The sequence below is a fragment of the Atractosteus spatula genome, chromosome 11 (genome assembly GCF_055471065.1).
Source record: "Atractosteus spatula isolate fAtrSpa1 chromosome 11, fAtrSpa1.hap1, whole genome shotgun sequence".
NCBI lineage: Eukaryota > Metazoa > Chordata > Actinopteri > Semionotiformes > Lepisosteidae > Atractosteus > Atractosteus spatula.
The window spans coordinates 10423209-10567387 of NC_142716.1; positions in this window are offsets into that span (position 1 = coordinate 10423209).

Below are 144179 nucleotides of genomic sequence, written 5' to 3' on the forward strand. Positions count from 1 at the left end.
ATAAATAACAACAAACATGACCTCTGTTGGTTCAAAAATATAGCAAATCATAAGTTACAGTACAAGACATAACAGAGGTCTCAATAAGAAGGGAGGTGAGATCAGTAAAGCACTACAAATCAATTTACTTATACTGTATTTTGGATTTTATGTTTTAAATATCTTGAGCTTCAAAAATCTCCTCTATGCTCCTGCCACTGTTACAGGGAGAGAGATTGCAACCCAAAGGGCCAAAGGTTGAGTTCCCAATACCCCCATTTAATGAAATACCGGCAGAAACCGCAAGGAAAACAAAGCGTTTTAAGTCAATTACATGCTGTTTAATCTCTTGACAGTCCTTCGTTTTATTACAATAATTTGATTTGGCGTAACTCTGGTCTGAGATCGCTTATCCTGCTTATTCTTTTCTGCGCTTTAGAAAGATTATGTACACAATTATGATTGGTCATTTTTTGACCAGGCTTCCATTAGGATAATTCACAGCAGCAACAGAAAGAACAACTATAGGGAATTTGTCGCTCATTTGAATGTGCTTATTAAAAATATGTTGAGTTGCACATTGAAGGGGCCCTCTGGTGGGCTCGGGGCCCTAGGCAGTTGCCTAGTTTGCCCATGCTCTGGGCCAGCCCTGTTTATATACAGTATATTTAATATTTCAACAACATCACATTTCTGTTAGTCCATCAGGCACACCTTTTTAAAATGCAGGATTACAAAAAAAGATCAAATATAGAAATAATTACACTAATACTTAGTCAATTATATTTCATGAATGCCATACTAATTCATATTCATATGGTATCTTATTATGAATAGTACATGTAAAAGAATATTCAGAATATTACTCTGTATCACTTTTGCAGAAATAATATGAAAAGGCTTAGCCTACTAATCTATACTGCATTTCAATTTGTTCTTCAACCCTATTATCTTGTAAAATTCCATCACAAATTGGTATTGTTCCATTCCTGTGTCACCAACTTGGATTCTTTAGTAACTAACATGCTGCTAGGACATTTTCCTGAAACTTTAAATCGACTTCCTCTGCATCTTTAATGAAGGTCAGTGTAAACTTTGGATCAGCACTTGCCAGTAACCTCAGGTAAAGAACACAAGAGTGTTCAATTATTGTAGAAGGGATTTAATCTGACCATGTTTTGTTTTTACTCTAAAGCCAAGCAATATCTGCACACTTCCAAAACAAGGCTAATATTATTGACAGCTCTTCCAATGCGCATACGTCCTTTGTGCTGTGTCCTTTTGAAAAGTCTAATAACAGAATCCAATAGCCAACAGTTAAGCTTTCAACAACACATATGCCTAAATTTTGATAGTTTCTGTTAGACAGATTCAGCTATCGATGTGACAGGTCACAATGCAATTTAGAAGCAATTAAAAGGTAATGAATGTGCTAAACTGAAACCTCTGCCTCGAAGGCTTTTTCTGTGTATGGAAGAAAGTAGATGGATTTGTGTCTGTTGTGTCCTTTGTAACAGCTGACTGAAATACCAAAGTAAAAGGAAAAACTCCAAAGCAAAATTAATCTTTTTTTTTACATTTTAAGGTTACATGATTAATATAAATCCTCTCTGTATTAATATAGATGAACATAGATCTCTATATTATCTGTGTATAATGTACTCTATGTTACAATAGGAATATTACATTTTATTTTTTTAATTCATTTTAACCAGGTACTTCACAAAAGTCTTTCTTATTTGAGGTAATATGTGAAATCCCTTGTTTATATTCTTACTGTAACATATAGAGTTTTGGCCCTAAATGGTCATATTTACCCATCACACTTCTATATCCCTGATATCTTATATCAGTGTAGAGTATAATAAATATGATGCTTATTTAATAGCTTCATGTGTTATCACAGTACTACAGTAGGCCACCTCCTTTGCCTTGACAGCTCAAACAAGAATTCAACACTTCATGCTAAATACATTTTAACAAATTACCTCGAGCATAACTACACAGGATATCCCTCAACAATCAATTAAACCTGAAACAATACAGAATCAGTCACTAATTAGTGCTCTCCTAAACTAAATCCTTTAAGTGGTCTTGAACCTTAAACTTGAAAATTAAAATAACAAGGCTGAAACATATTGTGAAGGTTACAATGAAAGGGATAATTTGGTCATAAATAAACATCCATAATTACAGCTTTAGTTGGATGGAATAACAGGAAACCTAAAAAAAACATTCTTTTCCATTAGGAGTGAGTATAAAGCACTGGCTTCTGATGTTTTTAGAGTAATTTTCTTCAGCATTTACATGTTACCGCATTGTCTTAATTTTAAAATGCATTTATTAGGAGTAACAATAGCATTGCTGTCTTGCAGAGCTGGAGTCCTGGGTTCAGTCCTGGACCTTGGGTACTATCTGCAGAATTTGTATATCATACAGTACCTGTGTTCATGTGGGTTTCTGTCGGCTGATTCAGTTTCATCCCTCAGTCCAAAAGACATACTAAGTGTCTCCTGGAAAAACTAGCCCTAGCGTGAGTGCGTGTGTGCTCTGTGATGGACTGGTGTCCCATCCAGGATGTATCCCGCCTTGCACTGATTGTGACCCTGTGACCCTGTATTGGAAAAAGTGGTTAGAAAATATATGGGTGGATAGTATTAAAAACAATTAAACACAAGAGCAGATTAAATGTTAGGTAGCCATGGTTGCTTGTCCATTTTCTCCTTTGGCTATAATCACAGTGGAATCATTTGGTTAAATGTATCATTTGACCTAATTTGGCATATTAGGTCACCATGACATTTTTACACGTGCATTTACAGTCTCATACTCATTACAGACTGATTCTTCATATAGATACACGTACATTTACTACTGTATATGCTAGTTATTAACTGATGTTAATGAGAGGGATAACAACGGAAAGTTAATCTCAGACAGCTGTTCCTAATCACCATCATTATGGAAATTAGCTATATATCGAACACAAACACTTCCCTTCGCATTTGTCTTTAGCATCCCTTCTCCAGCCCATCTCCTCCTCACAGCGTCCCCTTGGGTCATTCTTCTTATTTTGTGATAACTCATGTGAAAAGTGCAGTTAACTGTAGTTTAATTAAATATTTGATGTAAACACTTAGACTTAACAAGCCACCGTAACTCTGACTTCCTAACTTATAATCTCATGAGAGTCTTAATACTGACAAGGAAATGACCTCCCCCAAATTTTACAACTTTGCGTTTGTAAAATAATTTCAATATTCCTTAGTTATTCCTTAACAATAAAAATGTTTCATTTGCTTTGAGACTTAATTTAAGTGTTAACTTCCATTTTAAAAAGGTTTATCAGAATGTAGTGTGGGAAATCCCAAGGAATCATGATAAAGGCAAAATAAAGCAAAGAGTACTATAGAGGAGTAAGATACAATGGAAAACATTGAGTAAAATAAATGCATAGCATAAGCAGAAGCACAATAAAATCATACTGGAAGTGTCATGTTCACTGCAGTACATTTTCACAAGGTTATTGCCATGGCACAGTGGAATGGTGGTTAGCCCTGCTGCTTCACAGCTCCTCACCATGCTGGGTTTGATTTTAGCCAAGGACTCCTTTTTGTGTGGAATTTGCCTGTTCTTCCTGTGTTCTTATGGATTTTTGCCAGGTGCTCGTTTCCCTGTTTCCCCCCACCTCTCAAAGACATTCACGTTGGTTTGATTGGCTAGGGTTAATTGTTCTCTTGGGTTTTTTCAGCTCATTACCCCCACCCTTGTACAGAGTGGCCTCAGTGTCTCCTTCCCCTACACTGTGTATACAAAGCATGGAACTTGACAGACCATACCAGTTAAGTTCAATTTATTTCCTTTTTGCTATGATGCGTTGATGCGTACAAGCTGATCAATTAAAGCTGCACCAATTAAACTGCCTTGTTGGCATATATTTAGCAACTCAAAGGGTAAAAGAAGAATTCAGTTAACCTGTGAAGGCACCTATCCAAGAGTTACTAGCTTTGCCATTAAAAAACAAATGTACCAATCATAATAAAATTATAGGAAAGTAAACAAGACACATGCAAAATATTTTACTTTTAGTTTAATACAGTACAATTTAGTTGTTTTTTTATTTGCTTTGTAGGTCAGTTTGAGAATTGTGGTAACTATTACCACAGATTTTGTAATGTGCAGAAATAAATGTCCATGGTGGTCAGTATAACATCAAACAGGTGTAACTGATCACTGCTGTATTTAGTTTTGTAAAGCATTCATCTGTACAAATTATTTCTTTTTCTGGTGTACTGTAAATGCCGTAATATGCAAGTGCATATTATTAGTGAACAATAATACCTATACATTATTTTGACTTAAACATATATCAAAATCCTATATTTTAATTAACAAAAGTCTCCACTCCCTTGTGGAAAAAAAAGATTCTTCCAGTTAAAAAGAGATCTGTAAATGCTGAGCAATAAAATTATATCATGTCTAAATTTGAGCTACGCCAAAGTACATGCAATATATATTTTTCAATATAGTTTAATTCTGAGGCACTTAAGATCCATTGTTCTAATAGACACTAGGTATTACTTTTTAATAACCTTCCTAGGTGTTTTAATTAGTGAGAAATCCTTGTGATGGCTGGCAGCTGGCAGAATCCTCTGTCTTTTGTTAAAGTCACACTAATTAAGATTCTTGCAGAATGTTCTTCCCAGAATTCTTAATGAGGCAGCCACTATAAGAGAGCTATAAGAAAGCTTATGCTTTGACAACTTCCTCACCTTGAAAGTTTGAAACTTCAAAATAGTATAGAGTAATTTTCTCAACATTAGCCTTTTAAGATTTTTGGAATTCATATGCCTATTGGTCTAATGTTAACACAGAATGCCATTTAGGATTGACAGACCTCTGGTAGTATTAATAAACCAATTTTATTCAATATCTTAGTAAGAAAGTGATAAAGTCTTCACTACTGTATTCTAATCCACCTAACCACTACAAAAATGTAAAGAACAAATTACAACTATGAAATAAATTTCCATAATAAGTATGAACTGATTCATTTGTCCAGAACTGAGCTTGCCCAATAAATAATCTCTCTATCCTGCATTTACCTAGTGGATTTTTACTTTTCACATAGTACAGATATTGCTGTTATTTCCATATGGATACTAGTCTCCATGATATTTATCTTTATTTTTTCAGTGTTTGAATTTTGGTTTAGAGATGTGTACTGGGTAATTAAAACAGAATGTCAGTTTACTCACTTCACTGGTGTTTTGTTTTAAATCAATTTTTTTTGTTTTTCATAGACTTTTAAAGTAGGGTAGCCCATTGAATACAATGAATTATATTTCCTGCATGCTTACATGCTTCCCATCCTATCCTTCCTATGAGAGGAGGACAATGCATTTAGACAGGCACTTCAGGCCTAAAACACTTTCATTCTATCAAATGCCAGCACAATTGAGAGCAGTAACATTTTACACATGGGCTAATTTATACCAGTGCAGGAAGCACTGTAAGAGCCATACAGTATATGATATTAGGAATGGCCTTTTTTATTGCACCCTACATTTGGACACTGTTACAAGATTGCATATACAGTACACACTGTACACTATTAGTAGAGCACTACTCATAAACAGGGGCCAGTGTGAGTCACAGCTGTGTTTCCATAAAAACAAAACTTTTGCAATTACATTTTGGGAAACAATCATTGTATTTTGTTACAGAGAAATAAACGTGTTTTTTTAAAGCTTTTTGTTCCTGATATTTATTGTTACATTGAATAAATAGTGTCAATGTTAGTCTAGCTGTGATATATTTTATTTTAGAGTTGGAGTAATAATAATTAGTCCTATAGTAGATGTGTCTTTGTAAATAAAATTCCAGAGAACAAGGGCTTCTTCTGCAAGTCCATTGTATAAACAGTATGGTTTATTGAAGATACAGTATTAAAAAATACCATAATTATATATTTAATTTAACTAATAAAAGCTCACCCCTATGTCAAAGAGCTGGAAAATGAAACTTCAAAAGAAATATTCAGAAATGTCTGAATGTACCGAATGTGTCTGAATGTACCGAATGTGACCAGACCTTTGATTTATCTTAGATACAGCCTCCCACTCTGAAGTCTGCAGCAACTTCAACGTTTGATAAGTATCATTCTTTTATATGTGAATGGTGACACCCATGAGTTGCATGCAGTGAGAAGCTAGGTTCAACTACAATCACAGGCAACCTTCCAAGTGCAGTTATGGTTTGTTTGCAGCTGGGATTCAAGCAGCCATCTCTTTCTTTCAACCAGTTCATCTTCCTGCTTCCCTGAAGCTACACCATGCACAGGAATGTTAGTAAATTCTAGTGAACCAAAAGACTGGTCATGTGTCTCTGTGAGTTTTCAACCATAGGGTTATGTCAGTGTAACAGACTCAAAGCCAATGATACTAGTTACCTGTGATCTGTACAGCCTGAAGAAGTGTCAAACCCGCCATGTTAAAAGACAAATTATCTGCTGGGGGAGTGATTGAGATACTGTTATATTACACTATTATACCTGTTACATTAAGAAAGCCTAAAATCAATAAAGCTAGAGCAATTTAGTTTTCACAACAATGAGGTGCAAGCCTTCTAAGAGTGCTGTACTGCATTCAATATGTACAAATCTTATTTCACAAGAAGATACTAAACCACTGAAGTTGTGCCTCAAAGACATTGATGTGACTTATCTGTTACAACCCTTGAGACTTTGAAGAAAACTGCTTTGGAGGTGATCTGTTGAAGGCAGCCTAAACAGGACACATCCCCTGTTCCAAACTGCAAACAAGCACAGATGGCAAGTCAAGAAAATGTGGCTTTAAAACAAAATGAAAAATTCCCTTTTTTCTAGGAACTTCAAGAAGACATGCTTTGGCACTAACATCAGAGAACCTGACATACTCCCACAACTGGAAATCTATTAGCATGGCAATCTTACAAAATGACACTTCAAATTTAATTAATATATATACCATGGAAGGTTTTGAAGTTTTTGGAAGAACTATGTTCTGTAGTATATAGAGCTGTACTTATTATCAAGGCTCTGGACCTCACTCTGAAATGTGTTCAATTAATAATAAATAATAACAACAACAGGAATAATCGCTGTAATTAAAATGGCTATTTGTTTTGTAAAATGGAATACTAAAAAATCCTATTATGTAAAAAACAGTTTCAACATTTAATGTAATTACTAATTTACAAGATTCCATTTTGCTTCTTCATATTTTTTATTCCCCATATATTCCCTTCTTCATATTTTTTATTCTTTCTTAATGTTTAACTACATTCATTGGGTGCACTCTTTTACCATCCTGTCGTTATGAAAACTCTGTTTCATCTATAACATCTTGTTGTAGCTGTATTCACAGAGGTATGTTGTTGTTTAGTTAACAAATCATCTTCTCTATCAAGACACAACCCACACCCCAGCCTCTAAAGCAATCTCCAGCTTGCTTTCAGCATATCACGAAACAGATGGTAAATCAACACAGCTAATCTCCATTTTGCATATAATTTTCTCTTCATGCCTTGCTGTACACTCAGACTTACTAGGGAAGCTGCAGAGTGACTGACAGTTGCCATATTAAATGTTGTGGAAATAGGACTAAACAGTCCATGGTTTTAAGGCAAATGTACTTGAAATGTCTGTGGAATCAGACTGGATCAAACTAAGTTAAAAAGGAAAAGGTGTATTTTAATCAACAGTTTTAATGATGATCACCCTGCACTACATACATACTGTATAAATTAGAACTGAAATGGAAAAACAGCTTAAGTTGTCTCTGACTTGGCTTGTTGCCTAGGTCACATATGGAACCCCTGCCTTTATATAAACAAGCTAAGTATTCATTTATTTAGTATTTGCCCCATATTTTTCTCAATGCTGTTTATGAAAGTGCATGACTAGTGTATTCCCCACGCTTATACATTATGCAGGCAGCATAAAACAATGATTATAAATCTCCTCCAATACTGCAGAAACCCTATCAACCAATACTGTTTTTGAGCTTTAGCCTTAGACATTCAGTGTAGTCTGACAAATTACCTTGTATGGTACTTCTAATGCAAACTAACTGGGCTGAATGATTACATTTGCTGCCCAGATATTTGTTTAAAGTGTGAGCTCAAGGTCATGTTGTGTGATCAGATGACAGAAAACAGCATTATTTAAAAAAAATCCTTCCAGTTTTTAATCTTTGAACTGAAGCCACAGGAGATCTATTAAACTTTATAGATTGTAAGGTCTTGTCATACAATCATTTTATATATGTATTACTGTTGTCTTTAAATGTGAATTTGCCTCTGAAGGCATCTGGGAAAAAAATACTTTCTAAAGCTATAGATATGTTGTTCTCACATGAACAAAAAGTTAAGAAGAACTTAATTTTAATTAAATTGATTTCCCTTAAAGGGGTATTGAACAATTGAGGGAAAATTACAAAAAAAACAGAAATATGCTGTGTGTGGGCATGAATCTGGGCAGATGAAACTGAGAAAACCTACAAAAACAATGTATCTAATTCTGAATTCAGAGTTTCAGTTTTATAAGTGTAGCAGCAAGGCTTATTAAAAATAGAGGAATTAAGTTTTCTGCTCCCTTGCCAGTCTCTCATCTCAGTGGTGCTGGATACAGAGAGGCCATTCCATTTGGTTCACATTTAAGGTGTTTTTCTAGCTGATAGAGCTTCCTGATAAGGAACAACTCCCAATGCTGAGACACATCAGCCACCATAATAAATGGTCATCTCTGGCGCCTTAATGTCTGGGAAATTCCAAGGGAGAGTCTCATCCCAAGTTGTTTACAACCCTAAGGTCAGAGCGCATTGTTACTCATCCTCAGCCAATCAGGAACTGGTAGGGCAGAGTAACCCCACGTCGGTCTCGAATCCCCACAGAACTTTCAACCAATGAACAACCGTAGTTCCTCCAGGTAAAACAGGCAGCACAGGGCTCCTCCGGTGCTCCTCCTGGCCAGTGTGTCCGAGTGTCAGGTCTTTACTTTGTTCTAAGAGTCGAGAACAGAGGTTGCCAGTGCGTAACCAAAGGATCCACCCGAGGTTAGCCCCGCAGCAAGCCATGTGAACTCACTGCGAATGCTCACCTGATCAACAAGTGAACTACGGTCGGAACTGTGGACAGTTGAATCTCAGGATTCAGGACTAGCGCTACATCAGCCAGCACTAGCCAGCAGCCATATCACCCTGCAACTCACAACTGGCAGCCCACTGAAGCTCAGCAGGTGTGAGCCTGGTCAGTACCTGGATGGGAGACCTCCTGGGAAAAACTAAGGTTGCTGCTGGAAGCGGTATTAGTGGGGCCAGCAGGGGGTGCTCACCCTGCGGTCCATGTGTGTCCTAATGCCCCAGTATAGTGACGGGGACACTATACTGTAAACAGGCGCCATCCTTCGGATGAGACGTAAAACTGAGGTCCTGACTCTCTGTGGTCATTAAAAATCCCAGGGCGTTTCTCGAAAAGAGTAGGGGTGTAACCCCAGTGTCCTGGCCAAAATTTTCCATTGGCCCTTTCCAATCATGGCCTCCTAATAATCCCCATCTATGAATTGGCTTCATTACTCTGCTCTCTTCCCCACTAATAGCTGATGTGTGGTGAGCGTTCTGGCGCACTATGGCTGCCGTCGCATCATCCAGGTGGATGCTGCACATTGGTGGTGGTGGAGGGGATCCCCATTACCTGTAAAGCGCTTTGAGTGGAGTGTCCAGAAAAGTGCTATATAAGTGTAAGCAATTATTAATTATTATCAGGAACGAATGGTCTTCTTCCTGTCTTAAGAGTGTGACCTGCTTGGACCCACAGTCACTTTTTTCATGTGCACAAACTCTGCTAGTAAGCCAGAACTAACTAGCCGGTCTTCAGAGAGCATCAGCAGCGCACCACAGCAGAAATCTCTCCCACTTCTCTCACGTCGAACCAGCACAGGCACAGCACAGAGAGTGCCGATTGGACACAGCAACAGCCTGCCACTGTTCCTTTGTGTCCACGGGAGATCTGAATCCCCACTGATCGGATGAGTATTCAACCTTCTGCATTACAGCTTGAGAATTCAATTGTTACCTCAACACCAGTTGATATCAATTTAATTCCTATGAGTGATGTACTTGCTTTTGAGTATCTAGTGTAGAAGTTTTGAAACGGTATAAATGAATGGTATACTGAATGTATGTCCCTCTTGGTTTGTAACTCTTCGTGATTGAATATACCTTTTGTATTCTGCTAACCCTCACGATAAGATTTGTCATGTTTATATGCACATTTTATGTGTTAATAAATGTATTGTCGTGTATTAGTATCCGTGTGTGTGCGTTGTTGCGTATCCCGCTGGGTCGGTCTTCTAATAGCCATCAAAGAATCATTTTGTGACTTACTGCTACAATTGATAATTGTCCCAGTAAATGCACAAAACCCCTACATTTATTAGTGCCTCGTGAGATGATGCCTACATAAGAAACCTACAAATTATTATTACTACAAATAATCATGTCACTGTATATTATAGAATTAGGGTCATTTTGCAATGTAATGTTTCAGACAGAAGTACATCAGTTCATTAGTGAATTTTTAGGAGGGAAAACAAAGATGCTTTAGAAGTTTCCATTTTTCAACCAAACAGAAAGGAAGAACACTACGATAGTTTAGGTGATTATATTAAACTTTATAGTGAAGAATATACAGTAATTGGCATGATATAAAAAACATATTTATCCTTGGGTTATTTGATAATTATCAGCATTCCCAAAACTAAAACTTAATTACTGTAGGTATTTTCCTGAAAGTGTATGGAGATACAGTATATGGAAAATGTATACAGGCAGCTCCTAAAACTAGAAAAAGCCTCCAAAGTATAGAAAAGGGCAAGTCGTGGGGCAAATGTATAAACATAATACCCATTGCATACTTTCCAAAGTGTGCCTGTGTTGAGATTTCTATTTTCTAATGAGGCACCAAGGAACCCAATCAAAACTGATTGAATAGGATCAGTGAGAAATGCTCGAAACATTTATCAGCTCCAAGAGTTATCTAGAAAACTTGCCTAGGGAAGGAAAATCTATAAATCTCACTTTTTCAGAGGTTTCTACCTGTATAAAATCAATTTTAGTTCAATACTTTTCTCTCTCCATAGTATTAATGGCTCCATTAACATTTAAAAAACAAAGAAGTCTTGATAGTTTGAGCAAAAGTTTCTTATTCCCAGCCTTTATGCTTTTCTTATACTGTATATTAAACATTGTGGTACATACAGTATAGTGCATATGTATAATACATAAGTTTGCCAAATAAATGCACTACAAACATAAGCAGGTGGTTTCAGCTGAGATCTCTGTTAATGTGAATATTATTCAACAAAAAGATACAAAACTTACAAAACAAAATTTTGAATCACTTTGCAATATTTTCTTAATATTGAAGTGATAATGAAAGTCAGAGAAAGAAAAACCAATTTGTAACATATATGATCTATAAACCATGTTTCTATTCCATTCCATTGCATTTATTTATTGTTTCATTTGGCTTTGAGCAAACCAGACTATTTTCTTAAATCCCAAAGAGCTATGTATTGATCAATTTAGCCAACTTCTTAAAAATAAATGAACATCTCAGCATTTTATACAAAAATTATGTTTAATGAATCATATTAATAAATTACATTCCCTGTTGAACCAAAATGTCACACCTTGATTTCAGAAACATGCTTCTTCCCAGCTCAATTAATATATAATCATATGTGGATAATTCATAGGTGTAATAATGATTAGTATAATAATACTAATAAAACTGCACAACAGGTGCTGGTTAAGATACATTAAAAGAGGTTAGTATATTACACATTTATATACAGTAGCAGGACATACTTTCCAGAGGCATCTGAATAAAATACCTTTGCTTAAACATACTTTACAACATAAGTACCTCATCTGGTATTCGAACCTATGTTACATGGGCAACATGTCTAAAGCCCAAACCACTAATCTACATTTCAGGTACAGATGAAAGGCAACAATTCAATATGGACCATTTATACTAAGACATAACTATATACAATTACAGGAGGGTACAATTTTTGTGGCTAAAATTGTGCCTTCTTGATGTGTTGGTACTGTATTTTAGCTAGAGACTAATGCGGTAAAGTATTACACAAGCTGACTATTAGGTGAAACTAATCACATACTACGGGTATGTTAAAGCTGAAATATTGATGAAATAATTCAAAACCTATTAAAAAAAATCAAACAGTCTTAGTTTAACCTCTGTTTGAAGTAACTATCCTTTGGTATGGAGTACCTTGTATGCTTATCAGTCTCCAATTTAAATGTTCACCTAGACCTCAGTCAGTACTGTCTCCATACACTAGATGCTGTAACACAATTAATATGAATTTATAGTTTTTTTCTCTTCCAGTAAGTACAACATCTATACTGTAACATTAAACATTGAACAAGTAGGAAAGCTTTTTTTAGTGATATTTAGAAATTGCACTATTACTGTACATAGTTTTTAGAGAATGCTGCTAAAACTTAATTGTAAACCCTAGTACATTCAAACTGATGGGGCATTATGACATAGATACACTTAAAATATAACACCATACACCATTAAACTTACAGTAAAACATCTTGTGTCATGGTGCAAATGTGCAGTAATACAGACAGCCAATTTAAAAATAATACTTTGCTTTTCCTGTAGAGTGTGACAGCTTTGTTTCTGTTTGCTAAATACTACAGTAATTATTCTGTGGTGTATTGTAAACACAGTTGTAGCTATTTCATAAACTGAAAGAAAAACTAAAACTGTTGATTTGAATTGTCAGGAAAACCTGAAATTAATACAGTATAATAAGAAAATATAAGGGGAATGTGCTCAGTACAAACTTTTATACTTTATGCCAACTGTAGCTGTGCCTTTTTCACAACTTAGTTATTTACAGTACCACAATGAAGCTAGCAACAAAGATATTTGGCGGTGTTGTTTTAATTTGCTCATCATACACTGTACAAAAAAGTTTAAGCTCACTCTTGGGGCAAAAGCTGGATTCCTATAAATGTGCCCAGGCTAGAAACTAATTCACGAGTCATTATTCCAGCATCTTGCTTATAATATGACATTAACAACAATGTGCTTTTTTTTCAGTTAATAAAAATTCTCCTGAACCATCTAGGAAGCACACATAGACAGGCAAACAGAGATACATACATTTATGTATCTCAGTATTCTAGTCTAGTATTTCATTTGAGTCTGGGAATTTGTGCAGAGAATTCACCTCTAACCATTTCTAGGACATTTTAACAGGGACTATCTTTAGCATAACTATTTCCTTGAGGTGTAGAATTAGTTGCATTGAGAAAACTGATTAGTCACTCTGACAATGTGAAGATCTGGAAATTACTTTCCTGTGCATATCATTAAAAAATCAATAAGATGAATATATAAAGGCCACAGCTATTTATTGTAACTGATCCAGGGAGAACAGGGCAGCTGTGCTTTGCATCTTTACTCGAAATCTAAATTTCATTTATTTTAAAGATGAAAAAGGCCACTCTGCATTAGAAAAGGAGAGTAATAAATTGTAAGTTGTCCACTGTTATTCTTTATTGCTGCAGCTCCACCTACACTACACCAGGTAATTTCAAAGCACTAAAATGAATTTGCTAGTAGAGAAATGTGGATGTTACCTGGGGATCCATAATAGTTTCTTTCACACTTGAACTGAAAAAAAAAAAATTAACATTATTCTGTGGAATCTGAATTCATTACATCAAGCAGAAAAAAAGCTCAAACCACCATTCATGTACAATTTCAAATGTCTTCGTACAATGCTTAAATAATATTAGGGTTTAAACTTTGCATGTTATTGATCTTTGCAAATAGTGCTATGCCAAATACTTACATTCTGAAATATAGATTTTTAGGCAGACCTGATTAATATTTCAGAAGTGCTGTATATGGATGATAAACAGTTAGAAGACACCTCCCCCTTTCTTCACTTAGATATTGCGATCAATTTCTCACGATAATAGAGGTTTCTAAACAGTTTAAAGCACTTATTTCTGGGGGTCTGAAACTGTCATTCAGTTCACTGAATGGAAATTGCTGGGCTCAGCTCCACTGAGCTGTAGGTGCTTGCTCCCTCACATACACAGAAGAGCTGGCCAAGACTGCTGAGCTAAGTCACGGAGATTGCCATGGTTGGTTTTACTGAAAGTGACAGTCAGGCTTGATAGTGAGCAGTTTTCGATATTTTGAATTGCAGAGCCATTCACTTTGTCTCTGATAATCGGCACTAAACGTGAAAACTTTGAAACTGGGAAGGTTGATCTGTATTATCTGAAATGTTTTCAGGTTTATTCAAATGAATAAAAAATAATTAAGGAGGGCGAATTTCCTGTTGTCAAATTAGAATTTAATAGCATGCTTTCATGTGGCATTTTAAACAGTATGAAACCACATGACAGAAAACCAAGTTTTTCTGTCTCTTTTATTTTTGTTCAGTGAATTAAATTCCTACTTTTTGCATGAGAATGGGAGTTTTCAAATTATTTTTTCAATACCAAATATACCAAATAAAATGCAAATATTTATGTTTTGTCTTTATTTATGTAAGGTCTACAAGGATTAAAAAAACTGTTTAAGTAAAATCAGGGAATGGTTGAACCATAGATCACAATGTTGCTGTCATTGTAAGTGAGAAATTGTTCTTAATGGACTTATTTATTTATTTTCTTATCTTGATCAAAATAACTAATTAATATTTAATGCCTAATTTATATGGCTTTTTATGCTGCTTTCTATCTATCATAATCAATCAGCATTTCTGTTTGTCACCCAAAAAGGACTGTCTCCCTCTTTAGGGCTGAGTTAAATGAGAGGAAAGTAAGAAAAATCACTAGCAAGGTGTCTGAAGAAGCAGAAAGAATTGATAACAAGCAGTGAATAGCAGTAATACAGTAACATGTCAGTAAAGAGATAAGTCCAGATAATATGGTTTTGATTATAGTCTTTATTGATATCCTGTATTGGCTTTAAACCACTTGTTTTGAGTGATGAGCACCTTGCCAAATGAATAAGGAAGTCAGGACACACTTTGATGAGCTAATTGATTGCTGCATTGGTGGTAAGTCATGCTTGACTCACAGCTACTGTACATGTACAATACCTATGCTTTCACTAAAAGAAATAAAGTTATTGAGTTAATCACAGGTGCTTCAACAATCTTTTAAGATGTATGCAGTACACATCAGTAGAAAGAATCTGTTTTTTAGTGCACATTTGAATTTTAGTGCTACATGAGTAACCTTACTTGCATATGTAGAATTAAAAACAGGTTTGAATATTAAGTTGAATCATGTACTATACTGTGTCAGCTAATGTATAATAATGAAACGCTCTGACAACAATACAAAATGAAATTCTATGAATGAATATAATTAGTTTTTTATGCCATCCTTTTTCCACCTATTCTGAGGATAAACTTGGCTCATAAAAACAAAATACAATCAATATTATTTTTCTGTTATACTGTACATTTTTTATATGTACTGACATGAATGGGAAAAAAATGTTTCTTATCAAAAAGAGTAGGTGGTGAGGAATAAAGTCTACTGTATGTTTCCCCTTATCCCTGGCAACAGCTTTGACTTGGATGTGAACTCGACCTTCATATCAGTGTAATTATGTGTTCAGTCCCTATGCAACAATGCACTTTAATTTCACACTGTCAGCAGGGGGCTGATGCAACAATTTCTAAGATACTTGTTAAAATGGCATTGCTTGGGAAGAAAGACTTACTTCAAGTAGTAAAACCCAGTCATATTGCTTTAATGATGTTAGACAGTTTTATGTAACAGTAGCATTTCATAAAGATATGTTAACATATCATACTACAGTATGTACATTTGAGAATAACCCCATGATATTTTATATTATATATTTAATAAATAACAAGATTTCTCAAGATAATTTTGATAAACAAAGATTATCTACAGTACCTTTCAACCCTTTATCTGTGCTTTATCTGGCTTTTAAAAGAAAAAAACAATACCAGCAGATGTCACCAAAGTCAAAATTCTTCTATTATTTCAAAACTGGAAGAAAGATGGATAATCCCTGCGTTATGGGCAGAGATTCAACAGAAAGAGATGTTAGCCCTGACCCTCTCCTCACCTTAACGCCTACTTTTCGCTAATGACAACAGGATCACTAAATTAAAGTTGTCAGTTGGTCTCCCTCAGGTCTCTTGCACTGCTCAGTGTGGTTCTATAATTTATGTTCAATGTTTGCATAAAACAAACCTGTCAAATACCACCAATTATTATTAAGATTTAACTAGATAAATGGAATTTATGTACAGTACATACAAGTTCATCATGCCAGTGATATAAATTGAAATTCACACTTAACAATGTCTTCTGAAAAAACATTCTGAGAACTTCAGTGCTATGTTTTGTTTCTTCATTCCATTGCATTGTACAGGTGAATATCAATAACATATGAAAACAGAGAATGATCACTTTAAAGGGTTATGATATCACTCAATTGCCCATGAGCATTACTGTGCACAAGAAACTTCTGCTGACAAAAGACAGAAAGAACAGCCATCTCCCAACTTCACAGTCATCCCATATGACATAACTAATAATTTTGCATATAATGTTCTCAATTACATTCAATGTGATAGCAATTACTAAAATGTTCTATTTGACTACATCACAAGAGTCTTCTTTTGCAATATAATTCTTACCAACTGAAGTCAGCATGTGAGACATTCAATCACACATACGTATATTATCTGAAGCTGTGTATATTATCTGACTGTGGTTAAGAGGTTGAGTCATTTTTAAATCATGACAGACAAAATTATAAAAATATGTATTTTACAGTATAAATTATATCGATGATACATCTCGTACTTGGGTGAAGACTCAATCGAATGTTTAATTTCACAAAAATGAGTATAGAGTGTTAAAGGGTTGGTATTATTGAACGCATAAAAACATTGTTTCATTGTTTCACCTCTGACAGAATAATTAATTATAGAGAAAAGAAAACATTTTGTAACAAAACAGACATAAATGCTGCAATAACATATCCATTAAAACATGCAAGAAGTCCCACAAAATACATTCCAACTTAATTTTCTGAGAAATACAGATATTTATTTCTGCCAGAGGCATAAGCAATTACTAATCAATCCTAATAGTCTTTTAAACTAAATTTGTATATTTTTCATTTTGGGCCATGATATTAGTGCCAAATAAACGCTATTTGAAAAATGCCATGAAAAATTAGACCTGGAAGGGAATTTTATTTTTGTGAACCATCAAATTACATATTTCCTGCCAGACAAACTAATCCAATCTTATACATGCAGCCTCTTGTATGTCTTCAAATTGCATTGGAGAAATTGCTACAGTACTGTATGTCTCCCAATAACATAACTCCAAGATCTGGAGTTGGAGAAAATAAAAAGGAGATGATCCCTATATTGAAATAGCAGATATACTGTAAACTCTACCAGTGGGGACAATTTTATTGTTTGTCATTACAACTTATTTTATACTCACTTATTAGACATGATGACCTGACACCCTAAAGCCAAACCATTCTTGGTCTGTGCTATTATGTCTACATTATGGTTTCCCATAACTTTTAAGTTAACCTTGATAGATTATATAACCCAGAGCAGTGTATACCAATATATAATATTGAACAATCTCAATGTTTTGCAATTGCTGCCTGTTTACTGTTCAACATTTTAGAATTTACTGTCCAACATCTTTTCCACTACAGTAAATAAATGTGAAATGCTCTTCTAAAAACACTTCTGTTCCGTCTTTGCATTGTTGAGTTTTTTAATCTCATTAATGATGTCTAAGAAAGTTTATAGGAAACACAAAGTCATCATTTGTGTCTTCACCTGTTCAATGAATATGACCTTTAAAAAGATACTTTGCAAAGTAGCCAACAGCCTGCAAGAAACAATCATGATTTAACAAGCATTTCTTGGTAAATCACATTTTCTTCAGAAGTGGATTCAAGGATAAAGAGAAACCATCCAAAATAACTTATACAAGCCCTACAACATCCAAAATGTTTCTGTCCCTCTATTTTGTAATGGGAGATTCAGCTTGGTGAGTGCTACCAACCAAATCGTGTGTGTATTTCTTAGGTAGAGATGCTGTATTTAAAAATCCTTCTCCTCTCGCTGCAGAAAAGAACATAACTCCTTACCCCAGTCACCCTAACAGATTTTGCATTGGATACTGGATTACTGATCTCATTTTTATGTTTCTGACATTCATAAAATGACCAGGAGGATGTCAAAATAATTGTCTAGTATTTTCCTCCTGCAGAAGGATTGTACTGTACATCAACTTTACATTTTATTTAAAAATAGGAGTCTGTCTTTTCATTACAGCCTTTCAGTATACCTATATCCACACAGACTGTAAATTATTTTACAAATGATAGGGACATGTTCTTTTTATTATTATTACGTTCTTATATCTTCAGTTTAAAATTATGGTATGCTATATTAATTTTCATTGTTTCTAAACCACTGCCCTTATCAGGAGTAAGTGGTTAGAAAATGAATAGATGGGTGTACGTTTTACAAGTGGCTTTCTTTGAAGGGCTTCACTTAATGTTAGTGTTTAATAGTGAAGGAAGGTTTTATAATTTAAAAACACTTCAACATTTTTTTTAAAGAAAACAACCAAAAAATGAAGATTAATTATTGAATCAACTTATAATAATTTTCAAGCAGGTCTTGAAAATTTCAGTAGTATAACAAAGCTTACTTGGACTTTACATCCTTACTCTTCATTCATTGGAGTAGACAATGTGGATTACAGCCAGGCTTATCCAGTGCCTTCTAGCAGTTCAATTAACTTCCTTCCTTTCCCTGACCCTGAATCTAGATTGTCAAGTAGCAAGCAATATCCTGCTACCAGCATAATAAACTAGTTTAAATGCCATTCTATATTGTGTTACAAAAATATGTATACTGCTCAAATGCACATCACACATTTCCAAACAAGTATCACAAAGCTCAAGACGAGCCATAAACATTTAAAGGATGCCACTTTTTTTTTCTAATTTTTGTTATTTTTGAAAAATAAAATAAATATGAAAAGTATCTTGCTGAATATTGTGACATTCCTAAACTTTATTCTTTTGCTTTCTGTGATAACAATGGTTTACTTCGCAGCACCTGAAATGCTGACTGAAAAATGTTTCAGCTTCTCAAGGTCTACTATGAAAAGCAGCATAAAAGCTTCAAGTGATTTATTTATATAAATATATATTTATTTCACCTGTGTAGGTTAGTCTTCTTCACAGATATAAGCATAACAGTAGAGAAATAGAGGCCAAGGACTGACAGACAAGACTGTGACTCTCTTAAGAGCTCAAAGTGGTCCTTGTTCTTTTCCCACATTGATAGACAATAAATCAGGTCTTTATGATTTTTTGATCCAGCTTTGAGCCATCAGTTATTTACATCATAATTAGAAAGAGCCTGACTTCTTACACATAATATTAGCTAAACTCCAATATTTTTATATATGCCGAATTTATCAAATTTATAATATTTTGCTAAATTAGCTGTTGTCTAACCTAATAAACTTTTATTAAAGGAAAAGGTTAAAATTGGGGGTTTTCCTGCTGAAAACAATATACGGGTACAGGACTTTTTAATTAGTGTGTCTTGTGGCAATGCCAGGGGAACAGATTTGATTGTTTTGAGCAGATTGGATGGATGCTTTCCTAATGTTTCCAGGTATCCATAGAAACAGGCTGACAAGAGCCTTACATCTGATGCATGTCAATGTAGTCAGATAACTTTAAACTGACTTAAAAATATTCCAAATAGGTCAATTCAGCAATAACACTTTTGCAGTTATGTTGCTATTTATTATCAATTCACATTTCAGGCCTGCAATTTTAATTAGCTCATTCCTTTCTTAGCTTTATTTGGCTTTTAACCACACCCTTTTACCAGAAACAAAGACAGGGAATACAAGCATACAGCTAGTTTAAAATTCATCATCTCCCTGTTTTCCATGATAATTAAGAATAGCAGCCAGCCCAGAAAATAATTACATTTTAAATTCTAACTTTTAATCAGATAGGACTTCTTTCTAAATCACACAACCTGTTTATTTCAACAATCTGTGAATAATGCATACACATAAGTAGTGTGTATACATTTTGCTTTCACAACATACTGTATTAGTTGTGCTGTTGTATTACCTGTACCATTCTAGATATAAGGCTTTATACAACATATTACTTCAGAAAGGAATCATCCTCACCAGCGAATGCAAAAGCAAAAAGGTAAAGTCATGTATTTTGTTTTCCTATCTAATTTTACTTCATGCTATTATTTTGCCTTTGTATTCGCAATGCAAGGCTCTCTGTTCAGTTTTACCCTATACTGCCATTGTACTCCGGTGTTCAACTGGGAGGAACGTGGGGACAAAGTCTTACTTCATTCCATGCTTCCGGCTTTCATCTTATAACTGGAACCATGGAGCTTTCATATCTGTCCCATACCAGGCACACATACAGTAGCATCAAATAAATACAGCACACTCCTGCAGGAGCCCAGTTAGCCTTAATGCCTGCAGTTTTATATTGTATACAAGATCATGCTCTCTAAAACAGATGAAGATTCTTACAAAGATACCTCTGACACACAGTCTAACACAGTAGCTATCTCTACAATCTAAAACATGTGATTAACCAAATCATATATCCTGGAATGTTTTATATGTTAAAAATACATATCCAAGGTAACACTGGATAATAAATTGCAAATGCTTAGAATGCTTTGAAATAGATTTCTAAGCCAGTATACTGTATTTCTATTTATTATTTCCAGCTGCTTTAATAAAGACATTTCTATTAAAGAATGTTTTCACCCCTTGGCAATCTCCAGGGCACATTACAGCAGAAATCTTAAAGGGACTCATTCCCATGGCAATAAAATACCTCTTGTTTCTCCTTATGTCAAGTGGATGCCATAATTATTCCACATATATTTTAATACAATTTTATGAAATGTAATTTAATGTGTACAGTAGTTTCACATAAGTGAATTTTGTTCAACTACTATAAACAATTTTGAATTTGTAATTACAAATGAGAGTTCCAGGACTGGAATGAATGTGATACAAAGAATTGCCATCAAATTCAAAGAGTAATTCACTGATTGAGATCAGTGGATGGTATGATCTTCAAACTGGTGTTACCTCTTAAAATTTCTGCATTCCCGGTCTTGTGAAATTGTCAGCCTGAATTTACATTCAGAGGAAGTTTCCCTTAAATTCCACACAAACTGTCATGCGACTTCAACAAACCATAAAGTGAAGAAGAGCAATAGAATTCCTTCTACACCATATGATTAATCAACAAACATGTCCAAAAGAGGCTTTCTAATGTATGTTTTAAAACTTGAGGCTGTGTACATAAGGCTAGCAAATAATTTAAGAGCAATTGAAGAGATAATTTAATATGCCCACAATTACAAGATGTGTCATTGCTTTCTCGAAAAGAATGATATATTTAATTTTTTTTATTGTTTCTACAAACCTTACATCACTTTAAAGGAACAGAGGATTCTAAAACATTTCAGCCATACATATTTGTCAGAATATGATTACAGATCCCATGGGAATGAAATAAAATCTGAAAAGAACAATGAGGACTCTTACTTTAATTCAGTTACAATGTTTTTCCTTCAGGATGAGAGCAAGCTGTCACTCAGTTTCTGTACAGTTTACCTCAAGGGGGGTGAAAACAGAATTGTTTGTAGCTTGCTGAAATTGAACAGGGACAAAAACAAAGCTTATGACGTGGTTATGCTGATGGCTTGTTTTTCATGTGTTGCTCTAAAAAAGTAGACAATATCATCAAAATTTCAAAGTGACATATCAATCTGCCTGGGATGTAATTTTGGCCTAAAAATAGTATGTGTTGGTTTACATGTTAAGTTACAAAATGTCTCATTTCAGAAACAGTCAGAGTAGCTCTTCCATTTTCACATGATGGTTTTCCAGTGACAAGGCATGCAACATGCCTGAGAAATGCATGAGTGACTATAAAGCCCAGGACATACAGTATATTCAGTCACTAGGGATCACTAGCATTCAATATCTAAGTGAAAATCAAAGATTTACAAAGGCTGAGAGATGTTGGACATGCCCTGAAGCAGTAATATCTAATATCTACAACACTGAATGCCTCAGAGTAAGTCAGGGGCTGCTTATCTCCTTAATTAAAAAAATAATACATTTCCTTGATTTATACTTATGTGGACTTCCCAGATTAATAATAATACCATTCAGTATTAATACCAATTGCTGGCCACTGGGGCCTACAGAAAGCAAAATGAAGCACAAATGTAGCTCAGTAAACTACAGGTGGCCACAAAGACTCACAATTACATGTCTGTAACTTCCATAGAAGATGCATCCAAATGCATTAACAGAGTTTAGAAAAGTATCTACTATCTATAACAGGGATAGTCAATCCTGGTTCTGGGGAGTCACAGTCTAGCGGGTTTTATAGGTCAACCTTAAAACATCAATTTCTACACTTGGAACAATCTCATTTAGACCACTAAAACAGGGCAGTGATCAGTTGAAATGAAAACACAAGTCCTTGTCCTTAAGGACCATAGTTTGTCATTCTAGACTTAATTGACCTAATTAACTTACTTAATTGATCAAAACGCACATGTGTTCCTAGTCTTTACAAACCAATTTAATTTTGACCTTTTAGACCTGCTGGATTGCTGGCCTATCCTGTTCTATTAGCTGCTGTGAACATTACTTTTAAAATGCACATCTGTTGTAGTTTATGCTGCTGCTATTTTAGAAATTGTACTATTGAATTTTTAGAATAATAATATTACTAGTAATTAGTAGTAAGTAATTACTAGTAAGTAATTTGCTTAAAAGTCATTTGGATCAGTTGTCAGGCAGATAATTTTGAATTGAGAGTTACGAATGACCTTTTTTCTTGCAATATATTTTAGGAATAAAATACTAGTTAGATTTCTCATCTGTATTTCATAGAATTCAGCATTTTGTTAAACCCTTTGCAGTCTCATGATGGCTTTCCTGGTTTCAAAGCAGCATCAATTTATCTGAATGGACACCTGTAATTTTGAAATGGCTGCTGTATTATTTGGTGGATCTTGGGGTTTTGTTCTTGGTTCCGTGTTTTTCAGTGTACAACTTGTAGTTTTTTGATGACTATATCATATAAGGTTATATCATTATGAAAATATAACCTTGCATTTCATTGTTATGCTCACTTTTTAATTCCCTTCCACCAGAGTCAGTGTTAGTCATTCACACTTTTGATAAGTAACTGAAATGCAGACATGGTTTGCAACAAATATGTTACAATTAATTTAATTAAAATAAGATTTTGTTAATTGGATCAGAAACAGCATTAGTACATTGTGACCTCATTGATAGTATGTTTGATGGAAACGCAAATGTATCATGTACTCACATAAATAAATTAAATAAAGTTCATTTTGAGTCGCACTTAATTCTGTTGGTAAAATTGAGCTATTTCAGAAATATAGCTAGACTGAGTGAAACCTGTGCTTCACTTGAGGTACTATATGTAATGTTCACACGTGCATTGGTAACCTCACAGATTGTTTTTTGCTACTCATTGTTTGCTACCAAACTGAGAAGTCTTCAATGTGTTAAAAATGCAGGCACAAAACTACTTTACCACACTAGGCACTGCCAACATATTATCATAGCTCTAAAATCATTATTTTGGTGGCATGTGAATCTCTAGATTGATTTAAAAATAGCTTCACTAACATGTAAACCCAATCATGGCTCTTTATATCTTAAGGAGCTACTTATTCCCTATATTCCAGTATGATCCATTAGAGCTCCAGACATGACTCTCTAAACAGCCAGAGTTTGAGTTGTGCTTTTACTGTATGCTCCCTGTTAATAAAATTCCATTGTGCATGACATTAGCCAAGCTGAAACAACGAGTCTAAGATGATAACATTTTAGTCAATTGTGCTTTTAATCAGTGTTGAACTTTTTATGTGAATGTGTGTGTTTGGTTTTTAATTCTGTCCAGTGTTCTGCAATGCTAAGTTACTGTATGAAGAGTGTTATAGAAAAATACATCTGACTTCTTTATACAGTATGTATATTAATGCAATGAATACTATTTCCAGAAGGGAAGTAGATATTTGTTAAGGAGCAAAAAAGACATTTAAATATTATTTTATGATTATTTACATTGTATGAGTATACCAGTACATTCAGGTCCATAGAGGGTACTGCCAAAATTAAACATTGTTTTCTTTTCTGGCCAAGCTGTAGTTCATAAAATATATTTTAATAACATTATTAACATATCACAGTTTTATATAATTAAAAATAAATTACATTTAGCAAAATTGATAACATGTTTAAAAGCAAAAAGTAACTTAAACTGTGGCTATGCATTTATAAAAGATAAACATGAACATTTTTTTGCATAATCATTGCTCTTACAGCAAATTTTAAAACACAATGGAATGTATAACAAGGGACCAACAATCTGCAAACAATACAGGAGGAGGAGGAGGCAGTAAGTGTATGCATATGGTAGGTTCATGCATATATTCATTTTCTGATTTCTTAACTTACCTATCTCTAAATTCAAATTATCCTTGTATTTTTAAAGAATCTGCTCACCCTGTTAACCCTCAGACCATGCCTGAACAGATCGCACAGGACTTTTAAGAATATTAAGTTATCTAATCAATTAATCAATTAGTTAAGCTTTGCATAGGGAAAGCTTGGTGGAGGGAGAAATTGAATTAAAGTGCATAGTGATTAAATTAAAAGGTGCTAATAAGGAGTTCAGATCACTACAGTATACTGTACATAACCACAATATTTTAAAACTGTTTTGGAAAGGCAAAGGGTTATCTTGACTTGGTAGGATGATCAGATCAGAAATCAGATTAAAAAAAAATTCAATGCAATATTTATTGAGTGATTCCGTACCGAGTCTCACAATCAGGTAAATAACTAACTTCATGTGTAGCTATAATATAAGATCTCTCATTCAATTTCTCTATTTATACAGTATGTCATGTCTGGTACTTTTCTAAACTCAGTCTCTTTCTACAAGATTGCATTAGTAGGAAAGCTTTAACATTGTACATGCTATGTTATTGTACTGAAAATAATATTACAAACAGATTGCTGATCTCCTAAAAATATTGAATACAGCTCAAGGTGAAGACATTTTATCCTCTCGTGATGAATGGACGCAAATCGTCCAGCTTCATTGATGGAGCTGGCAGATAAATTGAATTCCAATCTGTTGATTTATATCATATATAGAATCTATTGGCAGTAATAAAAAAAGTTATTGGTAATCTTGGTTGTATTATGATGAATGCTGGTATAATGTTATTTTGATTTTGATTAAAAAACCCAGCCATGGCCGTTTGGTACTTTAAGCATCAATCATCATATCTGGTACAAACCATAGTTCCTAAATTTGCTCCCAATTGGGTCTACTATAGTGAACTCTGAATGCAACAGATTAGTCATAATACCTATGTCCCAGTCATGGCTATGAGAGAAATTTCCCTTAATGGAACAGAAGGAAGTGATTTTTCACACTTGAAAACACATTGGTTGCTGGAGAACATATTAATTTCTTCTTGGGACTTGTGTGCTAATCTAAGGCTATTTGAGTACATGAGACCACAAAGAGATGTTTGGAAAGTTATATGAATGGAACATGTATTTAATGCAGCAAATGAATTCTTAACAGGGTGTAATTGGGATTCTTTTTCAGTATACAACCTAAAATATGCTGTTTCCAAAATGAAGTCTAAATCAGATTTTCCAGCAAATTCTTGAACATTTTTTTCTTTTCTTAGAACTACAGAAGACAATGATTTTTTTCTTTTGACTTTGATATACTTTAAAAACAGCATGAGAGTGAATACAATAACAGTTTTAATAATCCCACTGTTGCATACATCCAAATTCTCAATGACTGATCAATCAATCAATTAGCATCTTTTCTATATTATTATCAGTATTGTCAGTATTGTATTTATTTGAATTCTGTTAGTGTAAATAGTTCTGCAAAAGTTTCTTGATCTAAAAAGCAGTCCCAAACACTGTCTTAAATCAGAGACAAAACAAATGTTTATTATGTTTGGCTTTGAAATACAGGCATGGATTCTTACTTTATCACATTTTTCACCACAAAAGGTCATGAGAATATCTAATGAGCTAGACTAGACAATAGATTTCTAACTTGTTTGCAGTTTCTTTTGAAACACTCTTATAGTGAAAAGGTTAAATAAAAAATAGAATGGTACTCTACAGCATATAACATCAGATTTCTGCTATTCCATATTCATAAGAACCAAGCAAGTGATAACGAGTATATTCACATTTATTTTTATTGAGGGAGAGCAGTATTCACTTATCTCGCATATAAACCATAATCTACCATTAAAATATACTACCAGCAAATCCATGAGTATGTAAAAAATGCCTAGTAATTATTTTTGTAGAGATAGACTTCTTGTCATATTTAAAATATATAACCCAAGAATTATTTTTATACCTCAACGGAATGTAGGGTTACTATATATGTAGGGATAACTGCAATTTCTGACTAAAGGTCAGAATGTTTTAGAAATGGTTCTGAGAGCTATCTGCTAGAATTAGAAACAGAAGAAGTCAAATAATCCTCGTCAGGGTGCTTCCAGTATTATAGAGGACAGAAAATCGAGCTGGTTGTGTAACACCAACATATACTGCAAATGGCTAGACAGGAAATCGGTGAAAAGGAGCACCAAGATGTTTTTTTTCTTAACTGTATTTATTATTAAATTTAATATCTGATATTATGCAAACTAGTTTGTGATAATGATTATGCAAGTAGATGCAATTTAAAAATAATTATTCCATTTATGAATTGGACTATAAATGGGAATAGCATCAGTAGACTTAACCAGAGTTTAATTATTATTTTTGACTATTAAAATAGCATGGAATTCAGAAGAATGTGTTTATTATTATCATGTATTTACTTTTATCCATGTCTGAAATTAGCTTGAAATGTCATATGAATCACATAATAGCACAGTACCAACTGCATGCTATGACCAATTTATTTTTATCAATTGAATAAAAAAATACTCTGTTTTTTTTTTCTCCAAGGTACAGTATATGCTCATGTGAAATTCACTGCATATGCTGTACATGAAAACCAATCAAGACGAAAAGCAAACATGCTCATTGCTATTTCTATGTAATAGAAAGCACGAGAAAGCACACAATTTGTCTGAACACAAGCAGCCTGATATCATAAAGGTTAAAGGACCACCTGCTGAACAAAAAACATCTGTGTTTAACTGTAATTTAATTACAGGTTGGTTGCTTTTGTGTATTCTAATAAGATCTCATAGGTCTTCCCAGTTGGTCTGCAATCAACTATTGGCATTTCCTGAAGGCAGTGGGCAAGGTCCTCTAGCAGCACCTGCTAATGCAGTCTCCATTTGACTGCAGTAAAGAACACCTGTGATTTCACATTTTAGAACTGCACAAATAGGAATAAAAAAAGCCTGGGTACAAAGGCCTCTACACTAAGCCATCCTTGTCATGCAGCCAGACATAATGTACAAAATTGAAACCACAGGCTTATGCACCCACCTGCTGTAATCAAATCAGGTAGTCCAGAAGGGGACCACTAAAAGGTGTTTCCTGTTAAATAAAAGCCCATACTAATAAATTATGATTCTGGCCAATACATTTGAAATTAGGGGCAAAACCATGGCCTAAAACCATGAAGAAAAATTCAATAATGGCAGGGAACAATAACTGGAAGCCAGGATCATTAATTCATTGGTTAATGTTAACAAACATTTTTATAACAATTGATCCCATCAAGAGGTGTTATCTTTGCCCATTTGAGTATAAGGTATATCTGTTAGTCCATCAAAATCTCAGATCACAGATCGCAGAATATGAATAAGCCTGGATAACTTATTGACCATTTGCACTTTTACATGCTTAAAGTACGTGTTGTGCTGGATAAACCTGTATTTAAAGAGACATCAAACAAAAAAAAAATCAAGGGTTAAAGATACAGTAGGTTTATCCAGACCTTTGAATAAATTATTTTTAATGGACTATGCTATCTGTGAAAAACAGATATCAAACTCTTTATATGGATTCTGGAAACTAAACCATGATGTCTTAAAAAAAATCCCATTAATCGACTGAGGCATGCAATATATCTATCTTCTAAATACTAGGATGCACCACTGAAAAAGTGAAAGAAACAACATCAACACATTTACAAAATTGGCATTGCCTTCAGAATCTCATTGACATGAAACAAATTTAGTTTTTGGAGCAGTAAATGAATTGTTTTGTCTGTGAAATATAGTGATGAATGAACTTCCTGTTGCCTCATCTTGCTCATTTTCTAAATAGTAGCAACATGTAAGGCTTGATTCTGATGATTTTGGTATTAAAGCCATTCAGCTTGTTAATTTTCTTTAACAGTAAAAAAATTCAACTTTAGCAAGAATTACTAGATTATATTATCCACCAACAATGTAATACAAAGCAGATTATAATATTATTTTAGCTTGATATTTCATGTTTTTTGTGTTTAGCTTGTAAAGACAGAAACATATATTCTTACATAGAATGACATATTCAACCTTCACAAAACAAAATGTAACAGAAATGTGCCCTTGTGGCATATAATTCAGATCCTTGATTGTGTATATGAACCAGTAGGTGGCACTCCTCCCTCTGCACTACAATTTCTATACCATTGCCCCAGCATAGTGACTGGGACACTGGTGTCCTTCAGAAGAGCCGTTAAACTGAAGTTCTGAGCACTTGGTCATTAAAGAATCCTTGGCTCTGTAACATAGGCATTTACTCCAATGACTTGACTAAAATCAGCATTGTATTTAACATACTGTAATCTGTCATCCCTAATTTCCCCCCTTAATTTAATTGGTGAAGTGCTTCCTCACCTCTGTATCTGAACTGCTGGTGCATAATGGCTGCTCCACAAGACTCGGGTAGGTGTTGCACTTCAGTGGTGAATGAAATGAGACATCTCCTGTACGTAAATTGCTTTTGAAATCCTTTTGGATGAAAAACCCTGTCAATTATCAACTGATTTAATCTGGGTCTCAGTGTGTTAGTGCACTTAGAATGGCCATGGTAATAAAAATAAAACATACATTGCCTCCTTGAAAATGTTACATAATCTTAAAAATGTAATAAAATCATTTCTTTGCAAATGAACCTCCTATTTTTCTATGTGTGCTAAAAATCACAATCTACATGTTTTACTATCTCTGTATAGAAATTCTAAACAGAGGTTTGGGAGGGATGATTAGAACCAAGCAGCTTTTGTCCCAACTGTTATTTTACAAAGCAGCATCATTTTTGTAAACTACATATATACAGTATCTTGCATGCAAATCCTTCTTTTCACTTTTTGCCTCATGTATTTGTCATTTACTAAATTTTCACATCTGTGGCTATTGGTTAACTCACTCTGCATGGGGCACCCAGCCTCCTTGTCCTATAGCCAGGGTGCTGAACCTCAGCCAGGCAGGTTAAACCAAATCTCACCATACATAAGTACTCAATAAACATCCTCAAATGCGTTTAATTCTAGGGTGTTGTTATTACTCATGAAATAACGTGCTGGGCAAATTTTGCCAGTTTTTCCCTTCACATTTTTCCCCTTTGCTCTATACACTTTACTCATTATTCCTTCATTCATGTCAATTCGACCAATCATTTATTGTTGATTGATTTTCTGATTTTCTACATCCAGTATTCAGAATGTTCACATCTCTTGTTGTCTTTGATGTAGGCCCTAACAGACATCTGCAGCCTTTGACACTTAATTACAAGGAATAATAATTACAGTAGTAACTTGAGGTACAATGACAGCAATATCGAAAATGATATTTTCTTTTGAAATGAGTGGTAAAAGTTTCAATTTAATAGAATTAGTAGAATAAAGCTACAGTATGTTTTCTTAGTAGGATTTGATGTAACTGTTGATTTTCACAGTGCTTTCTACTGATAGCCTTTGGTGTACTTTAGAGATGTTTTTAATATGTGACTATTTTTAATTCCTGAAGTACATACTGTATGTTCTGCAAATAAATTACAAATTGCAGGGCAGAGAAATACATATTAAACATATTAAGAAGCTCATATTAAACATATAAAACAAAGATTGTAGACTTTATATGATGTAGAATATGGCAATTCTGCTTGTGCCCATTGCTTGCTGGGATAGGCCCTGGCTCTCCTCAACCCTCTAGTTGATAAATAAAGCAGTTTGGAAACACATGGATTTTATTGCAAAATAAAAAGAAGTAGAGATACTATTTTTGAATGACAAAACATTGTTTTATAGGGTACTTAAAAACTGCCAGATTTAATAAAATTGTAAAATAGAGGTCAATAGAGGTTTTATTTAAAAACAGTATCTTACAGGTATTATTTTCCAGTTAATATACAGGCATCGTCTCTTGTGTCTCAAACTATATAAATTCAAATTAGAATCTGGAATATTTATACACTTCTTTCACTTAAGGGTGGTGTGTAAAAAATACAATGGTTTTTCTTTCAATAAGCACACATTTCTACAGTTCATTTTCTACCAGGATTTACAATTTGCAATCAAGTGGATGGCAAAATGACTGTACGATATGTATATATATGTAACCTGTATTTCTTTTACAGTGTCTTGAAAAGTGTCCTGTGGCATTTTTGTGTAACTAAAATGCCATAGAAATATGATTCATATTAATTTATAAGGATATGAAAAAATCAATATGTGGTGATCCTTTTTGAAATATATCTTCAGAAAAAAAGACCTTTTGACATTATAAATACCAAGATCTTTGGAGGCTGTTTTTCAATGCTCAGTGCTTTTATTGACCTAAATAAACGAATCCATTTTGAAAACTGACCTTCAGAATTTAATATTTCCATTAAGGATAGGGGTCAAGCTTCAAAATGCTGGTTAATAACCTGTCCTAGCTATGCTGCAGTTGCCGGAACCACTAGATGGTGCAGTGTAAATGATTTCATTTAAAGTCCTGCTCCTTTGGTTGTAATCTTTGAAGTGGCCATTTTCATGAGTAGAGATTTCTACATATTGAATGGTAGTGGCAGTTCATTAATTTGGTTTGATACTTTTTAATCTTTTAACTCGTGATATTGTTTAACACAATCGCTGATGCAAATAACATCATTACTGTACATGTTTACATAGTAACAAGGTTAATATTTATTAATATAAAATATATGCTTCCCTCTGGCATATTTTATTTAGATGTTTTTTCTTTGAGATAGATTTATAATATTTTGAAAACATACATTATTTTTCACAAATTATTCAACCATAGTTAAAATGATTCAGCTTTCATTGACTAGAGAGTGAGCAAAATTATCTTCAGACATTATTTCCAATATATTTTCCTTTGTTGAGCACTACTATTTCTGTAATTATTAGATAGATTAATATAGTAAATATGGTTGAAAACAGTAATTTGACTGCTTAACAAAACTAAATGTCTAGCTCCCTCTCTGCTCTGAAAGCGAGAAGAGCTGGAGTAGAGCATTTAAAGCAAGCTGCAGCGTTTACCCTTAACAAGGAAAACAAACACAAAAAACTCACAACACAAATATTGAATGAATATTCAAGCACATAATTGCCACCCATATCACAGCACTAAAGGTGCCATGGTGGTGCAGTGTTTAGCATGGTTGCCTTGCAACACTGAGGCCCTGGGTTCAATTCTGGTCCTGGGGTGCTACAGTATCTGTGTGGAACTTGTATTTTTCCCTGTGTTTGCATGGGTTTCTTCCATGTGCTCCAGTTTCCTCCCACACTCCCAAGATATACTGGTAGGTTAATTGGCTGCTGGGAAAATATGCCCTGGTGTGAGTGTGTGAATGTTTGTGTCAGTGAGTGTGCTGTGATGGACTGTCAATCTCTCCAAGGTGTGGTCTGCCTTGCAGCTGTTGCTTGACAAGACAGGATCCAGCTCCCTGGATGGATCCCAGGACAAATTATAATATACTGTTTAAACGTGACCAAAGAACTCTCATTTCTATCATGTTGAACATACCAAATGGCCTTCTATCCTTTGTTACCATTCTTATCTATAACTTTTATAGTTTTATTACTTCCATAAGTTTTCATGAAAAGTACATTACACTCCTTCATGTACTGTACATAGGATGGCTTTTCGTCAGAATGGGTTTGATGTTTGTTTGGGCTGTGTAGATGGGGGTATTCAGAGGTACACCTCAGATGATGGCTAGTACCAGGTTTTCCACATTGTACTGTACATAAAAACAGAGGCATAACTTGGACCATGAAGACTGAAGCAGATTGTAAATATTGTAATGACTTTAAAGAGAAAGAGAGTACTGTAAGTGTATTCCAAAATGTATTATGAAGATGTTAACTTTTGTTCATTGGCTTTTAACTTTTTGCTTACTTAAATATTATACAAACAAGTACAGTATATTAATAGGGTGGCACAGTGGCGGAGTTGTCAGCTTTGCTGCCTTGCTGGAGCCTGGGTTAAATTCTATAGCTGGGGTGCCATCTTCATATAGGATAGGATCCAGCTCCTTCGTGACCCTGAATTGGAAGAAGCAGTTAGAAAACGGATGGATGAAGGGTATGTTAATAATTCTCAAATGCCTGGTTTGTCGACATTTTGTCTCTTTTGACTTAATGCATAATGTGTAACTGTGATGCAGTGTTTCTTTGGAGTCTCCCCCCTTCCATTCTAGTTTAAATGTTTTTGCTTTTCTTAGTATATGCTTGCTACAAACTAACAGATGCTCATGTTGTCCAGATGTAAGCCATTACATCTGTACAGTTTTGCCATAATAAGGTTTCCTGAGGTTGATGAACCCTTCTTCAGCACACCAGTTCCTTAACCATTTGTGGTGTTGATATTGGCTTTTCCATTTGTTCATCTAAAATAAACAAAAACAACACCAACCTTTGTTTAGTGTCTGTCAACTCTTTGGATGATGTCAGGCTTCGGGTTATGTTTATGTTCCACAGAGGCAGGATAATGTTCTTGACAGAAGGTTCTTGATGTACAGTATATCTCACATGCAATTTTCCAGAGAACAGTCTCCAGAAGCCAGCACTTCTATTTTTCTTCTGTTTGTAGTCATGCAGGCTCAGACTAAAGTTGTAACTGGTGTTTGAACTTCATTAACTGTGATGGTGGTGTTGCCACCTTGAGCTTTCTAGATTAGGGAATCATAACTCCATGAATGTGAGATTTGCCTGTTTCTGCCTCTCTCATGTCCTTTAGACTTGTCTCCAGTAAATGCATTTTAGCAAGGAGGACCTGGAATCTCTGGCAGTGTTCACAGATGTAATCTAGCTGTTTGGATGCTCTATCATTGGTTTAGCCACCATTTTAAGATGTACAGTATACTGTATGTTATATGATTTATTTCTGAATCATTTTAAACCTGTTTTTTGGAGCCAAAATCTAATAGTATATGAAACATTATTGGTTATCTGGAACAGGGTTCAAATGTAGATGGATTGAAGCCTGTAAGTCTAGCATCCTTCAAGAAATGACTGTAGTAACCTACAGTAAAAGATTAGAAAGATGACCTCCTCTCATTTAGAACCATTCTTTTTTTTGTTTGGTTACCAATTATCAACAGTAGTGTCATACGGTAATTTCCAGTTTATTAGATTGAAAGGTCTGGTTACTTTTTTTTTCTTAAATGAACTTAGAAAACCTTTTTTTCAAAACTTAAAAATATCTAAATCAAGCTGTTCATTTGCCTTGTTTAACTGAAACTTAGAAAGTGGGAATTACACATGAGAAACAGTACTGCATGTGCTTGTCAAAAAATGTGCTCATGACATAAAATACCAAGGCTAACTGTTTTGTAGGAAGCATTTCATATAAGTGCTAAAGCATCTAAATCTGTCAAAGCAGCCTGACCTGCAAGAAAACAGATCAGTTTTAAAAAGATCTGCTGTTTATTTGTCCAGAAGTACACATTGGTTTGCTACTATTTATACATATATATTTATTTAATAATATAATAATCAATTAAGCAAACAACGCAGTAAGAATCAATTTAATCCAAATACTTTATTTTATTTGCCAGCTATAATAATTTAAAAATAACCACTTCTTAAAAACAATTGTAATAATAAAAGTTATGGTAGCATACTTAGAACATACGTTTTTGTGTTTTATTTTGTAATTTAATAAATACATACATTTTGGAAAAGTCTTCTTTTTTAGAAGTCATAATTTCCTTATTCAACAAAGTAGTAATTCTAAAATATATTTTTTAAACTTAAAAAAACATTGCCAGATTCACATACAGTGTTCTTTGCTGAAATCATGTAATTGCACAGAAAAAGAAAAAAAAAACATTTATGAATCTAAGAAACTATGACGTTTCTTAACTATATTTTAATTGATTCTGATTTACATACCTTTGGCATGTAAGGATAAATTGAAAAATAAAAATGCATTACGAAGAACCGAAAATTTATCTTCGGTTTAGTCAGCTAAAGTAAATGCTAACGAATGACTTTCCTGTGAAACTACTTGTCAAGAGACAGAAGGAAAACAATATAAATGGTTGTATGAAATCGAACCCATAAATCAGCGTACAGTATGCGTACAATTAACTGGACCCTGTGAGGTTTGATTGCTATGGCAATTTTTATAAAGTCAACATCGTCTTTTGTCACTTCAACATATTGAACTATATTATGCTCCTTTCTCGTCATAAGCTGTTATCATAGTGTTTTGATTCTCCCATTAACTTGACAGGGAATGCTAAGGAAAAAGAATGTTCCTTTGAGCACATTGTTTGCCATCCTTGCATTCAATGAGAACTCGTTCCATACAAGCCTGAAGCTGACATTTCAATTTCTCACCTGCTTTTGCAGTGATTTCAGCAGGTGCAGATGACAAAGATGGAGAGAATATTGTTCAAAAGTGAGAGGAATAGATTTTCTGCTCTGTCTGCCTTCAAGAGTTTGAGGTGATAAATGAACTAATACCTGCAATCTCTTTCCTCTTCTTTAGGTGGGGCCTCAGTTGGTTGCTTGATTCACTTTCTCTTTCCGCTGTGAAATTCCCTTTCTTCCTGGTTTTCTGAGAATTTGCCCACAAGGGTTGTTGCAGTCCCTTGATATGTTCATTAGATATATTTTATTTTAAGATCTGCAGTGCTGCTGTTTTTTTTTTTTACTGCAGGGGCTTTGAAAATTATCCTGCCAATTAACAAAACACAGGTTCTGTCGGCAAATGTTCAAACAAAATTATCTAATCATACAAATGCATTACTTTCAAAAAATTTTTGAGCATTCATTTCTTTTGAATTAGTGATCGGAGTTTAGTTCAAATAATCTGTCCTTGGGTCTCCACTCTGTAACTTGACAAATGTTACTGCCCTCTTCTAATATTGATCTACTATTGAAATACAAGTGTTGCTTATCAGAAAATATCAAGGAAAAAGACTAATTGTTAAATGAAGACTCTTTCTTTTTCTAGTTTTGAATCAGGTTAATAATGTTTAACTATAAAAAAACAATAAAATAGTTTTTTTTCCACAAAATGACTTCTTCACTATTATGGTACATATTAACTAGCTATAACACTGTATTTTTTTGTTCTCTGTTGTTGCTTAATTATTATATTGCATGCCTGTTTTAAAACTTGCACTATGCATATCACCTACAGGCAAAGTAAATAAATGTTAAAGAAGAAATATTAAGTAATCCATCAATGACTGATGCACAAAAAGACTCAAATACACACACAGTAGCTTGTTCAATGACTCTCATATGATCAATGTTCTGCTTATAAATGGGTAATGTACAAATGATGGAATAATTCTGCAAAATAATAATAATTATATTTTTCTTAAGTTTTCGCTCTTAGTGATTAATAATAGAGATGATCTGCAAAACATGACTTGAAGAAAATCAACTTCAATAATAACAGTATGATTAAAAATTAAAAAAAAACTAAAATGCTTATTAAAACTAAACTATGTATTTTTCATAAAGAGCATGAATTCTTCCTAAATGTAGACATGTACAGTACAAAGTGCGACTAAAAATCTTGAAACTAGTAACAAAAGCAATACACCTCCCAATCCTTCATGGTTCAACATGACCTTAACTGCTAATATTTACTTCATTACACCTACTGAACAATTTCAGAATTAGACTACAAAATGTAAAATCCTTCAAATTCTTGAGATCACAATTATAGAAACCGGTGTAAATTAAAAAAAATAATAATGTAAAATATGCATTTTCAGTAACATTGTTGATGGAATATGCTTGATTACTTTCTGTATGTGCAGTATCTTTTACAACTTGTACATAAAACAGTTTTGATCAAATGGTGTGCTACCATTTTGCAATTTTAATATAACTGTTGTCAGTTGTGGAAATATAACAGTGTTTTCCTGTGTTATAATTAAAACCGTTTTGTAAAATCTATAATGAATACATTTAAACCAAAAATCGTTTGTGGTGCTATCAGCATACACAGTATGTGCTGGGGCCTTGGCGTCTTATGCACTATTTTCAAAACTTTTATACTTGTTATACAAGACATTTCATGCAATTATTTAAATGAAATGTTTTATAAATCTGTACTTCCCTTTCTGCACCTATATTAAGCATATTAATTAATAGGAGGTTTAGGGAAATTCATTATTACATATAAACTACGTATACTGTAACACTGCCTTTTCTTTTTCTGTTGTTATATATTTCTTAAAAGAAATATTTCTTTACATACTAACTGTATACACACTTCATAGATCACTGTACAGTAAGTGATGACATTTTAAAATTATTTTCTTCAATTTCTTGCTAATTTTAAAAGGTAATGCCACACACTAGTAACTTGTAACTGTTATAATAAGCTTCCCCAACACTGCATATGGACACTGCGTTTTCTTCATTAATGTAATTTAAAATACAGTCAATTTCCACATGGATAAAAAAGCAAAGGTGATATTAATTAAACGAATATGCACATTTCTGTTTCACTATTCTTTGTATACTTGCTTTAAATGATAGAGAGAATTTCAATGTGCAATGTAGAAGGAACAAATTAAGAATCAGTATATACAGTATATAACTTAAATGTTTTTTTTTTATTTAGTCGTTATTTTCCTTTAATAATTTAGAAAAAAAATGAAAAAAGTTCTTAGCAGTGTAAGTGAGATAATTCCAATAAATTGATATTCACAGAACAGGCACCAGTCAGACAGGAGAGTGTATTGATTTCTGCGTGACAAACAGTAGTCTAATGTAATCTGCTGATAAGACAGTCACTGATCATGTTCACCACCCAGGGCTGCACAGTATGAAGCTATAAAACCAAAGGCTTTACTAAAGGCTAAATACACTTTAGTAAAATGAGCTCATGAGTACTAATGATACACCTGCCTGATACAGTCTATTAAATATCCAAGCACTATGATCTTTAAATAAGACACAAATTATTCATTTTTGTTATAATTATACCTTACTGTATGTGTCTTGCAAATTATACATTGGAGATCTTTCAATATATGTTTACAATAAAACATTCTGAGTTATCTGTTTGACTTGACTTGACTGGATGGCTCGATGACTTGAAGCAATGGATTTAATCTCATATACTGTAGATATTAAAACCGCAAGAAATGTTAACATTTATACAGATCAAAGAATTATGATAGGTTTTAAATATAAAACATGATGCACTGTCAAAAAGAAAACTTTAATAAGCTAGGATCAGATATGAACTTCTGTAGTGTTAACCTGGTGTTATGGACATATAGACATATAGACCCAATCAGCCTTTGGACAGATCGCTATTGGATGCACCAGAATGGCATGAAGGAACACTATACTACTGGTAGGCACAACAGTTTAACCTTAAAAACAACATTAAAAACACAGTGTTTGTCATAAAGTCTATGAATACATTGGCTTCAATCAGAACTGCCTAGGGCAAAATGGCACTTATCAATTAATAAAACACTCTACCACTTTCTTACTAACCACTGTTCTCAACCTGACAAAATGATCATTTTAATGCAGACGGTGAGTTACAGTGATTTTGTGGATGTGCAGTTATTTCTTTTTCAGTTTCTCATGCTGTAGCCACTTCAGGCTGAAAACAACTATGCAGATGGTTCAGGTGAATGCGATGGTTCTGGGCCAGTTCATTGACCCTTTGCCTTACAGGACGTGTCACTCACAGAGATAGTTTCCTGGTTTCTCTGTACTTGTCTCCTGGTTGTTCAAGCAAGACATTTCATTCTCCTGGCACCTTTTCTCACACACAGACTGACTTCAGTCAAGCTGATAGCTTCCTGGCAATCTTCATTACTGAAGAGGGGCATGGTCGTATATTTCACTGTTCTTGAATTAATTAAAATCATGACTTTTTGAATGGCTATTTATACAGGCTCTTATTCAGTTTATTTTGCCATTTTAAACTCAATTCAAATATTAAACACTGAGCACCTGGTGTTTTTTATGGAACCACATGAATTGAGCTCAGTATTGTGCTATGCCAATGAACCAGACTACTCAAACAATCAACAAACCTGTCTGCTTCGTATGCAAATGAAATTATGTGACCAATGTGCTACTGATACAATACATAGACTGTTGAGTTTTCACTGTGCATTAGTATAATTATTTAAATAGTATACCTGTATTTAAATAGTATTGTCAACAATAGTACTAGTTAAAAAATAATTAACAATTGTGTCTTTACAGGTTTATAGGCCATAAGCCAGCATGCAGTCATCAAATGGAGATTTTTTCTACAAAGTGATTTGCCTACATTTACTTTCTGCACATCTTTAAGAAATTTAGAAGAAGATATGTTTTACTTTGGCCAAAATATTATATCTTATATTGATCTTTAAACAGGAACATTAGCTGTCAGTTAATTGCTTTTCTACTTTTCTTCAGTTGTTACATCAGTATCTTTATGGCTGATCTATAAAAAGCTAAGGCAATAGGTGTCTTAAGTGATTCTATATTTCCCCCTGTAATTTTTATTGTTTTGTATAATTTTGTGAATGATACAGATGGTGTTCATTTTCAATAGACTGGGAAATGTTTCATATATATCATTAACGTTTATTTATTAAGCAATTTAAAAGATGACATTGCAAATCTGGACTGCAAATTATTCTTGGTTGTGATACTAAATTCAATATGGATCCCTAGATAAGAACATGTTTATTATAACATGCTCATTATACTAATAAGGCCCAATTAACACCATAAGTTGCTTTTAATTATGCTAGCTGCAGCTCAAAAGAGTATTTTCATAGAAATGTAGATCAATAAGCACTGATGTAAAAGTACTAATGAAAGTAATAGTATGAGATGTAATAACTTCAATTAAACCTCTCTGGCTTCTTACTGAAAAAAAAACCCCAAAAAATACTAACAGTGTGATAAAAACAACATAATTGTATAAAGATAAGGTGGTTCTTTTTAATAAAGTGCTCTAAGAGATATTGGCATGAAGAGCACTGCAAGAGATATTAAGAGGTGCATATCAAACGAGATTCTGGAATCAATATCTGTTGTGATTAAATTATCCAGCTTTCGGTTGACTTAACATTTTTCATTAGAGTGTCAATAAGAACCAGGAGCATTGCATTACTTTGTTCTTTAGACTAAATCAAAATCAGGACTAGCACACATCTGTTCGACACTATTATTTGAGTTCAAGATGCACTACACTAACTTGTCACTATTTGCACACTAATGTTTTGTAAACCAGTCACTGTCTTAAATGATCATTTGTTCTTATCTGGACAATTTGACTTATCTGGATTTTTAAAAAATGAATTAAAAAATGTAAACCTTAAATCCCTTAGATTTGAAATATATTCATTATTATTTGAAAGCAGATAGTAGATGTAATAAGATCTGGTTGTAGCAGTATGGAACAATCGCTGGGAACAAGCTACCCAGCAATGAGTTAAAACTGGTAACTAGGCTTTTTTCAAGAACTAGCTGAATGAGATCCTTGGATCAATAAGCTACTAACTACCAAATGGCTGCCTCTCATCTAAACGTGCTCATATTCTTATGTACCATTCTGAAAACTAATGATATTTACAACATATTGTTGTCTTTTTTACTGACCACATGGCTCAGAAACCTACTGCTTTAAACCATCATTTCTTAACAGTGGTTTTTAAAATGTGAAGCATAAATTAGTTTCAAGGTGCTGTAAAATGCAAATTTACAGGGGCACCTATTATAAAGACAAAGCTAATGTTACAAGCTAGTGCAGTGTTTTATAACAAATTTATGATTACAAGACTGCATTTTTAGGAGAGAGAATCAATAAATCATATTCTGTTGTACTGCAGACCGAAAAACACATTTTAATTGTAAATGTAAAGAATTCTTAGTATGTTTGATTTGTTTTATCAGGTAGGAAAAACAAAACAGATCAATTCTGATAATAAACTTGAACTCAAATAAACTCAAACCTTACAGTTTTTACTGTTTTTTATATGTATGCTATGTCCATCCCACACATTGAGACTAGTACTCTCTGGACAGATTAAATAAATCTGTTAAGAGTGTGATGGCGTAATTGATTTCCTCTTGTTCCAGCGTTCCCCACCAGTGTCAGCTGTTTAACTTATTTTAGCTCAAGTGCATCTTAATCATTCCCTACCAGCCTTGTTGGTTTACTTTTTTCTACAGCCAGTTCCTCTTTGCTCTTGTTGGACAGACTGCAAATTCTCTTGGGCAACAACTTGCTGTTAATATGCAGAGCATCTTTCCTTGTAATCAGTACTTCTGAAAGGTTGTTACTAATGTTCCCAGAGGACTGCAACAAATCATGAATACATACAAGGCCTTCAGGCTATCGCAAGTATTTTCTGCACCTACGTTATCGGACCTTGTTTTCATGGTGTTGTACAGCACTTCAATGGGGATATGACTGTAAAATGTAAATATAATGGATAAATCTTATTCTTGCATACAGACTTTACACTGGCTAGATCAGTGATCTGGAACTTTTATCTTTGAGATTGCTATTATAAATATATATTAAAAAAACAGGTAGACTAATACATTCATTGCATCTTTTTGTATTAATATAATCCCAAGACCATATATTGAAATATGTTTTTCAAATATTAGTTCAACTGCTGTGAATTTACATTGCATTTCTATATTTTAATATAGAAACAAATATATCTTTATCAGCTGTATTTCTACCTCTGGGAAACTGAATGACACAAAATCCAATGCGTCACCAAAGCAATGTTTAGTTTTACGCACAGTAATTTCCAGCCGTAGTTTTTAAAAATACCTTAATTACTCCAGATGAAGTAGAAAAAAGAAAACCGCTTCATATGTTATACTTAACATTCATTGAGGTTTAAAATACAAACAGTTAGGCAGAAAGAGCTGACAGGGCTACTCTATTTACTAGGCTTTGGTAGGAAAAGCACAGGCAGGCAATAATCTAACTATAATTAAGGGATATAAAACATGTCATGGTGCCATTAGACGAAATAGCTGGCAACCAATCAACTATGACATTAATGGTAGAAAGAGCTAGAGCTGTATAAATCAGCAACACAGTAATAAGGGAATCTATTTTAGGATTTTTTTTCCTTAGTACTCTTCTTTAGAGGGTTTACTTACAATAATTTTGTTTTGCAGATTAGGATAAATTAAGATGTTAGGTTGCTGTATTTGTAAGGCAGTTCCCTTTCCTTAGGATTTCTTTCCACTCAAGAAGACTTTTTCTGAAAAGAAGACTACGTGTTGTAAAACAAACTTTATTAACCCTTTTCTTAAAAAGTTTGTTCTACAGACAAGTACAGTCTGTGTACATGCATGTCTAAGAAATAACTTCCCATTCGTGTTAATCACCTTTTTGTAATGCTATGCTCATTAATGAAAGCGTACAGTTGCTCTTTTTCATCTTGAGTTTATGTTTGAAAAATAATTGCTATCAAAAAGAAAAAAAAACATCTTAACAAATGAACTAATCTATAAGAAAAACAAATCCATTTTTAATAACCCTCCGCAGATGAAAATATAAAAATCTAGCTATGGTACACTTGCATAAAGAGGCATTTGGAATTTCAATGCTCACCTGGTATTTAAATCATCATGAAAAATTGTATTTTACTTGGGTGATCAACCAATTAATTGGATACATAGAACAAAAGTAAAGTTTTTTATAGCAATGGCAATAATGTTTTCAATTATTTAACTTTTCATTTAGAGATGTACTGTATTTGTTTTCCTTTGTTTATTTTTCATGATGGGCCTAAGTTAATTATTGTTTAATGTAAGAGGTCTGCAGCCTAGGTAGCATGGGTTGGGATATTCCCCTAGTAAATGCTTTCTACAAGAGGTGAGCTCTTTGCTGTGAACTTTTTGATTGTGGTTAACTGGAGAATCCCAAGTTTAACTAAGGTAAGGGAACAACATTTCTCCGTTGATCTCCATTTACATGTTGTCTAATTCACTTAGTATCACATTAAACACTTAAACTTTAAATTAATACTTCAACACAGATATTATGTAAAAAAAACATTTTACGTACTGTACATTGTCAGTTGTTGATGTCCGCAAGTTTGTGAAACAAAATTTAAGAGTAAAGTAATGTACTCAAAAAATGGGACATTGCTGGACAGGTGTGGACTCATATCTATGAAAAACAAAAGAGGTCCTAACAGATGTGGAAATCATTTTTTAAAGAAATGTTAATGTCTGGGGCCATATTGGAAACACAAGCAAAATATAAATATAAATGTATAACATATGAAGAGAATAAAAAATAAGATTAAGACTGTTAAGGTAAAATGAGATGAGATGATGTGATGAAGAGTTTTAGATCTAGAAATACACAGAGGAAGCATTAGCCTTAAGATAACCAAGACACAAACCTATTGTACTTGAAAAGTTCAATTGAGCAGTTTTTCATATAATGACATTCCCACTTTAGTCTGTTCATCATTAAGTGATCATTTATTAAGAAATGATCACCTATTAATAACATTTAGAAATAACGGTAAAGAAGATGAGGAGTGGCTGCTTCAAGTTCTAGACGCTGTTGAAGTTGGGTCTTTTTCAAAACCCAAAACAACAGTACCCTTGAAGTAGGGTCTTTTTCAACCACAGAACTGAGCATACTGTAGAAACAGTTTAAATGAAATCAATTAGCACTGGAGAGTTTGAGTTCAGATGGAACAAAACAAAATAGATCCAGTGGTCCCCCAGGACTAGGGTTAGGAACCACTGGCCTATAAAATTTGTTTATAATCAGAGAATGATGGAGCTTCTTGCCCATGAGTATTCATGGTGATTCAGATTTATCCAACATCTGCATTCCTCTTTTGAACCTTAGCGCTAAGTCCACAGTAGAAGCAAGTGTCAGTACATAAAGAGTCGCTTGGTTGTGGGCGTTGCTGAAAGGTGAGACATTGTGCATCAGCCACCGAATGGAACTAGCCCATAAAACTGTGAGTCACCTTTTAACCCATGACTAGGGATCAATTGTATCCTACATTCTATCCGTGTAAGCTGAGTTTTTTTAATCAACTCAACCTTGACAGAAACCTGTTCTAATGCATGTTTTGTTTCAATTAATAATTTGCCAATTACATAAGAAAGTATTACTTTTAAGGGGTCAATTATGTCAAACTGACATAAAAATGCTCAAATTGAACAAAAACAAAAGGCCCTAAGGTGAAAAAGGGGACTGGAAAGCTCTAGTCTATTTCAAGAGAGGTTGAACAACAAACTTTATATCAAGATAGTGATTCCATGGTCTGAAGATTTTTTAAATCCTGGTTCATATTTTACAGAATACAGGGGTCTGACTATTATATTCACATAGTAAATCACAGCCGCTAGAAGACGCCCAAGAAGATGCTTCTGCCTTTCTACCAATCATATCTTTATAGGGGACAGTATTTGTATGTAAGACCATGCCACAAGTTACATTCCCTTGAGAATTCAGAGGTGGAAAGAGAGAAAGGCCATCATAAATCTATTATTACCTTGTGAGCTGTAATATGTGAACCCTACTGGGACTATGTAGACAAACATCATCTAATTTCTACAAAAATGATTCCATTTTCCTTTACTCCCAAATACAGACTGTATAGAAGGAATCAGTTGAAATTCCTCACACTAGGATAGCTAATCTCATCAGTACAATGCTTAGGAACATACCCTATATACAGTATATTTGAATGTCAGTCATGAAATTCAAATTCCTTCTTTTTTTGGCTTATCTGTCAAATTCTTAGATTTTGTACTTTGATGTTTGGTACAGAGATAAGTCATACAGCAAAAATAACGTGTTAACCCAGAATCAGGCACTTGGCAGTGTGGAGCTTAGCATGCAATGCCATTAATGAGATTATTAAATCATGCACCAATTTCAGTCAAGTTCATGAATATTTAATTACCTATCATTTAAATTTAAATTTGTAAATGTGATGTACATTTGTTAACTTAAAATAGTTCACGTATCTGTAGGCTAACTTTTCCTGTTTTAGGGAATATGAATTATATTTTTTCTGGACTTCCTATAAGCATATAGTCATGGCATGTCATACTAACAGAAACATGACCTAAAGAAGATATTACAATAAACATAAACCAATGCCAAGAATTTATAATTTAATCATTATTTAATAATTAGGCCTAAATGTCAGCACAATAAATCACAGTGTAGACTATATCCTTAGGGAGAAACACCAATTTATTAAATCTACATGTCTCTGAACCTAAATTTTACTGATTGATAAAGTCCACCGAATTAATATTAAAAAATTAACTTTTTTATTTTTGCAAACAAAGACAAATAAGTACCAAATAAGTAATTATTACAAAAAACCAATGCAGATGTCTTGGCCCACTTTGTCCACAAGTTAAATATTCATGTACATTTCATCTTCTAACACTTAAAATTAAAATATTTGAGTAATGGTTTTGTTTTCACATACAAGCTTAATAATAATCAGGTGTTTCTAGTCTTTGTATCTCTTGAAATATTAAATTCACTTTCTAGTGGTTCTTTTATAGTCAAGAAATATTACTCAGGATAACCAGAGAGGAATTGTTTAACGGCAATAGTAAAAACATCCTGAGTTTCTTTCCTTTTGCACAGAGCTTAGAATATCTTAATCTCACTCTCTGTGGTGAGTGTCCATGAATTACAGTATTCTTCTACTGCTTCCTTCCTTACCTTTTTATTCTCTGCTTTATTGGGAATCAGCTATTAATAATAATACAAAAGAACATTATATTTTTTCATGCCAACCAATCAAATTTTTTTATTTAACTCCCCCCCCCCCCCCCACTTTCACTTCAATAACTCTCCTACCAGCACAAAGATACAAAGACTGTTATTTGTCCTCCAAAATTTGGGCTGTTATCATCTGCTTCTTTCACACTGCAAGATCGAAGTGCAAACAGGAGAATTAAGCATCCTGGGGAGGAGTGATGCAGTTTTCACTGATTATGCTGTAGCTACACAAACTCGGATATCTGAGAGCAAAGGCCTCAGCTGTTTGATCAGTTTGGAATACCCAGCAAACAAGCAAATCAGTTTAAAAGATGGCCAACTCAATGACAAAAAGAAGAGACTTTGAGAATATACTGCTGTTTTCTGTGTTACCTCCAAGGCTTGTTACTGTAGGTATTTGTATAACTCTTTCTCCAGTCCAGTAGATACAGACTTATTTAATTAAACTTTGTGGACAGAAGCATTGTTTTACATCCCCCCTACCTATGCTGACTGAAAGGCTTCAAAAACATTTTTAATTAGACAACATAAAATCTTAAGTGTATTTCTTGTAATGTAATATAATGCACTCCTGACTAAAAAAAGATACACTTGCTCAGATGAAAAATCTCAAAGTTGCTGCTCAGCTTGACAGTGCTAGTCAAGTATGCATTTCCATATCAGCCTCAAAGAGCCTGCTGTTACTTTAAAGTACCGGCCCTCCAAGACCTAAGGTATGATAGAGGAAATATAATCACATCAAAGAATAACCTTGCTGCAGGCAGTCCGTCTTCCCAAACTAATTATCAATGCACATAAGTTTGTTGTCTTGTTACTGTATATACGGTACACAAAACATAAAATACTTTATCTTAAGTAAATCCTGATTTACTTATATATTGTATGCATTGAAAATATTTTTTTTACTTTTTGTTTGGCTCATTTTTAGCTACAAAAATCAGATCAAATATTGGATATTCTGTTTCAAACAATCATCATAAGTGCAGCATAGTAAAAACATACTACTGTACATATATTTAATTCAGTGGGTGATATTTCTGCCAACTCTATAGAAATGAGACAGTTTAATGTAATTACTATATTGTGGAATTTTTGCAATGGGAGAAAAAAAATGTGAAGATCATTGCTGCTCATGTCTTTAAAGTACATTGATTCAATTATTATTATCACTTATTTATATATTGCTGTCATCTTTAAAGTGATGACATCCATACATATAGACATACAGGAGGTGTAGAAAATATTGACTCTCATTGATTTTGCCACATTTTGTTGTGTTACAACTGGAAAACTCGAATGACTGACTGTATATCAATGTGTTTAAATTAAAAAAATAAATTAGTTAAAAATAAAACCCCTGAAAATCTTCATTGAAAAAATATTCATCCCCTTAGCATTAAAACTCCTTAACATGCTCTGCCTCAACCAATTGCCTTTAGAATTTGCACAATACAGTATGTTGATTGGAATCCACCTGTGTGCAATTCAAGTTGCAGTCTGCAAGAGATCTAAAACTGGGGCTGATATTCATATTGTAGCAAATCAAACTCCAGACTTTTAAATATCATCGAACATCTGTGGTAGGAACTGATTCTCGCACGCCTTCAGTAACCTGCAACAGCTGGAGACATTTTGCTAGGAAGAAGGGGCAAAAATTAAATCCACAAGTTGTGAAAAGTTGGTTACAACCAAAGGTTTGAGGTTATAATTGCTGCAAAGGGAGGGCAATTAAACATTAAATGCTTAAGGTCTCAGGTGGGGGAGGGGGTATTTGTCCAAGCTAGGTTTTTTCTTAAAGTTTTTTTTATAATAGAAATTATTATGCCGCATCCAAATGTTGTTTTGCTAATCGTACAAAAAAACTGTTCAAATCTGTTGCACTTTGAGGCTGTAACAACAAAATGTGGTAGAGGTGCCAGAAGTGTTGATACCTTCTACACCCACTACAATCCAAATCTCAATAATCATATGCTATAGCAAGTGCATTCTCTTGAACAGCCTAATCTTTAAATTATCTGGAACAATTACTTAGTCTTTTTAACAGTCAGTCTTCTTTATTTAACTGTACACAGAGTGCCCTCTAAAACTGAAGCTGATCTGCTCTGTGTTAATGCTACTGTATAATTAATACATGTGTCAGAATTAGGATGAAAATAATCTAGCTCTTAAGAAAATATTAATTCCTCCACATGTCAGAACACCATCATCATCACTGGGCAAAGAATATGAAGTGACAGTTTTGATTACATCAGACTGCATGAGTTAAAGATGAGAATCACTTATTTATGCTATGAAGAATAAAATCTGCTACTTTAGTGCTTTTTGCGCTTCATAGAAAATGCATGCAAAATCCAACAGTTTCACTTGTAGGATATTCTGTATATATATAACATGCTGTATATTGACTTATAATTCAAAATCATCATTTTTTTTTTACTTCAATGCAGCACAATGCCAAATTTCAAAACTATTAAATCACTGCAATCGGCAATTTCCCTCACGAGATTAATAAAGTATCTATCAATTATAAATTGAACCTAATATCAAAATGAACCTCAGGTATTTTAATTTTATCTGTTAAATCTTTATTTGTGCGTTTGTAAAATAAATATTCCACTTGTATGGCTTGAAAAAATTTATTGAAATGTATTTGGTCTCGATTTTTTTCCTCAGAAGGAAATAGATTAAATAACATATTTCACATGTAAAAGGCCATTATTATGTATGGTTTGATACAATACATTGGTAGAAAACTAAACAGTGATTACATTATTCAGACTGAAAACTGTTTTACACAACTTTGATGACTTCACAAATTCAGAAGCATGTGCTGTATAGGAACAAAGTTCTTAATTTTATGTACAATTATATAAAATGTATATAAAATGCCTGCAGGTACTATTTTAAAATCAATTGTTGTAATTATATATTATTTATATTTTGTGCAACACATTGGTGCATTTTTTAACCTTTGGTATGTGTTTTACACATCTCATAGTCTACTAGACAGTATATTAAGTTTTATTATCAAATAATTATTTCCATAATAGCTTCTCTGATTGTGTTTGTATGTTCCTTGGGGTCTGTTGTACATAAAAACAGATTTGTTCACATTTGTATGCATGCAATTAGAAAGGTGGAAATAAATGCTAATTAAAATGTTTCAGTTTGTCTAAGATTAAATTCGGATAGTTGACAGTCTAAAATAATTACCTGAGTGTCAGCCCTGCTCATTGTAAGATCTGTCATGAAAAACTCCATCATATGCATCAAACCTATTCAACTAGTTTCCATGTATCAAAGACAGGCACTAAACATTTTCAGTCTGTATTGATTTTGAAGAATCAAAGGGCTGGGTCATGAAAAAGGGCAGATTAGTAATTTCACAAATAAAATTAAATGACCTCAGCAACAAACAAAGAAGCAAAGCTTTAAAGGCACTTTGACAATTAGCATCAATCTAGAATCGCATTCCTATTTAAACTCAATTGTGGTAATGACATCAGGGAATTAAAATTTAATTTATGTAGAAAACTGTAGAATTCAGTTTTTGAAGACATGCCCATGTATCAATTTGTCAAATCAAGCAATACAACACAAATTAAAGTTCAGATTAAATGGGCTCTTTGGGGAAGCTATGTCATGTTTTATTGCATTACACATGTTGCATTTCTGAACTATTTGGTGTGACATAAATTAATCAGATGTTTGACCAGGGCTGAAGAAAGCTGGCTATATTATTCTGCCTATTTCAACAATGGTCACTGTTTTTAGTAATATGGAAACTATGCAATCTATGTACTTTAGGGTTTTATGAGGATTAAGAACCTAAACAGATAATTAAAATAGCAACAAATCTTATATTACTAATGATATTATTATCAGCAAATAGACAGCAATCCAAGATCGCCTGCTTTCAATACAAGTAATAAAAATGATAGACCTCTAACATATTATTACTATAATTCCCAAAGATAGCACCCATGAAAGTTCTTGCTAATGAGGCTCAATGAGCAAAAACAGAAATTTTCTGTGCTGTGGTCCTACACTTTGTTAGAGCTTGTTATTAACAGAGAACAAGCCTAAACATTATTCCACCACGAGGCATGTCTTGATTGAGTATTGACAACATGCAATTACTCTGAACACTGCTGATTGACTTCTTGTTAAAGGATGCCTGATGAAGGAATCAGTGAGCTGATTCCCAACAAATGTCTGACAGCAAGCAAAACACTCACAAGGTCAAACCTCAGTGCCCATACTGATTTGTCAATTCCTTTTAATCCCTTTGACATCTAATTTTTCATCTCACATTTAGATATTTATGGATTTTGAAAAAGCTTTCCTTTTATTGGTAGAGGGGGCTTTCTTATTCATTAGTAGAAAAATCACTCATAACAACACATAATTGTGACTGAATTTCGAATAAGAAATGCACAAGGAAATGCATACATAATTATTAGCCTTCTGTATAAACTCCTATACACCTGAACACTAGCATTCCTAATAAGGTTCAATTTGCTGGCTCAAAGAAATTGCTGCACAGATGTTGATTAATATCAGCAAGCAAACACAATCAACAAAGTGGGTGCATGTTGCAATGCTGAGCTTTAAAAACTCAGACATTAAAACCTTAATAGTAGAGCTTAAGAAATTGAAGAATAATTTCTGCACTTCTCACAGACATCAATTGAAAGCTCCAATATTTGAATTAGAAAATGGAACCTTTACGATAATAAAACATAATTTATTGCAATATAATTCCTTTGAAAGGTGGAGGGAAGGAGCCATAAACACGTTTATAAATTAAAACAACTATGAATGATGTATAACTGTGCTCTAATTACATATTGGATTTAAATTCAACAACAAAAAGGAAGTTAAATTCAGGCCTTCCAAGGTTTGGCTGTCCTTAATAATGAGATTTACAGCCCCAAAGAGTGGCAATCAAGGCCAAAGAATTAAGGCTTTGCAACTTTTTTTGCTGCCGGGGGAAGGGATAGGGACGCCTGTTAGACTGCAATATGTGAGATTTAAAGACTCCAGAATGTGAGCATGGGATGAGATCACAACCAAATGTATGAGTTGGCAGCCCTGTAAATTTGAGAAAGATTTGTCATTACAGGGTAAAAAGGGTAAAAAGACTAGTTTGATTTGTGTGTAATTTAGCATCTAGCATCGTTTTTCACATTTCAGAATTTTTTGTCCATACTGCAGCAAATTACTTAACTAAAACAGGCTGTGGCTTAAAACGTAAGAAAAGTAAACAGTTTTTTACATACCATTAGCTTAAAACTATTGTTTGTGTTTGCAAGTTTAAATCATTCGCCACTTATTAATGAGACTTTGGTGGTGATTAAACACATTTCCGCTTCTCAGAATTAAAGACAGAAGTCTCTGTACTGCCACCTTCAAAACCTGTTTTTGAAACTAAAGCAAAAACAAAGCTTAACCGCTGATAAAATTACTCTTGTAATTTCTTCTAATTTTTATTAGAAGTAGTTTTAGTTTGATTTTAAGATATATCAACAAGGTTTCAGCAACCAGGACACAGACTACATGTACATGAATGGAGCTGTAATCCCCATGAGAACCCAGCTAACCAGACCTGAACAATTTCAGTGATCACACCAAGCTAAACTTGTGTACTGACAAATACACTTATATGTTTCCCTTCTAATTTTAATAAAATAACTTGCATTTGTTTGGTAGTTGTCTCTCATGTAAAGAAAACTGAAACTTCTGCAAGGGTACCACCAAATTATTGACGATAATGTGTTTCATCACAATATTAGCATTTTAGTACTATGCATGTTTTGTTTTTTTATCATTATGTTGGTCATGTTCTGCTATGAAGCTCCAACTTATTAAGAATAAATAAACAATGAATAAAAATCAGTAGACTAAATAATTAAAGTGTTTTCTTCTAACTGGGTATATAAGTTACACTAATAGTCATAAATGTGGGCACCTGAAGAGTTATATGGCAAACCAAAATGAAATAGTCAGCATAAACTACTGAAATATACCATATGAAAAATTCTCATGCAAAGCATAATGTCCTGATATTTTTTTTGTACACTTTTCTCATGCAATTCCATCCCAGGTGTAGTACTGAGTTCCTCCTTGTACCCGATGCTTCTGTGAATTTCTAATATTGGTTGTATAAATTTTCTCATGCACATGCTCAAGGTATTCCATCATACAGTTTTTTTTCTATTACTTATTACTTATTTATGCTGGTTACAGTCTTCTTTCTTGCTCTCCTGTCACATTAATCCTATAACGTGTTCCTGAGGTCAAGGTCAGGAAACAAGGAAGGTCAGTACATCTGTTTCCTTGGTGCTGGTCTTTCTAATGTTAGTATTTGTGGTTGAGTCTTGCAGTATGTTTAGTGTTATTATCATCATCATGCTGACAAAGAAACCATTCAACCAGAAGCCACGGTCCTGAGTTTTTTTGCATGACATTGAAGAAAGGATGACAAAAATACTGTCAGTAATGTACTGTACTGTTCTGGTTTTATGACCTATCCTGTTTTTGACTCAGGAAACAATAAAAAATAATGTAGGCACTATGCAATATTCAGGTTTCTTGTTTTTATTATATAAAAATTCCTCATAGATTAAAAAGCTAAAATATACTTTCATTCATCCATAACATTTATTCTTTTTTTGACCACCATTTATGACTCTGTCATTTTAAAGTAGTTGTGAATGATGGTGATTATCTGAGTTCAATAAGCAAGTAAATTCATAGCAAAAGAAAGGTTGTCAGCATTTTGAGATCAATAAAGATGTCTTGATTATTTTCTCAATATGTAGAAATCTGAACGCAGCTTGTTTAACCAGGACTTTCAGTATAATAAGTCTATATTACCTTTTTCTTTACTGTTTTTTTATCCCTGAGTTATGATCTGCACTGCATTATTATCATTAGGTTAACCAATAATATCCTTAATTTAGTGTTGTTAAAAGATCTAGAGAACTCAATGAGGCAACCCTTAAATGTGCAAGTGAAACCATCAATCATGATGAAATTAGCACAAGAGATAATCACAGAGCTCTTAGGATCATTTGCTAACAGAGAGAATTGTAGAAATATAATGTAAAACAGGAGTGGGGTGATAGTAAAGAGTAGTTGACCTCGAACATGAAATCCTTAATGATGTGCATAAAAGCCCTTTAGTCTTAGATTTGGTTGGTGGGAAAACGATGGAACTGCCTAGAGGCCTGGTTGACCTGGTCAAATGATGATGACTGGCTCATCTGATTTGTGCCCAAGCTGATCTTGTACAGAGAAGAATGTTACAGTACATCTGTGGAGTATTTCTGCAGCTGAATATTGAGCACTTAGGTTTCGTCAATTCTAGTTATAAAAAGAGTACAGCTCTGGGGCACAACACTTCCAAGAGGTTTTGGGCTCATCAGTCCACACTGGTTAATATTCCTGCTTGTTTTTAGGATGTATATACAAAAATGTGAGCTGGAAGAGTGAAGATATACATACAGATGCAGCCATTCAAAGTGCGCATTACAGACACGTACCGCAGGTGGCGTCGCGCATTGTGACGCAAGATGACGCGCAGCACCGCAGTACGTGATTGGTTGACTGACAGGGGCACTCGTGGTCCGTTGGTCTGTCGTAGAAAGACTTACAGTAAACGTCTTTGCTGTGCCCGTTGTAGATATTGAATTTTACCACTGAAGGGAAATCTTAGTAGCTGAGCATAAAAAGAATAGGAGCATACTGTAACGCGTGTGAAGGCCATAAACGATATTAATTTTGGAACATAAACATACAGTACTGTATATGGCTGGTCTTGGTACTTTAAAGAAAAAATACACACAAGTATTCCATTTCTCCCTAAACATTTTAAGCATCAAAGTCTTTAACTAAAGAGATACCGGAGTCAACAAGCATACTTTTAGAATTTGATTAATAGGGAATATAATATGGAATCGCGTATCTAAAGAATTTAATAACGATATGATTATATTCGTGTACTGCGACAGGGCTGTGTAGGGCTGTTTCGCCTCCCTCTTCATGCGACTTCCCCTGTAGCCTACTGGTCTACGTGCCCGCTTACCAACTCACAGGTTGTGTGTTCAAATCCAGCTGGTGCTGGACTTTTCTTTTAACAAACATTTCTTCGAAAAAATAGAATAGCGATATTATGGACAATCAATTGACTTTTATATTTCAAAATATCACAACATGATCGATTCTAAGTCATTTTTGATAACAATGAATAGTCACCTTCTTCCCTTCTGACAACGTTCCCTGCTTCTGCTTCCTGCTTCTATTGTGTGTGTGTGTGTAATAGAGTAAATGTTTATAGAGAAATGGAGGCTGGACAGTATGCGATACAATATAAACATTTATATTGATTTAAATCGTGTTTTGATTTAAATCGCAAACGCGTGTTTAATTATATGTGTTTTTTTAATCATAATCAGGCTAATGCAACATAAATTGATACAGTATCTCTGTCTTAGTTTTAGTAAATAAAGTGCATTTTTGCACACTATATGTGCAAACGTTTTATGATATGTCGCTGTTGTGAATGTCTGTGGACATGTGCTGGCTGGACAGGAGGCTCCACTGTACACAGAGAGCTTAGAAGACAAAGATATCAATTTATTTTAGTCAAAAATGTATATATCACCTTTAAAAGTGGAATCTCAAAGCAAAGTAAATACCCAACACTGATTGAACCCATCTGCCATGCTAATAAAACACCTTGAATTGAATTGAATTGAATTGAGGGAAAGAGGGGGGGAGGGCGCGCGGCAAATAAGATACACTCCACAGGCATCCACAACAGCAACATATGAAACGTTTGCACATATAGTTAAGTTATTACTTGGTTTTCAAAGTCGGGAGACATTAGAGGCTTGCCACACCCGGACTGTTAAACCAACGCATTAGCACGTCAAAGCCCATTGAGGACCCGGGCGCAATAATTGTTTTGTCCCTTGATTTACTGATCTGCATTAATTATGGAAATCGAGTTCCTGCTCTGTGCAGATGACCTGGTCCCGCTGTTGCCCACAGAACAGAGGCTGCGCCAGAACCTGGCACTGCTGGAGCAGCACTGTCAGACCTGGGCGCCGACAGTCAATCTGGACAAGATTGACATAAGACCAGTTATGGTTTTCCAGAAAAAAAGCCAGACCTCAGGGAAACAGGTACAAATTCACACTTAACAACACATTAACACCTAACAACGGGAGCAGGGACGAATTAGGCCAGTACCCACTATTGTTAAACATACAGAAAAGGATATTAAAGTATTGAATATTAGTATTGGCTTTAGTATTAGCCATACAGAACATTAAAGTGCCCCTTTTCCATTCAGCGGGTGCCTGAGCCGCTGTGTCCTATCTTCTGACAGTCGCCGTTGTGAACAAACATTTCTTTGAAAAAATGAGACGTTTCCCTTGGTCAGAGATATAAATATATAATATATAAATAAATTAAATTTAACTAACGTGAAATAGCGTGTGAAAAAGTGGTAGTTTAAGCTTTTCTGCTAATATAATATGGAATCGCGTATCTAAAGAATTTAATAACGATATGATTATATTCGTGTACTGCGACAGGGCTGTGTAGGGATGTTTCGCCTCTCTCTTCATGCGACTGTACCAGGAAGAGGATTTCTTTCTATTCGAAACATGTATTTTAAAAGTTTAAGAAGTAAAAACCTTACAGCGTACACAGATTTCTAAACTGATCAGGATCATTATCTTTGTCTTATGCATAATAATGTTCACCGCTCTGTCCAGCAAATTAATAATAAACTTTATTTTATATAGCGTTTTAAACGAATAAGTAATTAGATTGCTCATAAACCTAATCACTTGCTTTTTCTTTTTATTTAGGCTCAGATTTCAACTATAGATCGTATTATTAATAACCATAATAACAACCAACCAACAAAAACAACCATATAAACATAATACCAACCAAAAACATAGATAACGACCACAATACAAAATCAAATATATCAAACCATTATACTCTCGCAAATTCCTCCAATTATCATAATCCCGCCCCTTATGCAAAACCAAACCCTCCTCCCATCACAATTTATCCTCTTTATCATAAACAAAATCCACCTCAATTTTCAACATAAAGCATTACTGCTTACTGGGTTTTTGAGGGGGGGGGGAGGTGTCTTTCGCTGGAAATCTCGCCTGCTTCTACTTTACGAGTACAACCCCCTCTCTGCAGGAGTGCTGGCTGTGACGAATTAAACCGGTTTCACAGGTATTTTCAAAGTAGGAAGTATAGTGTTAACTGGTAGCTGGGCTCCTCAATTAAATCGCTTTAACATGCTAATGCGTTGGTGTAACAGTCCAGGAGTGGCAAGCTTCTAATGTCAACTCGACTCAATTGAAGACAATGAATGTATTTTAGCCGTAAATGAATTAATAGCAAACATGGTTTACATAAAATACATTTTTCCAAGAAAGTTTATAATAATGCGATCTATGGTGGAAATCTGAGCCTAAATATAAAGGAAAAGCATTTTCAGAGAGCAATCACGCTGTGTTTATGTAGAAAAAGCGATTAGGTTTATGAGCAATCTAATTACCTATTCGCCTAAAATGCTATATAAAATAAAGTTTATTTAGAGATGAATGATCAGTGTCGCAGTTTAAATAATTTTCGTAGGAGGGCTTGGACAGATTCCAAGTGCATTTTTGCAATTTACATTGTAATACAGTTTAGAATACAGTTAGTCTAAGCTTTATGAGCTTTATTTATGGGTTGCAATTTAGAAAAAGTCCACGGCGATATAGTTAAAGCAGTCCCCGCACAAAACGAAACTAAAACACCCTGGGCATACCGTTTTGCGCTTCTTATCAGTTGCTCAAAAGTAATCTGACCGTATGAAATGCATAATATAAACCTAGAAACATATACAGTACGTGAGCAGTACTTACGTAGTATCGGTGTCAAGACATACCTCTCAAATACTGTAAATCAAGTTAAAAATATCTCAAGACCGATTCTGGTCATAATGAAACCATGTTTCGTGTATGTTTTCTTTAAAGTACCGAGACCAGCCATATACTGTATGTTTATGTTCCAAAATTAATATCGTTTATGGCCTTCACACGCGTTGCAGTATGCTCCTATTCTTTTTATGCTCAGCTACTAAGATTTCCCTTCAGTGGTAAAATTCCATATAAATATTCAATACTTAAACGGGCACAGTTAAGACATTAAATATACATATACATACTGTATACAGTACAGTTTGCATACGGTAATATGTTTATGTTCCTAAATCAATCTCTTTTATGAGCATGTGTAAGGCATGGTGAATCGATTCTCAAAAATTACTGTACTTTGCATGATTGGAAAAAAATGCGTGATTGCGAAATGCTGTGGTGTTACTTTTACAAAGACGGTCATTGAAAAAAAGAATGTGGACCAGGGCAATACTTTGAGTTTACAGCTTGTCCAAGGTCATTTATTATTAATACTATTAGTAATATCTTCGTTAAAGACTTTGATGGCTACAGCTCAAACATGAGAGGTTGAGCTTTATTAGCTCCACCTTGCAGAAATTCCGGATACTATTATTTTGCTAGCGGTATTTACCGGTAACTTGCGGTAGACTGCGTACAGCGTACCGGAAAATAATGCGGTATCGCCCGCGCATTTTGAATGGCTGCATCTGTATAATGATGTTGAATGTCCCAGTCTATGTGTAGTTTTTGGCAGCATTTTAGATATGAGGCTTCTGGGCTTCTACACTATACCAGATATTTTATCCATGGAAGGATTATTGTTGGAATATTTTCCAGCCGAGGTGTATGGGAAGATATACTGTAACAAGATGATTTGTGTAGTTATGCCTCCTTACAAAGAATTTCCCACTCTTTGCTGCCAATTCTGAAAGGTGTGAAGCAATTATATATATTTTAAGGAACCTATACAATTTGTAGTACCATTGCACTATAGCATGGGATAATTTGGAAATGTCTGTAATGACATTTTAAAACAACAACAGAAAAAAACAACATTCCTACCAACGGATACAGTTTTCTTACTGCTTGATCAATGTGTCTCACATTCACACAAAGTCATGTTGCCAACATTCATTATTACCCTGAAGTTACTGCCTGTCCTTATTTGTCTTATATGAATGCGACATAGACTTTTCATTCTGTAACACTGCTTTTTTTCTCATAAAATCCTGTGGCATACATTGCCTCCAGCAAAAGTATACCTCTACTCACTGTCATGAGCAGTTCTACATTGCTGAATAAAATAATTGGTATTTGTTACATGTAAATCATGATAGTCATATCTTATATTACAAAATGTTAAATTTAACTGGATTGTTCCAAGTGATATACAGACACATTAAAAAACATTGTGCTTGTGATTTTTCTACAGATGTCAATGTCATAGACATGGATCTCTCACATCACATTTTTATGAATATTCACATATATACATCAATAATGCATCATGTATTTTCTTTCTTCCACCTTTACCTCATAATTGTTGGAGTTAGGTACTGTATGAGAATACAGCTGAGCTTTCAATAGAAGAATGAAGTGCTAAAGATGACATTCTGTATTTGTGTTACAAGCAGGCAGCAGTCCCCAGGGGATGGGGTGGATGTTGTATGATGTCATGGACCCAAGTGCTAGGGCCCCACAAGTCTAGGGGGAGTGGCAAGGTCACTTCATCTTGCTGCCTGAGGCGATACTGTCCACACAAGTCTGCAGCCAGGTTCTGGAAGCAAAGGCCGCACAGGGATTCAGACTCATCAGGATCAGTCAAGGACTCCTGCGGCTGGGCTCCTGGAGAAAAGGCGCCGGAGCAGTCCAGGATAGAGGCAGGTGGACTGAAACTAAACTAAAAAGGCAGCAGAGGGAAGTGAACGGCAGGCTGGTGCACGGGGAAGAGCCACCAAAGTCTGGAGTTGTGTTTTACCCCAGGGCGTGGTACAGGGCTGAGGGGTCCGGCTCTGAAGCCAGATAGGATTCTCCTAGTCGGGGCAGTCATCTACTAGGCAAGTCTGTCTCCAGGCCCATCGGGGGGTCTTCTCCAGAGACCAGTCTGGAGTCCAAAGCGAGTCCGGTTCCTGCCCTCCGCACTCAGCATCCTGGGGAACCCTGGCCAGAAGAACCATGGACAAAGCTCCCGGGTGGAGCCCAAGAGAAGTAGAAACCAGGGACAGGTGAGACCCTGATGAGTTGATGGAAGGTAGTTCAGGAGTGAGGTGGTGAACATATGAGTGCCGGATCACCAAAGGAGAGACTGAGCAGGGTCTAAATACTCCCCAAGTACCCGCTGCAGGAAGAACACTCTTACAGACAGGTGCTCTGCATATCCTCTTTCCTTGGCGATCAAGGCAGAGCTGTGACATGCCCCACAATGATACAGTGGTGCAAGCTTAGCACTGCCCCGCTGAGCCAAGCCGGGTGAACGAAATAATATTTCAAGTATAAGAAAGTGAACAATTTGCAAAAAAAAAAATATTTTCAAAATTGCTAAATTCTTTTCTTCTTTAACAACATTACGGACGATTACAGAAAATCAAAGAATGGTATAAAAACACATGTAAATGTGCTGGATTGCTATCACAGAGTAGGTCATGTCTTAAAAATGTAATATCTCATAATAGAGTAGATCAGGAAAACCATGTACAGTATAAGCTGAGAGACATTTGCTGATTGTACTGACATTTTGTTACTTGCTTTGTTTTCTTCTGCCTTTACCATTTGCAAGAGCTGTTGTGTACTAGGAAGCCTCTGATATCAAGCACAACATACAAAATAGAAATAAAACACTCATAAATCATCACTGAGTTCTGATACTCTGATAGCAAAATAAACATTTTTGTTTTCATGAAAAAGAAAATCCTTAATGATATGCCTTAAATCTTTTTGTTTGGTATTTACAGTACATCCATATTTTAGTTATTAGGTTTTAATAATAAAACCACTTTACAGTAAGAAAAAAAAGTGCACAATGATAGAAGACAGCAGAATTACACAATTACAATAAGAGTTTGAAATAGGGGCAGACACAGAACCAGTTAAATAAAACCCCTTCAGAAGATGAAGGTTCTGAGACTTGATTTCAAAGTGCTCAGGGAAAGGGGACTCTTATATCCTTGGGGATAGAATTTCAGAGCTTTAGGGCACAGCAAGAGAAGGCCCTATCAACCATAGTAAGTAGACGGGCTTGGGGGACAGATAGGGGACCACAAAGACACACAAAGGTTTCAAGTTGGGGAGTGGGAGGATAGTATGTCAGACAGGTACTTAGGTGCCAAAACATGCAGAGCCTTATAGGTGGGCAAGATGATTTGAAAGTCTTGAATATATCTGTACATGATATGTAAATATATGTGTAGGAAGCTATAGCAATTGGGAGAATAGGTTCTTTCTTGTGAAAATGACATACTGTAGGAAAACTTTGAATGAAACTTTGGAGGAATTTTTGTCATCCATTAGAAAGACTATTTTGATGTTTTGTATTTATATTTTAATCAAACATGTCTACGTACAAATATATACAGTATACAACTCTGCCCATATTTTCAACTGCCTCTATCCAGCCTTCCTTCAGACGTATTGTTACAGAGGAGGTGACAGGAGATGTTTCATGGGATGGCTCCAGGCTACTAAAGCTCAAAGTACTCCCTCAGTGTTTCAAGGGACTCTCTATTTTCAGTTCAAAGCTTATACACATTTGAAATTGATATGCTTTCCACTGTGTTTTAACTTCATAAACCTCGAAAAATCTTCAGCCTTTTTAATACTGTGAACTTAACAACAATATTATTTAAACATTCTGGGCATTCTAAGAACAAAAATGTAGTATTATTCTGGAACTGTGCATTCAAATATGCACTTCAGAAGTTGTTAGTATTCAACATTTGGTATATTCCTTTAAGTAAAATACAGTACACCATCTTCCCTTCCCTGTGCATGAATCTAGGGATTTAGTCAGAATACACTAGGAAAGTTGCAGAAATCCTACTTAAATCACAAATTGAACTGCATTTTTTTTATTGTAAAATAGATAGATAGATAGATAGATAGATAGATAGATAGATAGATAGATAGATAGATACTTTATTGATCCCGTGAGGGAAATTGCAGTGCAACAGCAGCTTAACACACACAACACAGCCACAGTGTAACGAATTATATAATAATAGTACAATACATACAATACAATACAAGAGTTACTCACAGTCCGGACGCACAAGAACAAACTAGAACAGAACAGTACACAGAAAATCGTATCACACTCATATCACACATATGAATATAAATATAGATGTAACTATAGATATAAATATAAATGTATTGCACAATAAAATAAATACTGTTTCAATTATTTGAAAACGTTTTTGGGCAATATTTTTTATTTTTTTCTCTTTCTAAAAAATACCATGTGCATTGATGCATCTTCGTGTTCCTTTGCGTTAACATTCTGGTTGATGTTTTCTTCTTTTGTTTCTTGATTCTACTGTATATGTATAGCCCATTGCAAAATTGTACAGTTTGTATGCTGGGATGTCAACGCAAGTTGTTATTCATTGCTATACTTTAAAAATAACACAGGTCTTGATTTTTGAGGAGACCACAAATCCACAAGCTAGGGAGATCAATTTGTCATGAAGATAAATCTGAATCTTTCAATCTCATCATAGTTTGTGTCCTCAATATTCATAAGAAAGTGCACTTTCTCAAAAATACAAACAATTGTGAGTGATCATTGGTATGGAATGCGTAGAAATGGTGTCAGTTTTTTTGGGTCAGTAAAGAATAATACATATTTCATATTTCTATCAAGATTTATATAAATGTTAAGCTCAAGTGCTGTTTTATTTACTAAGGTTTGCTTTAGTATGAAACCAGTGAAGTTGTACCTGAAGCATAAACTATTACCATTTTCCTTAGAGATACAAAGGTAAATAGATTCATTTCAAGTTGACTGAGTTTTTAATTAACATCTATACAAATTACCGGTGTCATTCATCTGCAGATTCTAAACCCAGTGTGAGAATTACCATCTAATCTATGAACTAGCACAAACACTTTCAGGAGATGCTATCACCAGCCACATACTGTAGCTTTCTTATATAGGAGCAAGCAACCAGCAAGTCCAGTTGGTTTATATTGTGGGACATACAAGGAAAGTGAGTGAAGTGCTGACTTAAAAATTGCTAATGTAATCTGTTTCATTCTGTCATTATTTTAAATTGTTTCCTGGAGTGTAGCTAAGTACTCTTTTTTCTTACACATTTCTATTTCTTGTTTTATAAATAGGATTTAAGTGCAGCAGATTAAAAGAAATCAACTTGCAAGGACCACCGATTATTCAACTTGCTATCCTTTGTCAATAGAATCTCCATTTTTTATTGAGAGTCAAATTATACAGGCTGAATATATCCTAGGCACATACAGTATAAAAATCCACAAACGACAGTGAAACTAAGTTTTTTTTCCATCCATTATCAGAAAAAAAGTTCATCCCTGGTAAATACTGCAGAAAGCTGGAGCCTGCAGCAATCTCAGAAACACAGGGATCAAGGCAAAGTTATAACCTTAATGGGAGATCAGTGCATTGCATTGCATGCACACAGACACACATGTACCCACACACCCAAACACACACTTATACACAAAGGGGCAATAGAAACAACAACCTAACCATCATGTCTCTGGAATGTGGTAGAAAACTGAACAAATATTTAGCTGTAAACAAGGATAAGGATATAATTGTAAACAAGGTAATTAAGGATATAACAGTAGCCTCCAAAATGATTCACCCCTTGAAACTAAAAGTTGACAAACAATACAAAGAATATGTATTGCACCTAGAGAATACCCACACAAACACGGTACAAACTCTGTGCATTACAACCTGCGTTGATGTACCTGGGGAGATGGGGGGTGGACTCTGAAGGTGATATGGACCCAACAGCTAGGGTGAAACAGTCCAGTGGGGAGTGACCGGCTTGCTGTACATTGGGTGCAAGGCAGGCTTGCGTAATGCCAGGCTGGGGTGAAACTCCCTGGGATCAGTCTGGACTCCTTGAGAGCTTGCTACTTGAGAAAGAGGCACTGCTGAGTGGTGGACAGTCCACTGGGATCGCCCAGGAAGTAGGCAGATGGATGGAGAACTGAAGCACGGGAGAGGGAAGTGCAGGGAAGGCTGGAGCACAGGGAAGAGCCACCAAAGTCTAGATCTTTGCTTCATTCCATGTCACGGCACAGGGATGAGGGGTCTGGCAATGAAAGCAAGGATACTTTCAGACTGAGCAGTCATCTTTTACGTGCATCTGTGTCTGGGCTGAACAAGGCATTAATCAGGGGGTCTTCTCTGGAGATCAGGGTGGTGTACACCGTCAGGGCGAAAGAAAGAGACGCACTGTGACTGGGCAGAGTGTACAAAATAATCAAATATTCTTCTAAATACTCAATGTTCAAATTTATTCACACATGCCATAAACATATTGGAAATAAATATTGTAATAAGGATGTGTATTTCTTTAGAGGTGTTTTGAATCCTTTGACCTACAGTATGTGCTCATCATAGAATTGAGGAATAAATGCATTCAAAAGTAAACTGGGATGTTTTATCTAAAGGTCTGGCTCCATCTCAAGGGAGTCTAGATCTCAATCCTGTAGAACAAACTATGGCATGCATGCCATTTTTGGCATGCAAAGGGATTTTTAACAGCGCATAGAATAAAGGTCTAATAAGCCATGAAGAAATTAAGTTAAAAAACGATAAAAACTATGTTCTGTAATTCTCTACAACATGCTACCCAAAGAAAGCAAAAAAAGCGATTCATACAAAGATCATTGCCAATATTTTGAATTTCATTGCCAATGTTTTTATTTGCTTAATAATGTGATGACTACAGTGGTGAAAAATGGGGAATCCTAATAGGGAAGTATCAATGGCATGCAAATCCATAGAAACAAGGACATGTGCTAACTCTCAGCATGCCCCTTCTGAAGGGTTCCTGACCCCTGCTGCAGAACATTAGGGTATGAACTACAGAAAGTAAATTACTAAAGAAAACTGTGGAATCTGAAAGATCTGGAAAAAATCTGCTTGCCGCAGAACAATCAATGAAATACCAATATTCTGGCATGTGACTTGTAACAGGATAGTGTTACTGGTAGTCCTCAGTCAAAATAAAGTACTGAATGAACGCTAGCATTCTTTCTGTGAATATTTAACTTTCAGTTACATTGTATCAAGGGTGTAAATAACTGTACTGTATATATTAATTTAATATAACTGTTTAGACACAAATGAGTAACCAATAGAAAGTGGAGGTTATTAGAAACAAATTCATGAAAAATTATATTTACATTTATATTATTATATTACATTTAAAAAACACACTTACTGTACATTCAGACAGAAGACATGTACCTTTAGAACATTTATCAACATGCTTTGGTTTTCTGAATGTTTCTGTATGTTAATGAATTAATATACTTCTACAGTAGATTATTTTGGTACAAGATCTTAGATAATTAGAGTTTTTATAATACCTCTGTGCTGACTGTGATTGTATTAAACATCCAATACAGACAGACTCAGCACCATATAAACAGGACAGGTGTCACTGCATCTTAAGTGCAGAAAAGGCATATTGCAACGTGGTGGCAAAAGAACTGCAATATGGCGATATGGAATATGAGGTAGTAGAAACAGATTACTGTATGTACTAGTGGAGATTAGTGTCAGATTCTTCTTTCAGAAATTCTAAGAATGTTTTTAAGCCTACTGAATATCTTGGATATTTTTTTTCTGCATTCATGCCTCTTAGCACTGTTGATCTGTCCCTGCACGGAACATACAGTACTGTGACAAACACAATATGCAGGCAATTAAATGATTACTAAAACAACCTAACTGTGGTGTTTACAAGGAAATGACTGCTCTCAGCCAACTAATGATTTTAGATTCCTGGGATTAATTTAATTAATGTGCAATCTATTTCATATTTTCTACTTTCATATTTCTAAAGTCAGGTGACTTTAGAAAGCGCTTAATCTGAAAATTAGAGATGAAGAAATTAATCTGTTCTACAAGTCGAAAATAATGCTGCTATTTAAACTAAATCCACATTAATTTCTAGATATACAGTACATGCTGAGCTTCAGAGCTGTTCTTCTGAGATGTCCTCTATGGGAATCTTTAAACTAGAGATCTTGTGACATATCTTTTTGATCACATTATGGATATAAAAGAAAAAAAACACTGTAATAGGAGATATATCATTTAATCTGCACTTAGTTTGTCTTATCTTGACAATGCACTCAGAACCTCCCAATACCGACATTCTGCCAAGATATTCACCACAGGATACCTAATATACAGTGCAGCAGTTCAAAGTAATCTACATTTATTTTACTCTTAGAGTTGTACCAGAAAGGCTTATTATTACACTTAGAATTAAGTGTTAAAAAATCTAATAATCTTTCTGTTGCCTTGAATGGACAATGACTCTCAGCTTCTCAGTGTTAAGATTTAGGAATATATTTGAGATGAGCCCCTTTGATAAGTAGTATGCCCTGATGTTTTAAACAAACCAGGACATTGTCCATTGGATTCATCTGGAGTGCCCAACACTCAATGCCTCTTTGTCAGCATGGGTGGGACCCATCTAGAAATGGGACCTTGGTGGAGATAACCTGTTAATCATCCTAGGATGAACAACCAATTAGGAACTTGCAGGATGGGGAAGATCACTACCCCTTGCCATTACAACCAATCAATTATGGTTATGGGACTTTTTGCTCACTCTCCCAGCTCTCTCTCTAACATGAGCCCTGGAAACATAATCAACCACATGGCCCTGCACACCATTGTCCGAGCTTCTAGAAACACCAGGGTTAGAGAGAGCGAATCCACACCTAAATGACATTGTACTCAATACTTTCTCTGCAACAAGAGAAATCTTGAAATCCAATTGTTATTTTGTCTGACCAGTTATTTAAGCCTGAATATAGCTGTATACTCGGTAGTAACTGCTACACCCCGCACAAACAGTTTCATTCTCACCTTTGTCTGATTTGCAACTGAACCAAAATCAGACTTTATGCACAAACTGGAAATATAAGTGGAATCCTTTCCTTTCCAGGATTATGTTTAGCACATTGCCAGTGGAAGACATCGGGACAGCTGTGATGAAATCAGCTCAGTTCCATCTTCCTGTAAATGCTTCAGAATGGCAAGGTTACCATGTTGCTTTGGATAAGCATAAGAATGTAATGTAATGTTTAAAAAGTGTGTACAATATTCACACTAGAAAACTTAACAATTACACTATTGTTCCAGATATAACATTTAGTTCATACTGTAACTAAGAAAATATTTACTTATCATTAAGAATATTAATGTAATCACTTGTATGAGATAGATTTAATTTAAAAGGCTGGCAATAATGAGTATTATAGTCAATGTATTTTAACCCTGTGTTATTACAGTAATATGTACATAATGAGTGAAAGATCAGCCATTTGTATGAAGGTAGACTGATTCATACATGCATTGTTTTGCTATGCATGTTTTATTATTGTATTAATAATATTGTACATTGGATACTTTTAATTCATATGCTAATATTGCTTTTAATTTAGTCTGATTGTTCCTATCATTACAGAGTTACAGTTACAGTTACATTACAGAGTTCCTATCAAACATCATTACAGAGTCATATCACACTGTATATATATTTGTATCCAATCATTATAAGCCACATTTAATTTGCTAAAAAATAATTAAAAATTAATATTTTGTTTTCTTTTATCATGTAAAAACAAGATGTATCTCTATATGTATGCTTGTACTGTATTCTGTACTGTGTAATATTGAATGTGAAATGGATGTTTCTTGGAAGGTTTTATTATTAGGGGATCAATGAAGGACCCATGCTAAAGCACAGATAGTGAAATTAAGATGAAATTAAGACAGCTCCCCACCAAATCTGGAACTAAATCAGAATTTAATGCAAACCTCTAGCTGTACTTTATAACACCCACTGCAGTGTGATTACTCCAGTTTAATCTGTCCTGTAGTTTACATGCATTGGTGGGAAGATGGAACTGATGATTCTAAGCAGGTGCATAATGATTGTGTTGAATGTGTAAGTAATGGTAACGATACTCAGTATGAACAGAAAACCAATTAATTTCTAACTCTAGTGAATATACCTTTTATAAATTACAAAACAACATAAGATAACATGTTAACATACAATATATTTAATTTAAAAAATTATCCTCAAGGAAATCCCTGAACCTCAGAGTACCTAACTGCACGATATTATTAGATTTTTGCAGAAGATGGCTTTGTGAAAACATGTTTTTGTAAAATTAGTTAAAGATAATTTACCATACATATTGTTCTTGCAAAGCTAGACATGACAAAAAAACAACAGGAAAATAAAAAGAAAAAAATATCACTAATACAGACATAAAGGGGTATTCAGTCTGTTCTGCAAAGAACCTCAACAGAACAAAATTATGCATATAGAGTATGAGATAACTGAAGACAGAACATTAAGGTACTGTTGCTAGGCTGTTTTATTGTTCTAATTACACTATCATACTAATGGACTGATTGATGTGTGTCCTCAGATGTATCCAACACACAATTTACTAACCTGTGTTTAGGCTACACTCAAGACTCTCAAAAGAAAATGTCAATGAACATTCTTCTAACAAGGAGATAAGAGTAAGCTGCTTTTGAAGACGAGAAACAGACAAATATATTATCTAGAGAGCTCTTCTTATTAGCCTAGGCATTTGTTTATAGACCTTAGAACTACCATTGATCTCTGTCAAGAGCATCAAAGAAAAAAAGAAATTGATAGCCCAACCATTCTCTGTCTACTATTGCATTATTCAACTTTGATAGTTCAACATTTTACGATTACAATATTGTTATTATTATTCTTATTATTATTATTATTATTATTATTAAGCCTTCTACTCCAGGTTGTATTCAGTCTTGATAGGCTCTTGTTCCCCTTCTACCTTTTATTGGATGAAGCAGTTAGAAAATGGATGAATGGATCTTAAACAATACTAGGACTAGAAATCTAATTTAAATGGCACTAATTGTAAGTTACATACTGTATACAGGCTTACAGATGTTCTTCATGGTAATAATGTATAACACTTCATTCTAACTGTATTATACAGTTAATGTAAATTTTAATTATTTATGCTAACAGTTAAGATGGCACACTATCTGACAGACATTTCAAGGGTAACCAACTGACAAATAATACCATAAAGCTAAGGAAATTGTCATATTAGAATTTATAGAATTCACACACTTATATAATATGTGATTCACAACAGCAAAAAAATTAGATTGTTTTATGTTGAGAATCCAATGTGTTGAGCTGGTTAATGACACATTTAAAACTAGCAAATTTACTTGAAACTACTCAAAATACAACGCACATTGAGAAGCAAATTAGCTGAAGAAAAAAATATATAATTCATTTCTAATTATAAATTCATAAAATAATTGAACGTTGTTTCTCACCAAGTTTGCTTTACTTCAAAGATATAAAATGCTTGACTTATTTTTAACACCTAACCTAATCTCCACTGTACCCACATATACTGTACCAGCATAAGCCAGCCTTACTCTTATGAACAGTGCCATGTTACTGTAGTAAATGTTTCATGCAAAGAAGGGCAACTCTTTAAAAGCAAGTGTCCCCAAACACTATACCTGGACACTGGATTTTGAAAACTGTGGTCCATAAATCTTATATGATCAGTCTAGATAGAAGATGGCAAACAAAACTTAAAAACCTGAATATTTTGTGAATTTCCCTTTGCTGTGAACGTCTACAGGGATGAAAAACACAGAAAACTGCACTTAGGGATTCTGGATCACAGATCTATCATGTAAAAATTGAAAAAGTCTATTTTAAACTCTGTAGAATAAACATTTGGACATCTTTACTTTACTTTACTCCAGTTATGTGGTTTACAATGCATATAGTTTCAATTCAATTTATATTATAAATGGTGGGTTGGGCATTCCAAGACTGAGATCAACATTTTATGAATGTTTTTATAATGTATTTTCCAATACTGATTAGGTCAATTACAGTTAGAATTTTTAAAGCTAGTAGGAATTATGGCTCAACATGTGACTTCAAAGGCTTTTATTGAAATATTAACATGACCTTATTCTGTTGCAAAGTTCCATAGATAACAGAAAAAAAATGGACAAAGCACCTCAGCTTGAAACATAGTTTGAAAAATCAAACAGTATATAGAGTACTGAATGTTATATACATTTTAGGAAAATAATTATTGGTAAATTGGTTCAAACTGCAAATAAACAAAGCAACAAAATTATATTGATAGATCACAGGTCCCTTTGCTACCATAAAGCGTACTATGCAAAATCTAAATGCATTTTTTGAAAGTCAAGGACAAACACAAAACACTTTATATGGTATTCTATATCCTCAGTTCCACTGAGGCTTTCAAGTATGAATAGCCCGAGGTTAAGAACAGAAAAAAAGACAAGGACTCTGATGAAATCCACATTTTCCTTATGGCATTACCAAGTCATTGTTTAGCATTAATTGTTGATTTTAAGAGGCAGAGATAAATTCCATTGCATGGTAGTCCATGATTCATTGTTCTTAAAATTATTTCTACTCAGCCTTTGTTCTACATGTATGTGTTTTGACAGAATGTGAGTTTTCAGGTTCCAAGAGAATTAAATACTGAAATTCTACAGCTGGAGTTCTTAGTTTAGTGGATCCAGCTCAACAAACAACTCTTAAAAAACAGCTTCCAGTTACAACATCAAATAAAATCTTACTGAAATGTACAATTATTGTAAATAATTACAGTACTAAATACAATATCATAAAAGATAACCTGCAAGTCAGCATATTTGTTTTGTTACCAAAATAGCTCCAATGTACTATATACTGTAAGACTGTTTGTAGAGCAGAGATTATTAGACCTTGGGCAAAAAGTTAATTTCAATTTTTTAATATTAGGTATTCTCAGGAGTTCAGAGATACCTGAGTTGATAGCTACTGCCATACTGTATGGAGACACTTTAAAATCAAGAGTCAAAAAGTACAAGCTCTGTAGAAATATGTTCATAAATATACTTGCACATTTATTCAGATTTAAAGCTGTGAAATATTGTTTACATGTTTTTGCTAGAACATTTAAGGGTTCCCGGTTATGAGATACGTTTTGCTTTTGATTAGTTGGACAAGCCAAACGTTTTAAATAGCTTGTCAAATCATGTGAACAATTAGCTTTATTTAACCCTTAATATATTTAACCTGTTTACTCTGATACCAATCTAATTGGTTTCCAGGCACATGACTCACACACAAAAAAAGTTTTAGAATTGTAAATTAGAAATTATAATTGAATTTCATGTCTTTTTCATTTAATGTTTTTCACTATTTTTTAATGTATATGGTATAAAATACAGTTCTATTCTACTTAGGATGCATTTTTAGCAAGCTCATGGTGGTGCATGCGTACATGCATCTTTAGTCTAAATTTACTAATGCAAGCTCTAGATAAGTTTTCCCTTTGGATATCTCAGAGGTTTCATAGTCTTCATTTTAGTAGTTTCCAAAAGGATACTACGTCCTCATTTTGCAAAGACAGCCATCTGTACCCAGTCTTCAGGGAGCTACTTAAATCTAATGAAGACAGAATACCTTTTATTCAGTATGAATGCATTATTCAGTCAGACTTTTTTCACTGCTTTGTGCTCAAGTTTTACAAAACCAGCTGTCATGTGTTGCTTAACAATGTAATATTCCAAACCCATTTATTATATAATCCACTGTGCCTGTTTTGTTGTAACATATCCAGAAAAGAAACATAACAATAATAAAATAAAAACATTGCCGTAGTAAAAAGTGACATATATCTTTTCACAAACAAACGTTTTTTTAACAGAGAATGCATGAGTTTCCTTTGGTGTTCCAGAGTAACCATAATCCTATTTGCATCCTGTAGTGTTTAAGAGAAGTTCTAAAAAATGTATGTGACCTTAAGGTCATACTGTAAGTGTCACTGACATGTTTTTTTCTAGAACATTTAAGGTTTCTTGATATGTTGGAATGTCAAACATTTTAAATGGCTTTTCAAATCATGTAAACAATTAGCTTTATTCTGTTAGGGACTATAATTCTCATGAGTAATTAGGTAATAGGTAATTCTCTGTAATTATTCACAGCCCTAATCATTCTACTATGAATATATTGTGGTATGCAAATTAAACTTATGCAAAATTTGATTGGCTTATTGATGTTTTTAATGACAAAGCTTGTTTCACACAATCTTGAAAAAGGAGCCTATTATAGTCTTTGTATACTAAATTGTGTTCCAATCAAACAAGAGATTTCAGACAAAATGTCATGTGATTTCTTTGTACAAATCTAATATGGCAGCCAATCCATAAATCCAACTCATTTGCCCTAAAAAAGTCAAAGAACTACAATTTTCAAAATTCATCAAATTTTGCCAGTCAAAGAAACCCATCATAATGAATTTCATTTTGGCACAACTTACTTAGGCCTTTATAATCCTACTAAATATCATGAGTTTTCTTCTGGGGATTAGTACTGTATGTCACATGTTTTTGAAAATGACCCTGACTAGCTCGGTTGGTAGAGTTGGTAGAGCATATATGTTGGTAGAGACTCATAATCTCAGGGTAGTGGGTTTGTGCCTCACGTTGGGTGCCAGGCTGGGCACAAGGCTAACAACCTTGTCTTGTAAAAAAAAACTAATGTTAGGGTAACAGCAACAGGATGTTACTGCCCCTACACGCCAGAAGTCCTAATGGGCAATCATCCATGTATTAAAAAATAATGAAGAAATAAAAAATATCAAAAATAACAACTGGGTAGAGCAGCATTGTACTGTAGCTTTGGTCTAATGATTCTGTAGAAGAAGACACCAAATAACAATAATAATAATAAGAAGAAATTAAGAATGAAAAACATAAATATGTCTTGGTTGATAGTTTGATACGATGGTGCAGTGATTGCCAACTGAAACAATCATCATATATTAAGTGTTTTTCTAGAGTAATGCAAGCAAGGCTAATGTTAAATAAACTGTTGGATTAGTTATTAATGTAGTTATTTTTACAAAGCATTCCAAATTAATTATATCACAGACATTTTTTTCCTATAAAATATAACATATTTCTATAGAGAAAATGTTTGTTCCCTTGTTTCCTATTTTTGTCTGTAGGTTATTTTTGCAGTTTGCTAATGTTTTTACCATTTACTTGCATTCACGTCATTTTTTGTTTTTTACCATGGCTCATAGCTATCCCGTGTGTTTCTGTTTCACACCATGATTTCATTGTGCCTTACTATACTTTTCTCCACACTTTCCAACAAACAGTGAACATTTAAATAAACTGATCTCTTAATTTGTTACCGCAACAAATTTACAAACTCATTATTAGGCAAATTACAAAATCTTTTTGCAGCAGGTGCACTGACATTTTATTAAACAAACATGACAGATAAATTCATTATGCTGATTAACATGTGTCATTAACAGGGTTGATCAACAGGGAATCTACTGTTGAAGTCAAAAGCTAGTAGCATGTGTGGCCACTGCTGGAAGTAATGCACATGTTACATCTGCATTGTACACACAGTGCACAAAGTTGCAGATGCTGTCTTGTAGGATTCTATATCACCCCTCTCATAAAACCTGGACAAATAAGATAAGATCACTTTATTGGCCATATACAATTTCTTGTATTAGGAATTTGTCTTTTCGCATACCCACCCTTCATGAGACACACAGACAGGGAGAGAAGATTGGGGTCAGAGCACAGGTTCAACCATTTATACGGCGCCCCACAAGCAGTTGGAGTTAAGGGCCTTACTCAGGGGCCCAACAGAGTAGAATTCCTCTGCCAGCTGCAGGATATGAACCGGAAACCTTCCAGCCACAGGTGCAGATCCTTAGCCACAGAGCCACCACACCACCCTTATGTCTGTTTACTGGTTTCTGACCCTAAATGCTAATGTCCACTTGGCTCAGTGGCACTGTGGCTAAGGATCTGTGCCTGTGTCTGGAAGGTTGCCGATTCAATTCCTGTGGCCGGCAGAGAAATTCTTCTCCGTTGGGCCCCTGAGCAAGGCCCTAAACCCCAACTGCTCCAGGGGCGCTGTACAATGGCTGACCCTGTGATCTGACCCCCAGCTTCTCTCCCTGTCTGTGTCTCATGGAGAGCAAGCTGGGGTATGCGAAAAGACGAATTCCTAATGCAAAAAATTGTATATGGCTAATAAAATGATCTTATCTTAAACTTTCAAAGGGGTTTATATCTGATGAGGAGGACACTTCTTAAGTTCCCATCAAACGCAAATTTCTTCAGAAACCAACTATAACATGAGCAGAAATAAAGATCACCTTCTGTAACATTGTTAACATCAAGATGAACCCACAGAAGGGCAGCAGGTGAGGTCACAGGACTTGTCATATCCATGTAATATCATGTGATCAGGTTGCCATCAGACGCTACAAGTAAAGTTCTTTTGGGACCAGGAACTCCTTCCTAAAACATCACACTTGGGCCTACCCCTCAACAGATAATCTCATCATCAACTGTGCCAAATTTATCTCATTACTGAGGTGATTGGTTTATGGATTTATGCAATAAAATCATGCAAGAGTAACTCTAAGTCATCAATGAGCAATTACTTTAAATGGTGCCAAAAATATAATCATTATCCAAAATCAGTATAGTTTATTTTTTCTAAATATCTTTTGATACTCAGCATATAATATATAATATTAGACAGGAACATTTTGTAAGGGTGGTTGTGTTTTTTTCATAAGAGAGGTTACTTGAAGTCATCTTAAATAAGTAAAAATAACATTCAATTATTAACATTTTCCTGTATTTTTTTTTTCCAGAAGGAGTTGGCGAAAAAATCTTCCTAGTCAGTGATGGAAATTGTTGCACTCATTATGAAAGAATGCAAAGTTCTTGCAATTCTACAACACACCCTGCAGTCTGACAGCAGGAATTCTGAGTGTTGATGGAGCTATTGATCATGCACACATTAAAATTATGTCTCCTGCAGTAAATGCCAATAGGAGACAGGTACATTAATCAGGAAATCAATAGCCCTGTCAATAGGCGGGCTAGGTTTGACAATAGATTGCAGTTGGGAGCGTTAGTGGCTACTGGACCAGAAAGTAACCCCGGAAGAAGCCTGTTTGTTCCGAGCTATGCTATTTTGAAGCACTTAACACTGTAGGATGATTTGGTATAGTTTTTGATTCCATCTCTGCTTCTACACTACCACTGTTTAAAATAAAAAAAATAACAGAGCTCTAAGCTTTTAAGCATGAGTAATTACTTTACTGCAATTCCTGCTGGACCTAAGTAACTGCCTGCCTAGGGTTTTGCAAGTACACAGTAATGTATGACCCAGGTCAAAAGTGAGCCATGCAACTGCCATGGAAAGAAATGAGTCGTGATTTTGTTTTTCTCTTCACCCTTGGAAACAATAAGTAAAGGATCAATGACAGCCTTTCTTGAGACAATTGATGTCTTAAAAACACTTACATTGCTAGAGGAGAGCAGGGAGGGATTTTTTTCTCTTTTTTTATATTGCAAGTCTTCACTGGGTGTTAAAGCTCTGCAATGCTAACACACTGGATATGCTATGCTTATTTTGAACATACAGAAGTAAAGAGGAGCATGCATTTAGTGATTTAAATTGCTTTTCATATGGTTTTATTTTTTATAAACCAGGTGCCTACAACAATAAAATATAGCAAAAAGAAGAAGATGAATAAGATAAAAATGAATGAATGTAATGCAAGACCATGCTTATATATTTTTCAGATATAATCCTCATATTGAAGGGTGAAACAGACAATGACATATATGTACAGTAACTAAAATACTAATTTTAGCATGGATCGATCAATTAAATGAGAAAAATAATGAAGCCAAATTCAAAAGTATTTTATTTGTAAAATTAGAATTACTATACCAGTATATCTTGTGTGTCCATTATTCAGACCACGAATTACCTTGTACCATTAAAAAAAATTTTTTCAAGTACATATTCTCAATTATAGTTATTTTTTATTATGTAGTTTGTTGGTAGTTTTCTCTTGTTGAAACATGACTTACATTTTACTGAAAACAAAAAGTGCTCGGGGTATCCTTTGTGTTCCCTGATTTCAGAAAGTGCAAAAAATTTTAATTTTACAAAGTCAAAGGCTGTAATGTTATTGTCACAGTATGACAAGTGTGGGTGTGGGCAACACGTGTGAGGGAATTGATTGGTCTTTCTTTAGTTCTTTGAGATTCTCATCAATCGAAATTCCTCTTAGCACAGATAGTGGGGCATTTGGCAATTAACAAAAATTGTACTACTCACTGTTTCTGCTCACTCATCATTAACCACCCAATACAGAAGTAACATGTTAAACTGCAATACATGCCTACCAATGGTTAGAGGAGAAGAGTCAGACACCACAGGGGGACTCTACAGAGAGCAGCAGAGGTAGACATAGGCATCATCTTCCTCCTCCCCTTAACTCAATATTGGACTTGGAGAAAACATGGCAAGATGTCCAATTTCAAGACAGCGGGGACTTAAGAGGGTGCCTAAGAGCACGCCAGGTCTCTGACGAGCTGGTGTGCTGGACTTTTCCTTTGGGGCACTGGTTTTCAGTAACCAGATTCCATTGGGATCTTCTGCTTGTCTGTGAATATGCAGCCCCTTGGAGATACTGTTGTATTGTATGTTCTGTGTTTAATAAAAAGGATTAAAAGGGCAATAATTTAGGATAATTGTCCTGTCTGGTCTGTGTGTGCACTAGTGGTTCTGAAAGATATTAAGAACCTGTTGCAGGAGAACAAAAGGGTCCTACTTTCCTTTACTTGGTGGTATACTAAAAGAATACCACAAATTTGTACAGTAGCTGCGACACTATTCCTTATTATTAGTTATATTTGTATTTACCGTATATTTAATGTAATAACCAACGGGTAAAATACTTAACAAAACATCTAGCCAATTACCAACACAATTTTGTAGTTTTTCATAATTTGTCTAAGAAAACTTTGTTGCAGTATTGTATTTCCGAAGGACAACACAGGTGTTTTGGATTAGACAGCATATAAATTATTGCCAAGGGCAATTAATCATGTATTTTTATGTTTTATAGGAATGCTGGTTTCTTCGTAGGATAGTCTTAAATCTCATTTGAGAAAGCAGTTACGTAATGTTAATTTTAATCATTTTTTACCATCTTACTAAACTAAAGAAACAAAAAATGTACAGTAACTGATCCAAGGCTCTCGTCCAACTGTGTATCATTTAATTAAATATTGGTTATCTGAACATAAGTTACTGGTTTGTGTAGTTTACTGTATATAATGAAAAGGGGGAATTTGATGAACATCAATTCAGGCAGCCTGTAAATAGATGTATTTCTGAAAAAGAATAAGATAATGTAGGAATGTAGGAATTAACTGGGAATAAGGTTAAAAAGTGTATATACTGTACATCTATGCCTCATGAGCATGCCTCTTGCAGTTACTAGTTGTACAATTGGAACCATCAGTGTTGTATGTTTCACACATTCATAAATTCATTAATTTAACATAGAAAATTAAGTGACATGTCGTGAAAATTCTAGAAGGGATGTATTTCATTTTTATGCTGGTCCTTGCGTCAAAGTAATCATCTGAGCTTTTTAATAGGCTAGCCTTAAACCAGTTGAAGGTGAGAACTAGAAACCTTGCTTTATTATTCATGAATATTACAGTCACTCATCTGTCATGGAGAGGCATTGCTATAAAAGATCATTGACATGTAGTTCAAAATGTATGTGGAATAATAATAAAGGAAAGAATGCCACCAAGCTCTAAATGGTGCAGAATGAAGTTTCTTTCATTCAGCCAAAGCTCTGACATAACATGAATCATTGGTCTTTTACATTCTAAAGAACTTCATAAAGTACCACTATCACAGTGATGTCCTATTTATCTTTGAAGACACCTCATTTGGAAAAGAATGCTGCCTGGATTTGTTGTCACTGTCTCTTGAATACTGCACAGACTAATACACATATCCCCATTCCAAACCCATACCTAGCTTATTGCAATTCATAATATCTGATCATCTAAAAATATTTTTCCTCTAATACATGTACTGTATTACAATGCCATCACAGAGAATATAACAATCACCACACACTTTTTAATATCGTAGTACAATGAAGATGATTTGCAAGTGAAAAGACTAAACTTGCACACTGATTAATTTTTCCTGATTTTTCCCCTGTTAAATATTTTTAATATGTTGTTTAGATCAATTATAGAAACTTATTTTAATCTTTTAATTTCCTAATAATCATGTTTAGTATCTTCATTTTTCTTTGGAAGTATGAACATTTGTTCCTTAACTCTTTTGATGGAGCCTCAGCCTTCAAAAAACAGTTTCAAGTTTATTAAATCACATTGTAATAAATTCAATTCAATTTCAATAAGCAGACTGCTCCTGACAGTTTTAAAATTCGTATTTAATAAAACAGCAAAAATTAAACATTTGTATACTGCTATTCCTATAAAATGTACACCTTAATTGGAGAAGATAATTATATAGTCTAAAGAACTAAATTTCATTAGCCTATATTATTATGACATTTTAGTATGCGTGGTTTAAAGCAGTGGTTCTCAAACTTTTTGGACCAAGTACCACCCCTAATCCAACCAAAGCATCCAAGTACCACCTACAAGTCATCATCTCATAGGAACCCCAGAAATTCTCAATGACCAACATGAGCGCGCGTGCACACACACACTCACACATACATATAATAAATATTATAATAATAAACTGTATTTGATATAGCACCTTTAAAGGTGGCTTCTCAAAGTGTTTTACAGAAAAAAAAACATTAACAACAACAACTAATAAAAAAGCACCATTTCAGTGAGAGGGGTGAGCCTGTTTAGTTGAGCAAAGCAGATGTGAATTCATTCTTTGAGCCTTGATACAATTCACAACAGAGTCTAACAGATATTAAATCGTCAGGCATTTTCTTGACGGCAAAGGTCTCGTGGTGGATGTTGTAATGCGTACATTAATTTTTGGAGCAACCTATCTAATTCGTGCAACTACACCGTTATGTCGGCTTGTCATTGCTCTAGCACCGTCTGTACAAACTCCGACACATTTTTTCCAGTTGATGCCATTCTCTTCGAGAAATTCATCCAGAAGCTGAAATATGTGCTCTCCTGTAGTTCCTGTTGGTAGCGGTTTACAGAACAGAAAGTCTTCATGGGACATGCCCTCAAACTCGTATCTAACGTAAACGAGCAAATTGGCCAAATCGACTACAGACTAATCTAATTGCAGTGAAAAACATCTGCTCATCTTAACGCGCTCTATCAGTGTACTTTTGATATAATCCTTCATTTCAATAATTCTATGAGTGACTGTGTCTTTCAGGGGGAGGGGGGCAGCAGGTCGAGCTGTTTAGCAGCTTTTTCTCTACACATAATACGTGTCAGCTCTTTTGCCAACGGTAAATAAGGTTCTTCAAAAATAGTGTAGTTTACCTGCTTTCGCAATCCGCAAGCTTGCATTTTTCCGTGTTTCCGTTTTTATTTCCGTATTTATTTAAAGTTTTTATTTCATGCGCATGGGAGCGAAACACAGAGACGCTCGGTGTATTTTTCTCAAATTAACTTAGAACAGTTCTTAAATATTTTTCTGTTATCTATCACGCTTTCCTGTGCTCACAAGATTACCTGCGTTCGTAGCACGTATTTCTATGCATTCCTGTGTTTACAACGTTGGCATTGTTCCAAAATCACGCACATTCGCCTTTCTCCCTATTTGCTGGAGATACAGTAGTTTTTTTTAAATACAATTGGTCACTTGCATCCATAGCACGCATTTCTATAGAGTGGTATAGAATTAGAGTATCTCTTGTGTCCACTGAAGTATTAGTGCGCACTGTATCGTAGTACGTAGGCTGCGTATTCGACACGTATTAAAATACAAAATATGAAAACCCGTCCTGATTTTTCAGCGCACACGACACAGTTCCAGGGTCATTTGGTGTACCACTTGGCGGCACTCCACGTACCACTGTCGGTACGCGTACCACAGTTTGAGAACCACTGGTTTAAAGAAATATAATTAGCTTTTCAGTTCATAACACATTAAATGGGAATGATTACGCATATAGGGTGAATTTGTAAAGGATTTTATGAAAGTGTCATTAAAAAAATCTAAACTTGCAAAGTTACTATAAATTATTTAGTGATGAAACAAGTTTTCAAAGCAACAGCTACTGTACTTTCCCATTCCCGCTCAAAAGAACATAATAGCTCATTATCATGGACAATTAATGAGTAAAGACCTGCTTTCCCAAAGCACAAACTGTCAAGTGTAATAAATCATTGACACCTGATGAATGCTTAGGAGCCAAAACACTGTGTTTTTCTTTCTTTCTACTTTTTCAGCATGAAATTATATATTTTTTGTTTCTTTGCAACCAGTGTACACTGATACAGATCCCTCTTTCAACCTCTAATATATCATTATTCATTAAAATGTTTCATCATTCTATAGTTTTAGCTAATACCCACAACAGTGACTAAACGCTATGCTTCTGAAAGAATGAAGATATATTATATGTATTGTACTTTAAATACTTACCAATTTTTACTATAAATTGAATCACAGAGGCCAAACTATAACTCACCTTTAGACATAACTGATTTATCCTTTACCTCTCAGAAATTGAGAGTCCTATAATAGACAGAAGGCATCCACACCATTAACAAACTCAATTGCCAGTGACTGGCATCTGCTACAGAGCCTCAAATTAGAAATGCCAAAAGGGAAGAAACTGTCAGAAGAAAAACTATAAGACATTTTCAAAGGATAATACCCCTGTGGGCTCAGGGGATGAAGATAAGGTTTACAGGGTCTCTGCAGTAGCAAAATCTGGTGCTATCAACACACTAGGTATTTCATAATACCTGTATGTTCTGTATTTGATTTTTAAGGCACTTTCCACTATGGCAAATACTTTAGACCTTTTCCTTTTTTTATCAGACAGAAATAAATCTGAAAAGTAACACACAACTCAAATTATACCCTACAGCCTTTGCAATTCAGTGGTGAAAGAGATTGAAGGCCTTTTGGGTACCCACCTCCCACCCCCATCACCAGATATGATCATTACTTAAACTTAGTTTCTCTTATGTGTCCTGTGGTGTAGTTTCACTTTTTCATATTCTTGGTTTTAAGAGTTTTAATTTTAATACACACAGCATTGTGAACCAATAGAGAGATTAAAGAATTCATTTGAATCTAATTACAAAACATTTTGTGGGTGTTTTGCCTCATAACCAGATATTAAAGATATTGATAAAATGTTGATAAATCAAAACACTGAAAGTGACACAAAAACAAACACTCCATAAGCTAATTAAAAAAAAGTTTAGTATCAGTTTAAGGGTGAGTCAATCAGCTTCTCAAATGAAATGAAGAAAAGGCTAAGAAGGATTAATATTTTAAGTCACTTTAAACAAAATCAAAACTCTAAAAGACACGGATGAAGAAGACATTTCTGAACTTGCTGCAGGAAGCTAACACTAAATTCTACTTTCTCTAACATCCAGTGTGCTGCTTAAAACTTGACACAAGGTTTCTCAACCTAACAGTCTATTATTTATCCATTTCTGTTTTTTTGGTATTTAAGTAGCTGTGCTTTATTGAGTTTAATGCCTTTTTTAAAAAAAAGCAGTGTTGCATTATTTCATAAGTAATTACAAGGTACAGTTACAAGGTACTTGTGTGAAGGAATACTTCGTAAAACTAGCAGATTGAGAGAAAATTATTTTGAAAAAAAAAAGCAATTTTAATTGAAGAAAAGAAATGTTTCCCAACAGTCATGTTTTAAATGTAATACTCAGCAATAGAGATTAAAAAGAAACATGATTCATGATGTGGTTTTTAGGGAAGCCCCAGGACAGGTTTGGGAAATGCTGATTTTGTGGAGTATGTACCTTAAAAATAATACCCTAAGGGATGTTGTAACCTCATTAATTCAGTGGTATAAATATTTTTATTTTTTATTTTTAAGAGCTTAGTGACAAAGCCAAGTGGAATGTATTTTGCTGATGGCAGCTCTACCAGTGAATAATACAATATTTTATTGATGAAATGCAGAATGGTACGTAATGATGTACAAAAATGTAAAAGTGAGATATAATGGACTTCATCAAATACTATATATTTGAATATAAAAAAATAAAATTATCAAAAATTCAAATAAAAAAATGTGATAACATTTTATTGCAAAATGTCACACACTAAATGAAAATGCAGCAAAGTTAGTATTGGTAATGATCTCAAGCAGTAACATAATGTTTTACATGAAGCAGACAGACTTAATCAGCCTTTGAATAGACTGCTGTGGAGTGTTCATTCACTCCTCTTGTGCAGGTGCAGCCTACTAGCAAAAGTTGGTCCTTTGAAGTTGTCTCCTGACAAATATTGTATTGGATCAGGTCAGGAGGAAAACCTGGTCATAGCAAAACCTGTACACTCTTTCCTAAAATAGCGTCATTGTAAGCCTAATACGATGTGGTCTTTCATTGTTTTGCTAGAAAATCAACACTATTGGATGGGCTTTCAGGAACTGAAAAACTTTTGGCTTCAGGATTTTGTCAATGTATCAAAGAGCAGATAGGACACCCTCATTTTTTACCAAAGGTGTTGTTGTATTAGAGAAAATTCTTCTCTACATCATCACTCTCCCATAGCTTTAGCAGTTAATTGAACTTCATGACACCATATCTCCTTGGACGTTTTTGCAAAACAGCATTCATGGGTGAATAGAAAGTGAATAAAACTCCTTACCAATCTCTCCTACACCACTACCATTGTTCTGCCCCCTCAGAAGATGGTGATTGTCACTCTCATCTATTATGTTACCAATAAAAAGCCTACAAACTCACATTTACCTGCAGACATTGAACTACAATCATAACTCTGCTGATACATGTGTTTTTTTTTCCTGGGATTTCTCATGGTGACGTCAGTCTAGTTCGGAATTAATTACACAGGTGCATTTGACAGGACAGTCAAGTGATCGTCAAGTATTTAGGATGTGTCACAGAGCTGGTTTCCTGGGACTAGTCTGCTTACTGTTGCAGCTGGATGTTTCATTCACCACCGTTCTTGCCTGGAGTACAATCATGCCATTTTCTTAATTAAAACTCATGTATTTTGATAGGATGTCCGTGCTGATTCTTGATTGATAATTTTAATCTTTCATTTGATTTAATTTGTCAATTTTAACACAAATACAAAATAATGTTAACTTGTCCTTCTTCTGGCATTAAATATGACTTGAATCCAGTGTTTTGTTATGCTGTTGAACAATGCTACTTAAAAATCAGTCTGCAGACAGTGTCTGCTCACTATTTAAAATATAAATAATAATAATTATTATATTATATGTACTGTATCTGCCCAATGGGCTACTGATGTACAGCAAGAAGTGTTGCATTTTCATTGTGCATCTATGTAATGTATAATACTTATCTGAGATTATGCTATTTTAAGGCAATTGTTAGGGACACTCTACAGTATCTATACATTATTGTTTTAATATTGAAGATGTTAAAAGTAAAATAATTCATTGTTCTAAAGTTTACTGATTGCATCAAATCAAAGTCTCGTTTCCTTCTGAAAAAGCCTCCTGCAGAGAGCAGCTGCTAAATTGTCAGACGAAACCATGTTATTTATGCAAATGCAAACCTTTTTGAACTCTATTAAATTTGTAGGTGTAGAGACTGTCAATCACTATTAACATATTGAAGATCTTGCAAAACATAGCAATACCATACTTGTTCACCTTAAAGCTGTTCTGTCACTGCATTGTGAAAGTAGAGGTCATTCTATAAAGAGGTACAGTGAACTTGACTAGAAAAACGTCTTATTTTTTAGACATTTTAATTTGATGTTCTTTTTCTGTTTCAGTAACAGAAATGCTATCCATTTAGGTCTACATAGAAAAGTTAAAACACAATATGAACAAAAAGAAAATGCATCACTATTAGTCTTCTGTATAAAGCTAGTGTATAATAAAGATAAGATTTTCATTTTGAGTCTATTTTTCTGTGAAATTGAACTCAATATGAAGAGTAGATAATTATTTGTTTCATTTTCAAAATTAGAAGTAGTTTTGTAGAAGATCAATACATGAAACCACAATGGTAATAATGAAAATCATTGATCTTCTATACTATATACTATTCTATACATAAACTTCTTCAATACACAACATTCTTCAATAAAGAATTATTGCTTATTTGTGTATGAAGAAAATGTACATTGCTGCTAGTTTTACTAATAATGAGACTTCAGACTAAAATGCGGTCTTATAAGAATCTTGCAAAGTCTTTGGAATGTTAAAAGTTTTAAGCCACCTTTTATGAAACACACATGAAATCAATGATTAGATTAATTCAATCCTGTAATGTGTCTTGGTTTTTAAAATTTTTCTTGCCCTCGATAAATAATACAATTTTAGGTTTTGTATATAGATTAACAGTAGTAATGAATTACTAAATTAGCCAAATGAGATACTGTATATAGGTCAAATGGCCTTCTCGCATTCATAACCTTTCTAGTCATTTGCAATTCAAAATAGAGTGAACCTCTTTATTAATCATTATAAATAATAATTAATATTACTGCTCACATATATATTTTGTGTTGAAATCAGGAGGTTGGCACTAGACACAGCAATTTCTGAGAATTGATCTCTTTGCTGATATTAAAGCTGTGTGCACCACTCTGAAGACCATCCAGTTTCTCCTTCAGCAGTTTCAGAAGAGGATTGCAGCTGCTCTGTCATCTGTTGACAAAGAAAGTAAGTGGATGGATGTTCTACAGGCTATTCAGTGCCAGAACTGCGACAGCATCAGAGAGCAGAAGATAAACATGTTTAAATCCCATCTGGCTTAAGTACAGGATAGAAACCGTTGATCTAAGTTGTGTATTCTTGGGCTACCAGTAGGCACTAAGGGAAATGATCCTATTAACTCTTTCCACTATACTGATTGGCATCTTATGCTTTAGGCAGCCAGAAAAGTAGATGCACAACGTCTGTATGACGGAGGTACACTCCTGTTCATCCTCTATGCTCCCTGTCTTCTCTGTTACAGTTACACTCAGGGTGTACCAAATACCCACCTGCACATTATTGAGAGTTTCCTGTTATAGTGGGCTCTAGAAAGTGACTGTGCCACTGAGCTCTCAACATCCCCTTCTCAATAATAATTCCCAAAATAATATTAATGTTCAAGCACAACATCTTTGGTCTGACTGTAGTAAAAAAATGTATGTCCCTTGATTGGGTTGAGATGCCTGTAAATCACACCTGGTTGCATTTCATTTGGAAAAACTGTTGAGTGGTTAGTACAGTTTCACTGTGTGAAAACCCTTTCTTGTCAACTCTCCTGAGTTTTTTATTGTATTTGTGTATGCTGTTTTTTATTTTTTATGAATTTTCAAAATACAACAAATAAAAAAGGTATTTATGCAAATATTTTAGTATTTTTATATTATAAAGCATAACTATATGGGATATCCTTTTTACCACTGTTAGATGTAACAATTTGTTACAATTTGTAACAACATGTTTCTGCGCTGTATTGTACAATGATACTGTATCAACACTTTTATTTGTGTAAAACTACATTAATCCTGACTGTGTATCATATGTGTATAACATTAAAAGCATCTTGGACCAATTTTGTACAATATCAATGAAATTCTCTTTTCTTTTTATTTTAAAAACTGGTTTTGGAAAAATGGAACATACCTTTAACATTTGTCCTCAATTAATCCATTCCCTTCTACCTTTCTCACATGTCACTACAACATTAAAATGCCTTGTAAATGATTAACAAAACATCTGTTTGCCTATAATGCAGGTACTGTCCACTTAAATAAATAACTAATTTAGCTGTGTCTACCCCCAAAAACATAAACGGAATGTATCCTAAATACTCTTACATAAAAGTACTGTACTTTTAGACATATATACTGTATCTTGAAATCAACTTTAAATTTCAAACAAATTCAAATTTTAAACAATAACCAAGACTTTTATCTAGGTTAATTTGAAATGCCAAAGTATATTTCCACTAGCAAACTGTACAGAAAATAGGGCGTTTATCAATAATAAAGATATTTCTTTTGATTTAAATTAAAAAGATTCTCAAGGGGCATATGTGTTTTCTGAGTGGGAAGTGGAACCCACAGACGGATTGCAGTATTTTCTTTCAGAAACCACATCATAACCAAAAATGCTTCATATAGTTCTTTTTATCTGGGGTAGCAAAAGAGACTAATCTTTGAACCAACTCAGGTTTCAATTATTCGATATTCTCAGTGCTCAACTCAGTGTAAAATCAGTTATGAAATTGCCTGTAGGTTTGGAAATAGTTCAAAGAAATGGGTAGATGGTGGATACTTAAAGTATGCTAATAATGAAGGAAAAAAAGACAGGTGTTCTTCTTTTTGTCATGAAAGAAGCAGGACTTATCATTTTGTTTCAATGTTCTCAGAGTTATCAACCTACAATAATTGTAATTGTTATACATGTAGATTCAGTTCAATAGTTTTTCTAAGCTGTTTCACCCAAGACAAGATTTATGAGTATAAGGAGTTGAGGGAAAGATTTGGAGTTTTTAAATGCAGCTCTCTCTTTCAACAAACAGAAATTAAGAAAACATAGTCTTTGCAGGATGTCCTATTTTCATAAGGGTTTTTTATGTATATTTAATTCAGTTCTATTTGGGAAAAAAAGACTTGTGGTCTTTACCTGGCAGAATTAAAATATTTCCAATATTATACCAATCACTTTTGGAGCCTGTAGCACAGCACTTAAATGGGTAAAATGACTGCATTTTAAACATGTATTATACAAAAGAGGCTTAGAGCATAATTAAAAAGTCAGATAATTATAGACAATACAAATATTTTAACAGTATTTTTTCCTTCCAATCACAGAGCCAATTCAATCAGTACAATTATTTTTTGAAGAGCAAATGTACTAGAACCATTATCTGTTTTTACTTACTCAAAGTCAAACTTTTGTCTTGTCAATTTCAATTTACTGTAAAATCCAGATTAATTTTCCTATTTACTACAATCATACTATTGTTTATATTTTATGTCTGAGATTCAGTATTCAGTCTGTAACACTGAAAATAATGTAAAATCTCAAGTAACAGATCTGTTTTCAATAAACACTGCAATTTCCCGCATTCCTTTCTAAGTAAATGAGATAACACTACCAGTGGAAAATGTTTGCGTCTGGAGCTGATATTTGCAAAATATGGAAGCAAAACTACTGCTGTATCTTAAAAACCCATTTTATTTTTGTATTGTAGAATGCGTACTAATACACATGTACATCAGATGCATATATTATATGAGATGCATTTAACATATATATTAGGCCAAAACATATTTTAAACTGCATTAATTACTGTTCTGAAACATACATTTTCAAATATAATGTATACATGGATTAAAGGAAAAAATCTCCTAGTTGAATGCTTTCTGAGATTTACTGCTCACAGTACAGTGTTGTAACACATCTTTATGGAAGAGCATGCTCTCTTTTCCTCTGTCATTGCTTAACTGGATTAAGTCATTGAGTCATCTTTGAATAATAGTGCTGTTCTTAACAAGTGGTAATGCTCTCTAAATTCATCATGTGCATCAGGTTCTGCTCTGGGTCCAAGGTCGGAGTCGCCATCCGTTCTTTAACACTCTAAATGTCGCCCATGATAGATGGGGTCACACACTGTTTGCCTTTTTTCATTTCAATCTGCCACTTAACAGCGCATCTTCAGTATGAACTGTCTTTCTCTGATTTTATACATAGACTCTGTACAACACTGCTGCTTTATTCCTGGTATCTGAAAAGTTGTTTCAAAGCCTAAACATATCTGCAAAACTAAAAAAAAAACAACTGACTCAACATTGCATACACTAACATGCTTGCACATCAATGAATTTGCAGTATCAGATATTTAATTGAGTAACTGCACAATCATGATGACATTTGTTATCATTCCCTGAAACAAACAAACAAACAAACAAACAAATAAACAAATAAACACTAAAACATTTCCTAGTTAATATAACACAAAAGGCAGTATTTGTGTCTCCACAAGCAATTAATTTAATTTAATTCAGAAAACGCAGTTTAGAATTCCCATATTAATACTATCTTGACTTCACATTTTTTCACATATTGCTGAGGTGAAATATATTATAGGCTTTTCATCTGGCTCTGAATGGTTGGTGCTGGATTCAATTTTTGTGGTCTCTTTGTGTGTCTCTGGGCTTTTTAATAATTAAAATTATGTTTAGCCTGTTCATTTTGCTAATTTGAAATGATGTAACCCAGAAGTAAACTATTACAGGCCACCAGCTACTGAGCAAGTAAAACTAATACCAATTGTCAATCAAAATTATTGAAGCATGGGCAGCCTCTAGAAAAAAGAGCCACCAGTATTGGAAACAAAGACCTTGATTAGCCACAGCACCCTTGATTAGCCACAGTATACAAATTCCAACCTTGGAAAATAGATTAGATGTAGGAGCTATTGTGCCGTTTGATTAGCTGGGTCTGGTTTCAAACTGTGTGGCAGTGGGCAGCAGCCCTCCGTAGAACTGTTTTAAATATGAATTCAAAAATAAATATTAAAAGTGCACAAAAAATCAAAACAAAGCAAACTAAAAATATTATTACATGTTGTGTAAGAATGTTGTGATAGATGAGTGGTTAAAGCAATTTATTTTTTTTTAACATTTGCAGAACTGAATAGAAACTGCATTCTTAAAATAACTTATTAATGCTTTAGTAATCATAAACTGATCATGTTGTAAACAATGTAACATAATTAATGAAGGGACAGACAAAAATGCAGTAGAATCTTATATAATTGGATAGGGTTTTTTCCTCCTGTTGACATTCAAAAATGCACTGTCACAGTCATTGTGAAGACATGATAGACTATATTGTGTAACTGAGAGTTAGGGCATAATGAACCACTGGGTATTATGTGAAACTATAAAAGCAGTTAAGGATTTGCCAGAAAGGCTAAGGCTACGATAAATCTTCTTCCCCTGACCCTTATCCTTAACTAAGCAGGGGTCAGCACTCTTAGAGAGCTTTTCCAAATAGGGCAGAATAATGAGGAAGAGGTCCCATTCCTGTTCCTTGCAGAATGGGCAATTTAGCACAGATAGCTACTGTCTGGGAGGAAATTTGAAGAAGCTCAAAGAAAACCCAGGTGCACACAGAAGGTGCACCAAAGCAGAAGCAACCCAGGACCCTAAAAAGCTGTAAGGCAGCGGTAGTAACCACCATGCCACTGTAGGGCTCACTATTATACAGACATCTTATTTTAAATCCTGAAATTGTAAATGTCTATTTTTATATATTTTATTTATGTTTTTTGCCAAGTATACATATTATAATATTATCAATATTCCTCATTTAATGAAGGAAATATGTATTGTCTTTTGGCAGCACCCTTTTTGAAAATTCTGTCCATTAAATTAAACAAATGCACCACTGTAATATATAGCGGTTTTCCTACATATACAAAACTGCTCCTAAATATTCTTGTACATGTATTCTTCTTATTGTCTGTCTGGTAAAATAACTTTGACAAATGTTTTGTTAATTCAATATTAACATTTTACATTTAGTTTTCACAGAAATAACTGAACACTCCATCCCCATCTCTGCTAGACATACAATGTCAGTCATATTTCTGATGAATACAAAGGAATTCTAGCACACTATGTTTTAAAGCATCTGGGTGAGCTTCATTTACACATAACAGAGACACAATCTTTTATCCTGATGCACAAAAGGAATACATCACAGGTATATCATATCAAAAACAAACTAAAGAAGAAATAAAAACTGGGGTATAGTATGATTTTCCTGCTATGCATTTATTGTATACTTAGTAGAGGTCAAACGCACAATCAGATAAAGGAATTTTGCCAAACAAAAGTTTAAAATAAGTATTTATTGTGGTTCAAAGATTTGGCAAATTGTAACTGAAGATATTTACTCTGGTTGGGAGTTCTGATTTTTTTATATCCTTTCACAGTCATTTATTTCCACCTGTCAATGCTAATGACTATACAGCTCTTCACATCAGATCTTCCCAACAGCTACAGTACATGAGAATTAAAAAGATTTGACTTTTCCATATTGATTCTGGCCATATTCATATAATTTGGAAGAATCAGTTCACACTGCATTTTTTTTCCAACATAATATTTCAACACTCTATAACAAATATTAAGGGTTAGGAAACTGTCACACTCATTTTCATGAATAAATGAATACTATAGTTTTTTTTTCTTGCATTATTTCTAGTTTGAAAACATCTGCATTATTACCTATTGTTGTAGCACCTAAAGTTCAAATTGTCTACACTCAGCACGCAGCTTAAGAGTTAAAAATATTTAAACAGGCCTAAATGCTTTGTATTCTACAGTTCCAGTGATAATGAGCTGGCATTCTTGCAGCATAAGTTATGTAAACTCACAAAGATAAAATTGACAAATCTGCCAATTAAGAGCATCACAGAATCATACACAAATTATGTATCCATGTACGATTACAATGTTTCATAAGTACACAAACTTTAAAAAGTGGATCATTTTCCAACATTTAATTTGATAAAGATGATCTATATTGCAATACTAGGGATTACTGGAGACTAGTAAAACGTAATAACTGATCATAATAATAACTACACCAATAACAAAATTCTTATTTATGTATGGTAAACAAAATAATCTGATCTGGCTAAACAAGGAAAGCTTCCGGACCTACAGTATATTTAGGATATACAGCTATACCATAAGCATTATACACTTTAAGTCTCAGACTGCTGGTTCGGCCTAAACTGGAATCCCAATATACCAAAATTACATTATCACAGCAACAACCAGGGCCTACTTTGGCATGGGATACACCATAGTGTATGATCAGATTGATGCCTTTTATGTACTGATGCTAACAGAGAAAAAAATCAACTTCCTCTAAATGAAACTTACCACAATTAGTGCCGCTCGAAATTGCACCATAATAGTTATTATTGCCTGTCTTCATTGACATCTTCCACAGTGTTTATTGTTTACTTAGTGCAAGTAGCGACTCAGTTATACCACCTGGTGTCACTATTAGGACTGAGGAGGTTTTTTAAAAAAAGATGGGCTTGCAGATGCAGTACCTGGGGAAATTCTTAGAAGCGAAAAGGGGAGAGAAACAAACCTGTAATGAAACACTGAGTACATGCAGTATGAATTATTTATATTTAATGCTTTCTGAAGATCATATGAATTTCATATTGATTTTGTATCCATTTTTAAGAAATGTCTTCTCTGTCTAGCAAAGGTGAAGAAAAAATATTTTGATGAAAGCATGGTTGTTTCATGTTGCCTTTCTGGGAAAAGCAGAACTTGTGCAGCCAGACCTTTGACTTGTTGATCATTCTGCATATTTTGCAATCACAGCTGGATGTCACCTTGTGAACTCTGCTGTCAGAAGATGAATCCTACTTCCAGAAATCACAGCATGTGTGTATGCATGCACCAAACCTCTCACTTTTATAGAATACATTTTAATTAAACACACAGTTAATGATAGTATTTAAAATAATGCAAATGAGCTGAAAAAGTTCATTTTTGTTAAGTGTTTTAGATCAGCTTTGATATATTTATGTACTTTATTACCAAAGCGTTCTACTGTCCTGTATGTGTAGATATGATAAAGCATAGGACAATTGGTTCTGTGAGGTGTTTCCTTAATTTAAAAAGACCAAAGTCAGGAATAGTGGTTTCAGAAACAGCCTGTGAAATTCATTTTTTTTAAATTCCACTGATTCTAAAGAATCAAAGTGTTATTGAAAAAAAGAAGGAACACGGTTTGTGGAAAATGTTATATTTTCTTGTCATTTGCATGTAATTAAAGTTGGAAAAATATACATGTGTTCATCTACACGTTATAACATTTGAATAACTGACCCAACAAAGCAGGACTTTCCTACTGGGGAGATATGAAACTGTTAGGCTTAGCCCAGCTATTTTGGGATACAGTGTGCAATCCTTTGCAGATACACATGCCCAGAAGCTTAATTAATTTCTACAATCCATTTTCACCACATGTGAGAATGAGTCACAGACACCAGGATTCTACTATGACTAAGCAGGTCTGATGCTGTTTTCACGCTGCATTTTAAGTACAATAGAATCATATAGAGAGTAAAGGATTTTTGGAGTTTTATATTCAAGCTGCTTGAAAGAAGTTGACACCAAAGGTGCATAATGAGGAACCTCAACTTAACCAAATCTATACAGAAATATATGATTTTATAATCGCCTGCAGTGAATCAGGCTACTCTTAAGAAGTCTGAATATTGATTTTTAACATTTTCCTGTCCACATCATACTTCTGTTAATACATGTCTGAATATTAAAACACACGGTTTGATATGATGTTAAACCAGGCAATACTGTACATGTAAAAGAAGTACAATCAGATACTCTACATACAGGATTTTGAATGGAATTAATAACACGTTGGTCTTGTTATTTAAATGATGAGTGTTTATCATAATAAGGAAAACTTAACCTGTTGGTTCTATTGGATCAAATAACTGACCAAAACACTTTGTTTTCTTAATTTTTAATATTTCATGAAGACAATTGTTTTTGCTTTGTTTTGTGCAACTACTCATATTAGAACCTATTAATCCTTAAGTATTATGGAACTGTCAATAAGAATATAAAAAAGTATTATGGTATGTTTCAATAATGTATTATCCACCGATAAATAATCCCTTTGTGTAAGTCTGATAAACTATCTACCAGCTGTCTACCTATTTCTGTGACAAATTCCTTCTTATCAAGCACTACCTTTATGCTATTTCAATCAATCAAATTCTACATGCTTTTTGAAATAAAGTAAATGGAGCTTGACTTCATAAGTCCTTATTTTTAATAATAGAAGAATGTCATAAAGCTTAACAGAGGCTCCTCTTGGCAATCACGGATTTGATGTGCTTGAGCTTCTTAAGGATGAGTTTCACGCAAATTATGATTTTTTACTCTTTAAAAATGAATGATCCAGTGATTAATTTCTTCTGTATTTTAAATCTTTTTGTACAACTGCAAATACCCTCATTTAGTAACAGGATGAAAGGACAACACTACATTTATAATGGGAAATAATGGGAAAATCTTTACTATCAAACAAGTTGAATGAATCAGAATAGGGACAGTTTTAAGTTTTTTACATTTTTCTATTTAATATTTCATGTTATTTTTATTTGTGGGTAAATCAAGAGCTAATTACCTATTTGTCTCTATGCTGTCACGAAGAATTGAAATTTCCTGTTCTGCTTATGTGTCTTACTAAATTATACAGTACCCTCCAAATTTATTCAGATCCCCTAGGGAAATACAGTAGGAACAATAAACATCATAAAAGAAAGGTGTATATATTGGATTATGTTCTTACTTAAAATGTATATTTGAATTTAACAAAGTGCACTAAGTCAATTTATATTTGTCATTAATATTTGAAGAACAGTAATCACAGGGATCATATTTATTCACACCTTTGTAGTATTTAGTACATCCTCCTCTGGCAGGGATTGTATATATATATTACTCCTGTAGTATGCTGTGACATGCTGGAACTTCAGACAGAACATTTCTGAACATTCCTCCATGTAACATAGCTCTAATGTCCTTCTGACCCTTTGGTTTCCATTAGTGAACTGCCATCTTGAGTTAGAATCTCAAAAGCTCAATTGGGCTGAGGTGTGGAGATTGTGATGGTCAGAAGAGAACATTTGTTTTGTATGCAGTTAACCATTTCTTTGTCAATTTGGATTTATGCTTTGGCATATTGTTATGCTGGAATGTCCATTTTGGGCTAAGCTTGAACTTTTTGGCAGAAACAAACAGATGTTTGTCCAAATTGTCCTGATACAGTACATGCTGGGGTTCATTACCTTCCCTTGACAAGGTCTCCAGGATCGAAGCAACCCCAAAACATTTCCCTCATTGCTTCTTCAATTATTTTAAGGAGATAACTTTAAACTTGGTATATTGGGTTTTCTATTGAACATTGGTCGATGAAACTCCTAAATTAACTCATTTTTAAATTAAGTTTTACATTATTTTTGAAGAATGTAGTACATTTTATCACAGAGAAATCTTGTAAAGTTATCTATTAATACATAATAAAGATTAAGATATTGTTAAACTCTCTATACAGGGCAAGCTATTGCAAGAAGTGAAATCATGAACAATCCTCCTAACTTGATCTTTTATTTCTCTTAACCCTGTTCATAAGAAATAAGATGACTATTTCGTACTGGGAAATTCTGAATGGAATAATATATAACACCGAACATCATTAAAACACAGCAATAACTTTAAAAAGCTATTCATTATCTTTAAGATAATTGCTCTTATGTTATGTGTATGTACAGATAATTGCTCCACAGTTATGTGTATGTAGAGATCACCTGCATTTTATCAATTAAAACTAATATTAAAATGCAAAACAATTCAAATTGTATCTAATATTTTGAAGAAAAAAATAATTTAGGTGTGACAGTAGTTTGAAATAATTTCTCCACATTACAATAGTAGTATATCCTTCCTGCTGAGAGGGAACGCTGGCATGTTTGGCTGCTGCTCCTCTCACCAGTTTTCATTTTTTATCTACTTTTTATTTATCTGCCACCCTCATAGAAACTATTTATTTTTAGCCTCTTCACGTTGCAATTTACAAACGCGACTTCCACTTCCACTGTGGCTGCTGTTTCTACTGCTGACTACTCCCCGATGGAATTGTTCAACTGAGGACTTTTAACCACCTGCTACTGCCTTGATTCCTGTTTTTTGTCGCATCGTCGTGGATTCCACGAACATGCTTCTAAGGTACACCTCATTGCAACTCCTGCAGCTGAAACAGAATTATTTCCTGGTAAAAACCACAATTGATCATTGCCGTAATATTTGGATCCTACGACCGATGTATGACATTCATCGGGGCACAGGACATCTTTCCTTTCCTTCGTCTACCTGCGAAGTCTCTATCCCTTCTTATACTATATGTGACTTTATTACAGAAAAATAAAACTTGACTTTCTGTGCTTAACCGAAAGCTGATACAGACAAAATGATGGTCTCCTGTTCAACCAACTAGTCCCTCTGGAATATGGGTTGTTTGAACTCCCTTGTCTTTCAGGCAGAGGTGGGGGCATCATTGTTATTTACAGTAAAATCTTCTTTACAATTTAAGTCCTGTTACTGTACCTCTTCTCTCTTCTTTTGAATGTCTTCTTTTAAATGGCTCTGTTCCCCACCCCCACCATCATTGCCAGAGTTTATAGACCACCCAAGCCTAATGAAGCCTTTTTAGGTGAGTTTGATGATTTACTTTCATTTTTATGCCTCAGATTTAAGAGGATCCTTATTCTTGGGGGCTTTAATATACATATTGACTCACGGTTTTCCTGAAACAGTTTGGCTGAGGAGTTTCGTGCTCTGTTGGGATGCTTTGATCTAACTCAGTTAGTTCTTAGCCCAACACATAACAAAGGACACACCATAGATTTAATCATTGTAAATGACTCTTTTGTTTCCCACTAGGCCTCTCTGACCACTTAGCTATTCTTTTCAAACTGGAATTACCTGTTTCTAATGCTCCCCCCTCACGATCTGTAAATATCCACAACTGGCGATCGGTTGATCAGCCTAGGTTCACAAATTCTGTTCTATCCTCCTTATCTTGTTTCTCATCCTCTGACCCTCTAGAGGACAACATACATTTGCTTAATAGTGCTCTTTTATCTACCCTTGACACCTTTGCTCCTCTAAAGACTCTAATCTTTTATTTTTCTCACTCTGCCCCCTGGTACACTTTCACGTGCAATCAATGAATGCAGTTTCTGGAAACTTGAGCGTAGATGGCGTCTTTCTGGCCTAAACGTCAGGCTTGGAAAGATTACTTGTCTGAATATAGGAATACGATAGAGTCTGCTAGATCCACCTACTTCTCTCGCATCATTGAAAATAACCATAACAACCCCAGACATCTTTTCTCCACCATCAACAGACTGCTAAAATCTTACTGCCCCACCACATTACCTGCCTCATCGCAACTTTACAACACATTCTTAGATTTCTTTAGCTTCAAGATCCAGCATCACATTCTCTCCACTACACATAATTTCCACACCTCCTCCCTGCTTGCCCAACTTTACTGGTTCCCTTCTGTCCAACTTCTCTCTTCTTGACTATGCATCCATCAGTAAACTGGTTTCACATATGAAACCCATCACCTGTATATTAGATCCCATCCCCACCACATTGTTTCAGTCCTGTTTCACTTCTTTTTGACCCCTTGTCCTCATTATAATAAATGAATCCTTGAGCACTGGTGTTGTACCAATGGTCCTTAGAACAGCTGCTATTACCCCCTTGCCAAAAAAGCTTAACGTGGCTCTGGACAATCTACACAATTTTTGCCCCATTTCCAACTTAACATTTCTTGCAAACATTCTAGAATGTGCTGTCACAATTCAGTTTCACAACCTCATTGCAAATTACCTTTCCGACAACTTCACAGCACAGAAATTGCCCTGGTCAAAGTCACTAACAATCTTCAATAGCTTCTGATTCTGGTTCTCTTTCTATCATCATTCTTCTTGGTCTCAGTGCTGCTTTCAACACTGTTAACCATGATATCTTACTTTCCTGTCTTGAGACTGTGTTTGGAGTTTCTGACTCTGCTCTCAAATGGTTCAAGTCTTACCTCACTGATCTCTGTCACTTTGTCTCTCTTGGTGGATTAAGGTCTGAAATTGGACTCGTAAAGTCTGGTGTTCCTATGGGCTCAATACTGGGCCCCTTATTTTTCAGCATTTACATGTTTCCACTTGGTCAGCTTTTAAGCTATAATTTCTATGCTGATGATACTCAAATATACATCCATACTAAACCTGACACTGATGTGGCTGTCTTTATTCTATCTAATTGTATCTCTGACAAAAAAACTTGGATGACTCAAAATGTCCTTCATCTAAACTGTGACAAGACTGAAGTCATGCTTATTGCCACCTCCCATCAACTTTGTAAAGCCAATGCTGTCACCTTATCTGTGGATTGTACTGTACTTGAGCTTCAGTCTAAATTGAAAACCTTGGGGGTGATATTTGATTCACACACATGTGCAGCATATTGTAAAAACATCTTTCTTTCACCTCAGAAATATCACTAGACTACACCCCATGTTAGCACTAACTGTGGCTGAAAAGCTGATCAACACATTTGTCTTCTCCCAAATCAACTACTGTAATGCTCTACTTGCTGGGGTTTCTAAATCTGCATTGAACAAACTCCAGAATGTCCAAAATTCGTCAGCCAAAATCCTGACCAGGTCTAGTGCACGTGATCACGTTACACCTATCCTGGAGTCCTAGCACTGGCTTTCTGTCCCCACCTCCCCACCTTGCAATCTTCAGTCGTCTAATTCTGATCTCCTATCTGTCCCCCAAGCCCGTATACACATTATGGGTGACAGGGCCTTCTCCTGTTATGCCCCAAAGCTCTGGAACTCTATCCCCAAGGATATTAGAGAGTCACCTTCTCTAAACTCCTTCAAATCCAGACTCAAAACCTTCTTCTTTAGAAGAACCTTTACTTAACTGGTTCTGTACTTTACCCCTCTGCTCCTACTGTATTTAGCATCACCATATACTGTACTATCTCCTCTAACTGTGTATTGTCATCGTGCATATCTTGTTCATTTTTCTTTATTGTTGTTGTCATTCTGTAAAGCACTTTGAGAAGCCACCTTTAAAGGTGCTATATAAAATAAAGTTTATTATTATAGATGCAATTAAAATAAAATAATCAAAATAATGATGCAATTAAAATAATGTTCTCCTTTCAAATTAACTTTCATATCTTTGTCAGTTAACTCCAATGATGAACAAGTTGCAAACCTTTGTATGAAAGTTTTAAGAATATTTTAGGAATTTAAATCTATTGTGACAAATATCAAGTTTCCGAAAAACAGTCTGTCTTCAACCAGTGACTCATCTCTCATTGGTTAGACGTGATAAGTTTCTTCCTAAGCTCAGAATACATATTTATGTGAATTCTAGGAAATTATGTTTTCATATTTACAGCACAACCTAGGTAGATCTGTAAAGATAAACAAACAATTTAAATAAATGTTGAGACAAGAGAGTAAAAGAAAGGTGATTTGCGGGAACCCAGCACTAGCACTGTGGAAAAAGCTTGCAAGTCAGCAATCTGCCAACATCCCCTTTTAGCATGGAGCTGAAGTAGAAAACCATTGATGTGTAGATTCTGGGCTCAGGGCACATTATGTATTCATTTCACACTATGTGATTAAATGCTTGTTTTCACAGAAAATGCACTGAATATGAACAATACCACAATTGTCTTCAGGGAAAACCTCAGTTACGAGATCTTAAACGCTTTGCTTTCCAATCCGCAATCCATGACTTTTATCTCTAGCAATTAGAAGCAAGATTATATGGATAGTCATAAATACTTTTTTCATTTAAAAAATCAAAATGACACTTTTTGCCAAATCAAATGAGAGTGTTTAGCAAACAGAAACATCTCATCTTCAACCAAAAAGCCGTCAATCTCTTTGACCTTCCGAAAGGAAGTGATTGGTATGTATTGTCACTATGGCTGAACTCATCACAGTTTAAGCCCTAGATGCACAGTAGTAATTAACAGAGATCCTTAGTCATCAAGGTATGTAAATCTCTGCCATCTCATTAGTCAAGCTTATTTAGAGAGCTGTCTCAAATGCCTGCTAGTGCCACCGTTATAGCACCCCTTCATAATTTTAGCCTATTCATTTTTTTCTGGGTGTTAGTATGTGGAACATAGTAGAAAAATGCACATATCTTACAATTTGCTACACCTCCAACAATAAAGTCCATTTACATTACAATATAGAGTAAATTGGGCACTGTTTATTGTGTTTCCAAGAACATACAGTAGATGACTTATGACGCCTACTTTGGACATTGATATCGGAGATGGAAACAAGTTGTGAATAGCGTTTTTGCGTTTTGCGTGCAAATAGAAACATGTGTCATGGCATTTATGCAAATAAAATGGTTCTTACTAATAATATGAAAAACAGAGTACCCAAAGCGTCTAATCAGGGTAAATAAATCTAGGCCACGGGTGCACTGTAACTTAAAAGTGGAGCAGTGCTGTTTATAATGTACTTTGTCAAGAGGGTCTGCAGCTGAAAGTTGAACTGTACATTACAATTTTGAAAGTAATTGGACTTCTGAATTTAAAGTTTTGTCAGTCATTCAATTTTAGTTTTCAAAGTGTTATTTTAAAAGGATAATGATAATGAACCAAAGAAAAAGACTAAAACATTTGAAAAACAGCAAATATTTTTTATTACTCTGTCAGTGGCACATTATTTTGTGCATGCTTTATAGTTATTTCTTCATTTTTCTCATATGAAACCAAGGTTATCGATATTCACAAATGTAGATAATTAGTTTCACTTTACAGTAATGTCTGCAGCAATCAGTAAGTGCAGGTTTGACTCTATTGATGAACACAGCACAAATATTGAATTTTCCAGGAAGTCAGATAATGAGGAATAGCTGTTCAATCATTTCTGTATCATCTCAGATCATTTTACTAGAACTATGTCATTTGACCAAGTAACAAAATTGAATATAGAATGGAAGTGGTATATTTTCCCATCATTGTAACAGACAAATAAAATGCATCCAAAATAATGCAACTCTGCAAATTCATAAAACTATCACTATGGTTGAAATGCCATCTTCATTTTATAATAGCATTTATCACAACTACAAAAGTGTTATTTTCCAAACAGTAATTCTCTTCTGAATCTCCTAATTAGACACGCTAGCACTGAAAGTCTCAACCATGTCTTGAGAGAGTCTTTGATGAATTAACTACATTCTTGTTGTCTTCCCTTTGTCATTAATATTTCAGGTGCCACTGACCTGTTTCAATCATATTTATTAATATTTGTTTATAATTTGGGATTGCAGCAAAACAGCTTCCTTATAAGCCTTATCCAATTTCTTCTATGGCTAAAGGCATTGAAGACTGGCACATTAGCCCATAATCATAGGTTATAGTAAATAGTCTTATTACATTAGGTTTACAGCAATTTGTTCCACACTCCTCTCAAAGCTGGACTCCCCTCCACCACCACCAATGTGCAGCACCCATCTGGATGATGCGATGGCAGCCATAGTGCCCAACCAATTTCATCACACACCAGCTATCAGTGAGGAGGAGAAACAGAGTGATAAGCCAGTTCATAAATGGGGATTATTAGGAAGCCATGATTAATAAAGGCCAAAGGGAAATTTGGCTAGGACGCCAGTGTAACACATTTACTCTTACAGCAAAACTCCCTGGGATTTTTAATGGGCACAGAGTAAGGACCTCAATTTTATGTCTCATCCGAAAGATGGCACTTTTTTTACAGTATAGTGCCCCCATCACTATACGAGGCATTAGGACTCACGCGACCACAAGGTGAGTACTCCATACTGGCCCATACTGTAACACCTCCCAACCAGATACTGCCAGGCTCACACCCACTTAGTTTCAGTGGGTAGCCAGATGTGAGTTGCAGGGTAGTATAACTGCTGGCTAAATTACCCACTCTGACTTTTAATTGGGGATCAACTGAGAAGTAGGCAACATGGTAGCACAATGGTTAGTATAGCTGTGCGTGCCCCGTGATGGACTGGCATCCCAGCCAGGGTGTATCCTATCTTGTGTTGGTTGCTTGCCAGGCTCTGGTGCTACCTGCAACTAAGTACTGCATAAAGCTCAGAAAGGTTAGAAAATAGATGGATGGAATAGAAGCTCTGGGTTTAGTCATGAATAGTCATGAATATAAATGTAAGAAAAATTAAGTTAAAATAATATTGCTAAAAAAAGGCAGAGGAAATTTAGAATCACATAAAATATTACATGTGTGCTTTTAAACATATCCATACAAATGAGATTCAGTGTAAGACTATTATAAAATAAGATTCTGTACAGAATAGTTTATGCACTTATGTAAGATATTGGGTACTGCTAAGAAAAAGTATTTAAAAGAAACACCGGTACAGATGTTTGCTGATCACTGTCTTATCAGGTGAAGAAATGCAATATGTCTCAATTAACATGAAGAAGGGCTATTTGCTCTAAACCATTAAATACAACAAAAACAAAGGCAAGTTGTAACGACCTCCTTAAGATATATAAACCACATTACAGCTTTGCTGTTTGGCATGAGAAGTAAGTATTTCTTTTCCTTCAAAGCTTCCAGTAAATCAAAACAATGAGGCTGATGCTTGGTGTAATTGTCTCCAATGTGCTGCTGTGACTCTTATTTATGGTTGTTTATAAAACATGCTGTCAGAATGTTTGGCTGCATAGACCCTCTGTGCTATTAACTCATTTTCTTGCCTATATATAATCTTGTGTGCTTTATTTACAGTTTTAAGATTAATCAATTTGAAGCTAAACAAGCCAATAATGGATAAAGATATACAGTATATTAAAGATCTATATACTTTATATATACATTTAATACACTATAGATGTGTATTAAATGCTACTTTGCTAAATTTCTCAATTTAAACTTTAAAGTGAATGTTAAACTTTTATCTCATTGGCAAGATGTATAATTGCAGTGCCTTCCTAAGGTATTCTGACATTAAAGTTTAAACTGAGATTTTTACTAAGAAGTCTAATAATAATTTCTTATAGGAATAAAAAACTTGACAAATAAACACAACCCCTATGTTGTTTTTCATACAATCAATTCAATTCTGCCCTTTTAGGTCAAATATTAATAAAAAAATATTTAGAATATAATCTATTTTGTAGGAGCAAAAGTATTGGTACAATTGGCTGACAAGTGTCTCTTATAAGTCTGGTGTTAGTTACTGGGTAATTACAGTACTGTAGGTACTCATTAAAGCTGTGAACATTCTATCAATCTGTTGTGGTTTGACTTCGGTGTTTGGAGTCTGTAATCAGAACACAAAATGAAAAGCGGAGAGCTTTCTTTTTATAAAGCAGGCAATTTTAAAGCTGAAAGAACAGAACAGAATCAGAACCATAGCACAGAAATTCAGCATTAAGAATTTTGAATATAATGAAGAAGAAAGAAACCCCAGGAGTAATTAGAATTCAGCCAAGATGCAACAGCCAAGAAAAACATTTACAGCTGATGATGGAAAAATTATCAGAGATGTCAAGGAGAACCCATAACAACTGTAAACAATCTCCTGAGTGCCAGAGTGAAGGTATCAGAATCCACACTTGGCAGAACATGGAGACAGTATTACAAAGTCTTCACCACAAGATGTACTGTAACCTGTTATTAGCACCAAGAAGACAAAAATCATGTTAGAATTTGTTTATAAAAACAAAAATGAGCAAGGAGAATCGGTTGTTTTATGAACAGGTGAGATCAAAATAAATTAGTCAAAGTAAGGAACTGTAGAGCTGTAGAGGCCCCAAAGATCACCACTTCATTCATGATGCATGGTAGAGAAGGCCATGGTACCTTGGTCATGTATGACCACCTCAGGATGATGTAACTAATTATGGCAACAACTAACTATTCAAATTAATATTAAAAAGCCAACAGCTACATTACCCTGTAACTCACAACTGGCAGCCCACTGCAGCTGTGAGGCTGGCCAGTACCTGGATGGGAAACCTCTTGGTAAAGCTAAGGATTCTGATGGAAGAGGTGTTAGTGGGAGCAGTAGGGAACGCTCAGCCTGTGGTCTATACTGTAAAAAGGTACCTTCTTTTGGATGAGACATAATACTGAGGGCCTGACTCTCTCAGGTAATAAAAAAATCTCAGGGAGATTCTTGAAAAGAGAAGGGGTATTAACCCTAGTGTCCTGGCCAAAGATCCCCCTGGCCTTTACCAATCAAGGCCTCCTAATAGTCCCCATCTGTGAATTGGTTTCATCACTCTGTTATCCTCCCCACTGATAGTTGATGAGTGGGGGGCGTATTGATGCACTTTTTATACAGCAGTCACATCATCCAGGTGGGTGCTACACATTGTTAATGGTGGAGGGAAGTCCCCATTACCTGTTAAGCACTTTGAGTGGAGTGTCCACAAAAGTGCTATATAAGTGTAAGGATTATTTACTTATATTAGTGATCCGAAATATACAGTCAAGGCAAAGAACAAGTTCATCAAGGATTTTCCACAAAAAGTGAAAAATCTTAGACTGGCCAAGTCAATCACGAGATTTATATCCAATTTGTCATGCAGTTTACAGGCTGAAAAGAACAATAAATTAGAACAACCCACAAACAGGCTAGAACTCAAGATGGGTGCTATAGAAGCTTTGCAAAATATTTCAAATGATGACAACGATTTTGTTGCACTTAATGGATCACAAACTTCATGCAGTCATTGTGCCAAAGGGAAATGCAACCAAATAATGACCCTTATACTCTGAAACATATTATTTAATAATATTTACTGTATGATCACTTTCAATCGTTGACTTGAACACAGAGTATATAGTGCTAATATAATCAAATGTTTACTGTACATGAAATTACCCACAAATATTTTACTTTTCGTTCATATGAATTTAATTATTAATGTTCACAAACACAGATTACTTTATTTTTGTCCCAGTACTTTGGAAAGCCACTATATATTGACTTGTGATTGACTATGTCTTAGCTTTTACTAAATAATGAGGGATGTGCATTTTAAAAGATCATCTCCACTTGATTACGAAACACCGTAATGGACTCAAGGGTCTGATACTAATATAACAAGAAGTGAAAGCTAAGAGAGCAGGCAAGGGAGAAATAATGATGACAACAAGCATATCCATTTTGTGTTCTGATACTCGTTAACCAACACCTATTAAACAAACAAAATAGTGAATAAAGAACTGAGGCAGATGGTGCTACTTGATTAGGATCATCATAGTAAAGTGCCTTCAAATAGAATTTAATTTTTATGATATCATAAAAACCTCCCTTGAATAATTATTATGCAGTTCTGCACAATATTCTTGAACCAGAAATATATATGTTGACATTATTTTGTATATTTTGACACTGATACACTCTGCATGTGATTCACAGAAAGGTACTTTGCTTATTTTTGTTCTTCAATGTTCACACAAGCAAACAACAAGATGTCATTCTTGTCTATTGAAACAGAGCTCCTGAATATTGATCTAATTTTTCTTGATTGTCTTGTAGACATCAGAATCTCAGCCAGGATGGCTGGGAAGTTGTAGAAATATTTTAAAAAAACAACTCTTCTTATATATTTAAGATCATTTATCATAGTTCAAGTACCTCAATGAGTTGTTCTTCTGGAAAGTAAAAGCCATGTAATAATAAAAAAGTGGGTTTGTAATTGGCAGTTGCTGAATAGGTCAAATATTTAACTCAATAAAAAAACACATTAGCCTTATTCATCTCTCCAATTAGTATTGTATATGTTTTGACAAAAATAACATTTAGTACATCTATAGCAGTGTTGCACACACCATAAAGGCAAGGAAATCATAAATGTCCACTCTATTTAAAGTCAATAAAATAATAAGAAGAGGATCTTGGAGAAGGTGTAACACAGATACTCAAACAAATATTTTCTTATTTATTTCCAACCAGTTTGAAAGTACTGTACCACTATATGTGTATCATCAAGGATGCTATGGTAAGTAATGGAACACTTATTTTAGGTTTTCGGGTTTTGGTACTTTCAGTAATTTTTACATTTTGTTTATTCACATGTGATGCTGGGTCTTTATGAGACAAAAAACAGTCTTTTCACATTTTTGTTCCTCAAAATACAATGGTACTGTATGAAAGTGGTGCTGAACTTTTATGGCTGTGGGTGTTGTTTTCATTCACAGACGAATGAAAGCTTGTTTAAAATCATCTTGTAATAAAATGCCTGCATAATGAATATATCCTCGCCCTGATTTTGTGATGTATGTGATCTTGTCACTAATGTGCAGGTGCAGAAAGCATTTTATTAGCAGAGCAAAGACAAGTGATGCCAATTGTAAATCAGCAGGATAGATTAGACCAGGAAATGAATTGAATCAGAATTCAGCTGAGGAGGGCTCAGCAGCTTTGCTCTGCATCTCAGCTGATCGAGGTCCATGAACAAGGTGTCCTGTTCCCCTCCACGGCCTTTTTAAATGATTTGTGAAGTGCTGTACTTTAAAAGTTGTTGTGTTTGCACATATGTATTAGTTACTGTAGCTTATTGTTACTGCAGTCAGTTAACCTTTTTCCAGTTTTGCTTAGTTTTGCAGAGCGTTGTTTAACAGTTACAGAATCTTTTATAGAGAATGCTCCTTGTCACACATCTTTTCTTAAATGCTTCAACTGATGAACAATCTTTCTTAAAAATGCTTAAATACATCATAACAGATTTAACTTAATTCATTTTCAGGAAGTCTGATCAAATTTGTTTCTTTAAAGTTTTAAATTTTAGGATTTATATACAGTTACAGTAGATCACTCTTTAAAATGAGTTTAGGTGATGCTGTATAAGTACATCTAATGTGAAATTAAGATGTAAAACCATGAGCTTTCCTGAACCAGTACGTCACATGTGATTCATGTGTTGAAGAAATATGCAAGTTTTTTAATATGTATACAGTAGCTGAAGGGTTAAATTCTTTCCCTGTACACCATGTTCAGCAAAACACCAGCTGCAATACTAAATGCACCTGCTGTTGATAAGACTAGGGGCCTGCAGACACAAAGAATGCTAAGAATCTCAAAGAATTGATTTTGTGTAGAAGGCCAAAGGCAGCTACCTGCTTTTAGAAAACACTAATATAGCTCAGTGACCTAGACATCTTATGATTGTCTGAGAAGTTTGCTTAACCAATAGAAATTAATTATGATTGAAGTTTTCGAGACTTAAGTCTCAAGTTATCATGTAAGTGTATGAAAGGTCAGCTGTAACTTTTCTTGTCAGAACCATACTCCTAATTGCAAGGATTGTTTTTCTTCAGCAGAATATACAATAAACTCTTCTTCTGCTTGACAAAAGGTGGACTTTTACTCTACATAGCATTAAATAGCACTTTTCTGTACATTCCCTTCAAAATGCTTTACAGGTACCAGGGACTCCCCTCCATCACCACCAATGTGTAGCACCCACCTGAGCGATGAGACATATCCATATTGTGCTAGTATGCTCACCATACAACATCTATTAGTGGGGAGGAGAAATAGAGTAAGCCAATTCACAGATGGGAATTATTAGGAGGCCTTGATTAGTAAAGGACAATAGGAAATTTGGCCAGGACACCTCAGTTGTGAGTTGCAGGGTGATACAGTTTCTGGCTATAACTCATATACTCAAATACCTGCTATACCTCCATCCAGACACAAATTAAAACTTGACATAAGGTGCATAAAGCTCAAGCCCTTGTGATATCGGGTACACATTTTATTCATTTAAGAATGTCTGTATTTTTATGCATGATAGTCTGTATCATGCATAAAACTACATGTATCATGCATCAAAATACTGTAATGACTGTAATGATTAGTAAACTGTAACTGTAACTGTAATGATTAGTAAAAAATAACACAAATCAGCACAGAAAACAGATGGGAATTAAATAATCTATTAGTTTAACAAAGACATGCTGAACCAGCTTTGTCTCTCAGTTAGTCTTTTGTAAATTAGCTAGAAGTGCGTTTCCCAGGATAGGCTGACTGGCTGATTGGCTGTGCATGGTCAAGGCAATCAGCATTTGCATCAATCACCATCCTGGGAGTTTCACACTCCAGCTCAGCAGCTTCTGATTAGGGTGTGGTGGCACCTGATCTGCCACATACAGTATAGGTAAGGTGGGATTTTGACAAATGTTTCTCAAAATCTACAATGTTTCTACTCTCCCTAGTACAAATATATATTAAAATATTTAAAATATATTTCTTGTCAGCCTATCATGGAAATAAAACACCTTGAAAGGGCATAGACCATTACTGAATATTGGTACGAGTCAGGGATAGCATACACATTTACCACAGCTTTAAACATATCTTTCTAACAGTCAATTAACTTATTTGCTGTACTTTTTTATTTGTATGGCTATAATTCAGAAGTGGTGATTATCATATGGAAAGTTCCCTAATGAAACATTTTGAAGCTATCATTTATCCTATTTCCTCTTTTGCATATATTTAGGCCATGGTGATCCATGCAGAAATCAAATTCCCAGCTGATGTTAGGGGTGGATAATTGTAGACAGTGATATGATAAGGGCCTGTAATAGAACTCTGTCAATCAATTCATGGCACATCACTTTTATTTCCTTGTGTTTGTTTAAACAGAATGATGGAATTCAGCTGCTGGCATTTGGGCTATTGTGATTTTGATTTTCAAAGGAAATGTTTCTGCTTGATTTCATTAACTCAGGGAAGTAAAAGCAAATTTGCCTTATGAAAAGCAATTACTTCTCAGCTGACTGACACACTATAGCAATATCAAAGAGATTTTTTTCTTCCACTTCTCCCATGTAGGTCTGTAGAATTTCTGTTTGGTTTTGTGTTCTACTAATTTTGCTTTGTTTAGTTTATTAAAAGGTTTAATCTTAGTAAAGTAGAATATACTAATCCTAGACTATAACAGATAAGACCCTATGGAGATTTATAATTTATTAATCATGAGGTTAATAAAAATAATTAGGCATCCAAGAAAAAAAAAGCTGTTACCAATAAGACAAGACAGGAAGTGAGAAAAGACCATTTTAAATAATACAAAAAAGTATTACTCACCATTCAAATTCTTCATATAACCTGAAAAAAAACATTTAAAACTTCAGTGAAAACCTATTTAAACATTTTGAAACTAGAATTTCCACAATTTGTATTTAAACATGGTCCATGGTAACCATACAAAGTACTTAAATGCCTTACCATAACCAGAAATAAGCTAAAAACAAAAAATACATGGGGCAATTGAATGGAAGTTATTAACTGAAGTTTGGGAAAGATAACAAGTCACTCTCACACAGCTGTACCTAATCACAGCTGTTACAGAAATTAGCGGTAATATTGAACACAAACACCTTCCTTCACATTCATCTCATGTATCCCTCTTTCACCTCATCTCCACCTTGCAGCTACCCCTTGGCTAACTCCTCTCTGAATGGGGTTCAGTCCTCCTTGCCCTATAACGAGGAGACTACCCCCTAACCAAATGGGTTAAGACAAACCTATCCCACCAAATAAATCCAATCATTCACAAAGCATCTAATTCTTGGATGTTGGTGTCCCCAGTGAACTTATTTTGGCAGATTTGTTATGTCTCTTCCATTCTTTGTCTTGTCTTGAAAAGATAACTTCTCAGTAAATTTCTCTGAAGGCTATTGACATGCAATGGCATCTGCTCAAAACACAATATGCTATTCATATTCTTTTGATAATGTATTGATTTACACTTAAAATATAGTGGCAGTTCCTTGCTATATGTGTTACAGACATGGGCTGTCTGAACAATTTCAGACATTGAACAATTTTGTCATTTGAACTCTTGTTTGAATGTGGTCAGATTTGACAAGGCTTTCTGTCTTTTCCCTCTGCCTATCATGAAATAACTGCAGCCACAGCTGTTTCCCTTGTCGACTAATTCCCCTTTGTTTTGATACTGTTGATACCCTCTTGTGTCTTGGAGCAATCTGCTAAGTTTGCTGTCCGGGTCACTGCTGCACGTGATGTACCTCTTTTGTAAACCTCCTATGAATACAGTGTGTCATTCCCATTTGTATATTGTACCATTCTACTGTGTATCAGCCATATTTTTTTTTCATTTGTTAACAGGTAAAAAAAGAAGAACAACAGGAATCTTGATTGACAAAAAAGTACTCATCGACACAAAACAGCCTACCTAATAGATGATGTTTGATGTGATGATACATTACATAAACAGTAACAAAACAATAATAATCAACTGAGCTGACCAAGTACTTAATATTGATGCTTGATAATAGTTTTTATTATATGAATATCAAATATTAAATAGCCATTTATAGCAGTATTTGTTATGTTGCGCTTCTTTTTTTTCATAAATCACTGATTGAATCTACAGATTAAATAGCATACCAGGATTCCTTACGACTGTGTAGCACCCATGCAACCGGGATAGGATCCCTGATCTGCAGAGAGGAGTGAGGTAATTAAGAATCTTTTTTTAATCTGCCATTAACCTTAGCAAGGTCTTTAAGTAGAGAGGGTTCCAGCATGAGGATTGGGCTGCTACATCTTAAAATAATTAAATTGTGTCTATTCTTCTAAGTGCTACTTTAGCTCTAGACACAGTGTGTTATTCGAGAGAAACCACAGGAGTTTGGTGTAACACATACTCATAAATCTCATGTCACTTTTTCCACAGTGTCTAGAGCTATTGTAGGTTAGTAAACTCAGCTAGTCTTTGTGATCTTTAGAATGATCTGAAACAAATGGTTTCATCACCAAGAGTCCCTTCTCAGGGACACAAAATAAAGGAGAGAAGGAACCACTCACTGTGCAGGGAGGAAGTAAGGATTCAAGGGAGTACACCTGTAACTGTAGGTGTGGGAAGCTAGGGGTCAGGAGGGATCGATGTAGAGGTTACATGCCCTTGCTACGACCCCTAGCACACCAAATACTTTGGTTTGTGAAAATCATGTAATTTGCAGTATGTACAGGGGAGCTGCATTAAGGAATTAAAGGCTCTGTTTCTGATGTCATCTCCCACCATAAGGAATCCTGCTCAACTTTTGGACCGGCACAGGAAGATCTATAAGTATGGGTTACACCAGTGGTTCTAAAACTGTGGTACGCGTACCAAAAGTGGTACACGGAGCACTGCCAGCTGGTACGCCATATGACCCTGGAACTTTGTAGTGTGCGCTGAAAAATCGGGACGGGTTTTCATATTTTCTATTTTAAGACGTGTCGAATACGCAGCCCACATACCATGATACAGTGTGCGCTAATACTTGAGTGGACACAGAGCTACAATGTAATTCTATACCACTCTATAGGAATGCGTGCTACGAACTAAGTGACCAATTGTATTTAAAAAAACTTATCTCCAGCAAATAGAGAGGTAGGAGAATGTGCGTGATTTTGGAACAATGCCAATGTTGTAAACACAGGAATGCATAGAAATGCGTGCTAGGATCCCTGGCAATCTTGTGAGCACAGGAAAGCGTGATAGATAACAGAAAAATATTTAAGAACTGTTCTAGGTTAATTTGAGAAAAACACACAGAGCGTCTCTGTGTTTCGCTCCCATGCGCATTAAATAAAAACTTATTTTAACTTCTGAGACGGACTCCTGAAACGGAAATGGGGGAAAATGCAAGCTTGTGGATGGCTATAGCAGTTAAACCTCACACTATTTTTGAAGAACCTTATTTACCGTTGGCAAAATAGCTGACACCTATTATGTGTGGAGAAAAAGCTGTTAAACAGCTTGACCTGCTGCCCCTTCTGAAAGACGTAGTCACTCAGAATTATTGAAAGTATCAAAAGTACGCTGGTAGAGCGCGTTAAGATGAGCAGATGCTTTTCACTGCAATAAGTTGAGTCTGTAGTCAATTTGGCCAATTTGCTTGTTTACGTTAGATACTAGAGTCTGATATAATTAGATATTAGAGTTTGAGGGCACATCCCATGAAGACTTTCTGTTCTGTAAGCTGCTACCAACAAGAACCACAGGAGAGCACATATTTCAGCTTCTGAATGAATTTATCGAAGAGAATGGCGTCGGCTGGATAAAATGCGTCAGAGTTTGTACAGACGGTGCTAGAGCAATGACAAGCCGACACAGCGGTGTAGTTGCACAAATTAGAGAGGTTGCTCCAGAATGAATGGACGCATTGCAACATCCACCGCGAGACCTTTGCTGTCAAGAAAATGGCTGACGATTTAAAATCTGTTAGACGCTGTTGTGAATTGTATCAAGGCTCGAAAAATTAATTCACATCTGCTTTGCTCGACTAAACAGGCTTACCCCTCTCACTGAAATGGTGCTTTTTTGTTTATTTTTATTTCTTGTTGCTCCTGTTTTTTTTCCGTAAAGCGCTGTGAGAAGCCAACTTTAAAGGTGCTATATCAAATAAAGTTTATTATTATAATATTTATTATATGTGTATGTGAGTGTGTGCACGCACGCGCGCTCATGTTGGTCATTGAGATTTTCTGGGGTTCCTATGAGAAGATGACTTGTAGGTGGTACTTGGATGCTTTGGTTTGATTAGGGGTGGTACTTGGTCCAAAAAGTTTGAGAACCACTGGGTTACACCAAACCACTGTAGGTTCCCTCAGATAACACACTGTGTCTACAGCTAAGGTAGCACTTAGCAGACAATTTAATTATATTTAATTAGTATGGCATCTAAGTATTAAAACAAGCTTGCTTTAGGATGATGAATATGATTTCTTAATTATTAAAATGGGCCCAGTTTCATTTCTAGAATTTTCACTTTCACTTTTTTATGAGCTCCAGAATCATGTTTGTGATTTGCTAATCGTTTGTTTTCAATTTCCTATATATACAGTATGTAAAAATCCAAAGCGATAATCTTGTAGTGTCCCATATTTAAAAGGCCTTCTTTTCAGATTAAAACACACACAGCGTGTTGGAAAAAATGGAAAATGGAAAAAAATAATTTCCATTTTAGGTAATGTCCCTATTGCAAATGATAAAACTTAAATAAAATTATGTTTCTGTACTTTTACTGACATTTTCATATGGTATAGTCAAGTGAAAATCTGAATCTGTACCAGCTTTTTAAGAGAAGAACAGCCTCTTATTTTAAAATTGTATCTTCCATTTAATAATGGTAAAAATAAAACGCACTTCAATTTAAAATTTGCTATCATATTACCTCATTCATAAATTGGTAAATGTATTGTGCACACTCAACTGACTGTTAAGAAGGATGAAAATCGGTAATGACTTCCAATTACATTTCCTTTTCACACAGTAGAAATAAAAGATTTGTGAAAAATATTACAGTAAACAAGGAATGCTTCAACAAAAAATATCTTTACTATGAACATCACAAGGAACAGATGGGCAATGTTCTTCAATGAAGACATTATTTTCCTGTGTCAGTAATATCCGTACCTTAAGAGGGGATACCTTTTCAATATGAGCTTTTAACTCTTCATTCATATCAATTTTATCAAACTTTAAAAGACCAGGCAAAAGTTTAGCATCTGTTTAACACCTTGGTTGGTGCAGTGTTTAGACCTGGATGTATTTTTCACTTCTTCTTGCATCCTTCTAATAATATTCAGACATAACGTTTTGCAATTTGTTCCTTTTTGGCAAAGGATCATGTGTAGAATTTAGAATTTCAAATGTACTTTTAAATATTTGATGGACAGCTGTACAAAAAGAAATAAAAAAAGGTCAATTGATTATTCCCATAACCATGTTAACATAAAACTACTGTAACAAAACAGAATAACACTTGTACTGCAGTCTAGCACTGGATGTATTAAATAAATCTTAAATTATCTTAATCACCAGTATAGAAAATTGCATCCCTAACATAGATAGCTTTCTTTAAATGTAATTATTTCATGTCCCAGTTAATAAACAGAAACAATCTGTACATTTCCTAAATATGTGTAAGATTTTTACATGATAATATTCAAAATGCATCAATAACAAGAAAGACAAATTAAGCAAATTTACACTAATACTTAAAACAATTCAGGTTCCTACATGATGGCTATTTTACCTGGCTCTTCAATTTATTAAACATTTGAACACTGTGGAAATCCAGTTAATTTGAGTTGAATTTGCAATAACGACATAAAAAAGTACAAAAAATAAATATAGAGAAACCTAATTTTACAAAAAAAAATAACTGCCAACATCAGTATGCTGTTTCTATTTTTATGCAAGTGAATAAGATTATGGAAAAAATAAAACATTTACCAGTGGCGTTTTCAAACAGGAGTTAAGCTTCCATAATGTTACGATTATTAATTTAAATGCCTTTCATTAACGAGGTGGCTAACAGCAAAGCATGAATCCCACAGCTCAATGAATTGAAGTAATCACTACCTGTGGTGCTTTGTGCTCTGACTGAACCAAAAATATCTATCTTCTGATTTCTGATACAGATGCGATAAACTGCTGCTGGGAGTCTATTCAAGACTGATTACAGACAAACTGGCCAGGGTCTACAGATTGCACTTTATAGTTCTGTTATATGATCTGTTGCTATATAGCCATTATGAGAATTAGATGTACTATAGGACAGCAGGGTCTTTTTAAAGAAATCTGTTATCAGATATATTACGATGTCATTCATCTTGAGAACATTTTTTTGTAATACATGCACAGGGCTAGGGGAAAAAAACCTAGATTTAAAATAAATGAAAACTGTCCATTCTTGGTAGATCAGCAGGGTGTCAGTCCATCTAGATGGTTGAGATCTGAGTGACAGCAGAATTAATCCAGCCACACCATCAGTTTAAAGACAAAGGTCTTTAAATTTAAATAATTTAAATTCAATAGATGAAAAAAATGATAAGCATCTGAACTAAAGCAATGGATTTATTTTGTCATACTAAGCTGATTAAACTATGCATAGACAGTTCACCTACTCTGTATATGTTTAAGCATTTACTTGTCAAAGCTATATCTGTCGCATCTTAATAAAGACGCCAGATTTAAGCCTTTACTAAATTCACCTCACCTTCTTGGGTTAGAATTGCAATTTTTGAATAACATAATCCATTCATTTTTTTAATAAAATAGGAGATTTTGTTTAGATATAGTGGTTCAGTAATACAAGTGACATTATTTTTCAGTGTAATACTTACAAAAAAAAGTTTGTTTCAATTAATACTGGGCTTGTTGGTCAAAAATGATTGTGGACTTTTTCACACTTGAAAGGCTTTCTTTTCTAAATAAAATGGTCCTGCTGTTTAAGTGCACATACTGCGTTTCTTTTCTTTTCTGAATCTGAAACCCCTAGAGTTAAAGAATGGACTAACCAGTGGAAACCACAGCCAGTGGAGACTCCTATAATTTTTTTTGCCAGTGCACTTTATACCAAAGAGCTTTTAAAACCTGTGGCGACTTACCCCTTGCAGAAGACATAGCACTGAGACATGCTGATTTCCCTTTGATATCAGAGAATTTTGTGAAATTGAATAAGAAGAGAGGTGCACACTTGCAGACAGCTGCTTCTGAATAGTATCCATTGCTTGCAAATTGCCTTGAGATAGATAAACAGACCTTCTTAGGTTCCTTATGGTTATGGCTTTTCTTAGAGATAGTAAAAGTGTCAATTAATGATCCCCTTCAGGAAAAAAATAAACTTGGATTAGCAGGTCTCAAGATTTACAGTCCTTTGATCAGAAGCTAGTGTTAACAGGTATATATCCTTCCTTTTATTAGGTTAGTTGAATATTGTAAAAACCATATCCAACCATATTTAACAATGACAAAGATCAACAGAAAAACAATGGATACAACATCTAAATCCAAGCCAAAGTTAACAAGAAAATAGAGGTGAAAAATGCAAACTGAAAGCTACAGAATTATTTAATTGCTATAGAATCCAGAATCCTCCAGCCTACAAGGTGTAAACATTTGCTATACAATCTTGTTTTTTTAAATGTCAAAGGCACAATTTTAAGAAAACACTTGTTTTAGTATTTATACAAATATATCTTTAAAATAAATGTAAGACACTAATCATATTTCTGTGCACGTTAATTAAGATATGAATTAAGATTAACACAGAAATGTCAGTCAGTTTAGTTTTCACAGTTATCTGGATTTTAATCCAAATAAACAATAATCATGTTAACTCACATGAAATGCACAATTAAAGGAAAACAATGAAAGGTTTAAAATCACAATCACAAACTACAAGCATTGTCACTTACAAGAGCAATGTTCCAGTTTCATTCATATGATCTGCAGTAATTTTATATTCTTCAGATTTCCTTTGCAGAAAACATGTACAGTAAACATTATTCAAGTTATTCAACAGAGGAAATAAAAAAAACACAATTTTATGGAGAAAAACGTCACTTTATGACATTCATTGTTAATTTTTCTCCTTCCACAATTTTTTCAGAATTATTTCTAATGTTGACAGTGCGGTGGAGAACACAAACATTTACATACATATAGTAATTTATTTTTCAATGCTTATCCTCCCTTTAACCATTGATGATTAAAATGTTTTACTTTTCTTGAAGATTAACTTTAGCAACATACTGTAGTTCATTTTAAAGTCACTTTGTAGTAGTGTAATTTTCAGTGTTATGACTGCCAACACATTATAGCACTGTTACTTACATTGCTACGACTGCCAAAACATATCAGCATTACATAAAATCAAGAGATTAACGCAGGCATGGAGGGAGATTATACCCAAGACAGTAGAAAGTTTTGTAATTATTTTCATAGCCTGGCACCTTATGTTCGATAATCCTTTCAAAAAGAAAAGGAGGGAAAAAAGGCAAGTCACATCTGCTCTGTGTTTGCTTAAACAAAATCTTGCAAACTGGAATGAAATTAAAAAGAAGGTATATTTACAAACCATTGATTTCAGCAAATTACATACCCATAAGAAAATAGTCATTACTATTATTGTTATTACGAATATCATAAATACGATCCTAATTCCTTTCCACTGTCATTAACTTCTAGCTAATGTATGAAATAATAGTCCCATCATGTACATCATGTATAGAATTTAAATGTGAGTACATGCCATCAAAATAAAAATATATTCAAAAACCATTATGCTTAAAGCCTCAATTCTGACATTATAAATCATGGCAGGGAATATACATTTGAATAATATCAATTTTACTTTTACACTTAGCATTTAAAGGTCAAGTGTTTGAGACTTCTAATTAGCACATCAGGCATGCAAGCAGTGTTCTTTTGTTCAGTTAAAAAATCACCATGAAGACTGCTTTGAAGATAATTCTTTAGGTATCTGCTCGAAATTTCTTTTAAAAATCTCATTAAATCTGATTTTACAGATATAATCCTGTTACGAGGAGCATCTCCGATACAAAAACATTGTACAGTAGCACCTCTTGCTGTGAAAAAGAACCCAGAATGTAAATAAAAGAAAGAACTTATGTATGTAACTGTTAAACAGGCAGAACATATGAAAGGTTATAAATGAAAAGTGGCCATTAGGACTATCTGGTTTATAGTGGGTGATTAATGAATGAATGAATTCATCTAACCATTACCTGAAAGAAACCAGTGTCCTCTTCAGCATGGCAGGATAGCCTGTTCCACTCCTTCCCCCTTGTGTATGAAAGTGTCTTGTTTTCTTGACCTTAAATGTGTGCTTTAATATGGTCTCAAATCATATCCCATAAAACCAAATAAAGAATGTTTGAATCAATATCAGCATTTATTAACTGGGAAACAAAATGTCTATGATCCAGTGTCTACTTCTTTCATATTCATACAAATGATAAATTCATAAGTGTTTGTATTCATTGGAACTCTTCCCCCCTTTTACTGCCTTTCAGTAATTTTTCCATTTACTCTTGAATCAAAGAAAACATGTCAGAACACCTGTTGTCTGCAATTAGATAATGGCTGTTTGGAAAGATTTTACCTGTTGTACAAATAAAGGAAGTGTACTGTATGTCCACCTAAGCTGTGTCACAAGACCATGGTTGCCATCATTGTAGATAGCTCAGTGATATAATTCTCCTTTGACACACATAAAGAAATTGACAGGTTAGATGGACATTGGTTAACAGCATATTGTTTTAACCCTTAGATTTTCACAACAAAGTGGATGATTTTATAAAAGGGAAGGCATGAACTGTTAATGCTGTAATCCAGTTACAACACATGATGCATTGCTACATAATCCTGAATGGCTTGCATACTGTACAGTACATCAATCTTCACCTCCATTTCAAAGCAAGCTAATTCGGCACCATAAACAAGGAACGTCTCCATTCATATAAATATTTTAAAGAAGAGCCTGATTTTGTACCCTGAATCCATGAAATAAAAACAGACTGAGAACAATAGTAAAGGCAGCCTCCAAAGTTATCGATGCACAGGAGCTGCAACTCACAAACATCTATATCAAACAAATAGTGCAGAAGGCCTATATAATCTTTGACTGTTATGACCACTCCTTGCACAGTGAATGTGAATTCCTTCCATCAGGGTGAGGATTTAGGCTGCTCAGTCTAGTGCAATAGAACTAAGTTATTCTTTATTCCCATGTCTTTTAACCTGCTTAATTTGGACAACTGGTTGTTATATTTTTTACTTTATTTACTTATTTTCTTATAAATACATGTACAGTATCTTTCTATCTCACACACTGAAGACAACTTCTTTATCTTTCTAAATTGTGAAGATTACTTAAAGCTGTTAACTTGTTTTTCTCATTTAATGCATTTATGTTTCTTATTGGTAAACGGGTTCACAATGTGTTAAATGTATTGATATATTGTGTTATGTCTTTTACCTGCCTACAAAACACATTTCCCATCTTAGACAATATACAGTAGTAAGTAATGGTTTACTGAACTCAGGTAGACAGGTCCTTTGTGTTTATTTTGGGGAGAAATTTTACTTTTTCACAAAGATGTATATAGATGATGTACACTACAGTTTTAGTGAATTTCTAAAAATAATTTTTGTTCAAAATGTTCGACAACATTCCACAAAAAGGACAAGGCAGTGAAAACCAGAGATATTGTTAAGGAAACTTTATATCACATTCAGTTATAAAACTGTAATCTGGAACATTGGTAAGTAAACATTAAACATATAATCCAATTTGTTCCATGTTTACTGCACTGTGAACTTGTATAGCCCCAAAAGCTACATTTAAGATCTTGGATACAGTTGCCTCCCACCTTTTATTATCTCTGTATTCTGTTCTGAAATATTCATTTATATGTTGCAGAACTTTCTGCAGGGGTCAAAGGTATAAGGTCATAAGAGGATTCTTTCATTAAACCATCTCGTCCCCAAGCCTAACTTATACCATCTGTTCAGTTATTAAGAACCACAGAGGTGCATATTTTATGAATCCATCTGAAAAAGAAAAGGCTGGAGTCTTCTTGTCACTAACTGCATTGTATAACTAGATCATTTCACTCCATTTACATGTTCAACACACTGCCTCTATTCTTTGTTACATGTCACAATTCACACACAAAAAATCATATTCGTTGAAGACTACAAAAAGTGAGAAATATTGATTTTGTAAATCTATAAAATGTAGGTATATAGTATAAAATGTAAAAACAAATGTATTTGCATATTCTTCATATGAATGGAGCACTGGTTGGTACAGAGAACATTTTTTTATTTGTCTATTTTTACTTTCTTTACAGCTTATTTTACTGTAATGCTACACACATCATCTTCTTTCTATTGTATACTGTATACAGTACATCTGGTTAGCTTTGAACTCCACTATTGTGCTGCAATATTAAACACAATTTAATGCTCTGTTATAGATGTTCTTAAGTTTAATTCTGGCTTTATATACACAAAATAACCAACATTCTTCCATTCATCCATTTTCTAACAGCTTTACTCCAATACTGAGTTGGAGTCTATCTCAGCAAGCAAATGGTACAGACTGGATACACCCTGGACAAGGCACCAGTCCATGTCTTTGGACTATGGGAGGAAACCAAAGCACCCAATGAAGACTCCCGTGAACACAAGGAGAGCATACAAGCTTCACACAGATAACACCTGAGGTCCAGAATTGAACTCAGGGCCCCAGTGCTGCGAGGCTGCAATACTACCCAATGTACCACTATGTCACCCAACAGTCATACTGTACAAATAATACAAATATACCAACACCATTAACTGAATATCAGATTTTGCTGATTCTTTTCGCAAAGTTATTTTTTCGATGAATATGTGCAGTTGTAAAGAAAAGTAAAAATAAATGTTACGACCCCAAGTGTCTAGGGGTAAAGGGGTGTAACATTTAGGATAATTCTTTTGCAAGCAGGTGGGTTTTGGTGAGGGACTAGGAAGCGTGATAACAAGGGTAAGGAACTAGAGTGGTGCCAAAGAAAAGAAAATAACAAACAAAATGGAGCTGGCTAGGACAGTGAGGGAAAGCTGACCTGACTACAAAAGGAAACCCGAAACACACGGTCTTCGGCGTCTTCAACACCCTAGCTAACCTCCACTGACTACCCAAAACCATACAAGACAAATGGCACTCACCCATACTAAACTAGTGTACTAATACAAAATCAACTAAATGTGTAAGTGTACCCAACAACCTAAACTAACCTTATTCACAAAAGTTCACACAAAAACACAAGTGAACCAGGAATACAAATAAGGGAAAACGAGAGTAATCAACAGGTACAGGGTACAAAAGAACACAAAAGTTGAACATGTAATACATTAGGGCAAGGTAATGGCAAAACAAGGATAAACACACAAACAAACGAAAGTACAAAGTAACTAACAGAAACCAACACAACAACAAAGCCGAAGCTATCCGAAAATACATATACACAAAACAAAACAACAAACCAACAAAGCCGAAGCAATAACCAGAAGCGAAGCGAAGCAATAACCAAAACCAAACGGCACCGAAGTCAAACGAAAGGCCTTTTCTTCCTGAAAACCTCCATGTTATATAGTGAATAAAATGAGTTCTGATTGGCTGAGGGCTGATTGATGATGACATCATACTGAAACAGTGGTGTGATGGTTGGCCAATGGGGGAGGGAGAACAATCAAGAGTCAGCAGTGTGGAACATAAAAAAAACACACACAAACCACACACTGGGACGTGACAATAAGAAAACCCAAAAATACATTTGTGCTGCAGAGCCTTCTTCAGGTGTGATGGGGAATGCGCATAGAATCCCTATGCAGAGTGAAGATTTATCCTGGGGTCATGGAGGAATGCATGAGCTGACATGCAAATAAAAGAGAGATTTACCTATGATGTATACAGCTTTAGAGAAATGATGTCACAAATGAGTATGGTTTAAAACAGCTTGGAAGAAACAGATCTGGCTGTTGTCATTCCTCCCTTCGATTAAGAACATTCATTCGTCGATCACTGGGATCTGGGGGGAAGTGTGGATATAGTTTAAAGATAATTTTGGCTTTTGAATTTTTTCTGGAATAGGAGATATTGAATCCATGTGAAAGTATAGACATAGAAGTCAGTATCATTATAGTCAGCAGGGGTTAAATGGAGAAATTGTGACTTGGAGAGACCTCTGATTCTGACTGTTTGGTCACGTTTCCTGAAATACTCGACCTTCCTGTTTTACCAATATAAATGGCAGAGCACCTTCTGCAAGATATGTAATAAATGGGATAGTTGAACCCATATACAGTATACATATACTATACAGTACATAATGTATATATTTTATTATATTTACATGTAGCTGTATAAGCAACAGTATTAACAGACCATCACAATGTTTAGATAATTCTACAGCTGATTATGATTATGAATGGAATCATTTGCTTTAAAACATGATAGACATGGAGGAATGGACACATCACTTAAGACCATGATTTAATGCAATTGTTTGGCCAAGCGTTTCAATTATCAAAAACAAATTATGGAGGTGATTCTTCGGAAGAGATTTATGAGCTTGATATCAGTAAAGATGCAAATATACTGTATATATAGTATACACATGAACCAACAATTTAAGTACCAATTTCAAATCAGCATTGAAACAGAGACACAGACACATAAAGATAATGTATAGTGTAGATAAAAACAGAACATGTAATTAGTACGTAAAAGTCCATGTAAATGGAGATATGCTGTTTTAGGCAAATGCAACAGAATGGTGTTTAGATTATGAAAGAAGGAGAGTTCCCATCAATTCCAGATGAAGCATTGTTTTGAAGAGCTGTCAAAGTTTGTTTCTTCTGTGAAGGCATTACATATCCCTAACTCCCCAAGGACCATACATTCTTTGTTGTTGTGTATAAATAGGTAAATTACTAATTTAAAAATAGGAAGCTGATTCTCATGCTCAGTTTAGAACAGGGGTAAAATGAGCATTCTTAACATTTAGATATTTTAATCACTTTACACTAAACAAAATCTCTGGTTTAAATGAAAACCCAAGTAGCAGTGAAGAGGGTTGTCATGTCTTATTTATTGCAGAGCCTGTCTCACTGCCAGTTGCCAGGGAAGGATAAGTTGGTGTTAGTGACTTGCCGGAGGCAACACAATGAGCTAGTGACTGTGCCAGCTTGGAAACCACAATCTGCTGACTCCTACTTCACAGCTCCAAGAGGACGATTAGGCACACTGTCATCATTGTCCTGTGTAAATATATGTACTCTAGGCTGCTTAATCATATTTTTCCACTCAACCTATTTAAATTTCAAAGTTCTAAACAAATTGAAGATTTAATTACAAAAAGTAAAATGGCGGAGTGTTGGGGCCCTGGGTTGCTGTCTGCATGGAGTTGGATGTTCTCAATAATGTTTCTTTTGCGTGCTCCGGTTTCCTCCCACAGTCCAAAGACATACGGGCAGGTTAATTTGCTTCTGGGAAAACTGGTGCTTGTGTGATTGTTTTCATGTCTTTCGTGTGTGTTACCTGTGATAGACTGGCATCCTTTCCAGGGTGTACCCTGCCTTGCTCCCTCTGACTCCCTTACGACCCTACATTTAGATATAGCAGTTAGAAAACAGATGTATGTATTTAATACACAAAGCAAAATGGTCACGTAGCAATTAATAAATTAATTGATATTGTTTTCTCAAAGTTTCATTAATCAAAGACAAAATTTATTTTGTATTTTCTCCCATAATGTCAGACATACTGTATTGGGCCCTTTTTTTGAAACACTTAGGAAGGAATGGAAAATTTAGCACTTAACAGGTTTGAACATAGGATAAAAACATTTAAAAGAAAGCAAGGACGACTCATAGGTGTCATTCCTTTATCCCTTGCTGTTTACTAGCAACTGAGGTTTTCAGACCTTGTATATATAATTTTGTACTGCACATTGGTACAATCAGGGGAAATTTAAACCATTCTGGAAAGTAGGACGATCCACTATGATTTTTATGTTTTAAAATGTGGCAACAATATTTTATCATAAAACCAATAAGGGAATTTGTTTTTATTTTACAAAGAAAGGATTCTGAATGCACTGTTTGTTTGATTGGCATTTCAAAGACTAAGTCTGCTTATAAACACTAAATTCCCTGTATGTGTTCCTTTGAGTGTTTGTGTCTCAGTGTGTCTCCCTTATATCAGTATTGTGTAACACACCACTCATTTCTGAAGGACAGACCTGCAAGAATCAAAATGATCTAAGCACCATGATACAACATCTTCCCAAAGCAAAAGTGCATCCTTCAAAGGAAGGAGTATGGTGTATCAAACTGAGGGAGTTGTCAGTTTGGATTATCAACTAATTTAGCAGAAATGTGCAGTCAAACAACATAATAAACAGATGTTTCATAACATTTTATTTTCAACAATGGATTAAATTAACTCATCTTAACATTGAAAATATTTTGTCAAAAGAAGAATACATTTTTTTTAATATTTTGAAGATAAATTAGTTTTGAGTCCTCAATGGCTGCATTTAATTATTTTAAATTCAAAACCACTTATATTGTTCACTTATTTTAAACCTAATTATTTTTTTAAACCTAACCGGTGTGTTTTTATTTTTTTTATAACTAGCAGTGTCAACTCTTTAGCTTCTATACATTTTCATTATTTTTATTTGTTGCAACAGGAAGAGAATATTTCACATTGGTAAATGTGAAACATACATACAGATTTACCCACCAGCTAAACTCTGCCAGGTTGGTTGTTTCATAGCAGTGTCTGTCCTCCAGGAATGTCTAATTAATAATTATAACAAATTTCAAAAAGAAATAAGCAGTGCAAAATCTTTTGACTTGTCCTTATAAAACCCATGTACAGTACCAATCTGGAAGCTCTTTTACATTTTGTTTCCCTGTTAAGGCATGTAATAAAATAAAAAAATGAACAGTCAAAGACTACAGTCAAAGCTTGTGTTTCTTTTTTTGAAGGAAGAGAACACAGGAGTTTTAGTTCACAAAATGGCTAAAGAAAAATAGTACAACATACAAAAATATATAAAAATAAAAATATAAAAAGAGGAAAGATATCTTTTTGAAAAAGAATGTGTACATGTAACAAAAAACAACATATTAGAGAGCTTAGTGTGTCCGATTTAAAAGCACAAATTAATGTTCCAAAATTTTCAAGTAAATTCTAATACAAGTGGACAGAATCAAATTTGCACTTACTACACCAAAGGTATTAGACAACATGAAGATAAGTACCGTTTTCTGTAGTCTAAATGCAGAGAGAAAAATACCAAAGAGCAGTTAAGTGTTCAAAAAAGTCCATCACAGAAAGAAATGATAGCAAAATTACACATCTTTCAAGGGGAAAACTAGCTTCAATGAAATTTTGAAGGTAACTTAAATGAAAGCTTCTTGTAAATGGTAAAAAAGCTTAATATATTCCCAACAGTTACCTATCCATTAGATACCTTCTATGCCATTACAGGGAACTGTCAACCATTCTGAAGTAATTACATACAAGATGTCAAGTGCTGTCACACCAGCTGCCCCTTCCCCTTGCAGAAGTTCCTATTTCCCAATTCAAAAGAGATATTATGCTCAGTCTTACCTGTTGATTTTCCTGCCTCAGTTCTATTAATGATTCCCAGGTCATCAGACTAATATTAATATTAACAGTATGGCAGATTTTCTTTCTGACAGTTTAACTGAGCATTTAACTGACAATAGAGAGAAGTACCAATATTTCCATTATGGTAAAAGATAATTGTATGAATCCCAGGTTGGCAGGTCCTGTTAGGGCTCATTTGCATATTAGCTAATCAGAATTTTTTCAGTTTTAAAATCTGGAAACAGCAGTATCAGAAAAATGCATTTACATTTCTCTTCAATACTTATATAATTGCATGTTCTGATTGATGACTGGGCTTAAATATAGGTACTTCTTTCCAGACTCCACTTTTATTATCTTGAGGATATATATGAAATCCTATATGAATATAGAATATGTACTACATCTAAGGTGAGTCAGCTATACAATAAGTAGCCACTTGCTTTTAAAATTAAAAATAATAAAAAGTGTGAAATCTGGTTCTAAAACTTATCTTATTTAAAGAGACCATTGTTTATACAGCATACTGCTTAAATGGTTAAGTTTAGCTTACTTACAGGACTTACCATCTTTATCTATCCCCATTCAGCCAGTTCCTGTTAAGCTTCTTAGGCCCAGATATGACTGGCCAATCACATTGTAAACACACTACAATTTACAGTTGGGTTGCATCAAATTATAAAGTTAAATATGGCAAGCACTGTTAGCTCTGCAACACTTTCACAAGTAGTGACTGACAGCCTGTGGGAAGGTTAATATGTAACCACATTACACTAACACACACCCGAAGAAGGCTCCACAGCCGAAATGTTGTTTCCTTTCTTCTTTTTTCAGCACAGAATAAATCTTTAACTTGTTCCTTTGCACATTACACTAGTCCAGTCTCTAGGCATAGTTTAATGCTCAGATTGTTCAGGGTGTGTATCTCTTCTAGGTGTGTACCTAGAATAAATACAGTATGAATCTAAAGTAGCCTAATGAAATTTTGTTTTTTACATAAAATACGAATTTTAAAACTTTAAAAAAGTTACATTTTACTGGCATGTGACTTTTTTAATCTCCATGGCAACTTCTCTCTACTTGGATACGTTAGAACATGAATGTCACCATTCTGCAAGGAACTGGGGGTAATTCCCTTCACCGAAGTTTACTCCAATGCAGACTTGAGAAGGGCACATCTGGGGCACTTATGAACATTCTTGTGAAACACAAATTTAGAAATGGGACACCCTGGGCCTTTGCAGACTTGAGCAAGAACATGCATAAGAAGAGCTCAAGACCACAAGTGTGCATATTGGGACATGGCCAAAAGCCAACCTACATCTATATAAACTGCCACAAAATCCATATCCCCCGTTGAGTTAATGAGTGCTCTAGAGCTGAAGCTGAAAGATTTGAGACAACATCTCAAATGAAGGAAGGAACTGGTACATTGGAAAAATTAATCCATAAACAAAACAGGTGTCTAAGGACATGCTGTGCTGGAGAGATGGGATGGGTTTAAACTAAATTAGATACATGTAGGTACCAGGGAGAGGGATGATTATATGCAAGGATTGTATGATCGTATGCAGCAAGGATCGACAGAGAAATTCAGAACTATTTAAATTAGGAAAGAAGGGGAAAGTATCAGAAACAAAAATACCAATGGCCCGGTAATTAAGTGATAATACTTAAATGTTAGTAGTATTATTGTAGTGTATTAGAAGTAAGTAATGTTCCACATTTGAGCCACAATTCTCCTTATTTTTGCTTTCTGGGCTGGAACTTATTTTAGTTTCCATGGCATTGGGAGAATAGAGAGCACATGATACCCCCTGACTGGGGTATCGGTCCATCACAGAGCCTACCACCAACAAATGTTAGATAAGCAGGTAATTATGCTTATTGAAATTATGTAATTGGGATCATTAAAACATGCCTAACAGAGTGGAATGCTGACAAATACAACATTATAGAATACAAAGAGACTGGAAACATGGAAGAAGTGGGTGAATACCAATATGTGAACATCAAAGGCAGCATTCATTCAGAATCATACCTGGGTGTATCAGCATTCAAATGGGTCAGGGCATATTATCTGAATTATGGAACAAGTAATGATTTATTCCATGCTGAAAAGAAAAGAAGAAAAGAAACACAACATTTCAGCTGTGGAGCCTTCTTCGGGTGTGAGAAAGAGAGGAAAGTCAGCAGTCAATAAACCATGGGAGAACAAAAGCCAGGAGTGGAGAGGAGGCGGGAGCAGGAGAAAACCAGAGTGGACACTCAGGTGGTGTGTATTCAAGAGAGGTGTGAAGTCAAAACCAACAAATGAATAGAGAGGATTAGAAGGAAACGAGTCTGTCATTGAGAGAAGGGGAACATTGTGGTCCTAGTTTCAGGATAATTTGGGTTTCGGCTATCTTTCTGCAATAGGAGTTGAGAAACCCCTATTTGAGAATGCAGACGGAGAGATCAGTATGATCACGGCCATTAGAGGTGAAATGAGAGATCTTTGATCCTCACAGCCCTGACATGTTCCCAGTCTCCTTCCTGTTTCACCAATGTAGATAGCTGGGCATTTTCTGCAAGAGATGCAGTAAATAAGGTTTCTGGAGGTACAAGATGTCATCTGAGTGATCCAGAATTGTCCAGAGGGCCCTTGAATGAGTGTGGTATTGTACTGTATATATATTTACAGGTGATGCTGCGAGTTGCAGGGGAAAGTGCCTGGTATTGATGATTGTTGAATCATGCTGTAGACTATCAGATTAAAATATTAATTACAACACTATCTTATACAAAAAGAAATCAGAGATGTATCTGTAAAGGAATACATTGTTTTCAGGGGTTTGAACTCTCAGGGATAGTAGATTATAGTCATGTCTACCAATTCAGAAGTTGAAACTGAAATGATAGACATGACTAACAGCTACTTGTTTAGTCAATTTGTTGGAGTACCTAGTAGCGTGAATGCCTGTATTTATCCATTATTTTAAAACAATCATAAAAGATAAGGAAAACATTGAAGGAGATGTTTAAGGATCTGTGATCATATAATATATTTTGAAGCATGTTTTTCAATTTTACAGGACTAGTCCAAACAAAACTTTATGATTCCCTGAAATAGACTATAAAAGATGAGAGGATGATGGGATTTAATAGATAAGGCATCAAAAGAGAAAGGATGGCAGCAGTTTAAATATATTCTAAATGAAGCACAGAACAGATTTATTTCAAATTAGAGTGTCACAAATGGTTGAAGAAATCAATTAAGAAAGAAATACAGAAAAAAAACGAAAGCACTTAATCATAAGATGATTTGAAAAGAGCAGGATCCAGTCAAAGAAAAGGAGTTTAATGAGTAATAAGCACAGGTAAAAAAAGGATATTAGAAGGGCCAATTTAAATTTAGATTAGATTTAGATAAAATCCAAGACAGGGCTGAGAGATGACATTTAGTGCAGACAATGTTGAGTGTTGCATGCAGGTAGCAAAAACAAACTATAAATATATAATGGGAATCTCTCAGCCTGAAGAATCTGCATCACAAAGCTATTTTGGTGTGCTGCTTAATTTCCCTGTTCTAGGCACTGTGGAGAAGCAATAAAAAAGTTATCGACAGAATCGAAAATTGCTATCCATCAACATTCCCTAATTTGACAGAGCTTGAGCAAGTTTGCAAAAAAAACATTTGGCAAAAAGTGACCATCCTGGTACAATAAGTTGGTACAGTTCTTAACTAAAAAGATACAGTTGTAATTGCTTCCAAACATACTCCCACCAAATTATGACTCGGGATGAAATACTTATACAATCATTTTAATTTTGATTTTGCTGACAGGTTCTTCCATAGATAAAAGCATTCAGTTTGATCAATTTGTTTTATATGAGAAATATTTAATACTTGCTACACCCCTGGTGAATGTACAGTTTCTCCTTTTGTCTCACTCGCACCCAGATCGCAGTCAGACCTTGTGCTCAAAATGTTAGGAGGCCACTTAAGTGAAATACTTTCCTCTTCCCTGACACTGAAAGGACCACCTTCTGGGACAAGCAGAAGAATATTGGACACAGCAGTGACGTACCCAGTCAGCTTTAAACCTCTATAGAGTATCCTGGCCTGTACTGTATATTGCTTTGGGCAAGTATAAGTTCAATATTTACATTAGAAATCACAAGACAAACTATTATTCCCAAAATATTTAATAAAGTAAAGTTCATGACAGTAATTAACCATAATTAGTGTTATAGTCAGTATATTTTAATCATCATGTTATCATTATTTTCCTAATACCTGGGTGAATGATCAACCATTTGTATCAAGGGAGATTGTTTCACTTCTGCTATTATTCTTGTTGGTTTGTTATACTTGTTTGAATATTATAGCCATAAAACCACTTGTGCAATTTCCTGTTTCAATTTTTAATTGTTGTAGTAAATTCTAACCATCACATTACTACATGTGAAAGGGCAAAAAACACTTAAAAAAAGAAACAGGTTTTTAACTCATTCAGAAAAACTAAGTTTATATTGCCTTTGAACAGGAAGCTACAGGCATACAGTACATCAGATACTTGCATTCATAAAGGGTGGGTGGGACATTTTTAAATTTTTGCACTCTAATGCAAGAGCTGCACCACCCATATGCACAATGATGTTTGCCTGTTCCTTATGTTAATCTACCGACCATTATAGTGGGGGACAGGCCACTGGATAAACCACTGTCTAATCTTTATGCACCTAAATGGGATGATAACCAATTTTTAAGACTTTTTTTGTATTCCTTTTCTGAATTTCAATTCTGAACTGATGTATCAACTTCAATCGCACATTAGATCCTTGCCTCGACCATTCAACCACTAAATCAACATCTCACTCTAAATCAGCCACTGTTATTCATTCCTTTCTTGAGACATCTAAAATTTATGATCCGTGGCATTTTTTATTTCCTTCTGCAAGGGAATATTATTTTTTTCTCTTCAGTTCACCCGTTGTACTAGCAGATTGATTACTTTGTTTAAATAATAGATTATTATCCTCTGACTTCATGGAAATACCACAGCATTGTAATATCCAATCGCGCTCCTGTGATAATGGAGCTCTGATTTGCAGGCCAGTATCTACCACAGCGTCCTTGACTCTTTAATCCACTTTTATTATCTGATAGGAGAAACTGTTCACTTTGCTACCTTTTCTACAGTTTTAGAAAATCTGGATTTTGCCTCATTTTTTTGTTACACAAGTAAAGGATTCAGTAACACTATTAATGTTTAAGCTGAGGAGTTTCTGTCCACTGCATCATAGTGGCACTATACATTAAATAGGGGTGTCACCTTCTTCTCTTTCCTTATGTTGCAATGATGGAACTGCTCTCTATTGCACTTTGCTACAATCAAGCTATTCACTCAGTGACAAGTAGAGGACTGGAGCACAGTATTTTTATTTGCAGAAGATCTTATACTCTTTCTCTTCATAGATATCTTACTATGTTTGGCAATGTTTCTGGACATGAAATCAATTTTCAAACAAATTAACTGTTCCCATTGAGTCATTCTGCCCGACAGCTTTCATTTAATGCCTTTACTTTTAAATTGGTTATCAGTACATTCAATTACTTGAGGACATGTGCCGTACATAACTATAAAGACCTGTTTAAATATACAGTAATTTTACTCCTTTGACTGAGCAAGTTAGATAATATGTCTCATGTTGCTATCGATTGGTACCATCAACTCTACAAATATGAATATCACCTACTGTACATCTTTATAATTGTTTCAGTATATGCTATTTTGCTGCCTCTTTCATTCTTTAAAACACTTGATCTGATTGTGTCATTATTCATTTGGAATGTAAAGTACTAAGTATTCCTTGAAGAATGAAAGCATGGATGACCTTGCTCTAACAAACAAGAATACTAATGTTTCGGGCTATAATAGAAAGAATTCATGCCTACCTTTGTAGACTTTTCATTACTGTCTTTTCTGCTTCCTTCACCATTTTTTAGTGTTGTTCAAACCCTCTGGTTCACTAGTCTTGGTCATACTTTAGATGACTAAATACAGTATGTTAGGACGTCAAGGAAATGTCCACATCAAGTGAGGTGTCACGGTAATCCTCTACACACACCTACACAAGCCTAAAGAACAACTAAAGAAAATAAAGTCCCTTTCTCAGTGAGGTGTGAGGAAAAGAATGCTGTTCTTTTGACAATACTTTCAGGAAGAGTGTGGAAGAGTAAAAATCAAGGGGTGTTGTGAGACATTGTATCAGATCCCGGGCTTGATTAGAATTTTGTTTTGCAACTGCTGGGCTTCTGATGATTTCTCCCCTAAGCTCTTATTCCCAGGATCCATGAAACTCTTTTGCTCCTACAGTATGTGCTATTCCCTGCTGTGGTCATGAAATACCACAAAGATTAGTAGGAAAATTAAGAGCTCTGTTAGTAGGTTTTGATTTTAATGAAAATGAAAGTGATATTTTTTTATTTCCAGAGGCTTGCCTAGAATCATCTAACTTTATTTTCGCAACAGTATACTTGAATTCTTTAGCAATTTAGTATTAGAATGACACCAATCTCACTAGTATTTTTTGTTGTGAAAGTAAGTGTACCATGTTTTTTTGTATTATTATTTTTATGCCATGATATTACAGTATGTTCTCTTAGAACAAAAAGTTTAACTAATGGTTAGGTTATCATATCTACAACTGTTTAGGCTTATAAACATGATCCAAAGTTTTCTGGAATTCAAACCGGCATGAATTCACTGGAGCAAGATCATATTCGACACCCTTCCCTTTGACAAGGATGAAATAGAATCTTCACAATAGGTCATTTTACTTAAATTTAGTCTTCAGTTTCTTGGCTTCTGTAAAAGGTATCAACCTGAAACTCTCTGTATCATGAGCCCATGGTGAGGATGATATGCCATGAAACTGTAATAGTCTCAAAAAGTAGTTTTTTTATATTTTTCCCCCATAAGGTGCCACTTCGTATTTACATAGCAAATACCTTGTAAAACAAGTTTGGTGAAAGTTTTAAAACTGGAGAGATTTTACATATTTTCAGAATGCCCTCCAAAGTATCTGGAGCAGCACACTGTGAGGTGCAGCAGTGGACCTCAGAGATCTGTGCCTGAAAGTAAAATTGAGAAATGTGAATAATGTCACTGTATGTGGCCTGGTTTTAGGTTTGAGTTAAGCTCACAATTATTTTAGTGATATTTTTACAGTTATAGTACAGTTCAGCTATTGTGAATTGTAGGGTGATCAATAATGTAATAGCATTCGCAAGAATATAATTTATGATTCATCAATATAAAAAGTCACTTTTTTTATTCTCATCAGATATGTATAAGGATCATTAATTATATATACTGTGATGATTTTGTTTGCAAAGGAGCACAGCTACAATGCCCATGGTTAGAAGCTTTGTCATGCCTTATTGACTAGCTTGCATGGACAGTTTAAGACATGATTTACAGAGTTCTTCAAAAATTTAATTATTATAAGTGTTGTGATTGCCAATATCTCATTTAAGTATTTGAAAAACAACATTTTACTCAATCTCTACTTAAACTTTGCAAACATCCTGAATTAAGTGTTCACCATGGGTTTGAATGCACAAATCACTTACAGTATCTCAGAAAAATGCATCTGTAAACCTCACAAATTTAATTGTGCTAAGTACAACGCATGACACTTTCAACTCATTTGCAACAGTTTTATGAATGGTAAAATTTGGCACAATCCTTTACTACAAGGATATTTAATCCCGGTTTGGAAGGAAAGCTGTGTCTGTAGGTTTTCAATAAAACTCAGCTCTTAATAAGCTAAATCAGCTAACTAATTAAACCATTTTAACAACTTCTTCTAGCTCTTCAGGTGCTGCTGCTTCAAAGAGACACAGAAAAATCCACATATTCATTGGGATCTCAGCAATAGGATTGGACAGTACTTAGTACAAATGGGCCTAAGTGTTTGAGCGAGACAGAGGATATAGTCAGTGGTTACAAAAGAACTAATCTAACAAAAAAAATTAATTGGTTTTATGTTCAATAATAGTATCCAAACCTGATTCTGATACTGATACTTTAATATAAAAATATGCAGAAATGAGAGAGTATTAACGGGTACAATTCAAGTCCTTGCAACCTTTAACTTCTAGAATAATTGCCAAGAAAAGCATATAAATGAAAATATCAAAATAAAAGAAATTAAATATATTTAATTAGCATGAACAAATATGACCAAAATGCAATATACTGTAGGACTGAAGCAAGATATGTTTATTTACCAGCATCATTGTGGCCCAAGAATTAGGTTTATAAGCTTATCTAAGTGTATGCTTAAAAAAATGTCCTGGGTGGGTTACACTGTCAGTATAGATGCAGTGGCATGAAAATGCTGTAGAATTTTCCCCCAATTACATTTAGATTTGTTCAGTCCTGTAAAACTCACAACAACAAAACAAAATACAGTGTGAATCATCATTTAATCTTACTGACAGGTTTACTGTACATCCCCTGAATTTAATTCCAAAAGGAAAGGGACCATTTGAGGTAGGTCTTCTTTACAAAAAGATTGTTTATATAGGAAGAAAATGTGATGTTAAAAAAATACACTATTATTAGATTATTTTATGATCAATCTGTCGGTATCATTTTAAAACTAAAGGCCTTCTAATAAAGAGGATGTGTATGCTATGATAGATAATGCAGTTCTACAAATTAGAGATTTTTCTGTTTTTTCCTTTTACACAGGCCGTTTTGGGAGAGCAGTGTTGGATGTTATTTATAAGTCTCCTCATGAATATTTTCATACAAATATTTCAATTAAAAACATTGTGTATATCTTATAATAAAGAGGAATCCAATTTAAATGCCTGTCAAAGTACAAATGTGTTTCTTAGGAGGTTAAACATGAATGTACAACCTGTGAATGAACCCCCTCCATCCCTAGCAAGGATCCTAAAAACAGTAGAAGAATGGGTTGTATGTGAGTAAACAGAATTAAACTCTAAATCAACCATATTTTATTGTAGGGTATTTTGTTTCCTGTTTGAGCACACATCCGTTTTCAGATGCAGGACCAATGTAACAGAGAACTAGGAGTGGAATGCCCTATGGGACTGGTACAATTCGGACAGGGTCAATATGGGATATTTCTACAGTCTCGGGAGATGACAATAAATCATTTCTGCTGAGACTTCTAAAAGCTGCAGTTAACAGATAGTGCTGAGGTACATCCTTGCATTCTGCACTATGCATTTGTTTTACTGCATTTCTTATTAGATGTATCTTTATCAATTTCTCATCATGGGCACATTAGCATGTAAACCCCTACAGACTGATTAGAATGCAATTTGGCTCCTTTCTTTTCAGCATTCAACAGAAACTTCTCCAAATAGGCATACCAAAAGGTAAGGAGAAGTTTTGTAATTTACACATGTATAAAGTTTCATTTGTAATGTTTAAAATTTAATCTACACTCTAGACCTGAATTATTTCAGGTGTAGAAAACATCCTGTACTGTATATACTGTAGTGTAATTTTTGTGAAGGTGAATAACTTTACACTACAAAAATCCTGATGTAGAATAAACCTGCCTCAAATAGTTTCCCTGCAGGAATATCCCATAATTACATGAAAATTAAAATGCCATACTTGTTTCATCCAGAAAAACATAACAGAAGAATAGTAGTTATACTTTCAGATATGAAATGATGTGTTCCAAGAACTCCCACAGGGTGAAATGTAATTGGTTAAGCACTACCTGTGTGTGGTGCAATGAAATCTTTTAAAGAATCTTTGGATGCCTGGGCAATAGCAACCCCTGTCACTGCTTCTGCACCAAGATGTTTTACAGAAATGCATTTACTGTACACAGTGTTGATTTCACTGAGGTCTGTGCAGTTGATACAGTATAGTGATAGGTAAGGAGGTCAATAATCTTTGAAAAGGTGATTCCAAATGCACTTTGTACTAATCTATCAGTTGGGGAACAATAAAATCGTGCACTCCTGTGCTGCTTTTCACTGTAGATTGCAAGTATACTAGTAACTTATCACAGATAACTGGACGAAATCCACAACATTATCAGGAAAATATCAAAATCACTTTTGTAACATGCCTTGAAATTTTATTGAACAGATATAATGCAAGTAAATAAATTAGGCCATTTAAAATGTAGTTGATTAACAGGGTAAATCTACCATGAAAGTCATAGGCTAGTAGTATGTGTGGCCACCACTGGAAACAATAGAAGTTGTATATCTGTGACTCATGATTCATACCAGGAAGCAAGTGCTGTCCTGTGGGATTTTACCACATAGAGCCTGGACAAGAAAATACCTTTGTGCTGGTCTCTGAGCCCTGGGTGTCACAACTTTGTCTGAACTCATCCTACAAATTATCACATTGGACTGAATTCTGACAAGTAGGACAACTACAGCTTATGTGTCAAATTCTTGTCTTGCAAGGAAGCCATTGTTACAGTATACGAGCAGCAAGATGATATGCCTTGTGTTGCTGGGATGCTGTGATGTCAGAATGATCACAGGAAAGGCACAAATATGGTACACATTTTTAATCAATGTAGCACCATGCAGTCATATTGCCATCATTCAAATAAAAATGGAATTTTGTAGCTGTAAGACTAGATATTACTGCCTAGACCCATCACACTTGGGCCTTCCCATTGATCTTGACGAGGTGACTCATAGTAATCCAGAAGGTGGCATATCACTGATAAACAATTTGGTTGTAACATCTTGCCAGATTGAAACAAATCTGGCCTTAAACACACTGCTGTATTTCTTTCAAAACACAAACAAACTGACTGCGTAGATAACTAAACATTAATGCCCTTAACAATTTATACGGGGGTGGACTAAGTCTAAACAATCTGAAAACTCAGATGCAGGTTTGAACTATTAGACTCCATAGGAATTATGTTATGAATACTTCTCCATTTGGAAACCAGAGTAATTCTGTTACGGCTGTCAGTCCTCCTGTAGAGGGTGCTCCGACCTTTTTATATTTTAGTTTCATCATTACGTGCACCTGTTTCCTATTTTACTCTCACTACTTAAGTTTGGCGTCTCTGGGCTTCAGGGCTTGATACTGGAAGATGGACGCCACAAGGCTTACCTGTTCCCCGGGCTCGCAGGTATCCCAAGGCAGGTCTTATTCCCCGGTGTTCTGACTATCTAGGTCCGGGGCTCGGAGAACCCGGCTCCATTATGATTTTACTTCCATGTTCCTGATTCCTCGTCTCCATTCCTGTGTCTGTTTGCATAGATCTCCCGGCAATGGACTTTAGACTGCTACTTGGTTTCCCTTTCTGGATTGTTTTGGACTTGTTTGCCTCCGCCATGCCCCCTGAGCACTGGAACACTGCCGTCATGCCTCCCTGTCAGTCATCCCATCCTGATCCTGTCACGTTTCTACGTTTCTCTGTTGCCATTCTCCAGTCTGTTCCGGATTTTACCGTCTGCATAGGGTCCTAAATACGCACAACATGGGAGTCAGGACTGGCTCCCATTACAAAGTCCTTCTGAGAGGTTTTCCTAAGGGTTCCAGGAAAACATACAGTTCTGCCACCAGTTGCCCTCATCCCCACTATGGAATAGTCAGCTTCCAGTTCCAGGGCCAGCCACTCCAGCCCCAGGGTGTCTCTCTGCCAAATGTCTGGCAGCAAAATGGAAACCAGTACTATATACTGTATATATATGAATGTATGGCCAGATAATTAAATATTAGATTTGTTTAATTTACAGCAATAATGTAAATTACAAAAAAGACACAAAAAATTGATAGTAAGTTAGAAAAGGAGGGATCCATTAGTCAAGGTTTATAATGTCTCTGTATGCTATAAAAAATTCTAACTGTACAATCATTTACCAATTTCTTCTTAATCTAATATTTTACTGTCCAGGTGTGGTTAGGTGTCAAAGGCATATCTCCACTAATACTTCATTTTTAGGATATATATTTCCTTTAGAACTATATATATAAATTAAAGAACTATTAATTAAAATTTTGCCTTAGGCTGGTACATTGTAATTGGTTGTTTACTGTGGACATTTTGACTTTTTGCTAACTTTGAAATCTAATTCTTACAGGTACAGCCATCTAGAATGTGTGTCAAAATTTGCTTCAGCAGAAAGCATGCTGTAGTATACTAAGGTTCTGTTCAGCATGCATAATTTATCCCATCACTGCTAAAACAAGATCAATGGGTGGTACTTGTGTTGTGTTAAATGGTACGGAAACAGTTGCTTTATGTAATTGTTTTATTCTTAGACTAATAATATATCTTGAAAATATAACATTGTTATATGTATATGTTATATGAATATATACAACATACTGAATAGCTTAGCTACATATACGTATTGTAGATGTTTTAAAATGTAACATTGCTGTACGTTTTTTTTTCGCAAAAGGGAATTACACTACATGATGTGAATGGTGTCTGGATTGGAGCTCAGTTTTTTAATGTGTCTGGTTTCATGGAAATTCTGAGAAGGTAATTAATGTCATGGAGTGACTGTAAAATAATCAAAACAACTGAAATTGTTAATACTGCAATTTGCCATGCAACAAATCCTTAAAGTATCACAGCTGTGTGTGGTTGTCAGACACATTGGTACAGTAATAGATGTTTATTAATCATTAGTGCTTAACTGCATTATCATACTGTATGCATCGTAGCAGCACACAACTTCATTAAATGCATTAATTTCATTAAATGCATGATTACATTTTTGAGACAGAATGTTGTTACCACATTGCTACCACATCTTATTTTGAAAAATCTACTTGCTTTGGAGAAATAATGGAAGAAAAATCATCCACTATGCCTACAGCACTTGCTGAAAATGCCAATAGAGTGATCCAGCAATACTCCAGCAGGCAAGTAGCATGGGAATCATCTATGTCCCCAGGACTTTGTAAGCTGAAAATGAGCTTTAACTGGACAAAAGAGTGCATATTCTACTGTTTCTACACTCTTGGGAGGTATTTGCCAACTGTTCTGTTCTCAGATTTAATTAATTTATTAAAGAAATGAAAAATATGCTTCGAATTTTCCCAACTGATGCGTCGATATGCGTATTTTGTATCAAATCTGCAAAGCCAGTGCTATGAGGAGTCCTTCTTATCTTTCCTAGGCCAAACCCCTTAAGATTGCTACTATGGTTAGCTTTCTACTGTCAAATTTAAAAGAAAGATTCTTGTGGGTAAATAGCAAACTCCTTTTTTATATTGTTGAGTGAATGTAGATGTAAATTAAAAACTATTTTCTCATGTGTATTTCTATTAAATTAAAGCTGTTTGCTTAACAATCCCAGGATATAGTTTTTGTTAGGGTAGTATCAACTAAAAGAATGCTAGATTTTTTAAATCATCCTGAACTGGATCTGAAATGGGCATGAGTAGTTACACAATGAAAAATTAAATATTTTTCTATTATACTGGTTGAGTACCACTACTAAGAATCTAATACACAGTCATGCATAAACCTGGATTTTAACCTGTGATATCCAGATTCTCAGACTTATTAGACTATAAAATTACATTCTGCAACCCTACAATCTCATTTTTTGACCCTAGTTAACCATTTATTTATTATTACAAATTGATGATGATTTATTATCAGTATTAATTTTATTAATAATTGTATTAATTTAATTTTTTAAATGGTAGCATAGAAAATTACTGTTGAAACTCTGTAATCAATATTATATACCTGTAATCTATAATTCTGATTTTCAACCCAAGAAGGACTGGAATTGGCAATGGTATAGTGAGGAACTATGCTAGCCAACCAACAACACTGTGCTACACTAAGCCTACCATGTCCATGGACTTCTGATCAATGCGTTCCATGGCCAGGAGTGTGGCTTTCTGGCACTGGCTGATGAGTTACTTAGGCAACCTCAGATGTTCAGAGCTCTGATGAAACGCCTGTGGGATTAGGCCGTGTGCTGAGATGATGATTGGCACAGCCTGCACACTCTCCAGCTGGTAGAAGTGCTTTAGTTCAATGGCAAGGCATTGTCACTTGCAGATCTTTGAAATGTTTTCACTATGGGGCCAATGATGTAATCTTTCATGTTCCTCAGGCCAGAATGCCTGGCTTGTTAAAGTCCTAATGTGCAACTGTGTGGTCTGTGTAGTCCCAGTAGTCCTACCTGTCCATTACTATTGTAGCTGTTGTACTTCATATTCGTATTTTAAGTACACACAATTGCACAATACTGTACATGCAGTTTGATCATTTTTAATGAAACACACATACCTTTGGGACTAACCATGCTTAATATGGGAATACTGTACTTTTTACACAGTATACTAAACATATCTACTTTAATTAAGCAATATTTTAATATAATTGTTAAACTCTTGCTTAGTCATCCTTTGTCAAGGATTTATTTAATTGTGCAGTTTTTGTATTTTGTTTTGTAAATATCAGAACCATATCAGAAAACAGATATGCTATTTTATGCTTATTTAAATGACAAAACTTTACTGAATGAATGAAATATGAATAAGGTATGAAATTTAGTATTTTTTTAGAAAGAGAGGAAAGAGATATTTCCTTTCATCTTGATTATCCTGAGAGAGATTGAAAATGCAGCAAATGATATTGGTTCTAATGCTCATTTGTTGCATTTTTAATGCCTCTCTGTATATATTTAACCATGCAAGAAGACAGAAGAAGGAGACAGAATTCCTCTTCAACTGTTTCTAATTACATTTATTCTCTATGCCAGTAAATGTAAGATGTCTGATGATCTGTGGTTAGGTAGGAATCACCCTTCCTTAGGAAAGATTAACTACACATTATACGTTTTCTGAAGCTTGGGGTATTTCATTTGTTTAATAATAAGGCTCCTGCCACTAGAAATATAGGAAGACAAAAACTACAAAATACAAAGTTAAGAATCACATCAGATAATAATTACTGTTTTTCTCTTATAATTTTGAAAACTGAATAGTTTTTTTTGTTTTTGTTGTTGAAAAAGCAAGCTTGTCTGAGTTTGTCAAATCAAAGGATTCTATTTGTGCACCTTACAGCTTGCTATGGTAAACTTGCACACAAAACAAAAAAACAAGATATAAAAAAAGTAAAACTCTTGTGCAAAAATCATTTTAAAAATGTAAAGCATTATCATATTATTATCGGTTTAAAACTGTATCATATCCTTATTGTCAAGTACAGTACAACATTCATATTCACACCTTAAAAGAAATTGCAGTGAGACTGAGATTATTTTACTTAAACATTTTGAAAATTACAAACCAACAAAATTATTTGTATTTGTAGGTTTTTAGAGCTTAAGTACAAAATGTACAAACTTAAATGTTTTATTAATATGACAAAAAGAAGAAGCCAACATTCACAATTTAAAATGACAGCTGTATTATATCTTGCTTTAAATTAGGACATTTTAAAAGCAGCTTGCCTCCATCATATAGTTATTTTTCCCCAATATTGTTATTTTTAAGGCAACATAAAATACATAATATAATGTAAGTTTTACATTAAGTATATTAGATAAAAACACCAGGTCCCTAGTGACTCTGAAATATAAATAGAGAAGCATCCATTGATAAAAATACATAATCTTTGTATTTTCTCATTTTCGAGAAAAACATAAGACTTTAACCGATTCTAGATTTCTGAACACTACCTGGAAGTACTGTAAGCACACTTTATGAAACAGCTCTTAAGTTAAGGTGCTTAAATAGAACAACCTGATATTGATTTGTACAAGAAATAATGCACCCTTTATTGATCTCCCATCCATATTCTGACATGCTGAACAATCACTTACACAACCTACACGTTCGTTAGCCTATTGAGGGTCACTTCCTATGTCACTGTAAACCACCAAATAATGTTGAGGGTTACTTCACTTAATCCTCTGATAATTGTATTGATAATTGAAAAGCTTCTGATAATTGTGTGTTTGATTTAGTGTTTGATGCAGTATTTTGAATACTTGAATATCTTTAATATTGTTATAAAATTTAACTCAGATTTATTTTATTTATATACAATTTATTCATATATCTACTTTAGCATTTGATAGTGCCTTGCAAATGTATTTAGACCGTTCCTATGTTGTCTCATTTTGTGAAATCATACTTTGATGCGTAAAAGTTTCTATAAGCATAGTATGCTATTCTGAACCACGATGTCCAAACTGAAGACTTATCGGAGTAAGATAAGCTACAGTAAATATCAGCAAAAACTAAAGAGAAAAACTTGTCGATGAAGTATTCAGATCCATGAACCCAATATTTGGTGGAAGAATTTTTGAAAGGTTGATGCAAGTCTTTTTGGGTAACCCTCTACTAAGTTTGTACGCTGTCTTAGTGACTTTTCTTTTTGGCAGATATGCTCAAGGTCTCTCAGGTTACTTTGTGATTGATTATGGATAGCAGTCTTCAAGTCTTCCCACAGTTTTCAAAAGAATTCAAGTTAAGCCTTGGACTGGGCCACTTTCCCATTCTTAAGCTTCCCCAATGTAGCTTTGGCATTGTGATGTGGATCATTCTTCTGCTGAAAGGTGAAAGATCTGAGGCAGTTTTTCCACTAAGATTTTCCCATACTTTGCTCCATCTATGCTACAATAAGTCTTGACAACCTACCCAGTCCCTGCAGATGAGAAGCAGAACTATAACATAATTCTGTCACCATGCTAGGGATGATGTTGATTGATGTAATGCTCTGCATTTAGATGAAAAACTTTTATTTTTTTCTTTGTATGACCACAAAACCTTTTGCCATACATTTGGAGTATGGCTTAGGTGTTTCGTAGCAAACCCCAGTATTTTTTCAGTTGCATACAAGCCCCCTTTATAAAATAGTCAGGATACTGTTGCCCCATGGACTACTGTATTTCCCCTACCTCAGTCATTGAAATCTGCATCTCATTCAAAGTCAGTGTTATCTGCATGTTTAGATCCATAACCAGCTTTCTCCTTGCCTGGCTGTTCAGTTTGGAGGGACAGCCTGTGAACCTCAATTAATTTAGATTTGCTACAGCAATAGATTTGCATACTTATGCAATTATGTCTTTTTCATTTTTCTTCTATATAATTATCTATTTGGCTTCCTTTTTTTCTTTCAGTGAGTGGAGTAGGTCATGTGTATAATAAATATTAATTGCTTCTTTGAAGCCTCATGACTATATGTTTTAAAGTAACAAAATGTGAAAACTATTACGGGAGGATATATGGAAAATTTGCATTACATACGTAGTCACTTCTAAGGTGTTCCGCATATAAAATGTGATCTTTGAGAAAAAAAATACACTGCTTGAACAGATAAAAAGCTATTGACCTGTATATATTATAATTCATTCCAAGTATATAGCTTTGGGTGTTCAAAATCAAATGTGTTTAGATAGACGGTTCTCTATAGAAAGAGCCCTTGCAATTTCCTTGAAAATCAAAGTGGAAAACAGACCATCAATAAAAATAAAAAGCACTTGTGTACCTGAAAACATCAGCAACAAAACACCTGTATAAGTGTAAAACACTGGTGTGTCAGGAGAGGATGTGATTATCAGCCTTCACATTGCCAGACAAAGGTGAGATACATAAAATGAACCATACATTCAATATTTATAATTACCCACAAAAATGTGGCCCATGTTAGATAATTGATCTTGTGTGCTGAGCAAGCAATTGTATGGAATACATACCTTGGTATAATACTTTAATAACTAGAAATTTAGAAGGATAGTTTTATCATATCAATCAGTAAAAAATAAATAAAATGTACAAGAGCTATCAACATGTCTTCCTTTGAGACATTAATGTGTCTTTTGGAGATATAGTGCAAAACAGAGTTGTTTCATTTGCAAGGATTGCAAAGCAAAGTCAATGATAACCTGAGCAGGTTCTATTATAAATGCACCACAGTACCTGCTTATAATACAGATTTCTGTTCAAGGAGCTTTTATTATGGTGGCAGTATAGATTACGTAGTTATCCAGCATTTTAAAATCTGCAAATAGACATATCTGGCACACACTGAAGAACAGCAGGGTAGTGTATTTTCTTTCACACCAGGGACTAGGCATATGCTGAATTAGAGCTAAAAAATAACACATTGTGGAAATGACTTCTGTGTTGCAGCTTATATGAGGACATTGCTTGTTTCTATAATGCCTTTGTGGGAATTTTCATTTGTGTCAACTTTAACTAAAGAGAACAAAAGGTCAGATAAAGGTCCCTTGTGGTACTGAAGAGATTATCGTGAACCTTTGTAACTCTCAGGACTGGAAAATCATATTTGCTAATCCTTAGCTTCTGATGTGAACAGATGCAAGGTGATAAAATAGCACTTTAATCAGCAATAATTATGCATAAAATAGAATTTCACCCATTTACCTTTTTTCCTCAATTGAATCTTTTTTAATCAGTATATACTTATATAAAATGTATAGGACCTACTGTTTATATGCTGTATAAGACGTGTTCCTGGGAGGAAAGCAAAAATAAGATAATCATATTGTATGTTGAGAGATGTATTACCTAAGGAAAACAATTTTTCTGTAGTGGCCAGAACCATTAGAACTGAATAGCATTTTTAAACATTCTACATAAAAATCTCTTAGTTTTTTCTTTGCTTCTTGCATAGTTGAATGCATTTATATGGCAAAAAATATAAAGTATAAAGTATTGAATATAACATTTTTAATATAATGTGAGCTATAGGACCTAAATAAAGTGTTAATGTGGGCATCATTGCTTTATTAGCAGAAGCTTTACAAAAAAGCAAATGTTTTTGAACTTCTATATAGTCAAATACATACAGTACAGAATTCTTGAAGAAACACACTTGCACAATACAATTATGCTGTTGTCAACTTCAACTCTAAAAAATTGGTTCTTTTATGGACCCCAATGTAAAGTGACTTTACTATAGATGTTTATTTTGGGCATCATTTTCAGTACTAATTGCACATTCACCACATCAGTCTGCACCTTAAGGTGTTCATACAGTTCTAGCTTCAGTTTTTTAATCATGCGAGGTGTTGGTTTTCAAGCTGTGTACTACACAGCTTCAGGTTTGGCATTTGCCCATTAGGTCTAGGCTGACAAAATCCCCAGAAAGGTTTAGAGGAACCCCAAAACATAGATGCAGAATTCTTTTAAAGTATGAACTAATTGTGTGTGAGCTTTGATTAAGTTGGGACATGCATGGTTTCAGAGAAGACTGCAGACTGAAGTGCACACTGATTGAAAACAATGTACTGTATGGTTTAGAACATACAGTAGTTCAGCAAAAAGGAGGTAGTAGAACCAAAAAAATTTGTATTTCTGTAGTGGGCTGCAAAAGGTGCTTGACGACCCATAAATAGCAGCCTGAGGTTATTCACACTGATGCACACACAGAAATAGTGACTAACCACAGCTGATGTTTGTCAGTAAGCAGGAAGAATTTCTTACTGAGAGAAGCATGGTGTGTAATAAGAATAAATAGACATGTGAGGCTAATAATGGAATCAAGCTTGTCTCTTTCAGAGCATAACTAAACATCTAGTGCTTTTGGTGGGAAAAGTAACCTGAATACATCCCAGGTTTAAATAGAAATAGTAATGAGTAATGGAAAACAAATTTAATGTCAGGAGGAATTAATGTTTTATTAACATTTATTTATACATGAACTGCTAATCTAAGTGGAGAGACAGCATAGCAGAAGTGAAGCCCTTAAGGTACCCAACACTACCACCTAACACATCACAAACAAAAATCGGAGTCTGACTCTTAAAAAATCATATGGGAGAAGAAGGATTTCTGTTGGGAGTCTTCCCTTGCTGAATCTGAGACATTAATACTTTCATGACTCAAAATCACTACTGTCCCTTTTCCTGATTTAGTTAACAAACAACAACCCTCAGGTCAAATTGTTCCTTCCAACGTGATAAAAGGAAGAAAAGCAAAAAATGTAAATACTGTATGTGCAAGTAACTTTTATTCAATGGTTAATCGACAATCAACAGAAAAAGGAAAAAAACTGAACAACTAAAACATGGTCAAGGTCAATTTGCAAATGTATTTTCATTTTTTTAAAGAGTGGCTGAAAAAGGAAGATGCCAAATGTTACTGTGGATGAAAAAAAATATAATACATAAACCAAGATGTCAATAAAATACAAAAACCAAGTCAATAAAATCTAGATACCAGTAACTGCAGCAATAGAACATTTCCAGTAGAGTGGTGCTGGACAGTAATCAGGATCCAAAGTCAGCTCATATCCCTAAACTCAGTACACACAGTATGGATGGACTGCCTTTATCTACTGTACTTATTGTACTATCTAGTATGTGTCTAGTGTACCAGAGATTTTTTTTAAATAAACACCCAATGCTTGCTGAGGCCTCCAGAAGAGCAATTTCCTTATATCAATACAGAAATCCCATTTTGTTCAATTTGATAACCATATAAGTTCTGCTTTGTTCTAGAATTGGAGTGTATTGTCATGTTTAGTTCCCTCTGCTGCATATGTTTTTGTTTGTGATGTTCCTCTGAGACAAAATCTGCTTTTAAGATCAATTGCTGAATAGAATTTCTGAATAGTTTAAACATTTAAATTCTCTCAACAATCTGTGTGCACACCACCACCATCTCAGTTTTAACAACTTGGGTTGCTTTAAAAGTGACTGCTTCAGCAGACTGGCCATCTTAACCAGCTCAAAAGAATAAAACTATTTTATATATCTTGTTAGTTTGGGAAGAAGTAGATGAAGAGTCCACACTTTTCTATGTTCCTAACACTCTGAATAGACTACAAACATGAACCAAAACAAAATTAGATGAGGGAAACAGCAAAAGTAAGACAAAGGGGAGCAAGCAGGTACTGTAACAATGGGCTATCATCCTTGTATACCAGTCATGTCAAAAACTTTAACTGACATTTTTAAGAGTCAAATCTTTGTCCATTCTTCAAATTAAGGAAACCTTAAATAACTTAGATGAACCAGTCGCTAAATATACAAAGGAATTATTGAAATTTAATCATCCTGAATGTCAGAAAATGGTGCTTTTAATGTAATTCTTTAAAACCAAGAAATATCCTGACTGCATGGCATAAAGCTTAGAGAAAGATTACCACAAAGCAGAAAATACATTAAAACAATGTTGTACCCATCTCTAAATGAAAATGTTTCTGAAGGCAATTCCCTCATTTCTCAGTATAAAAAAGGATTAAACTTTCATGATAGACAAATTCAGGTGATATGTGATCAACATAAACCCTACTGATGCGTTCATGTCATGGAGGCTTAGGAAGCTCTCATCCGATAAGAAACTGAACTGTCACCTTTTGTGATTTTTTCCTCCTTGATTTAATAGAACGAATCTCATTTTCTAAAGCCAGTTGAAAATAACTCCAGGGTCTATGTTCACAAACTCCTCTGGCAATCTAAATCTCACAGGGTTTCTGGGTTTGCCTCATCCTATAATGTTGCATGTGTTAGTGTGATTGTAGACAACATATTTTACCCCATGTCTTCAAAACAGTCTGGTGTAGTGTAGATTCCTCTCATCTACAGCAAAACCCACCTGAATGATGTGGCCAAAGATTAATTTAAATTTACAGGACCCAGTTTAACAGGTGGGAAATTTTAGGCATGGTTTCTACAGAGTAAACCAATGCATATTTTTGTATTTATCTTCATATGCCAGGAAAATAAAAAC